The sequence below is a fragment of the Cydia pomonella genome, chromosome 14 (genome assembly GCF_033807575.1).
Source record: "Cydia pomonella isolate Wapato2018A chromosome 14, ilCydPomo1, whole genome shotgun sequence".
Taxonomy (NCBI): Eukaryota; Metazoa; Arthropoda; class Insecta; order Lepidoptera; family Tortricidae; genus Cydia; species Cydia pomonella.
Genome location: NC_084716.1, coordinates 19,721,460 through 19,823,899, shown reverse-complemented (window position 1 = coordinate 19,823,899; position 102,440 = coordinate 19,721,460). Strand labels below are relative to the sequence as shown.

The 102,440-nt window shown below is 39.6% G+C and overlaps 2 protein-coding genes across 2 annotated transcripts; one reads left to right on the top strand and one right to left on the bottom strand.

Annotated features, from left to right (window-relative positions):
* Nucleotides 1–7,049: 7,049 nt before the first annotated feature.
* On the top strand, nucleotides 7,050–70,954 carry LOC133525126 (multidrug resistance protein homolog 49-like). The gene is made up of 25 exons (XM_061861381.1): nucleotides 7,050–7,210; nucleotides 29,972–30,142; nucleotides 30,860–30,905; nucleotides 31,977–32,170; nucleotides 33,313–33,457; nucleotides 41,559–41,659; nucleotides 41,958–42,129; nucleotides 42,939–43,063; nucleotides 44,636–44,825; nucleotides 45,407–45,628; nucleotides 47,577–47,818; nucleotides 48,501–48,588; nucleotides 48,967–49,175; nucleotides 50,943–51,121; nucleotides 51,873–52,129; nucleotides 53,072–53,223; nucleotides 53,452–53,566; nucleotides 56,529–56,778; nucleotides 58,023–58,218; nucleotides 59,148–59,310; nucleotides 60,567–60,656; nucleotides 61,601–61,705; nucleotides 62,630–62,839; nucleotides 63,593–63,739; nucleotides 65,514–70,954. Exons 2-25 carry the CDS (start codon nucleotides 29,988–29,990, stop codon nucleotides 65,748–65,750), a joined length of 3,990 nt encoding a protein of 1,329 aa, XP_061717365.1. The 5' UTR covers nucleotides 7,050–7,210; nucleotides 29,972–29,987; the 3' UTR covers nucleotides 65,751–70,954.
* A 2,639-nt stretch (nucleotides 70,955–73,593) lies between these two features.
* Nucleotides 73,594–96,890, bottom strand: LOC133525143 (protein piccolo). Its single transcript, XM_061861402.1, has 6 exons — nucleotides 96,732–96,890; nucleotides 89,146–89,249; nucleotides 88,155–88,358; nucleotides 87,717–87,802; nucleotides 85,329–87,322; nucleotides 73,594–84,462 (listed from the first exon to the last, which is right to left on the bottom strand). Exons 1-6 carry the CDS (start codon nucleotides 96,856–96,858, stop codon nucleotides 82,580–82,582), a joined length of 4,398 nt encoding a protein of 1,465 aa, XP_061717386.1. The 5' UTR covers nucleotides 96,859–96,890; the 3' UTR covers nucleotides 73,594–82,579.
* Between the last annotated feature and the right edge of the window lie 5,550 nt (nucleotides 96,891–102,440).

Below are 102,440 nucleotides of genomic sequence, written 5' to 3'. Positions count from 1 at the left end.
CATTCCATTATCATCTTTGACAGAACATATAAAACCTCAAGTGTAGAGTCGCCGTGTGATATATCGGAGCAGCCAGATGTTCACAAATATCTGAACAAAGTCTAATGTCAACACTTTAACTGCATGTTCAGATATTTTGAACACTTTGGCAGCTCCTATATATATGGCCACTATACGAATAGTTAAGTAATTTCCTTATACTTCAATACGTTTATGTACTTCTTAATATCGATAATCGCTTGCGTTTTTTGTCGATACAATGTTAGCAAATACTTATAAGAGAGTTATTTTTATATTGCAAAACAAGTTTTTGCTAGCACCGGGTTTTTACTATTTATAGAGCTTATAGTGTATTCCGTCATACGGGTTTATCCCATATGACGTTTGTGGTCTAAGAACTGCAAAAACTTTATAAAAAATGAGTTGCGAAATAATTGCTTAAAAATTGTTGCAAGCGGCTAAAGTGTAATTTTCGTTAAAGTTGTACATTACACTTTTTTTCCTAATCAGAATCAAGTGCTCTTTCGATCTTAAGGGGCCCACTAATTACCAGTTCGCCGGACGATATCGGTTATTCGCAAAAGCTGACAATCGCGAATAACTGACAGGCCGATATCGTCCGGCGAACTGGTAATCAGTAGCTCCCTTTTGGTACAGAAGAGTTCAATTTCGTACCTTGTCACAGTGACAATTACGAGTAATATGAAAGTCGGTAGTGACCTCATACTATTGTCACAGTTTTGACGACCGGTCTGGCCTCGTGGGTAGTGACCCTGCCTATGAAGCCGATGGTCCCGGGTTCAAATCCTGGTAAGGGGGCGTCCACAAATTACGTAACGCAAATTGGAGGGAGGGAGGGGGTCAGGCCAAGCGTTACGGTCCTGTTACGTTGGGGAGGGGGGGAGTCAAGGTTTGCGTTACGTCACGCACGATTTTATAATAATACATAAAAAAAATTTTTTTTGTTTTTTTATGTATTATTATAAAATATTAGCCACAGAAGATGGGATCGCCACCGACGCCGATACCGATTGTGAAAGCGATTCTGATTTACCTTTAATAGAATGTATTAAGAAATGGAACCAAAACCCGTTCATAGATGATTAAATTTCTTGATTCCTTGAAACCACAGTTTAATGATTTATTAAAACAGACAGATTTTTGATTAAAAAGTATATATACTACCACCTGTCTTTCTTTTCTGAATATTAACCTAAAGATTTTACAAAGCACTTGTTACGTAACGGAATTGAAGGGTGGGGGGGGGGGTCCCAGATAAGCGTGACGGTCCTGTTACATGAGGGGGGGGGGGGTCAAAAAATTTGGCATTTTGCGTTACGTAATTTGTGGACGCCCCCTAAGGGCATTTATTTGTGTGATGAGCATGGATATTTGTTCCTGAGTCATGGGTGTTTTCTATGTATTTAAGTATTTACAAATATTTATATATTATATATATCGTTGTCTAAGTACCCTCAACACAAGCCTTATTGAGCTTACTGTGGGACTTAGTCAATTTGTGTAAAAATGTACTATAATATTTATTTATTTATTATTAGTGACAAAAGGTACGAAATATCACTGAAATTAAATTCCTGTACTTGAATATATTTGCTTGGTTTTACGCAGTGTCTAGAATAATGATTTTTGCAAATGACATCTGTCGATGAAGATTGAGACAGTAATGAATAAGGTAGAAGTACTAGTGCTCGACGCTGCACCAGTACTCGACATGGGCACTTTATGTCAAAGTGACAAGAATTAATTTCGAATACAGAAAAATCTTCGTTGTTCAAATTTAACCTATATTTCCATGAAATAGAGTGCCCATGTCAGTGACTAGTGCAGCGTCGAGCACTAATCCTTCTACTTTATAGTAATTTTTTTCAAGATAACATGCTGAATCGTTTTTATACGAAAAGTATGGGTTATTGCTTAACCAACCGCAGACGCGTTTGTCTGTAATTTTCTGTACAAAACAGTCTGCCGATTTTCGCGGGGGAGGGTCACGTCAAATATAATGTACGACTGTACGTAACGTACACAATAAGTATGACGTGGCCGTTGGCCGAGGTATTTGATGGGTAAGCTTTTAAATGCTACTCCGGCTGTTAAATCCTCTAAGGACTATTACTAGAAGTAAATTAATATTTTATCATTAAAAAAAGATCCTTTATTTCGGTTGTATTTTTTTATTAATTCTGTATATTAATAAAACACACTTTAAAAAGACATTGAATGTTTTAGTAAATTCTGTTGTTAATATCTTATTTTAAGATTTTTAATTTCCAGTTTAGAGTATTGCTTTTAGCACTCATGAAAGTCTTATAGTAATTAAACTAAGCACCAAACTTGCTAGATAATTGTGAATATGTGAGTTTTGAATTCAATATTTTTAGTGCAATAATGTCTAGTTCACTATATATTATAAAATTGCTTATGTAAATGTAAGTTAAGATTTATTTAGTTTTAAAATAAAAGGGTGAAAACAATTTATTTTTAAACGAATTGTCTTATTATTTAATTAAGTTTAGAATAATATGTGACCACAAACGCTCCTACGTATATCTGACATAAATTATCATGTTAAAATATTTTGTGCACAGATATTATTGTAAAAAAGATAGCTAAATGAAAATGTAAATTGGCATTATAAATATTATTTTATTTAATATTTGGAATACGGATTCACACTGCAAGGTACTGTCAAGATTCTACACAAATGTTTGGGCAAATACGACCAAGTGTCGATGACTGTGTGGCTATGCCATGATTAATGTAAAATGTCTATGAATATAATGACGTTTATAATGACACTCCTCACTTTGTTCTGTTCATCCTCATCTTGGTTCCGCTTTTAATAAATAAAGCTACTATAGTATGAGTTATCTCAAATGATTTTTACGCCTTAGACCGTGATCAGCTGAAAGCCTTCAGTTTCTTTTATGGGGAGGCGCTTTAAGCGCGTGCCAAAGCAACCATGTCGTTAAAAAGCAGCTATGGTTATATAATAAGGTTCAAATTTATGTAGCAACTCATTCTACGATAACGAGTTTGGGTAATGTAGGACGATCGGTCGGCTGTGTGTGGCCTGTCAGATAACAGAATGAGCTGAATGAATTTGAACCATATAAATAGGACGATAAAATTTATTTTCAACCGAGTTTGTTCGCGTTCAGTCAGTAGCGGTAGCAATGGTAACCGCTGTATAAAAGAAACAAACGCTTTTGTTTAACAGATTACAAGTAGGGTCGGAGGCGTAAAAATCGTTTCAGACAATACATACTATACTGGTGTGGACGTACCTTATATCTTGGGAGTGCGTTGCAGTGACTTCAGTGTTAATTTTTATGAATTAATTTATGAAATACTTAGACCAGTTCCATGTATTAAAATGAGACACTAAAGTTATTTAACCTTTTCAACGCTTTCTCCCTCGCATCAAAATGTGGCATACACGCCAATATGTCAACTATTGAGAAACGAATTTAAACCTTATCTGTCAACAGTAAAATTGCTTTGACAGCGTCTGCCATGACCTCTTTAGTGGTCGTTGGCGTGGTAGGCACGACAGCACACGACCACTTTAGTGGCTCTTGGCGTTCAAAAGGTTAAACCATATCTCTGCATTATTGATAAAAGGATAAGTGACAGTCCACATCAAAAGGGACCTTATGGCGGTCGGCGCTTACGCTGATATTAGCGCCGTTATAATACTAATGCGGCACTACGCGACGTAAGCACCGACCGCCATAAGGTCCCTTTTGATATGTTGTTGTTGTCCTAAAGCACCCCAGAGGTGCAAAGGGCCTTCACAAGCTTGCGCCACGCATTCCTATCTTCAGCTCGTCTTCTGGCCTCGCTCCAGCTCAACCCGACCGCTCGTAGCTCTTAGGACGGACCGTTGCCAAGAGTGTACAGGACGCCCGGAGCCACGGCTTCCGTCCGGCGGTTTCCAACCGAAAGCTATTGTAGCATTATTCGTTTTCCCTCTTCGAATAGTATGTCATATCCATCTCCATTTCCGTGTCGCAATTTCTTCGTCAATAGGCGTTTGCCTGCGTATACTCCATAGGTCTTCATTTCGAATGGTTTTTTGGCCAGGAAACGCGAATGATCGACCTAAGGGACTTGTTGACGAAGACCTGAAGTTTATTAGCTAGGCCTTTAGTCACTCTCCACGTTTCGCAGCCAAAAAGCAACACAGATTTCACAATGGATTCGAAGAGGGAAAGTTTAACTCGTCGCGTGAGCACATTCGACTCCCAAACAGCCTTTAACTGAGCGAACGCAGCCTTCGCCTTCTTTATCCTGTTTTCGATGTCTTCATCCGCTCCACCTTTGCAGGATAGTTCGCTCCCCAGGTACAGAAACTTTGACACTGAGTCTAGGTTCTCACCCCCCAGCGACAGCGGATCCGTTGTACTTGACTTAACTTTTGATATGGATTGTCACTAAATGTGATTTGAATCTAGGTACAGTCCAGGAATTTAATTTCAGTACCATTTCGTACATTGTCACAGTGACAATTGTATGAGGTCCCTAGCGACTTCCATATTGATTGTCACTGTTACAAGGTACGAAATGTTACTGAAATTTAATTCCTTGACACAGACAAAGAAAAAACAATGATTAGAAATGAACTATGCATAATTATAAATAACGGTTGCAGGCTTTTATTTAATGCGTTTACTTTGTTATGGTATGGATCCAATACTTTTTGTGGGTACTCCTTATAACTTTCACCAATAATATCCCGGAATTGCAAAATGTTTTTCCGAACTGCTATGGCTTCACACCTTACTTAATTCAGTAACTGAAGACAGGAACACAGCTATATGTTAGACAAGGTAGAGATATCTGCATTCTCATATATATCAGCAAGACGCGGTGTGCAAGGGCCCTAAGGTATGTGAATCGCTTAAGACAAAAATCATCTCACTTAAAATGGTTTATTTAAGTGAGATTTTTTTTAGCTTTTATGGGCTCTTTGCTGTCTAATCTTGCTGCCTATGCGTGTCAAAAAGAATCCAAAAAAGAAAATAAAATCATTTCACTTAACTAAACCATTTTAAGTGAGATGATTTTTATACATAATGAAAACAGCTTTAGTGTCTCAGTTTGTACACAATTTTACCATTAAATGTTTAATGTCAATTTGTGGATAGTGTAGTTCTTGTACATATTACTCTCTGTGACACGCTTCGTTTTTTATTGTTACAGTGTTGGTGGTATCTACTTTGAATAAAAAGATTTATTTGATTATGTTGTTTCTCTTTCCCTCTCCTTATAATGGGTATTTCACCAAAGAATCGATGAGTTTACACGAGCGACATTCAGCGCCGGCCCGAGCACTTGATCAGGGTAGAGCAAGATTGATTTTTGGCGCCTTTGGTTTTTTTTTAACCCAAATTGCACTTAAATAAAAATAGTAATAACCATATTAAAACAGGTTCAAACCTTCAAGAAAAGAGCGCACTCCCATCTTAACCTTTTCAACGCCAAAGACCACTAAAACGGTCATCGTCTGTCGTGCCCGCGACGCCAATGACCATTAAAAAGGCTATGGCGGACGTTGTCAAAGCGACTTTCCTACTGACAGTTAAGTTTCATATTCGCCACCAAAAAGTTAAAGGTGAAGACCAGTTAACTTTTTGGCGTCCATGGCATTTCTTGACACGTGTGGAAAAGCGTTGAAAAGGTTAAACCTCCTCGAACATAAAAAAAAAAGTTAAGAGCATGGCGAGCTATGCACAGTATTAGGTTTCGTAATTACCCGTCCGACGCGTCACAATATTAGGGTGTCCTGAACGGGGGCTGTTAGTGGATATCATAAACAAAAGGGAGTATCATCACAGCATTTTTACATCTTTTTACTGTCGTCTTTTTTCGAAAACTCAAAAACGATCCAGGTCCGAAAGCCCAAAGCTTCCGACCTCGGCGCGTTCCCATGCAAAGCCGAAGGCCAAAGGGCAAGCAGAGCTTGGAATCGAACTAAACGCCAAATGTACGCGAGTCTGAAGCTTTCCTGCGGAGCGCGGTCATGGGACGGCAAAAGACGAGCTTCAGAAGAGCTGAGCTCGGACAAGAACAAATGGCTGTTTAAAAAAAAAGCCGAAGTCAAGCTCTGCATAGAGCTGAAGACCCGGAGCGTCGGGTTCGAGCTTCCGTTCGAGGCTAAAAGCAAGGCTTGCGAGAGAAAAGCATCATCTCATTCATCAATGGCCAAGCTGGCCTGACCGAAGGCCGGGCTCCACATAAGGCCGAAAGCCCGAAGCGTTCGATTGCAGCGCGCTTCCATGCAAGGCCGAAGATAGCGCTGCTGAAGAGCAGAGCTTGGAATTGAATCAATATGATTTCATCTCTCATGCTGCTCGGTCTTTGGCATCACTTGGAAGCGGAACTTGCTGATATACTTCGGGTCTTCAGCCTTCACGGGGCGCCGAACCCGACCGTCATTCCGCCGACCGAATTTTTTTGGGTTATTCCCACTAGTTACCACCAAGTAACTAATGGGAATTGTTGTCCCACCTTTTACCAGTGGTAAAAATCTACTAACTAGTGGGAATAACCCATTTTTTTCGAAACCAATGTCTTGAACTGGAAGCAAAAGCGCGAGCATTGTTCACTAAAAAAAAAAAACTCCACACGTGAGTTTTTTAACCGAATTGATTCCAATTTTTTCTGTGGTTTAAATAGCGAGTTAGTTTTGAACAAAAAATATATTTTTGGCACTAATAAAAGTTTTTTTAGTGCACCCGGTAGGTACAACAAAGAATCGCTAATAATTATACTAATAAGTATTATAAGCCCCTGCGAGGATATTTGTGTTTACTTTTTATTTCCAGAGAAAATCCCATTTTTACCATACCATATTTTTCAAAATTCGTGGTTAAAATGCAACTTTCTCATTAGTTTTTGAACAATCAAGAGGGCCCCTTTACCAGCTGGTGTGTTGAAAGTGGTTTTTCAAGACACCTTTTTAACTACGGAGCCTTCACGATGCACAATAACTGCATACTGCAGTGCACGGCCGCCGACCGTGCCAAAATGCCCTCAGTTCGTTGCCAACAACTGTCCTAGGTTGTCGCGGCTGTCGTTCCCGCGTTTCAGCGGGCGGTTCAAAAACACGTCCTTATGACGGAGGTAAACGATTGTGTACCTACGTGCTATAAGTGTTATCTGGATAATAATTTCTATAGAATATTAGGTAAGTGGGTTAAGGATAATTAATATCTAATTTGTTATATAGATTTAACCACACAAATGCAAATGTTCTTTATTAGAGTTAGTAAAATTACCTCACTATGGTCCGAAAGTGAAATAAATAACTAAATATTATAGGGCATTATTACACAAATTGACTAAGTCCCATAGTAAGCTCAATAAGGCGTTAAGGCGGTACTTATAACGACATAAATATTTATAAATACTTAAATAATAAATATAAAGAAAACACGCATGCCTCAGGAACTCCGAGCTAGACACACGAATAATTGCCCTTATCAGGATTTGAACCCGGGACCATCGTCTTTACCTACTAAGTCAGACAGGTCGTCAAATAGGTACGTGTTAAGTATCCATTCCAATGTTGCTTTTTTTCTGAGTTTTATCTCTAATTTATCAAAATATTTTAAAGGCCTTATTACTTGAAAATGTATATAAATACATAGTCTCTACAAGATTAAAGTATACGAGTTTTAGACCACAGTTCCGTAGTTTTACCGTACCCAACGTAGGTCTTCTAACAGAAGGTAACTTGGAACTAAATCTATTCTGAATTTACATATTTACTTAAATTTTACTTCGGTATATACCTAAGTCAGTCGCACACACCGTAATCAAATGTAATTACAAAAATTAAATAATGAGTTATGTAGGCTGCGTATCAAATTGTTAGATTATCGAAATACTTATCGTACATTTAAATCAAATCTTAGTATGATCGTATTTAAGTATTTATTATATGTATATTACTAACCGTCCACGCAAAAAAAAAAACGAACATGGTATATACCTCATATTACTGCTCTTCGTTGCAAGTAAATAAAGGTAAAGGGCTAAATTTATAGAAAATAAAAGAATAATTTAATTTGTGTCCTATAATTTTAAGCAAATAAATAAGGGCAAAATAAGCAAAAAAAAAGTTAAATAAGAGGGGTTTACATTTTCTTCCTTCTTACATTATAAAATCGTAATTTGTCATTTCTGTAGGAAAAAAATATCCCTCATCCAAAACTACGTAGGTACATTTCGCGGGTAAGAAATAGTTTGTACGGTTTGTTTCACAAGGGGGCAAAGTTGTTGTTTAACCTCTCGTGCTAATATTGATACCCGAACAAGCGAAAGATTCAATAATTGAACTACAAGCGTCGCGAGTGGTTCGAAAAATGGAATCATGAGTGTTGCGAGGGATAAAATTTTGCCACCGAGTGAAACACAAAAATTTTCACCACACTAACGCAAGGAAAGTACTAACTATAGAATATCAAACCAAATCAATTAAAAATGAATGTTATTATATTTATCATTTAAAAGACAATTCTACCAGCCAACATAAGGAAACAACTCAAAATTTAAAATGCAACTTTCTCATCAGTTTTTGAACAATCATGGGGGACTTTAAATAAATAAATAAATATTATAGGACATTATTACACAAATTGACTAAGTCCCACAGTAAGCTCAATAAGGCTTGTGTTGAGGGTACCTAGACAACGATATATATAATATATAAATATTTATAAATACTTAAATACATAGAAAACACCCATGACTCAGGAACAAATATCCATGCTCATCACACGAATAAATGCCCTTACCAGGATTTGAACCCGGGACCATCAGCTTCGTAGGCAGGGTCACTACCCACTAGGCCAAACCGGTCGTCTTTACCAGCAGGTGTGGTGAAAAGTCTAGTTTTTTTACCCGTGCATCGCCCTTAAACAGCTGTTCATAAGCACCAACCCGTAAATATATCATTAAGTTAATTCATTCACCCTTCCCTGACGTCATCCGACGTCGTCGACAACCGCCTGGCTGGCTCGGGGCCAACATTCCTCCCTGTAGGTTTTCCCAGTTTTGGCAGCGAAGGGGTTAGCAACACAGCAACTTAAAATTGGCAAAAACTTTACTGGGGCGATCTGATATTACGTAAGAGTACAACGGACCAGCCGCCGAAATGCCGCTTCCATACAATCAAAGTTAAGTACAGAGGCCATCAAATATATCGGAGCGGCTGCGGTGCTCAAAAATATCTGAACAGGCACTCTAACGCCTTCGCAATAGACGCGTGTTCAGATATTTGTGAGCACCTTGGCCGCTCCGATATATTTGATGGCGACTGTACGCTGTCATACGTGCTTAAATTCCATGGAAGTCCACGGCAAGCATTCTTCCATTTTATAATGACTAGCTAGATTGCTCTGAAACGTACTTATAATAGGATTTAAGATATATAGTTTATCTAGCTTCAGATAGGTACCATAGTTGAAATATACATTGAATTTAAATTTTTCATACATAACTTCTTTTTGCTCTATTTTGTTTAAACTGGAGCTTTATAAACTAATTTCAGCTCTAGTACCTCATGTCATTGTATGTGCAAAGTTTCATTACAATCCAACACGTAGTTTTAAAATGAGAACGTAACTCCGTTTGTATGGGAAGGTGGAATGCGGCTTGCCGGGGACTCTTAACATGTTACGTAAACTAAAAAACGAACAAGTTGGATTTGGTTCAATTTTTTTCGTAGCACAGGAACCCGTAGCCGCTTCTACGCCGTAGGCCTTGCTCGCGTAGCATACAGAGCGTTTAGAAAGAATCGCGTAGGTTTTCTGAATTATAAGGCCAATTCTAATGTGCACTGACATCATGACGTCAAACAGATATGATGTTTCTGATACAATATTATTCACAGTTATGCCAAATATGCAAAATAAATAATGCGTGAGTGTCGTGGAACACTCAGCTGGAACGAAGTTAAGAAGGTTGACACAATCTGCCTTTCACAACACATATGAAGAAATCATTTTCATGTTCATGGTCGTGTCTGTGTCCGAGTCCGTGTTCTTCATCCTCACCCTCACCCTCAACCTCATTCTCATTCTCATTATTTCTCATTTTCATTCTCAATCGTTGGAACGAAGTTGAGAAAGGATCGTGACGGGTTTTCATGACGGAAAAATGCTATACTTAGCCCCCATCCGCCTAGTCCGTACCATCCCATAAGGAACTGCGTTCCATTCCAAGAAATAATATTTAACTAACCTTCTCCTTCCTCGCGTTGTCCCGGCATTTTGCCACGGCTCATGGGAGCCTGGGGTCCGCTTGACAACTAATCCCAAGATTTGGCGTAGGCAATAGTTTTTACGAAAGCGACTGCCATCTGACCTTCCAACCCAGATGGTAAACTAGGCCCAGACCAATAGGTATAAATGGGTATGTAACAAACAGCTGATTTCCCCCATCGACGCATGATGGCGACGTCTTGTCGCTCCGCGAGATTTACGACTAAATTAAGTGTCGAGACACTCGGGCTAAACTAAGTGGCGCATATAAACTAGGACTTAAGCTTACGGACGGTTAGCTGAGATGTAAATATGATTATATATCATTATTTTAGCCTCCAGTAATAGAGCACACGCAGCTTCTCTTCGCGTACGCCACATTTTTTTATACTACGGCGGTGGCAATCAAGCATACGGCCCGCCTGATGGTAAGCAGTCTCCGTAGCCTATGTACGCCTGCAACTCCAGAGGAGTTACATGTTGTACCCCCCCTCGTTGAGTTCTGGTAACCTTACTGGTGAGTAAGGCTGGTGGTGAGGCTGCCCAAAAACTATGAGTAGGGTCTAGTGTTATTTGGCTGCGGTTTTCTGTACGGTGGAGGTACTTCCCCAGGCTCTGCTCTAGATCTAGACTGACATCCGCTGTGCTGTGCCCTACCACACAAAGCGAGATGACATTCAGAATGCTCATACCTCTCTTTTGGACGTAGTTTAAGGACGTACCCGGGTCCAAGCTTATCACTTATCCCGGTCCTGGGCTAGCCCCATCCAGAAATGTCCCGCGATTTTTCGAATGTCATCCACCCAATAAGCCAACGGACGCGAGGCGCTTTTTTCATCCGGAAGCGACCACCAATCCGTTAGCATTTTAGTCCACCTGCCATCACTCTGCCTGGCAACATGTCCCGCCCAATTCCATTTTAGCTTGGTAATGACGTCACCCACGTCTCGCACCGTGGTGCGGTGTCGGATCTCGACATTCCTCACTCGGTCTTGAAGTTTAATGCCGAGCATGGCGCGCTTCATGGCTCTCTGTGCAACAGGCATTTTATGCACAGCCTGCTTAACAAATCAAACGATCGATACGGTTAACGATTATAAATATAACTAATAAACAAACCCCGTTAATAATGTAATATATTGAAAGTAAGGATTGGGATAGATTCAGACTAAGACAAGTCTGCAAGGATTTGGTAGCACACGCAGTGCAAGTGTTATTTTTTTATTTCATAGACGTTTGTCGTTTCAAATAACACTTGCACTGCTGTCAACATCGTTGCAGACTCTTGCTCTGACTCCAAATATCTATCGTTAGAACCCTCAAAACAATATAAACTTGTATAGCAAACTTTGGATACGGAGCTCTAAAAACCAACAAGTTTGCCATACTGATTTTTATACCTAATTACCTCTCTAAAGGTGCGACCAGACCGCAGCTTAAAAAACGCGTCGTATGCGTACCGTTTTTGACGCATGCTCCCCACACCGCTGCTGTTAACAATACAATAAAATAAATAATAAAAATAAATGTATCACTTTTATTTCAGTTTAAATTAAGTTAATTCGTTTTTGCTAAAAAAAAAACATTTTTGGTACAAGTTTTATCGCTGACTGTACTTTTCTTTCCACAGGCAGCTAATACTCATTGAGACAATTCTAACAACTCCAAACATAATTCGTTTGCGTTGTTTTATCACAGAGTTTCCATGGCTACATCCTGTCTCCATCATCAGATCCGCTCCATGCCATCATAATATTGCATTGTCATCCGATTTACATATGTATGCAAAATTTCAGCTCAATCGGAAATCGGGAAGTTGGTCAAATTTAGCTTCCAAAATTTCACCCACACTACATACATACATACTAACAGGGCAAGTTAAATAAAAGCTTGTAAAAAATAGCTTTAGATTCCCTTAACTTGTGTAACTTGCGATGTCTACAGGAAAAACGCGAACGACTCGAACGAGTTAAGCATATTTACTATAAAATTTGACCTAAAAATATCGTAAACGAAGCTCATTCCTCCCTCCCTTGTGTTACGTAATCCACGTGACTTGCCTGAACGTGAACGGACGTTATGTAACAATGCACCTGACACACAACATATCAATGGACACTTCCTACTACACCCCGGCTTAACGAAACTGTACTCTAAATCGAAGTAATAAGAGCGAACGCGACCGCAACTGAGATTTAAAGAAATATATACTCTGAAACCCAAAAGGGTTTGAGAAGAATCCCGCTTGGAGTTTGAATATGAACCATATTAAACAGTTTTAAGATTCAAATTGCAATGTGAATGAGCGTAAAATGTGATGTTTATTTTGTCGGGTAAGGTTATAAAATAAGGTTGATTGTCGAATGTTTAATTACAAGAATAGACGTCTGGCAGTTGCTCTTGGCTAATGACAATGTCCCATTATAGCTCGCGATTCAGTCTGGGCCCTTGATCTAGATCTGGTGATGTCTGGATTCATTAACTATTTGATTAACTAAAACGCTTATCTCAACTTGGTACCTAATTCTTCTACGTTTCCCTAAAACTTGATAGAGAAGCGAATGACCGGATAATAAAAATCGCGAAACCCAATCTTGAACCCCCGCGCACATTGAGGGCACGTGAGGACCAGCTATGTAGTGGAAAGATAATCAATCAAGGGATGAAAGGTACTCATTTCTGTTGCGGTAGTTTTGCGATGCAATAGTTAGAAACTGAAATAGTACCTTTCACCCGAGTTAAACACTCTACTTTTCATTTAAATACACCCCACCCAAATTTACCTCGTATTCGGGAAAGTAAAATACATGTTAATTAGAAAAAAACATGACTAAGTATAAACTTGTATCTTGAGGGTACTTTCTATTATCAATTTAGGTAAAAGTATCGTGATTTTTAGAATGGAATGTTAAACATTAGAATGGATATTGTACAACAAATCTATTTAATATTAAATTTTAATTTTAATTGCTTATCGTAATATAAACGAAAAAAAACGTATTGGGAAAGTAAAATGCTGTAGTGCAGAAATATGTCATTTTCTGTACACTTTTTAGAACAACAATTCAAGTTTCAGAGAATGAGAAATAAAAATAATAATAATAACGTGATCCATGTTCATGCCCAGTAATCTATCTATATCTAGATAGATATCTTTATTTCTAAAGATGTAAAACTGTGATTTTTACCGGTACAGTCAAAATATTAAATTTGTGACCCACTTCGTACCTCGTCACAGTGGCAATGGTATGAGGTCTAGCCACTTTCATGTTGTTGTTTCATTGCAAATTGTATGTATGTACAAAGTTTCATTATAATCCAACACATAGTTTTAAAATGAGAATGAAACTGCGTTAACAAATCACTTTATTGACAAGTTAATAAAACAAAATTATATAAGTAATACAATTAACTAAACTAAAACTACTATATAAAACTAAAAATCTAAATCTAAAATGGGCCCCCGTGGCAAGGTACCGAGGATGCTGGCAGCATTTCCTCGCTGGATCGCTATGCTCAAGCGTTCGGCGAGGAAGCTGCCAGCTCTCTTATCCCCGGTCCCATTTGTTGTTGTTGTGTTGTGTTGTTGTTGTTGTTGTTTGTCACTGTGACGGTACGAAAGGGGTCAAAAGTTATGTCTTTTGACTATACCAACTGAATTTTTAAAAATTTAATCGACGGGAAATGAAATGCCATGGCAAAATTAACACGGAAACTATTGAAATTAAACTATATTTGCAACCTTAAAAGGTTAAAGTCGGTTCGATTTAAAAAAATCAGGAAAACGTCTAATTTTCATTTAATTTCCGTTACCCTGCATACTATTTTTTTTTAATACTTCGTCGGTGGCAAACAAGCATACGGCCCGCCTGATGGTAAGCAGTCTCCGTAGCCTATGTACGCCTGCAACTCCAGAAGAGTTACATGCGCGTTGCCGACCCTAAACCCACCCCCCTTCGTTGAGCTCTAATACTATAATACGAGTACTATACCTATACCATACGAGTATAATTAGTATAATTTTAGTATAAACTATATAGTCATATATACGAGGGTTCTGACGATTTAAACTTTAAACAGAAGTATATCTTATCAAGTTATTGAATGACTAGGTATGTAACAACAAAAAAACTAAACCATTAACCAAAAAATACATTTTAGACAGAGGCCCTGCAAAACTGTTTGAACAATAAAAAAAGAGCATATATCTATTTATCTCTATATCTAACTCTAGAGTTATAGAGATACCTAAAAAGTAAATCCCGCGCGACGGTCATATCTTCCGTCGAAAAATGCGCGGCGCGCCATATCTTTTCGTATGCTGCCTGCAATACGACCAAATTTCAAAATTTATGACTATTGGAGATTAAATCTTAATTAAAATTAATAATGTTAAGTTTTCTTTGGTGCCCAAGTGGCCGTATTGTTTATACGTTTTGTTTTCTTCTTATTTCTACACCCCCTCTTAATATGTTAAAAGATAGAATTAATAGGTTAAAGGGATTGAAAAATAGAATATTTATAGAACAATGCGGTAGAACTCTAATTTTTACCTTACGATTATTCTACCCTACCCACTCTGTAGTTGCTGGTAGTAGTTCTCTACCTACCTATTCGTACCTAATTCTTCGTACAAACCGTTCGCCAAAGCTTAAATTGCTACATAGGCTATAGCTATAGATACATAGCTTTATCTATTCGTAGGTTGTTCTTAACCTCCGGAGTTCAGCGAGCGGTCAAGGTCACCAAGCAATCGGAATGGGGAAAATGTGTTTGTTTTGAGATTATGTTCTGAGTCTGAATAGCTGACTTCTATTTCTGAGTGATGTACGAAAATTTCAGTCAAGTGAGATTCAAAACCGCGGATTTCGTACCATTTCACTATCCGAAGAGAAGCGTAAAACCAGGATATTTGATGGAAACAAACTGCTACTACAACTGCTCTGTCGTCGTAATGAGTAATAAGTACTTCTAGTTTTTAAGTTATAGATAATTAATTAGAGAGTTACAATTGTTACAAACAACCACTGTCTATTATGGAGGAGCGGGACTTCCTGACACAGGTATTTCTTACCTACTAGGAAGACCCAACCTTGTTTGTCATATGTGTACCCAACATTATGAAATAAAATCATTTTCATTTTCATTTTAAACAAAGGATATGGCGCCCCGCGCAAATCGCGATGGTAGATAATGTCCGTCGCGCGGGCGTGGGTTTTTACCCACGCGTTGCTATATGGTATGCATGGTAGCGATATACATGCCGGCGGCCGATCGTACGATCAGGCAGATCGTGAAATTTCTAGGCGTATCGTGAAACGTGAATATCTTTGTCTCGTTCCCTGAGCGGCATCTGAAAAATGTAACGAACCTATCCTACCTATTGGTTTAATGTGACTGCCGTCAAAATACTACACAGGTACTTTACGATCTGCCTGATCTTACGATCAGCTGCCGACAGTATACACTGGAAATAAATGAAAAAGTTACAAACTTTTGTGATTTTTCGACCCATTGTAATCTTTCAAATATTTGGTTGGAGTAGTTTCCGTGGGTTTTTTTTACCTGGCCCTTGAATAAAACGTGTAAAAATCTGGTAAAAAATCAATACAAAAACTAAAATTTTGCGTTAGGCCGTGTAAGGCCCCCTTGAAGGAATGACGATTCATGGAATTTATGGAATCTAATTAGGTACCAAGCATCCGCTGTCGGTCTGTAATTCTATCTGGGTTCTGCTATTTTACTTAGGATAAAACAAAAATGGTACATATATGCATTTAGAGTGAGAGCACAGGTGACAGCTCCTCTAAACGATGGCCCAGCGCCGGACCAGCGAGATGGCCATGCGATGGTTGAGAGCACTATATGGAATGGGCCACGTGTAGACGCGCCATTGCTGGCCTACTACTTTTTATTTGCGGACGAAAAACTGACACCGTGGCCATCCCATCGCCATCCCGCCGCGCCATAAGTCATCCGACACCACTACGCTCTCTACACGATGGCCCATCTTAGTGGGTCCATTGTGTAGAAGAACCATGACAAGCTGTTTGTGCGCACCAAGAAATGATTAAAATTTTACACGAATACCATAAAGTAAGCGTTCATTATCACACGAGTTACGAAATCCATATTGCCCATGACATCCATAACGATCAACTGACACCCTTCTACCTATATTATATCTTATTAAAGCTTACTTAATACAGGTAATACAAGTTTTGAACTTTAACAACAACTTTGTGAACTCACATGTGGCATTCGAAGTTTAAAAATCGGATATCGACTTGACCTTCTTCCTCGCGTTGTCCCGACATTTTTGCCACGCCTCACGGAGCCTGGGGTCCGCTTGGCAACTAGTTAATCTCTAGAATTGGCGTAAGCTGTAGTTTTTACGAAACCGACTGCCAACTGACCTTCCAACCCAGAGGGTAATCTATGTCTTATTCAAATTAGTCCGGATTCCTCACGATGTTTTCCTTCACCGAAAAGCGACAGGTAAATATCAAATGATATTTCGTGCATAATTTCCAAAAAACTCATTGGTACGAGCCGGGACTTGAACCCGCGACCTCGATATTTAACTAAATAGATGCCATGTTTCCCAAGGCATCTAAATATAAGTAGTAAACACCCCTATAATGGAACATACACCAAAAGTGGGGAAGTTTTTTTTTCCTGGTTCCCTAAAAACCCTAAAAATATAGCGAACCTGATCGGTTACGCCGTTTTTCAGTTTTTGCAAAAAGTCTTTTGACGGACGGGTAACTGCGGAACACTACACTGAGCATGGCCCGACATGATCTTGGCTGGTGTTTTTATGTTTCATCAGCAGGTGAATTTACAACACTACACGAATTATTTCCCCTGTTGGCCGTATTCGGATTAATTTTCTGGAGTTAAAAAAGTTATAATGACTTTAAAATGCATGTTCAAATATCTTTGAGCCCCTTGGCGACTGTAGATACCTACGAGCAAGATGCATTTCGTGTCAAATCAAATTAATATCAGATTTTGATGTAGTGCCACTCGGATTATGAAATATAGCAGAGAGTAGGGAATAAGATTGAGTACCGTAATTACTGCACTTTATGACTTTAAATGCGTGAGTTACTGATAAGTAGTCCAACCAACGAAGACTTTTATATTTTGAATTTAGCAGTGGAACTATTTTTTTATTATTAACAGAAACATCTGCGAGCATTACTAATAAAAATTAAATTAAAGGAAAAATTTAAAAAAAAAATACATCTCCGGCAGGACTCGAACCTGCGACCATTGGAAATTGCAAATGGAATTGGAAATGATCCAAGTTCGAGTCTTGTCGAAGGTGTAAATTTTTCCGTTTATCCTTTAAAAATATGCCATGCCGCCAGCCATGGAATACCGCATCATATTTCTACGTCAAAACTGATGATTGTCATTTTTAACTAACTTCTGAAAAGGAAAGAAGATACAAATATGCAGTATTCTGTGTAAGTAAATGTTACCTGTGGCTGTGTGGTGTAGAGTAGAAAAAATCGTTCTAAAAAATGCAAAAATATGACAAAAAATTCGGTCAGCACCCTTATCATACACACACAAAAGGTTAAGGCTGCGCTTCCACCAGAGATGTGCGAGGATGTGTTTGTTAAGAACCAATAGAAAATTGCCAACGAAAGCTACGCTGAGCGAGGACAGGAAAATTAAGTGATTATATTGGTTCTTAACAAAGACATCCCTCGTCACACATCTTTGCACATCTCTGGTAGAAACGCAGCCTACAGTTGTTACGCATTGATCTAGTTTTGTTATGTATTTAGGATTGCTCGTTATTTCGAAAAATATTTGGTACAACTTATATAACATAAATTAATTCAATGCAATACTTAAAACACCCTTGATCCTTATGTTTAAAATTTAATTTATACTAAATGTACTGTAATTTAACAAATTCTCTTCATGTATAAGAAAAAGTATAATATATGTAATAATACATGTATATCTTAAAACAATTAATGGTATTTAAAATAAAAAAAAACTGACTAATTGAGAACCTCTTCCTTTTATGAAGAAGGTTGAAACAAAGAAACGTTAAGGTTTTATTGACTGGACTAAACTTTACAGAGATATCGCGATGGGAGGTAAAAGTGCCACTTTTTTGCACAAGATTAACTGTGTTCGAATAAATGCTCTTAACCACGTGCTTTAAAACCAGTTTCCTGACGATATTACAAATTACATATACTTAATATTACTAGCGAATTTACACAAAATCTTAATTAATTATCCATATATATATATATATAGCTTAAATTAAAATCTGTTCTAATTTAAAAATTGCAGGGCTATAATTTTCATTTCGATACGCTGTAGTCAACTTTAAAAAAAATGGACCAAACCAAACACGTGCCGCCACGCTCCCATAGCGGGCGTCGGTTTCGCGCGTTTATGTGTTTTGTACTACATTTTTGTCTACTGAGATATTTACGAATTTTCATGAATTATTTAAGTTTTGTTGTAAAAAAGTATTATTTTAGATGACTCGTAAACAATGTATAATTTATAATCATACTTTTCAATCTCGTACCTTACTTGGGCAACTTAGCAAGTTTCGTTGCCTAAACACTGTACTCAACATTGTTGCCTAAACATTGTATAGAATACTGGCGTTACATATAACGCCAGTTACGGAAAGAGAGACCTAAGCCCTCCTACGTGTACACGTTCAACGCAGCTGGCCAACTTTATTGTCACGCGTGCAATAGAGTATTTAAGAGCAAGTTCGGCCTGGCCATGGCCATTAGGGCTCATGCTATACTCTGTATCTTTAGGTATTTAAATAAAATTAAACAAACAATTTGTACATTTTCAGGTAGGTATAACATTTATTGGTTAACCAACCAAATACAAAACCGCCTGGATCTGTGACTGAACGACCTGACTTTGACCTACATTATTTGATCATGTAATGTTTTCATCTACCCTCAACTGGCTTAAGGAGCCATTTGAGGGTAGATTTTGTTTACTTTTATTTAACTACCTACCTAAAGATACAGAGTATAGACAACGTCCATAATGTTTATTTAGGGTCGCCGTCATCGAAAACGATGAGGAGGACTATATATAAAATACTATTTCATTAAAGATATACATATAATTGTACTTCAGTATTTCACCTATAATGAGCTGAAGTTAATTAAGATATCGGAGTAATCAGCCACGCGTAGGTAATGAATTGTATAGCGTTCGCTTCGGTAGCTGACTTATTAGACCAATAGGCCAATTCGAACAACATGATTCAAATATCATTCTGATATCGGAGTGTACGTCCGACTTGGCCTGAAAGGGTCAGTTGAATTAAACCATCCGTCACCGTCAACTTTTAGGATTTAACTTCAACTTCAACATTTATTCAGCAAATAGGTCACAAGGGCACTCTTACACGTCAAGATGGAATTTACATACAGCAGAAAAAAGCACATAAACAATTATAAAATACAATTAACTGAAAATATAAATGCAAACGCTAACAACTGGATACGCCATGTCTATAATTATATTTTGTTCTTTATTTAATTTTTATTTTGGTGTTGCTATTGTTTGTATTATTTTTTTGTTTAGTTGTGTGTATTGTGGCAAGCGAATAAATGGTTTATCTATCTATCTATAATTTTCTGTACAAAACAGTCTGCCGATTTTTGAGGGGCACGTCAAATGTAGGTATAGGTAAAAAACTTAAGTAAGTCACCTGTTGTATGTAGTTGTGACGTGTTCGAATAGACAATATATGTTTAAAAGACACACACAAACAAAACAAATGTCTATTCGAACACGTCACAACTACATACAACAGGTGACTTACTTAAGTTTTTTACCTATATGGCTATTTGTACGTAACGTACAAACACCAGTTACGTCAACCAGGCGCTTCGCGGTTTCTGCAAAAAACTGAGGCCCCGTGGAGTTTCAACGCCAAATGGTACAAGGTGGTACTATCTACCGAGGCTCTACGTGTATATCGCGCACGACGTTCCTATGTCTGCACGCATCATATGTTTTTTGTTAAGTGTACGGTAGATCTGATTGAGGAAACTAATTCTTATCGGACGTTGTGATAAGGGTTCTATTTATGGATTGTGAGAGAAATCTCTTATGATAGAACTATTGCAAAAGTGTCCAGCTGTCAGCTATAAATAATAGTTCCAAATCTCTCCAGAGTAGCGCTAGAGTAGCTAAGAACCGACGCGTTATTGACGGAGTGAAGTGCGCTGTCTATGATTTGATTTTTTTGTTCAAGTACTCTAGGTATTGTAGCGCCACCTATTTAAGGTTTTTTGATGACACTATGGTATATGGTATATGGAGATTTCTTTCCTTACCTCCACCTTCCATAGTTCTATTGCTCACAGCTGGCAGCGGATGGAAGTGACATCGACATTTCTTACAATGACAGGTATATAAACGTGAATGGAACGAATGATGAATGAACATGAACAGGGTAAAAAACTTAGCTAAACTTAGTTTAATTACTAGCGTGCGTAACTCTGTAAATGCTAAATCTTGGTACTGTTTATTTTACCTTTTTGTCCATAATCTAGCGTAGAAATGACATCTCACCTCTAGTGATAAATTGAGATTATATGTCCTTATCCTTCTGTGCACACATGTTTAGAGTTATATTAGTCTAGATCTGTACCCCTAGTGTAAATATTTTCGACAGCGAAACGTGACGTACGCGTTTGCGTTAAGTGTCATTTTGTATGAGATTTTTGACTTTCCAAAACGTCCCGCTTGGCGCTCTGTTCAAAAACCCATACAAAATGAGACTAAACGCAAACGCGTACGTCACGTTTCAAAATCGAATTTATTTACACTAGAGGTACTGAACTGTATGCTAATACTGTAATTTCTGCTATTGTCTGTAACTTTTGTGAGCTAAAAATATCTTGTTTTTTGTACCAGTAAAACACTTTTTTGTACAAAAGAGAAAAACAAAACGGGAAAGTATTAGAAAATATGTGTGTTTACATAGTTACTACAAAGGCGAAGGTATTCCTTTAAGGGATCTCTTCCAGTGAACCTAGTATTTGAAATTTGTAATATGACGTAAGGTTTGCACACTCATTAATCTCATTATTTATTTTGCTAACAATTTATTAATTAAGATTAAACCTGTCCACTTTTATTATACTTTGTTCCTAATGTTCCATGAGAATATTAACGGCAAAATGTATACGTGGAAATATTTTAGAAGCTTTTGTGACTTTTCATCGATAAATAAATAAATATTGTAGGTTATTACACAAATTGACTAAGCCCCACAGTAAGCTCAAGAAGGCTTGTGTTGTGGGTACTTAGACAACGATTTATATAATATATAAGTATTTATAAATACTTAAATACATAGAAAACACCTATGACTCAGAAACCAATATTCGTGCTCATCACGCAAAAAATGCCTTTACCGAGATACGAACCCGGGACCATCGGCTTCATAGGCAAATATACTGTAGCTCGTCAATTGAATTTGTTCGATTACTGAATGTTTCTGTTGTATTAGCAGCGAAGAAAGCAGCCTCTCATGTTGGAAATAGATCGAGTGAGCCACTGTATCCGGCAATTTTTTTCCGAGCCACTGTTCCCTACCTTACCTTACTTTTTTGATCCAAATGTTCCATAGAATTGTTAACTATTCGAAAATTTCCGCGAATAAATATTTCAGAAGGTCCTCTGACTTTTCTTCAGTGCCTTTTAGTGCTAAAACGTCGCTTTTATTAACATAACCTGCGATGTGAAGTGGTAATACCGGTACCTAAGTATTTTCCCGTTTGGATAGGTGCAAACAACACCTGACAGATAGCGATTAGTAAACATTGAGCTAAATGTGACTATCCTTAAGATTAAGAGCTACTTAACGTATTGGTACTTAGCGATATATTTGTACGTCAAAAATTTAAAGATTAATCGGACATGACAGTGTCAAAAGTGATGTTTTTGTTTGAAGAAACGTCACCTTTTTTTATTTATTTATTATTATTTACTTTTATTTTTGAATTAAAGTTTTCTTTTAACAACAAAACATAAAATGACACTTTTTACAAGCTGTTGGAATTTATGTAGTATGTATGTAATAAGCCAGACAGAAGTTTTTATGGCAAAATAAAGTGATTGACAAAATCAAATATCGACATGTCTATTATCGATGTTACCTTAGCGTTATAGATATTTTTAACATTGTATAAAAAGATAGCTACCGCGAAATACACAACACGTTCGATATCTTCTTTGATACACCCATTGACAGTTTTCTTATTTTTTGACTTTTTAAATACTTAATATATTATGTAATAAAGAAATTATGGTCAAATTTGTAATTAATTTGCATTCTTGTTTCCCGGTAAGTTACAGCAAGTAGAATTTACATCTTTTAATTATTAATCTATGACTGACTTATCGATGTTATTTGTTGATGTGTCATTTTCACAAGCACTCGTTTTTGCCACAAAAACTTCTTTGTCTGGTAGTAACATACTAACGTGTGGATCAAATCTTGAGGCTAAATTTTACCCACTTCCCGATTTCCGATTGAGCTGAAAATTTGCATACATCGGGTAACAATGCAATATTATGGTACCTTCGAGCTGATCTGATGATAGAGACAGGAGGTGGCCACGGGAACTCTGTGATAAAATAACGCAAACTAATTGTGTTTGGGATTTTTAGAATGTCTGGATGAGTAATTGTTACCTGTGGAAAAAAAAGGACAGTCCGCGATAAAAGCGAGCATGTAGAAAAATAACCTGTTTTATATTCCTTGTAGTTGAACTTCATATGGGAGAAACGGTTTCATTAGAAGAGCATGCAGGATGTATGATGAAAAATTTCAAGATATTTTTAATGGAAAGTTTTGTAGCTTAACCCTTTGCCAGGCTAAGGGATATATATTTCCCACATGCGGCTCTTCAAACATGTGTTCTATTTTCGATGAGTAAGACTGACATTCGATGGTCATTTTTGAACTGTCAGCCTGGTAAAGGGTTAAAACGACTGACCTTGAAGTGTATGAATAGGCTTTAATAAGATAGTTAACTTTAACTGAACTTTTTGTTTGTTATTACAATTTATCATTTTTTTGTTTTTTGCTTCGGTTGTAAGTACAACTTAGAAGTTATATTTCTAGTTGAGTACTTATATAAGTTATATGGTTTTCATACTTTAATTAGGGAAACTGTTAAGTCTATAAGTCTGATTACCCTATCTCCTTGGATTTCACGGGCCTATAAATCCCGGTCTTTTGATAGGCTTGCGTGGGGATATAGATCCAACACGTAGAGGTCTCTTGGAGAGCTTTAATGTCATGTAGAACGCCTGCTGGAACCCGTTCACGGGCGCAACAATAGACACCCATGAACCGGTCGCAACAGGCATTGGGACTATTGTAGTAAAGTGAACTGTATAACGGTCTATGGGTTGAAGTTTGGGAGGACAATCAGACTGGGTTATTGCAAAGACGACGTTTGGTTAACCTATAATTATAATTTATTACTATATATAACAGATCGTTTGTGTCTAAATAAAGAAATTAAACAATTAAAAAGCTTCGAATTTAAACTGTCGTGAGACATACTAACATTAAATTTTGTTTTATTCATTTTTAGTTTAGTTGTAATTAGTAAATACTAACACTAATTATTAGGTATAGTTGTTAGCTTTGTAGCTGGCCCCCAACGGCTTATCCATTGTCTATTGTTAACTAAATCCGCGTATGCCACTACCTGCATAAAAAATGGTCCGGTCACTTTAACCGGTTATTGAATTACAACTCCTATGGTAATTGAAATAAGATTCAAAATGAACAAATGGAAAAATTATTTGCGATTGCTTGTGTGGTCTCTCTACTGTTATTGAGTGCCGGCGAGTCGAACGCTACCAAACCAGTCTAAAATGTGTCCTTGATACGGAACAAAGGCGCGTTATCGGAGAGCGCACGTACCTACACTGGTTTTTTGAGAGTTGGACTAGGCCGCGCTCTGATGCTAATTAGAATTATACGAGCCCTTTTTTTGCAGGTAGTGGCACGCGCGACTTTAGATAACAATAGACAAAAGATTAGCCGCTAGGGACCAGCTACAAAGCTAACGACTGTACGTAGCTTAGATAAACTAACAAAATCTATGGATTGTAAAGATCTGAAATAAATGATAATTTAATTTAAAATAATTCTACGGATTACACTTACGTATTTTTAGTCACTTGCGCGACATGTTTCGGAGAGAAAAATACTAACTTAATCCGTAGAATTATTTTAATGTTAAAAAATTAAAATTTTGCCAAAAACTAATGTTTAGATTGTACTTTACGCATTCTCGAGCTGACTATCCCGACCGCAATGCGGACGTATAAGGCGCACTTTAATAATCAATGTATTACTTCACTACCTAGCCCGATCAAAGGGGTGGGTCATTAATGGATTAGGACTACATTTTTTTACCCGATTATTATTTACATTTATTATTATTTTATTTGCAAATCCTAAAGGTACGTTGCGTCATGCATGTAAACTATTCGCAGTTGAAACTACTAAGTCGTGCTTCGTTTATATGTGAGTCAAGTGATTCAATTCGTCTTGACAGCTGATGCAGGTCAGTTGGAGCACGGCACTCGGCTCGATACATTATGCAGTTGACAAATGTCAGACCTCAAAATAGACAGCTTGTGAAACAGTACATCAATATCAGCTGTTAAAACTAGAAGGCACGTTTGTATTTTTGATATAACTGCAAAATTAAACTTATAATAATAATTTGGCACAGTGGCTGCTTATAGCCACTGGGTAGAAAGCGGCGCACACGACCTCTTCAAACCTTGAGCCACTCACGGAATGTCGGTCCGTGCGAGTGGCCGGTTTCGGGGACCCATATTGTGAGTTGGCGAGTCACCACCTGCCCATTTTGTCGTGTTTTAAAAAAAAAAATGATCAGGGCAGGTGCCATAGTATCCATCATAGTCCCGGTTACCAGTCCACTTGCAACTCAACCCAATAGCCCGGTTTATTTTTGTACCCTTTTTTTTACAATAGTTCTACACTAACCGGGGCTTGTCCTTGGGTGCACTGCTATAGTGTGAATAGGGATATTTGTCGGTTGGATACGGATAAACCGATTTGCTCCGAAACTACTGGACCGATTGATTTGTAATTTGGCAAAAATACTTTCAACATTTTTCATGTCCCGAATATAAATTTTAAAATCATTCAATGCCATTTTCGTAAATAACGTCCCAAATAACCATAATACGACACACATATTGGTATTTAGTCATTTCAACCCCATCGCACCCCAACAGGGAATTTGTATTTCACGTCCACCTCGTTAGATTTTACAATCGTTGTTACTTTCGTAATCAGCGACCCGATAAACCATAGAAATAATACCCGTGTTGATTTTTAGACTTAGTCAGCATATTTCACCCTTTTAGGGGTTGAATTCTCAAAAAACCTGAAACACATGTTTACTCATTTATCGTTAGGAATACTCTTGTAAAATTTCGAATAAAATAATCTAACTTATCCTGTTTCCCCATACAAACTTTGGACTCCCATTTCACCCCCATAGGGGGTGAATTTTGAAAACTCCTTTCTTAGTGCAACCCTAGACCTTCTAAAGAACCTGCGTGCCAAATTTTGACGACCGGTTTGGCCTAGTGGGTAGTGACCCTGCCTACGAAGCTGATGGTCCCGGGTTCAAATCCTGGTAAGGGCATGTATTTGTGTGATGAGCATGGATATTTGTTCCTGAGTCATGGGTGTTTTCTATGTATTTAAGTATTTATAGATATTTATATATTATATATATCGTTGTCTAAGTACCCTCAACACAAGCCTTACTGAGCTTACTGTGGGACTTAGTCAATTTGTGTAATAATGTCCTATAATATTTATTTATTTAAATTTGGAATCTCTAAAACTGTTTAGGCTGTGCGTTAATATGTCAGTCAGTCAGTCAGTTTCTTTGGTGTAAAGAGTACTGTAATATTGTAACCTGATTGACTGGGGTATATAATATGGAGGGCTAGAAACGGCGGCGCATGTCTGAATAAAATTGCTGTTTCATCGAACTAGTAATTAACTCGCATATTAACCCTTTAATTCACGTTATAGGGCTTTACATGACAATACAATATCAGTTTAAACTACGGACTTGTATAGATTCCGAAATAAGTACTGCGTCTACCTATCTACTATATACGACTCTCACAGATCTAAAATAAGAGAGCGTTGAAATTCTATGTCCATGGGGTCTCAGCGACCACAAGTTTTTTTGCAGAAATCACGAAGCGTCTGCTAGACGCAACTGGTGATCGAAGAGTTGGTGGCTTCCTCGCACAACGTATCAGCATTGCGATACAACGAGGAAATGCCGCCAGCATCCTTGGTACTATTAGCCGTAAAAGTGCAACCATGCACTTTTACGGCTAATAGTGCAACCATGCACTTTTACGGCTAATAGTACGGCGACACGAGTTGCGAATAGGTAATTTGCAACTCGTGTCGATTTAAAACACTCCCTTCGGTCGTGTTTTAATTTATCGCCACTCGTTTCGAATTTCCTATTTTTCGCACTTGTATCGTAATTCAGAGTGTTTCTCTTATTAAATAACTATAACTCTTTAATATACAACAACTCTCTACATGAATATCTTTCAGCTGTCAAATGCTTTAAAAAGAATAATCTGTCATCAATATTGTTGTCATGTCGCATCAAAAATAGCAAATCTAAAAATGCTCAGTATTGTTAAATAAATTAATACGCTTTAATGTTTTTATTAGTTATGAGACACAGCGGTATAACAAATGTATTGAAAAGGATTTATCATATTTATTATCATAGGAAGACCCGTTAAGGTACGCCTTTATTTATTTATATTTGGATCAGGCAACAATGCCCAGATTACCTTAAAGGTCAAGGTGGAGAAGATCGGCATAGAACGTTTCTTGTTGGAAAGACCGTACACGTACACTTACGTCGTTCAGACAGTCTGAAAAGAACAACTTCGCTTCTTTTGCTTTACCGACCTTCTGTAAGTAGAGAATGTATGTTCCATTTCGGGGAGTGCGCACAGGAACTGCACGACCTGATCCCACCTTCCTTTTTCCATCATCGAACATCCAGGCGTGGGGAACGAATGCACCCGTTCGTGGTAAACGTTCCATTTGTTCGCACGAAACGGTTTGCCTCCTCTTTTTTAGTACGGACGGCTAAATAATGGTGTGCGCTCCCGCCGTCTGTATTCCCTGATAAATATGACCTTGGTCTCTTCAATGAAAAAGTGGATAGGCTACTACTGAACTATTGATCTCCATCTTAGGCCCTGTCTCCACTTTCCATCAGGTGTGACTAGAGCCAATCGCCGATCAGTTTTTAATATATGTAAAAAAAGGGAGAGTTAGAAGCGACGAAAAACTTACGTATATAATTGTCAAAAACTTAAAATTAAACACTATTTAAGCGACCGAATGGCGTGGCTCCGTTGAACGCAGAACGTGCGAACAAAACATGACACCCTTCGGCCAGAAGTCCGTGCTCTCGATGGTTCGAGCTTTCATCTGATATGGAGATAGTTTGACGACCATTCTCGACCGCTCCTATATATATGATGGCGACTGTACTAACGATCACGAAGAAAAGCTGCGGACGGTCATGGCAAAATGATAGTTTCACTACGGAACCCTAAAAAAGTACGGGTAGTGCTCCGAACCATGTCAATCATACATAATTATGCTCTACAATTATTTGTATTAACTATAGTCTACCGTTTATCCGAGGAGGTCAGTAAAAATGTATAAATTACTTTGTCTCAAAACACCATCCATCTGAGATATAAACAGTAGTAGATCTGGGGGATACAGCAGTTTTCCCAAACAAGCAAAGCGAAGCGCAAGGGCACTACCTACCTTTTCTCGAAGCGCAAGGGCACTACCTACCTTGTCTCGAAGCGCAAGGGCACTACCTACCTTTTCTCGAAGCGCAAGGGCACTACCTACCTTTTCTCGAAGCGCTTCGTCGTTTTTTTGAACACTCAGAACTTGGGTTTGGATTATACCAGATAAATAAACTTCTCCGAATATGATGTCAATACTGGACTTTTTAATTTTTATATTCATATCTAAAAAAACCCCGATTTCGTCACTGACTACCCAGATACGAATTTCAGGATTTTTAGTAAATCATCCCCAACCTTTTAAATTAGAGGATGGAAGATTGTCATAAGCACTTACAAAACATTTTCCTGTAAAACGTTTCCCAGATGAAACCATAAAGCACGCACTGTCAAAAAGTTATCTCATGTAGAGCAAAGAGTTCTTCTAACTCTACAAGCCCTAATTTCACAAACTCTACATTTTAGTCAAAATATGCGGTTTGGCCGTTTCGTTACTACAAGAACTATTTTATAAGAAAAAAATAATGAATAGTGAATCGATTTTTTACCTTTAGCCTGTGTGACGGCAGCGAAACGGCCAAGCCACATATTTTGACGAAGGTGGAGAGTTTGTGAAGTTAGGGCTTGTAGAGTTAGAAGCTTGGCTCTACATGAGATCTGATAACTTTTTACAATTGTGAGCGTTTCCTCTTGGCTACATTTTACATGAAAATGTTTTTGGTAGAATAATTTTGGTCAAAATCAGACAGATCAGCCAATAACAAACTACATCTTGAGATCAGGCAATGATGTAAAATGTATACGTACTTAATTAATGTTTGAATTACTCCTAGTCTTTGATAATAATAGTGTAATAAAATTTGTATGATTTTCCTTAGTCGATTGGGACAGGTTTTTTTTTTTTTATACTACGTCGGTGGCAAACAAGCATACGGCCTGCCTGATGGTAAGCAGTCTCCGTAGCCTATGTACACCTGCAACTCCAGAGGAGTTACATGCGCGTTGCCGACCCTAACCCCACCCCCCTCGTTGAGCTCTGGCAACCTTACTCACCGGCAGGAACACAACACAATACACACAAGCACAAGACACAATTTCAGATGAGCCCGGAAGCTATCCAATAACGGTCTTCTAACCTATTCAATAGTCTTCCTATGAAGCAGGAGGTTCCTCGTTCAAATCCTGGTAAAGGCATTTATTTGTGTATTTTTCACAAACATTTGTTTCTGAGTTTGATGTTTTATTTATTTATTTATTAAAACTTTATTGCTCAAATTTACAAAAAGAGTACAAATGGCGGACTTAACGTCTTGAGGCATTCTCTACCAGTCAACCATTGGGCTAAACAGAAAAAGTTAGTTTGGTGCACGATTGTAAAAAATTGATCTAGAAATAGTCACAAGTCGAGACTACTATGATACTATACTTACGCAAATGTACATGTTTTCTATGTATTTAAGTATTTATCTATATTTATCTATTATATATATCGTCGTCTAGTAGGCAACACAAGCCATTTTAAACTTACTGTGGAGCTGGGATGATTTGTGTAACATTGACTCATATATAATATTTATTTATTGCGCTGAGCTAGGATAGGTACCTAAATGAAATGATTATTGCGCTGAGCTAGGATAGGTTAGGTACCTAAATGAAATGATTCTATTGATTCTTAACAAACAAATTCCTGCTACGTGGTAGAAACGCAGTCTAAGGCTAGTCCACGCAGTGACAGATACTAAAATTGCGGTTTGTTACAGAGCGGTTGACCCGAGAATGAAACGCGATGAGTCTATAAGGAGCATCAGAAGATACTCGGGCCAGCGGCGGGTGAGCGCGCAGGGGCCCGCGCTCGGCATCGGCTGGCGGCAGAACTCGCTTACTATCAGCACTCTCGCCCAGCAGAACGCTTATTTGACTGAGAAACTACAGTGAGTAATACTTAAGTGTGTCAACTCAAACAAAATAATTTTTTTTTAACTTTGTTGGCTTGGTTAAAATGACAATTGTACGTGATAAGGTATAAATAGTTTCATTCTTAGTTCATAATATTGATGGATGCCACAATGCTGTTAAAGGCCATTACTAGGTCAAAAGTCCATTACTCAGTAAAGAAAACTTCTTTTATTGACCTGTTACTTCAACAATTGTCGACAAACAATAAAAGACACGTGACTCAAACGCGATGAGTCTATGAGGAGCATCAGAAGATACTCGGGCCAGCGGCGGGTGAGCGCGCAGGGGCCCGCGCTCGGCATCGGCTGGCGGCAGAACTCTTTTACTATCAACCCTTTCGGCCAGCAGAACGCGCATTTTTTTTAGTTTTTTTTTTATGTTGTCCGAGCAAAACTCGGTCTTCCAGATAGTTTTACCTTCTTACTAAGAAAGAAACAAAATTCTGAAAAAAATCTTAACTTTTTTGGCTCGGTTAAATGACGTCATGCATGAAAATTTTTTTGCAATATTTTTTTAATAATCACGTTCAACAACACGAAATTAATCATGACATATATTCGCAAGTTTTTGTATCATTTTTGTTAAGATATTCGAGCCTAGTGTATATTTTTAAAAATAATACAGAGAATACAGCAGCCTCACTTTTTATAATTTTACAGTTTTCTGGTTTAATCTGCTTTTATTCTTTTCAGAGAAGAGGAACCGGAATACGGTCAAGCGACATCTTTTCCCCGATTAGTAAGTATTTATTCATAAAATTGCGATAATCTTGGGGTCCTAATAATGTAAGCTAACGGTGGATACAGGAATTCTCTGATAAAAAAAAAACAAATCCCACCAAATCATTTTCATATAAAATGTTGCCATGACCATAAAACTCGCGCTGTCAAAAAGTTATCAGATCTTATGTAAAGCCAAGCTTCTAATAGGGTTGTTTCCATCTACAAATCTTAGGGCAGAATTGTATCCCAATAAATTCTTTTGGATTATAAGAACATGTTAAACTACTTTTAGGGGACCTGTAATGACCATATCTTTGTAAATATTGAATTTAAAATATCTTTTGGCACACGTCACGTGACCAAACTCGAAACATCATTGAAGATTCTGATGACGTCACAACTCTCGGATTGACACTGTTGACAGTTAGGCGATAAAGAACAAATGACAAATGTCAGTTGACAGTTCGTATCTTCTACGTGTGTATGTAGTTATGTGTCAATCCGTAAACTGTGACGTCACACAATTTTCAAAGAGCGTTTTGGGCGCAAAAGCATCTGTCAAAATATATTTAGTTAATTTAACATATTTAAAGCCGTTTTTAGTATAAAAGTTGAATTTTAGGGCAACTTTTAGTTAATATAGAACGTAATACAAGCGTTTAAAAAAATTTGAAACAACCCTATTGTTACTCTACACGCTCTAACTTAACAAACTCTACACCTTAGTTAAAATATCTTCAGGAATTACCCTAAGAATTTCGATGATCATCAGTGACTGAGTGAGTCTGTGACGAAATCGTTTTTTTTAGATATCAATAAAATCTAAAGTATAAGAGCTATCCAATTTAAAATTTTAAATGTTTAATAAATCCACTATTGACATCATACCCCGAGAATTTTGATTTATCTGGTATAATCCAAACCCAAGTTAAGAGGATTAAAAAAACGACAAAGCGCTTCGAGAAAAGGTACTTAGATATTGCCCTTGCGCTTCGCGTGGCTCGTCTTAGCGCCCACATTAATTACACGCGAGAAAGTCCCGTCCAATGAGTAAAGATTTCGTTTGAACTTGCCTCTCTTTTTAAAGTTCAGATTCGCGAAACCATGGGAGCTGCTGCTCCTCTTCATCGGCGTCATCCTGGCGAGCCTGAACGGCTTGGCGGTGCCGATCGGTGTCATCGTGTACGGCGAGTTCACGTCGCTGCTCATCGACCGTACCGTCATGACCGGCACGTCTTCGACCACGTGGACCATTGCGCTCTTCGGCGGTGGACGAATACTGTAAGTTGTTTCTGAACGGCTTGGCGCTGCCGATCGGCGTCATCAACGCCCGCACCGTCATGCCCGGCACGTGTTCGACCATGTGGACCATTGCGCTCTTCGGCGGCGGACGAAACCTGTAAGTTGTTTCTGAACGGCTTGGCAGTGCCGATCGGAGTCATCGTGTACGGCGAGTTCACTGCGCTGCTCATCGACCGCACGGTCATGACCGGCACGTCTTCGACCACGTGGACTATTGCGCTCTTCATCGGTGGACGAATCCTGTAAGTTGTTTCTGAACGGCTTGGCGGTGCCAATCGGCGTCATTGTTTATCAAACAAATATACCATCCATCCATCTCCATTCAAACTAAGTTCCCATTTTATTTGATGTAGATTAACCATATCTATGCCACTTTGTTTGATTTTTTAACGATTGTATGATTTATGACATTTAAAAAAATGGCATTTGTTTTTCCCTCCTAACTCTAGCGAAGGCTAGGCGTATAATAAATACTTTGATCTATCAATATTGTAAACATTGATGGAACACATTCTGTTCGCGTAGTACAATGGCAAGGCTATACCGTGCAATATTTATCACGTCACGTATATTGACGAATGTCAATTTTTATCACATCCTGCCATCCTGAATCTCGAGATCCGTGATAAATATACTAGACGAGATGATCAATAAATATCAAAATATTTGATAAATATCAGTTAATCACAGTATTTATTGTATATCTGGACTTCGCCTTTTACAATAGTTAATCAAAAATAGTTAAACGAAGGAGCATAGCTATGATTCATATAAAAATATTTTCCGTAATATCCAGGGAGGAAAATGGGGAATACTTTTGTATAGAGAGTCGTCTCCTATCCTCTTAACATTGATCAACGTAGATGTTAAGCTCTGCTTTCCAAGGATAACGGTACCTACCGTCATATAAGGTAAACGTCCTAGTTCTCGACACGCTAATAACCAATAGTTGACATCTTGTCGTCACCTCTATTGCTAAAGATGACATGTACTGGTCCAGTGACGAGCACTCGGGCGTCTACCTTAGCGGCCGTCTCCATACATAATATTCACCCATATTTAGCCTTATTATAAGCTATAAGCGCCTGATAAAATATGATAGCAAAGTTGTTAATCAACAGCACGGATGCGAGCGCTGAAGAGAACCGTAAGGCGCTGATCGAGGACTCTCAGGCGTTCGGCATCGGCTGCGCCACGTTCGCGTTACTACAGTTCATCGTGGCAGCTATTAGCGTCGATCTTTTTAATTACGTGGCGCTTAGACAGGTCAGCTCTTTTTACAAACTTTTGCTCCGCTTTTACAAATTTTTACAAATTTGAAATAGAGGTGGATTATCAAAGTAACATTTGTAGCCACAGTAAATTTCATTGCTGGAAAAGACGCCGTCATACTTTTGGCCTATTCTCTAGTAGATGGCGTCACTTTTTGATATTTAACAAATTTAACACATATCAGTGGAAGAATAAGGATCAAGTCAACTGGCGTTCTAAAAGTTTTAATCATGTGTCGATAGATGGCAGTAAATTTACTGTGTCTACAAATTTTACTTTGACAATCCACCTCAATTTGTAATTATCTTTGATTTATATATGTGTCCTTCAAATCTTGTGATTTAAATTTGACCCACTTCCCGGTGTCTGATTGAATTGAAATCTGGCGTACTTCCGTAACTCCGATGACAATGTAATAATATGGAATTGACATGGAACTGTCTGATAATGCAGTCGGATGAAAAACAAACAAATCTAGATTATAGGCTCATTAGAGAGTTCTCGAGGAGTACAACCAGCAATAAAAGTCTGTCAGTTTTTTTTTGTCAGTTCCTTGTTTTCGTTGAGGCCATGAAGAAGACTTTATCAGTCTGTAAGTACGTAGGTATATTTTCTTTGTAAATATATCGCTGATTCTTATCTCATAACCGGAGATCGGCGAGGGTGAGCTGTTTTCGGTTTTTGCATAACATGGACATACCTTGTCATTTAATGGTAATTGCCCCATGTGTATTTAATAATTATAAACTAATTAAATTATTTTATTGCGGCTGCCTTCACGTCACGTCGCAATTAAAACCTGCGGAATGTGATTAATCTATTTTGCACAGTGTTCCGTACGAGACCCACCGCGACATCTTTGGGCGGAGCGATACAATTGCGTATGTCGCGTCACACATATCGCGGCCAATACGGAGCCCGATATACGTCTTCGTCACCCTACGTCACGACATATTGTTCCCCTCTACCCCAATTCCTTGAAACATGTACACGTAGATTAAGCATTTAGAATTACAAGAATAAGCACGTTAAATTTCGGATTTTTTATTTCGCCATCCAAGAAAGTCGAATTTCTCCAGCAAGCTACGCCTAATCACGAACATATTGGTCCTTCTTCGCCAAATATATCAACGACTTCTTCGCCAATCGTCGAGTACGAGTTGAGAGGTTATTGAGAAGCAGCACCTTTGGAAGAGAAATCGCACATCGACATTTCTTCTTGGACGGAAGGCGCGTATGCAGCAAGAAGACACCCAAGGATGCGCTAATTTGGGAACTGCGGTTACCAGTAGGACGAGAACTGGATATCCGACGATTTTAAACGCGCATATTTCGGTACGGACATCCAGCCACCCTATACCTAACCCTTTGTCTTCAGTTGCTTAATGCCGTGCTTAATCAATTCCAGTGAGCCTGTGACGAGTTATCATTGCGTGACCGGTACCCTAGGACACCTTTTCGCCGCTACACAACGCGGAGTTGCATCAGGGTCCAAAGTCCACACGTGAGTACTCCAGCTTTCTATACTAATCCTAACCAAAATGGGACCAGGTGATATCGTAGTACCAAACAAATCACGCGATAAATCGCCGGCTAGGGCTATCTGTGAGGCCACAATTGAACCGCATGTTCGCGAATTGGTTAAAAAACGTGGCATTATAAAGGCTAGACTGACAAAGTTCGCAACCCACATTCAAAACTGTAGCGATAACTTAGACGCTTTAACTGAGCCTTGTAGAATAAATTTAAAACTACGCGTGCAAGGAGCAGAGAGCCTGTACACTGAATTTAACGATCTTCAAACTCAAATCGAAGCGAATGTGTTCGAATCGAATCTCGAAGACCAGTTAACGCAACGAGAACAGTTTGAGGATGGTTATTTCAGTGCGCAGGCCCTCGCCGAGTCTATTCTAAGTAAATTTAATAGTACAGAAAGCAAAAGTCCCACTGTTTCGCAAAACACAACAATGAAGGCAATTAAACTGCCAGTGTTATCACTCCCCTCTTTCGACGGCACGTATGAAAACTGGCTCGCATTTAGGGATATTTATTTATCATTAGTTCACAATTCGAAGGATCTCTGTGACATCCAAAGGTTCCACTACCTAAAATCATCACTGACTGGTAGTGCTTTGTTAGTTATAGAAGCGCTCGAACTAACGACAAGTAACTACGCGGTGGCATGGGAGCTCCTTCTTGATCGCTACAATAACAATAGATTATTGATTCACAATCACGTCAAGGCACTATTTTCGCTTCAGTCACTGCCTAAAGAATCGCACATACTTCTACGAAAGTTAATTGACACGACATTAAAGAATTTACGCGCTCTTAAGGTCCTAGGCGAACCTGTATCGTCATGGGATACTTTAATTATTTACATCTTAGTGTCAAAGCTCGATAAAACCACTGAACGCGAGTGGGAACAACATAAAAGTAGTCTTACGAGCGGCGACACTCAGATGAAGATTAAATTGGATGATTTATTGCAGTTTTTAAGAAACCGTGCAGATATGTTAGAAACATTGCAGGCATCACATCCACAAAGTACGAGTACGAGTGTACGCGATAAGCACGAAGTAAGCAAAAAATATAACACTCCTAGCTCCACTCATTACAATAACAACAAAGTACACTGCAATGTTTCTACCAACAGCAAACCACAAAAATCACAACACAAATCAAAATTCGCGTGTCCCATGTGTAAATTAAGTCATCCACTTTATTCTTGTGTCAAATTTCTTGATACTAATTACGAATCTAAACTTAAGTTTGTTGCCGACAACAAGTTATGCACTAACTGCCTACGAGCGGGTCATTCCGTGGAGTCATGCGTATTCGGCCCGTGTCGCAAATGTAATAACAAACACAATTCGATTATCCATCCTCCTAGTGATGAGTGCACTCGCGTCCCTGCCCCCGCTGACGTCACGGCCCCCGCTACACCTACTTCGGCCGCTGCTGCATCCAGTTCGGCCGCCGCCGTGTCGGTCAATGCGCATTGTCAGCGAATTCCTTCGCAGCGCCCGGCTTTGCGGCCGGTGTTGTTGTCAACTGCTCTTATCGACGTGATTGATAAAAATAATAAACCGCATACTGTCGTCGCTCTACTTGACGACGGCGCACAACGATGTTTTATAAAAGAATCCTTACGTGATTTATTAGGTGCACCATTAGTACAGTCCACTCACGAAATAAGCGGTGTAGGGCGTACCGTGACGCAGTGTACGCAAACCTGCAATGTCCAAATAAAATCGCGCATTAACGCCTACACTACAAATTTACATTGTTTTGTTTTACCGCAAATAAATACATCAATGCCAGTGGTATATGAACATTGTGCAAAATTCGATATTCCAAATAATATACAACTGGCAGATCCGCAATTTTTAGATTACAAAGATTTCGATATCTTAATAGGTGGTGATAAGTTTTGGGATTTGTTTACGATGGAAAAAATAAAACTACGTAACGGTCCTTACTTATTAAATACCGAATTTGGATGGGTAGTAGCAGGTCCTATCAATCTAAACGCACGCATTGAAGGCCACATCCAATGTAACTTTACGCAAACAACAGATTCGTTATTACGGCGGTTCTGGGAGATTGAGGAGGTACCTACCATTCGGGACGCATTGTCTGATGAGGAGAAGGCTTGCGAGGAGCATTTCGTTCGCACCACTACGCGCGACAGCGAAGGAAGGTTCTGTGTTAGCATGCCACTCAAGCAGCCACCCGAAATGCTAGGAGAAACGTATCCTCAAGCTGAACGTCGTTTGCTGGCGCTGGAAAAACGATTACAGCGTTCAGAAACGTTCAAAAAATTATATACAGACTTTATGCACGAATACCTCGATTTAGGGCACATGAGTAAAGTTTCTTCATACTATAACTCACCACATTTCTTTCTGCCACATCATGGAATTTTTCGTGAATCTACAACAACACGATTAAGGGCAGTTTTTGATGCTAGTGCGGCATCTAGTTCTGGTACATCTCTGAACGACCTTCAAATGGTAGGTCCCGCAATCCAGGGCGACCTTCTGTCGATTCTTTTACGCTTTAGGCAGCATCGTTACGTGGCATGCGCGGACGTAGCCAAAATGTATCGTCAGGTATTAGTGGCAGAAAATCAACGTGACCTTCAGCTGATCCTTTGGCGCGACAGCCCCGACGAACCGATACAAATTTATCGTTTAAATCGTGTCACTTACGGTATGGCGTCGGCAGCTTTCTTAAGTGTCCGTTGTTTAAAACAGTTAGCCACTGAATGCACCGATCCCGACGTTAAAAGAATAATTAACAAGGATTTTTACGTAGATGACATGATAACTGGGTCACAGGGTAAACTTGAATTACTGCGATTATGCAATGAAACCGCGCGAACATTGCAATCGGGTTGTTTCCCGTTACGAAAGTGGGTATTCAACTTTAGCGAGCCGTCGTTAGAGTCTAATTTCGCACTGCTGTCTGACGCGCAAACTAAACTAACGTTCGATAAAGACTGCAATTCAAAGACATTGGGCATAGGATGGAATAATTACTATGATCAATTTTATTTTAACTCTCAACTTGATTTGATGAAAACCAATGATAAAGTAACTAAGCGCATTATTTTATCACATATCTCGCAAATTTATGATCCCTTAGGTTTATTGAGTCCGACAATTATGCTCGCCAAGGTCTTACTCAAGCGTTTATGGCTTCTCAAACTTGATTGGGACGACGAAGTCCCTTCTGACGTCATGCGCACCTGGAATGATTTTACTAGAGCGTTATCAGCTACTCTAAGTACAATCCGTGTGCCGCGTTATGTAATGGGTAGCAGTAATTATACGCGCATAGAAATGCATATCTTTACAGACGCGTCACAGGTTGCTTATGGCACTTGCATTTATATTCGCACAATAAATGATAAAATGGAAGTATGCTCACGATTGTTATGTTCAAAGGGGAAATTAAGTCCAATTAAAGTCCTAAGTACGCCCCGATTAGAACTTTGCAGCGCACTTCTAGGTGCTAAATTATATGACAAGGTCATACGTAGTATTAATTGCCAATTTGATGACGTCATATTTTATTCCGATTCTACTTGCGTTTTAGGGTGGTTGCGCATGTCACCTAATTTATTAAAAACTTTTGTGCAGAATCGGGTCACTGAAATCCATGAACTGACCAAAGCGCTTCCATGGCGCCACGTCAGCGGTAAAGTTAACCCAGCTGACTTAGTTTCGAGAGGCGTCCGATTAGAAGACCTAGCTGGATCCAGTTTATGGTGGGAAGGACCTGAATTTCTGCAGGATGTTAATTTTGACCCTAAAAACATTCCAAAACTACCGAATTCGGACGATTCACACGATATACTGCCAGAGGTTAAATCTAACGTAGACTTAGCGCTTACCGCTATTACAGAAGCGGCATTATTTCCCTTCGAGCGGTTTTCTCAGTTCTCGCGCATGATACACGCCACTTCTTACGTTTTACGTTTTATTCACAACGCGCGCAATAAGAATAATAAGCGTACGGGCCGTATCAGCGTCGAGGAACTGCGGGAATCAACAAATTTATTGGTCAGGCTGTCTCAACTGGAATCATTCCCAGATGAGTACAAGCTATTGACTAATAAACAAACGATTAAAACAAAGCATAACTTAAGTAAGTTAAATTTGTTTATCGATGAAAATCGTGTCATGCGAGTCGGCGGTCGTATTGGTTATTCGCAATACTTTGCTTACGAAAAAAGGCATCCGATATTAATAACAAGCAAACATCACTTTACGCTTTTATTATTCCGCCACGAACATAAAAAACTTTTACATGCCGCGCCTCAAGCCCTTCTTTTTGAACTGCACGATGCTTGGTGGCCGCTAGGTGGTAGGAACCTCGCGCGAAAGATTTTTTATGATTGTGTTATTTGTAAGCGATTAAGAGGGAAAACCCTTACTCCTTTCATGGGAAACCTACCCGAGGAGAGAATTACGCCTACATATCCCTTTTTAACTTGTGGCGTGGACTATGCAGGGCCAGTTTTCATATTGAACCGCAAAGGCAGAGGTGCTCAAACTGTTAAAGCATATATTTGCTTGTTCGTTTGTTTTGTTACGCGAGCCATCCACTTAGAGCTTGTCAGCGATCTGACCACCGACGCTTACCTCCTAGCTCTCAAAAGCTTTATAGCTAGACGCGGCAAGCCTAACGAAATATTTTCGGATAATGGCAGGAACTTTGTGGGTTTAATGCATGATTTTGCCAAGTTTTTGTCGCAATGTAGTCCTGACATCATAGATTACGCTACTAGTAGTAATATTAAATTTCATTTTATTCCACCTTACGCGCCCCATTTTGGTTCCCTATGGGAAGCTGGAGTGAAATCATGTAAATTTCATATACGCCGTGTTATTGGAAACGCTCATCTCACATTCGAAGAATTTAGCACGGCGTTAAGCCAAATTGAAGCCGTCCTGAACTCCCGTCCTTTATACGCCATGTCATCGGATCCGCACGACTTTCTTCCTCTGAGCCCTGCGCACTTTCTCGTCGGTCGTACTTTGACGTCGCCCGCCTCAGAGGACCTTCAGCACGCGCCTGCTCATCGACTCAACCGATACCAGATGGTGGAGAAGATTAGGCAGCATTTCTGGGCCCGCTGGTCCAAAGAGTACGTCTCCGAATTACAGACGCGATCCAAGTGGAGGAGCCACTGTGAAATCCTCAAGCCAGACACACTGGTACTTATAAAGGACGATAATCTGCCTCCACTAAAATGGCAGTTGGGACGAATCGTCAAGACTATCCCTGGCAGAGACGGAGTGTCAAGAGTGGCAGACATCCGTACCGCATCCGGCATCATAAGACGCGCTTACACCAAAATCTGCCCCTTGGTGTCTCAGCCAGATGAAGAGAGGAGAGAAGCTCAAGAATCCTCTTGAAAGCCAGATCTTTCAAGGCCGGGGGCATGTTCCGTACGAGACCCACCGCGACATCTTTGGGCGGAGCGATACAATTGCGTATGTCGCGTCACACATATCGCGGCCAATACGGAGCCCGATATACGTCTTCGTCACCCTACGTCACGACATATTGTTCCCCTCTACCCCAATTCCTTGAAACATGTACACGTAGATTAAGCATTTAGAATTACAAGAATAAGCACGTTAAATTTCGGATTTTTTATTTCGCCATCCAAGAAAGTCGAATTTCTCCAGCAAGCTACGCCTAATCACGAACACACAGCTTTAAAGCAAGCTTCCTTAGATAACTAAAACTAACTATTGTGGCGCAGTGATCCAAAGAGGGTCTTGGCCTCCAAAACGAGAGAACGCCACCTGTCCTGATCCTGTGCCACTCCCTGCCAGTTATCGGCTTTGAGTTGGCACAGATCCGCCTGTACACTGTCGCTCCAGCGGTATCTGGGCCGACCCACTGGACGGCGACCAGTCGGTCATCCCAAATAAGCTTCCTTAGATAATATAATTATTATTGTATATCCATTTCACTCGACTCACATCAGTGGATGTAGAAAGATCTTGTTCTATATACAAATAAAGCCCAAGGCGAAACAAATTAAAAATTGAAAATATAGAAAAACTTATAGTTATTTATTACAATAGCACAGAAAATGAAATGTATAATAAATAAAAAAGCTTAGTACTCGTTTTGTACAACAAACAACAAGGCAAACGTAGGCAACAAAGCCCTTAGTTTTGCCTTACCAGGCCCAAACAGGAGGGGCAAACCAAGGCAGCGTTGGCGCAATGTCATCGCCAAAGATTTAAACGCCTGTGGGTTATCGGAAAACGACGTCCAGGATAGAGCGAAGTGGAAGGAGAAAAGTAGGAAACCGGACCCCGTCACAGTACGGGACAAACGCTAGGAGGATGATGATGAGTACTCGTTTTGTAATGAATTTTAATCTTAGTTTAATCATTTCAGTCTTGTCTTCTTTTAATATTTATATATGGATACTCCATATCCATATTAACATTTACAAGACACAGCTACATGACATTAATGACGTAAAAACAGCTCACCCCCGCCGATCTCTGCTCATAACGGAGAATGTGGTTGTATGTATCTTAATAACCTGTGTTTCCAGATTGTCAGAGTAAAGGAGAAGTTTCTACGAGCTGTACTTCGCCAAGATATATCTTGGTATGACTTGAATACGACCATGAATTTTGCAACCAAAGTGTCAGAGTAAGTCCATTCTAAATTTACTTTTATTCATTATTTTATTCATCTCCCTCGCTGTAGAGAGGTCTGGGTGCGGTGGAAAAAGCATTTCTGGGGGAGCTAGGGCGTCGCCTGCAGAAGGAGCATCGACTCCCGCTCCGGGTCGTTTCTGGCGCAGAGGTTGTCGGAAACGCAGAATACTTACTAAATTTCACGAGATATACGACCCTGTAACCTTCACCTAAAATGAAACTGAGACAGTCGCTTTGACTCGGTCATTAACATCAATGACTTACCTAATTATTATACGTTAATTATTTAGCGACGTGGAGAAATACCGCGATGGCATCGGCGAGAAGATCCCCATGCTGGTGTATCTGGTGATGTCATTCGTCACTGCCATCATCATCTCGCTGTCCTACGGCTGGGAGTTGACGCTCGTGGTGCTGTCTTGTACACCCATTATCATCGCCACCACTGCGGTGGTCGCCAAGGTTAGTAACTGTTCGTAAACCTTCCTTTTTATTTTATTCGTATCACATTTTTTACAGAGTCCCTTAATAATCCAAATATCTAAATTCTTCCCCCATTACTTGGGCAGAGTTTGATGGTCTACGGCCTCTCCAACAAATTTCCGTTTTTGGCCAGTATAATATGGTGTATAGCCTGCACTGGGGCCCAGTCTAGGGCAGTCGCATGCTGGCGAGTCTCACCAACCACACTAAAATAAATAGTCCGCAAAGCGTCCATGTTCGGTGCGGAGTCTGTTTATTTTTCACCATTCCTTCCCAACCTTAACTTAACTGCAAAGTCTTAACCTCTTAACCCCCGTAGTCTGATATACATATAAGACATACAATATCCAGCTCATTTCGCAGCAGGCTGATAAATAAGACAAAACTTCGTGTAACTTCGTACGGATGGCGGCACAAGCACGCTCGATAAGAAATTCTAAGCGGGTGGCTAACGCGAAATACACAGTAGTTTTAAATTGAATTGTTATGTATTTTAAACAGGGACCGGCCGGTATTTCAATGGCCACAAACTAAGTGTAGCGGCATAAGTAATAGGACAAACTCATCATCATTTTTAGTCTTCAGTCGCCCACTGCAAAGCATAGGCCTCTCTTCGTGTAAGCCACTTATCCCGGTCCTTGGCCAGTCGCATCCAGAAGTGTCCGGCGATTTTTCGAATGTCATCCACCCAACGAGCCAACGGACGCCAGGCGCTTCTTTCATCCGAAAGACAAACTAGGTATCTTTTGCTATATTTTTTCTAAGTAGGTACCTATGTCTTTCTGCAGGTCCAATCGTCCCTCACGACGCAAGAGTTGAAAGCCTACAGCGTGGCAGGAGTTATTGCCGAGGAGGTGCTTTCGGCGATTCGTACCGTCGTAGCCTTCGGAGGCGAAGCCAAGGAAATAAAAAGGTATGTTGTTTACTTTTCATCATTGACATCAAATGCCTTTCAGCTCACCTTTTAATTTCGTCTCGGATGCAGATTTCCTCACGATGTTTACCGAAAAGCTAGTGGTGAATATCAAATGATATTCCGTAGATAAGTTTCGAAAAACTTATTGGTTCGAGCCAGGATTTGAACACTTGACAATCGGTTTCACTCGCGAAATGTAATCTATGCGCCAAAGAAAATGGCGTACCACCGCGAGTGTTTAAAGTGACATTTTAAAATACACTAAATTAGCTTAAAACAAGAGTTCTTTCGGAGTGGATTGTTATTATATTGCTTTTATTGTGTTTCTTGATATTATTAGTATACATTTTCATAACGCGGAAAGGCATTTTTACTTTTTTTATTTTGTTTAATTTTCGTTACATGCGTGGCATCTCACCAGTAGACGAAGACGTACTAAACGCAGTGAAGTGCCGGTATTTCATTGAGGTACGGAAACATTTTGTTACGGATGCTGACTCTAGGACTATATACCTCAATGGATTTATATACTAAACACTAATTGTATTCTAAATTTGAAGCTTCTGTGTCTGCTAGAAGTGCGTTAGAGTTTTGATGATCGGTCAGTCAGTGAGCGAGTGACAAAATTAGAAAACTTTGACTAGTTATAATTCTTAAACTACTGGCTCAAATTAAATGAAATTTGAAATATACTGTGTTTATACAATGATTGGTTACTGAAAATTCAGGCTTCTAGTTTTATCCACAACGAAGTAATAGGGGGTGGAAATTGGCCTGGACTGCTTCGAGAAAAGGATGGTACGGCCGTGCCGCTTTTTTACTCCACTTGGTGGGAGCACTGCCGTGCCCCCAGATTTCATGGGCGACATTTTCATACTATTTGGTAGCAGTTAACTGTTAAACTAGCAAGCGCAGCGTAGGACGGCCACCCACAAGATGGACAGACGACCTTATTAAGCTCGCCGGAAAACGCTGGATGTGGGTTGCTTCCAACCGCCTATGTTCAGCAGTGGACGTCTTATGGCTGAGATGATGATGAACTGTTAAATAAGCAATATGTTCCACACCCACTAGGTTGGCGCCACAGTCATGCACGGAGCAAATGGTAACACTAGTACTGGTTAAAACTCAACTCGTCCTTTGAGTCCTCTTTAAGACTCGTCATTAAGTCGAAACTTGACTTCTTATCGTGACATGAGTCTTCTGTAAATACTTGAGTCCATTAAGGATAACTCTTAAATTATGTATAAAAATTGTGAAAAGGCATTATCTTCACATGAAATTGTAAGGTTCACACATTATTCAATAACGCCCGTTTCCTTAGTGTTTATTTAGATAAAACCTACATTTATTTTACGAAGACTATACGAAGGTTCGAGTCTTTTTAAATTGCGCTTAAAATACACTATAAAGAACTTGACTCGGGACTTAAAAGATTCCGAAGTTTTTTAAGCGCTGAGTCGCGTAAAAACGAGTCGATTTCTGTACATTTACACTCAAAAGCTCGAGTTCACACCAACACTAGTCCAGTGTTGGTCACTAGTTAACAATAGAATATACATTTTCCAGATATGAGGATCTCCTGGAGCCAGCGAAAAAGACGGGGATGAGAAAAGGAATGTTCTCTGGCATTGGCAGCGGGGTGATGTGGCTGATCATATACGCCACCTACGCCCTGTCGTTCTGGTACGGCGTGTGGCTGATCTTAGGGAGCAGGCTAGATCCAACGCCGACGTACACACCTGCCGTGTTGATGATAGTAAGTAGAGCATTTTCATACAGGATGCTTTTCCGACCCTTAGCCATACTGTGCAAGATGATTAGGCTTCTATTGACCAACTTTTCTATAGGACCAACTTTGAAATGATTGAGCAGCGATGTGTTTGAGAGAGCAGACGGCCTACCGCGAAAAACGAAAATCACAATTGCGTTATCTCACTCTCGGTTATCGCTCTTGCATATTCGAGCGACAAGGAAACAGACAAAGAAATTTCGATTTTGTTTTTTCGCACTACGGCCCCAGGAACCTAGCTAAGATGACAAGCATACATATATCTAATCGACTAACGCCAAATCGATTGGTGTTTTCTGTCAAAGATTGTTATCTTAGCTAGACCCTGGATGGAATGGAGGGTAGTCTCCTTTGTCAAGCACTGAAATAAGTTGCACGTTTTATCAAAATTATGTCGCGCGTAGTTACTTAGGAAATATCTACCCTATTTTACCTTTTGTTACTACCAAAACCGCAACATCTGACAGTTCGATTTATCAGAAAGTAACTCAAATATGAGAGTTAAAATTCATTTACTTTTATTTCTTAACTTCCCTTTTTCCTTCTAGATATTCTTCAGTATCCTCCAAGGCGCTCAGAACGTGGGTCTGACCTCGCCCCACCTGGAAGCTATCTCGAGCGCCCGCTCGTCGGCCGGCTCCATTTTCGAAGTCCTGGACAGAAAGCCGGCCATTGACAGTCTCTCTACTGAAGGCGAGAGACCTGAGCTGGGTGGGGACTTAGAGCTAAAAGATGTGCATTTTAGGTACCCCGCAAGATCTGATGTCAGTGTAAGTTATACCTATTGCTATTGTACCTTTGGTTTAAATAGAATCATTTTCGATAGTTGATTCACTAATTATTATGCGGCAAAGTAATACCACTAATAATTTTCCAACATCTTTAGGACGTCTCGTTGCCTTTAACAAGTTAGTAGCTTTAAACATTGGTCACTAGCGCATCTCTAAGGCATGTAGAGGATGGATGGATGATATCAAGATGGATGATATATCTATGTAAGGCATGTAAGATATATGATAAACATAGATGGATGTCTCGGGCAGAAAGTTAAGAGGAAAGAGGACGTCCGATTCTCCATACAAATGTAGTTCCCATTTTCCTCTCTGGATATTGATATATTGGAAAATATTTTTAAATAATTTGATGTATATTATTATTAACCATAGCTATGCCCTACGTTTGACTTTTATTTTTTTTGTATTATTATGAAATTTAGGAGCGAAATACAGATATCATACAAAATTTTAAATGCTTCTAACTCCTATAATAATTAAAAATTCGAAAAAAATCTAACGTAGGGGCATAGCTGTGGTTGATATACAACGAATTGTGTCATCATATTTTCAACACTACGTTTGTATGACAAAAATTAAGTGCAAATATTTAAAAAAATAAAACTGACTTCAAAAATTACCAAAAGCGCTATACATGTACCTATAGCATTTGAAGAGTTCCCTCGATTTCTCCAATATCCCATCATCAGACCCCGACTTGGTGCCAACGGGACCATCTCGGGGTTATACCCGTTCGTTTAAAAAAAAAAATTAAAATCGTTTCACGATTCTCGGAGATATCGAGTAACATACCTCCTTTTTTGAAGTCGATTAAAAAGGTGATTTCGCGCGGGTCCTTCACTTTCGTGTTAAGTTACCGTAAAACCACCCAACTATAGTCCAATACTGCAACTATGGTCCACAAGTTCAAAAGGAAATTAATTAGGTATCTATACCAATGTTCCTTGTGGTTTACTCCTAGTTTTACCTTCCATTTATAAACATACTTTGCCTTAGAACTACAAAAATATAGTAAAATACACACCTGAACGAGAAAAATTTAGTTTATTTGTGGACCATAGACCATTAGCTTTGGACTATAATTGGGTGGTTTTACGGTATGGAAAGATTCACTGAGATAGAACCAACTTCGGTACAGCTCAATTGACTACGGTGAATAGCCTGATGTTTCAGAATATTGCGAGTTTTACCCTTTCATATGTATGCGGCGTTGACCAAAACTTAGGCCAGGATCTTTATCACACAAAGACAAGGGGTTAATCTTGCTCAAAGCGTTAGTTTTCCCGTTTCCATTTTAAATCAGTTTAAGGCAAAAATTCCTTTTTGGACCAAGTTTTACTTTTCTTACCACAGGCAACTAATACTGATCGAGAAAATTCTAAAAACCCCAAACATGATTAGGTTACGTTGTTTCATCTAAAAGTTCTCCTGTCTCCTTCATCAGATCAGTTCAATGGTACCATAATATTTAATTGTCACCCGACTTACATATGTATGCAAAATTTCAGCTCAATCGGAAACATGGAAGTGGGTCATATTTTAGCTTCCAAGATTTGACCCACATTAACTAACAAATCAACGAACATACGTACTAACATGGCAAGTTAAATAAAAGCTTTTAAAAATATACTTACTTCTATTAGATTGATTACCTATCTTTTATTTATGTATACAGTTATTCCTCCCCACCAACGCCCTTGATTAACCCTTTGAACGCCAATAACCCCCAAAGGTGTCATTGCTAGTCGTGCCCACAGCGCCAAGGACACTTATAGGTATTATGGTGGAAGCTGTGAAAGTAACCTTCACACTTCCCAGTAAGGTTTACATTAGCTCTCTTGCACCCGGGATCTTGTCGTCTGAGTGATGTTTGTGTTTACGACATAAAGCATTTAAAGGGTTAAAAACTCCTTGTAATTACCAGGTCCTCAACGGGATCAACCTAAAGATCAACCCGAACGAGACCGTAGCCCTCGTCGGGTCCAGCGGCTGCGGCAAGTCCACGGTCCTGCAGCTCCTTCAGCGGATGTACGATCCCGATTCAGGGACCGTCACGGCTTCGGGCTATGACCTCAGGAATATCAACGTGAGGCATCTGAGGAACCATATTGCTGTAGTGGGACAGGAGCCAGTGCTGTTTGCGGGTACTATTATGGAGAATATAAGGTGAGATATTCCAGAAGAACGTAAATGAAAGTCATAAAGTATAAATAAGAAATAAATAATAATAAATATTATAGGACATTTTTAAACAAATTGACTAAGCCCCACAGTAAGCTCAAGAAGACTTGTGTTGTAGGTACTCAGACAACGATACGTATAATATATAAATACTTAAATACATAGAAAACACCCAAGACTCAGGAAGAAATATCCGTGCTCATCACAGAAATAAATGCCTTTACCGAGATTTGAACCCAGAACAGAACCATAGGCTTAATAGGCAGGGCCACTCGGCCAGAACGGTCGTCAAATATATTGGTCGCATAAAAGGGACAAATATTGGTTCGCCATTTTGTTGCAACGTGCGAGGCCGAAGACCGAGATGCAGGAGAACAGAGGTACTACCGCGAAAAAAGAAAATCGTAATTTTTTATCTGCCTTTGTATCGCTCGAATAAGCAAGAGCGTTTCATTCGCGGTATCCTCAGACACGAATCTGTGGTCAAGTGTATTAAAAATGTCCTGTACATTTCTGGGTCGGTGATTAACGACGGCACCTAGCATCAATGTTTACTTGCCGGACTAGTAAAGTCCAGTGAATTGTCATTATCAGGAGAAAATTGACAGCGTCAGCAAATTGTCAGCAAGAACCAGACTGTAGCATAAGATGTCAAATTCTGTTCCAGGATGAGTAACCCTGCGTGCACGGACCAGGAAATATACGTCGCTGCAAAACAAGCATACTGCCATGCTTTCATCAAGAAACTGCCGGATGTAAGTCTCACTATGGATTCCTTCGTTTCAATTAAAAAAACTTTCTGTGGATTACTGTGGGTTTTAAACTAATAAAGCGTAGGCCAAAGGTACCACGCGGCACCTGATACAGGCGCCACTTTGTGATATTTAACGAATTTAACTCATCAATAAAAGAATAAGAACCAAAGTCAAATGGCATTCTAAAAGTTTTAATCATGTGTCGAAAGATGGCAGTAAATTTACTGTGGCTATAAAGTTTACTTTGACAATCCACCTCTATAATATTTCAAATTCTCTTTGATATTACCGAGTTATGACACCTAATGTATCTTTTAGCTATACATTTATCTTAGCCACTTTATCCATTTGGACTGTTTAACAATTTCCTGTTTACAGGGCTACAACACACTAATCGGTGAAAGAGGTGCCCAGCTATCCGGAGGTCAGAAGCAAAGGATAGCCATAGCCAGGGCTCTAGTGCGGAGGCCTAAGATCCTGCTACTGGACGAGGCCACGTCCGCGCTGGACTCGCACAGCGAGGCCAAAGTGCAGCGCGCGCTGGACGCCGCGGCGCATGGCCGAACCACCGTTATGGTCAGCCACAGGTATGTTCGGCAAAAGGTCTACCTACCTGTCCAGAGAAATAGAGGATAGTCGAACTATATTGAAGTTGCACATTATACTTTTTTTTAAGTTTACGAACTTGCCAACCGTTATAGTTAAGAGAATTTAGTATAGAAACGTACTGTCAAAGTAAATTTTGTAGTCAACTAAATTTAGTGCCATCTTTCGACACAGGACTAAAACTCCATATGGCTATTTGACTCATGTTTCACTAATATGTGTTAAATATCAAACGGTGTCGCCATATACCACTACTCAAGTATAGGCCAAAGGCATATCGCAATCTATTCGAGCATACTTTTTTCTTGATTTTTCGAGGCACGGTTTTTCTTAGACTTTATTTATCTTATACGGAGTTATATATATTATTATGTCTTGGTAGTTGCTTGTAGTAAGCCCCGTGAGTGAATTTTACTATTTTACAAAAATAATATTCTACGCCAAAATCGTATGAAATACTATTTGGCTGGTCGAACACTGGACTCGCAGCACCTCAAAATAAACTCAAAATCCGAGTCGTTGCTACAGCTACTAACAGAGCCATCAAAGCTCACCAGTGTAGTAAGTGTCACCAGTGTATTTGGCGCAGTCGGTAGGATACGAACCTACACTCCCATAGGGAATTTGATTTCAGGCGGGTCGTAAGCTTGTTTTCAAACGTCGTGGTATATTTGTCGCAGTCAAATGGCGTAATTAGCCAGCTAATTCGTTGCCTAGCTTGTTCATTAAACGCATCTAATTAAATGTCTGAAGAACAACTAGTCAAGTCATTGATTGCAACGTTTAACCAGACGGCTGAACATCATGTAGTCATTTAATTATGGAGGAATTTATGAGTACGATATTCGGTCAGGTTAGGTTATTGTGTTTATTTATTTATTTTGTTATCATTTTTTTATCTTATTTCCTTTCTTTCAAATTTTTAGGTTACATTCAAACTAGTCATTTTCAAAGGGCTGACTTTCAATACGCCAAGTTGTTACACGTTGAGTAAATCTACTTCAATTAACTATCGGCCACCAAATTGGATGCCGGCGTTTGAATAGCATAGGCGACTAATTAGCTGGCTAATTTTACCATATAAGAATAAGAATCATTTTATTGCCACATACAGTACATAGGAAAATAAGGTTACATAATAGTTAAAACAATAATACATTAATAATTTATACAGATCAACCGGGTATTGTATTGTATTGGGCAAAGGGTTCCAGTCTCAGTGTGTGCCGGACCGACATGCCCGGCGCTGGTTTTCAGACCGGTCCCAGACTAAGGACGGTCGGACATTATACATCGAAATGTATAATACTATTTTTGTGCTCATGAAAGAAAGAGAAAGGATTGAAAGAAAAAACATGGTAAATTTTACATCAAAAACTTGACACTGATTAAACTTTCATTTTTTTAACACATTAAGTCCCGTTTCTATGAGCTATCAATAAACTTAGTCACTCTTAGTAACAATACTTGTACAGTCAGCGTCAAATACTTTGTAGCAGTCAAAGTGGCCAAATAGTTCAGTACACCATACTAAATATATGGTGTACCGAACTATTTGGCTACTTTGGTTGCTACAAAGTATTTGACGCTGAATGTACTTCTTAGTGTATTGCATTGCAAAGATGGGTAACTATTAACTATAATTAATATAAAAATAGTAAGAGATTAGATTAATATATGGCTGCGACATATATAAAAGTACCTATACCTGTAAATAGTAGTTATTGACCTGCGTTAATTGCACACAGATTGGCCACCGTCCTGAACGCGCACCGCATTGTATTCATCGACAAAGGCGAGGTGGTGGAAGAAGGCACTCACGAAGAACTGCTGAAGCTAAAGGGCCGGTATTACCAGCTGGTACTCATGAACGAGCCTAGTATGGCGCCTGGTGCTGAGGATCAGACTGAAAAGGACACGGGGAAACGTAAGTTAAGGCGAGACATTCAGGGGGCCTAGCTAAGATGAAAATCATTTATCGTTTATTGACAAACGATAGAAAATTATATGTTTTTTACGATAAGCAATTAAAATGTTGGTTTTATATGGATTTGATGTATTAACTTCCCTTTCCATATAAATAACGATATTTTTACCAAAATTGTTAATTTAAAGCACCCTCAAGAAATAGTACTTGAGTTTATACTTAGTCGTGTTTTTAGGGTTCCGTAGCCAAATGGCAAAAAACGGAACCCTTATGGATTTGTCATGTCCGTCCGCCTATCCGTCTATGTCACAGCCACTTTTTTCCGAAACTATAAGAACTATACTGTTGAAACTTGGTAAGTAGATGTATTCTGTGAACCGCATTAAGATTTTCACACAAAAATAGAAAAATAAAACAATAAATTTTGGGGGTTCCCCATGCTTAGAACTGAAACTCAATTTTTATTTCATCAAACACATACGCGTGGGGTATCTATGGATAGGTCTTCAAAAATGATATTGAGGTTTTTAATATAATTTTATTGTAAACTGAATAGTTTGCGCGAGAGACACTTCCAAAGTTTTTGTGGCATTAAAAAATTTTTTTTTATTATTTACAACGCTACAGAGTATAAAAAAGTACTAAGGGCTCCTCTACATGATGGCCCAGCGTAGGTATATCAATATAGTATTTTTATTATGTTATTACGTTTACGATTTACACTGTTTCTCAAGAGTTTTCTTGTTCACAGACGCCAAAGTCCGTAGACCAAAACTAGAGAAACTAGCATCAGTAGAGTCCATACAAAGCACGGCTTCGCAAGACTCAGGGTCGGAAGACAGTCTGCCCATAGAAGAACAAGGTCCCAAGGAATATAAACCTTCATCATGGCAGATCCTTAAATTGTGCCAACCTGAGAAATGGTTGATGGTTGCTGGGATAATTGCGGCCATTGCTGTCGGCGCGTCTTTCCCGATGTTCGCTATACTGTTTGGTGAGACTTATGGGGTAAGTTGATTCATCTGACCTTCGGGATTTTAGGGCAAACACTTAAAGATAATAAAAGAGCTGCGCATACAAATAACAATCCAGCAATAGACACAAATCTTCGCGATTCTTCGCAACCTAACTTAATTCTGTCTATTGGAATAATCAGACTTGTGAGGGTTTCAGTTTTGAATGATTCACGGTTAGTTTCACTAGACTTAAATCGACCGGAATATCGACCGTGATTACCTTTTATATTGTTTTACAACAAAAAAAAATTGTTTGTTTGTTGTGAGGGTCTATTTTGGTTAAGATTAATTTTCTGACGACTTGTGAATAGGGATATTACTGTATATTCTACCGCCAGAGTGCAGCACTAGCACTTAAACCATAGAGTAACTTAAACATAATATGCTGTTTTTATAGAAGTTTTTACTATGCATAAGGTTGTATGTTTACAGAGAGCCTATCGCGAAAGGCGCAAAATCGAAATTGAGTTAACTGCTTCTCTATCGTTTGAATATGCAAGAGTGTAATAATCCCTTATTAAATTAAGGCATACACTTCCATCTTTTTGACCACATTTTGGCTAGTTGATAACAGATCAGTAACATCGATCGTCCACACTGCGAAGACATACGTTTCACCGATTTCTGTTAGTGTTAGCACGAACAGCATAGTTCTTAACATAATGGCCATTACCATTGTCTAGTGCTAAATTTTAACGCATTTGTGGTTTTTATTCGGACAAAGAGCTTTAAGTCTTTAATCTTTTGACCGCCACAGTCGGCAGTGGCCGTCTTCGGAAAGTCTTGCCAAGGACGCCAGCGACGGCTACAGCTGACAGCTTCACCAATGGAAATTTCGATTTCGCTTAAATAATCGCGATTGCCTAGCGTCCGGGGCAGGGCATATTCCGTCGCCGTCTGGCGTTCAAAAGTTAATGAAAACCTGTTGTTGTAGCTGCTGGAAAGCAACAACGAGCGCTACGTTATGAGTGAAACCAACAAAATAGCCTTAATGTTCCTTGGCGTGGGCGTCCTCACGGGCGTCGGCATATTCCTGCAGATCTACATCTTCAACGTGACCGGCGTGCGGCTCACTGCGCGGCTCAGGTATTTCTTACAACAGGATGGTTACATAGTTCCTAATTGAATGATAAAATCTTGTTGTCCTCAACCCTAATTGTAATATGTATAATTTCAACGAACACTGTGGTAGTATTCTCTAATAAAAAAAAACCCTTTGTGGAGTTTTCAATGAGAAATTGATGACAATGCAGGGGTTTTCCATCATATTGTCACACAAATTTGTATAGTTCACGATCAATACTTTTATTTCAGGGTAGCTGCATTTGCCTCTATGTTAAGGCAGGAGATCGGATGGTTCGACGACCCGGCGAACGGAGTGGGCGCTCTGTGCGGTCGACTTGCCGGCGACGCCGCCGCCGTGCAAGGGGTAAAGTCCTTTTTTTAGGGTAAAACGGGACCCTATTACTAAGACTCCGCTGTCCGTCCGTCTGTCTGTCTGTCCGTATGTCACCAGGCTGTATCTCGTGAACCGTGATACTTAGACAGTTAAAATTTTCACAGATGATGTATTTCTGTTGCCGCTATAATAACAAATACTAAAAAGTACGGAACCATTGGTGGGCGAGTCCGACTCGCACTTGTCCGGTTTTTTTTACAAATACAAAATTGTAAGCATTTGGCCATAATTCCACTTGATAGTACTGGTAAGTGTCGATACAGTCTAGGATGGAGCAGGCTTACCTGAAAGATCTCTTTTATTTATACTACGTCGGTGGCAAACAAGCATACGGCCTGCCTGATGGTAAGCAGTCTCCGTTGCCTATGTACGCCTGCAACTCCAGAGGAGTTACATGCGCGTTGCCGACCCTAACCCCACCCCCCTCGTTGAGCTCTGGCAACCATACTCACCGGCAGGAACACAACACTATGAGTAGGGTCAAGTGTTATTTGGCTGCGGTTTTCTGTAAGGTGGAGGTACTTCCCCAGTTGGGCTCTGCTCTAGATCTAGAATGACATCCGCTGTGCTGTGCCCTACCACACAAGGCGAGATGACATTCACAATGCCCATACCTCTCTTTTGGACGTAGTTTAAGGACATACCCGGGTCCAGATCTCTGTTCACCTTTGATTCAAAAATATCCAAGTTATAGTGGGCTGGGAATAGATATGCAATATGGAAGTGAGTTCCCGTCCTTAGCCATTCGCATAGCAAAGCTGGAAGCAAAGATAATTTGAAATAGAGGTGTATTGTCAAAGAAAACGTTGTAGCGAAGTAAATTTACTGCCATCATTCGACACATAATTAAAACATATAACATCTGCTTAGGACATGTTTTGAATCGTATCCATTTTATTAAATAATATTATGTAATATTAACGACGATCATAGTTTAAATTCATGTAGATTAGTTTAGCATAATTTATAGTGTAATTTTATATTATGAGAATAAATATCTAAATCATTTATATATTTGCGCCGTTTGGCTTAGAAACTCTGGGACCGTGGGGGCCTAGCGCAAAAATAATATTCAAGGAAATTTCCCAGCGTCTAACAGACACCTCAGGTGACCGGAGGGCTGGCAGCTATCTCGGCCAGAGGATAAGCCTGGCCATCCAAAAAGGTAACGCTGCCAGTCTTCTGGGTACCATAATGCATGAAGGTGACCTGGGGAACATTTTTTATTTATAAGTTTATTTTAAGTTCTATTATATTTTAGTTTTAATTTTAATATCTTAGTATATAATTTATTATTATTATGTTTTTTTTAAGTGGTACCTAAAATTAATTTTATGTTAAATGAAGCTTTAGATCGCCATTTCACTTCGATCCTTATTATTTCACTGATATGTATTAAATTCGTTAAATATCAAAAAATGGCGTCATTTAATATATCAAAGGCCAAAGGTATAGCAGCATCGTTTCGAGCGATGGCGCCATAACCTTTAGGTAGTACCCGGTAAGATGGCGCAACTTTTTGATATTCAACAAATTGAACACATATCAGTGAAATAATAAGGATCAAAGTCAAATGGCGTTTTAAAAGTTTTAATAATATGTCGAAAGATGGCAGTAAATGAACGTCGCTACAGAGTTTTCTTTGACCATACCCCTTAATTTCAAATTCTCTTTGCTGGAAGTAAAGCGTTTGGTGCGAATCAGTGGCAAAGTAACGACGTAAGGGTGAAACGCATGTGTAGTTGGCAGAATCAAGCAGAATTTTAACAATCCCTTTATTCGCAGCTATTGTAACAATGATAATCAGAGATCGAATTATTGGCATCATTATTTTATCGTTTTATGTATTTTATTGTATATGGTCCGTACGCGTAGTATTGAGAACTTAATAGATGTTTGGGGCCTTTGGGGGACTATCTTGTACAGATATATCTGAAGAAGAAGTCCTAGCTGAAGATGTATATGCATAAATAGACAATTACATGCTTAATTACATAAATTATTCAATGTTGTTGGCATTGTTGCTAAAAATATTTTTTTTTTTTTTTTTTATACTACGTCGGTGGCAAACAAGCATACGGCCTGCCTGATGGTAAGCAGTCTCCGTAGCCTATGTACACCTGCAACTCCAGAGGAGTTACATGCGCGTTGCCGACCCTAACCCCACCACCCTCGTTGAGCTCTGGCAACCTTACTCACCGGCAGGAACACAACACTATGAGTAGGGTCAAGTGTTATTTGGCTGCGGTTTTCTGTAAGGTGGAGGTACTTCCCCAGTTGGGCTCTGCTCTAGATCTGGAATGACATCTGCTGTGCTGTGCCCTACCACACAAGGCGAGATGACATTCACATTGCCCATACCTCTCTTTTGGACGTAGTTTAAGGACATACCCGGGTCCAAATATCTGCTAATAACAATTTGCTATTGTATTGTATTGTATACGGGTGATTTTCCGCAACTAATCCGGGCTAATCCTGCCAGCCCAGCTCCTCGAGGAATACTATCAAACCCTTAATATTGAGTCGGACCACGGGGAGGTCTAATGGGGTCCGAGATGTTTAGCCCTGTGTTTTGAAATAATGTTTTGAAAAGATGTGTCCCGCCGAGTTTCTTGCTGGTCCATATTGGGATACCCTCCTCCAATTGAGGGGGGATTTTAATCTTCTCGGGTCAGAGGTGTAGTTAGAGCCGGTGCACGGTGTAGCTTTATTTGACGTTCATAAGCGCATTGTAATATGCCTACTTGAATAATAAACTATCTTTATCTTTACCTCTATGGAGTCACTTCGCTGCATTCCAGCACCACGTGAGAGCCTGTTTCTTCTGTCTCCATGCGTCCTCGGCATAGGGGACTGTCTGTGACACCTGTTATGAAAAGATGTTTGCTAAATTGCAAAAAAAATTTCTAATTTCCCTTTATTATTTTGCCAGGCAACCGGCACCCGAATCGGTGCTTTAATGCAAGCCGGCGCCACAATCATCATCGGCATCGCCCTCTCAATGTACTTCACGTGGAAGATGACCCTGGTCTCCCTGGTGTCCGTGCCCATGGTCATCGGCGCCGTGGTGCTGGAGGGCCGCGTGCTGGCCGAGGGCATAACCATCATGCTGAAGGCCTCGCACAAAGCGACCACTATAGCGACGGAGGCCATCTCTAACATTAGAACCGTGTCGGCGTTCTGTAAGTCAACGACAATTTTATGGACAGCTCAATAATGCTCAGGAAAATAGTCATCGGTATAAATATTATTATCTTTATTTATTTTTCTTCTTATGTGAGGTTTTATAACATGAATATAAAAATAAAATGCAAAAACATATTATAAAAAACCTAACCTAGGGTGCCGCCGGCAGCGGGGCAAGGCCCAAGCTGCCGGTGGTCAGGGCCGCAGAGAGAGGAACCGCCGCACTATCCGCGTCGTGTCCAAGATCACCGCCTTCTGCATCTGACCCTTGATCCAACCTCCTAGCGAGAGTCTTTCAAGGTGTTGGTCGAGACTAAATATTATTATTATTATAAATATTACAGGGACATGTGACTAAGTCCCACGACAAGCCAAGAAGGCTTGTGTTGTGGGTACTCAGACAACGATATATATAATATACAAATACATAAATACATAGAAAACATCCATGACTCAGGAGGAGGTGCTCATCACACAAATAAATGCCCTTACCGGGATTGGAACCCAGGACCATCAGGTTCGGCCAGACAAATAAGGTATATAACGCGTCCAAAAAAGCGTTTGTATGGGATACATCCGTGGACTATTTGAATGTATCTTGGCTTATAGGTTTAAAAGCTATTAGTGTGAGTCGAGATACATTTGAGTCATCTTCTTCGGAAAAATGTTATTATCATAAGGATTTGGGTCAGTTTTTATTAGGTAAGTAAAGAGAGTTCGACATCTACAGTAGAAAGTTAGAAACTCGAGCCTTTTCTAGCACTGAAAACTTAAAATCTAGATGTAAGACGACGCTGGTCTCATGCTGAAGGCCTCGCACAAAGCGATGGAGGCATCTCTAATATTATAGCCGTGTCGGCGTTTTATAAATGAATCTCTTAGCACAATGCCGGCATTCTCTAAGTAAAAGTTTGGAATTGTCTACTGTTTGTCCAGTACATGGGAAATAATTCTTAATAGACGACACGGACGCATTTTTAAGGGACATTTAAATAACCCATGTACACCTAGCTGCAAAAGTGAATATGTATATTATGAATGGAATTCATTCAAGTGGATACTACTGTTGGGTAGTTGCACTGATGCAGCTCGCTGTATCTCTGTTAATTTTCCAAGACCAGTGCCCCTGGTCAACCGTTACTGTGTGTGTCAAGCCGATAGGTATATGATTGTCATCTTGACTAGGTCCCCCGGTTTACGTAATACACGAAACCCTGTTCTAAAGAAATCTGGTCTGCAGGTGGCGAGGAAGGCGTGATCCAACGATACGTAGAAGCGGGTCGGGCGGCTGCGAATACCGCTATTAAAAGCGTTCGCTGGCGCGGCTGTGTGTTCGCCTTCGGGCAGACCGCTCCCGTCGCCGGCTACGCTCTCTCGCTGTGGTATGGCGGCGTGCTCGTTGCCAACCGCGAGGTGCCTTACAAGGATGTCATCAAGTAAGTCTTTCAGACCCGTGCTAAGTACCGCGATCAAAAGCGGCTGTGTGTTCGCCTTCGGACAGACCGCTGCCGACGCCGGCTACGCTCTCTCGCTGTGGTATAGTGGCGTGCTCGTTGCCAACCGCGAGGTGCCTTACAAGGATGTCATCAAGTAAGTCTTTCAGACCCGTGCTAAGTACCGCGATCAAAAGCGGCTGTGTGTTCGCCTTCGGGCAGACCGCTCCCGTCGCCGGCTACGCTCTCTCGCTGTGGTATGGCGGCGTGCTCGTTGCCAACCGCGAGGTGCCTTACAAGGATGTCATCAAGTAAGTCTTTCAGACCCGTGCTAAGTACTGCGATCAAAAGCGGCTGTGTGTTCGCCTTCGGACAGACCGCTGCCGACGCCGGCTACGCTCTCTCGCTGTGGTATGGTGGCGTGCTCGTTGCCAACCGCGAGGTGCCTTACAGGGATCTCATTAAGTAAGTTTATAAGCGAATAGGATAGGTAGTAGCCCCTTGTAGCTATGCGTCGTTGTGTGAGACTGACAACGTAGGTACTTGTTGCTAACCACCAGATACTTTAAAAATAACGTCGTTAAATTCGCATTTAACTGCCCAAATTTCTTTGGTCGAGATTCCATCCCAGGAGTAACAAAATCGCAGGCACTACACTCCACCACCAACTACGATCACTTAAATTAAATTATTGCTCATAGCACGACACAATTAGCCCGTCTCCCATCACATGCTGTATTTATTTAATGAATGACTTTTATTTGATTATGATTGATTACGCTTTCATATCTACTGCAGCACTGTTTTTGAAACGGTCTATCGGTTTTTTCTTCGATCCTCCGGGGCTTTCCATCTTCAGAGTAGGTACATACTCGTAAACGAGTGTAAGTATTTATCTATTGAGTCGAAGTACCCGTATCGTCATGTTCCAGGGTATCAGAAGCCCTCGTCTTCGGCTCCTGGATGATGGGGCAGGCGCTGGCGTTCGCGCCCAACTTCGGAGCGGCTGTGTTGGCGGCCGGTCGAGTCTTCCAACTGCTGGAACGCAAGCCGCTCATCGACAGCACACACGCTCCGTCCGTGCCTGAAGACTATGTGAGTAATTACATCATTATTAATGGAGGATAACGCTGGTTGAAACAAAGATATTGTTAAACTAGGTCCATATCTTGCCTTCGGATGTCGCAACGAACGTAACGCAAAAACCGGCCAAGAGGATGTCGGGCCACGCTCAGTGTAGTTACTCTTCCGTCACAATAAGCTAAACTGGAGCTTAAAGTATAGTAAATTGTTAACCAAGGGATGAAACGGTACTTTTCACCCGAGTTAAACAAATAGGCAAATTTGCATAATCACTAATCAGTACCTAATTAAAGTAAGTCTTTTCACTATGAAGGGGAAACTTTTTGTGATAACTCAAAAACAGCTAAACTTATCATGTCCGCTATAGTTTTCATTTAATGTATTTCTTAAGCTCTACTTCCACGATTTTTTTTATATTTTTTGTACCTATGGTTCAAAAGTTAGAGGGGGGACACACATTTTTTTTCTTTCGGAGCGATTATCTCCGAATATATTCACTGTATCAAAAATCTTTGTTGAATACCCTATTAGTTTTGAAAGACCTTTCCAACGATACCCCACACTGTAGGGTTGAAGCCGAAGAAGTTGAACTGTAAAGTTGAAGAAGAAGTACCCTAAAAAAAAAAAATTTTTAGATTTTATTGTACGACTTTGTCGGCTTTATTGATTTATATATCCATGCCAAATTTTAACTTTCTAGCACTAACGACCACGGAGCAAAGCCTCGGACAGACAGACAGACAGACGGACATGGCGAAACTATAAGGGTTCCCAGTTGACTAGGGAACCCTAAAAAATTATAAGGTTACCGCAGCAGCAGCACAGAATAAGTAATAGTACTATTATCGTACAGAAAAGAACTTCCTACAAAACTGAAGTTCGACAGCGATTCAGTGACGAATTATGTCCCTTTCTAATAGATGGCACTATCCGTATCAGCTATTTAGTCAAAATTCAAGTCTTATCTGTGGTTGTACACGCAAAGGAACGTTAAGGTTTTGCCAACCCTAATAATTGCTCAGAGCAAGGCGTGACCCTGCCTATATAGCCGATGGTCCCGGGTTCAAATCCTGGTAAGGGCATTTATTTGTGTGATGAACACGAATAGATTCGTTCCTCAATCATGAGTGTTTTCCATGTATTTAAGTATTTATATATCATTGTCTATCATTGGGTACCCATAACACAGGCCCATAACTTTTGGGCTTACTGTGGTACTTAGCCAATTTGTGTAATAAATAATGTCATATAATATTTATAATTTGCAGGTCGCCAAAGGAAAGATCCAGTACAAGAACATAAAGTTCCGCTACCCGACCCGTATGGAGGTGGAAGTGTTGCGTGGACTCTCACTAGAGGTATATTTTGCGATGTATTCTTTATACACTTTTATTTTATTTTAACGCATAAAACTTTGTGTAATACTTGTTGAAAAGCAATTCTTAACTCGTTTATAGTAAAATAATGTTTTGCTAAAATATCGCATGTAGATGATGTAGACATTTTATCCTCAGAGCAAATCGGAGCAACTGATACCGTAAAAAACTTGTCTATCGCGAGCTTTTTGATACTGGATACAAGTGAACGAAAAAAACATAGAAGACAAACAAAATATATCAGCGTAAAAGTGGCCCCAATATACACGCAATACTCATAACGGACCAATTGCAACTCGTCAAAGTTCCGGTCTTGTTTTCTTTACGAAACTTCATTTGACCATGATTAGTCAATTTACACCACCAGAACTACGATTGGTCTTTATTATAAAATGAGGCGCTGTGATTGGCTGTAGCGTTGTCACTTGAAAATACATGTCAATGGAAACCAACTATAGGTAGACGGTTTCATGCAATATAGAACATGTTTTAAATGCAATATTTTTGTAAGACAATTTATTATTTTATTTTACAGTACATATGGTGCTACTTTACCGCACTAGTGCGAAAATTAGCATATTACGTTACTGTGTCGAACATTTAAAGGGCCATATGTACTGTAAAACGTTGTACGATACATGTGCGAATAGGTAATTCACAACTCGTGTCGATTTAAAACACTCCCTTCGGTCGTGTTTTAATTTATCGCCACTCGTTTGGAATTTCCTATTTTTCGCACTTGTATCGTAATGTACTATTAAAGGCTTATTATTTGTTCGTTTATCGCACGTGTTTAAACACGTGCACGTGCACGTGTTGTTTTGTGTATGGATCCTATCGGTCTGAAATAAATGATTTTTTTTTTTTTTAAAGGCAATTAAGCCTTCGAACCAAACTGTCTGTATCACCATCACTACCTTTTCTAGATCCCTAGTGGTAAGAGGATAGCGCTGGTGGGCCCGAGCGGCTGCGGCAAGTCCACGCTGATGCAGCTGCTGCAGCGGTTATACGATCCGGAGGACGGGATGGTGGTACGTTAATAGAGTAAAGATTTCTTTATGATCTCGCAATGTTATGAGTTGTGAACAACTTTAAATGACATTCAGATATTTAAATTGTACTAACTTATACCGGTATTTTGAGATGCTGTCAATTATTACAATTTGGCTTTCTGAAGATTAAAAATGTGTTAATATATGAAATTTGACTTATAGAATAAATTACAATTAAATAAAAACGAATAAAAAAGTCCCCCAATACTGTTCCCTGCGAAAGGGTGCCCATAGTGCTGGCTACATTCCCCCGATGACTGGCAATGTCGATTATTTGGCTTCTTTGCCAAATATAAACAATATAAAATATTTAATATTTCAATAAAAACAGCTTTCTCAAAGTGTAAGTTTCAATTACAGCCTCCTTAGACCCTGCGTTTTTACAAATTTTTGTACATATCCCACACTCTATTTTGAACTTTTATTGAGTGACTAAGAAGTTCATATTCTAAAACAAAGCAAGTGGTTCTGAGTCTCAGGAGAATAGAGTGTGAAACATCCTGATGTGAGCGCTTTTATTAAGTAAGGCCAAAGATACACTTGTAAGTTTTAGTTACATACATAGAGACAAAGCAATTTATTAGAATGAGATAACGAAGAGATTAATCTCTCATTCTGTAGTATAACTGTGTCCCTACTTACGTAAGTAAAACTTACAAGTGTATCTTAGGCCTAGTGTATAGCCGGCACAGCATCATTTTCGCGCATTCAAAACTCTAGTTACTATTTTACTGTAATGTACCTAGTTCCTTTTCCCGCCGAGGCATATCGAGAAAGTTGTAGTCCATATTGCCAGTCTCGTAAGTCGTCTCTCGGCCCATATGAATTCAATTTTCAATTTAAAGTATAAAGGTATGTCTCAACATGATTACTTTATACCAGTACCCGCTCATTTACTTCCAGTACCTGGACGACTACAGCGTTACCGCAGACATGCGCTTATCCACTCTCCGTCGCAACCTCGGCATCGTCTCGCAGGAGCCAGTCCTCTTCGACCGCACTATAGCGGAAAACATCGCGTATGGGGATAATACGAGGATTGTTCCAATTGAACAGATAGTGCAGGCCGCGAAGGAAGCTAATGTGCATTCGTTTATTGCTGCTCTGCCTAAGGTGGGTACCGAGATGTCACGTGGATAAGAGGTTAACATATGATATATGATGATATTGATTCGATTCTTTTAAAATTAAATGGCTTCAGTCCATTGGGACAATTTCGCCAGTGTCAAGGTATTTAAATACGACTAAAATTGTACGGTTTGTACAAGACAGTGTGCGGTGATTTTATTAGCTCTTGTAAAGTGATAGCTGGACTTTACAAGTAGCACGTGGACTACCGGCCCTTGATTTCAAAAGAGTAGTTAAAAGCGTTCCAAGATTAATTCTCCATTCACTGCAGGCTACCATATTACTTTACTGTATAAAAACTATCTGTATTACACTTTTTACAATATTAATGAACTGAACTTACACTTTGAACCATATTAATGAGCAAAAAACAAAGGGATTAATCGCGAGACGTAACTATCAAGATGGCGCTCGAACCGGAAGTTCTGATAAATGATATGTTTGCGAATGAGTGACAATTGTGGGTTTTCCCTTTCCTGGAGAGCAGTTTCCAGGCTGTACATTTCTGAACCTTTTGTAGGTTCGCCTCTAGTGGCCCTGGAAACTTTTTGGGTCCTCATTTATCTTATGTATGTATGTCGTGCTCTTTCGTCCTTTTAAGCTCTCGGCGGTGATCATGCGCCATGTGTCTAAAGAACTTGAGGGAGTTAATTCTATTATGCTTGTACTTTAGTTGTGTATTTGTAAATTGTCCAACGTTGAAACAATACTTTTAACATTAATTTGATGTAATCGCAGGGCTACGAAACCCGTATTGGCGCCCGGGCTTCACACCTCTCCGGCGGTCAGAAGCAGAGAATAGCCATCGCCCGTGCACTGGTCCGCAACCCACGGGTCTTACTACTAGACGAGGCAACGTCAGCGCTGGATACGCATAGCGAAAAGGTACAGCGATTCCTCAAAATGTAACAACAATAGTGGAGATCCATTTAAAGGCATATTTGGTATCGTGTTCTGAAAATTAGATGACAATACATTTTGACGCAAAAAAAATTGGCCTTTGTATGGAGGGTTGGCCGACTTCAACGACTTGCCCCATAGAAAAAAAAATTTTTTTTCGCCACTATTTTGTTACAGTAGTATATAATCTTCCGAGCTGTAAGCTGCTTCTTTGAAAATGCATGCAAATTCTGGTGAGAGTCAGAATGGCGGGTGTACCTAAATAAAATCAAATGAAAAGCATACCATATTTTTGTACCTAATTTGTACTATTTAGTACCTCGTTTAAAAAAATTTGTACCTAACGGTACGTAAAGTTATGATCAAAAAACATGTCACCCGCCATCCTGACAGTCAGAATGGCGGGTGTACTTTATTACGCTATGTTCCCGTAGTTATTGATAAATTCTATAAAAGCCAAATTTTTGTACCTTTTTTGTACCTTCATATTCAATTATAATATGAGTCATTTTATTTGTGCTTTCCAAGTTTAACTCATTTTATATTTTGCTTGCTATTACAATGTTGCAGGCGTTATAATTTTTCAAGTTATCGATTTAATTTTTAAGAAAAAACGCTAAGGTACAATTATTTTTATTACGCCAGGATTTAGTACCTTTAATGTTTAATCTGTTAAGTTCTAATAGCTCAGAAAATCGTGTCTTAAAAATGATTTTTATTAGGAAGATTTCTTTGAATTGGCGCCTAGCCTTTTTTAAGACATGATTTACTGAGTTATTTGAACTTAACAGATTAAACATTAAAGGTACTAAATCCGGGCGTAATAAAAAAAATTGTACCTTAGCGTTTTTTCTAAAAAATGAAATCGATAATTTGAAAAATTATAACGCCTGCAAAATTGTAGTAGCAAGCAAAATATAAAATGAGTAAAACTTGGAAACCAAAAATAAAATGACCCGTATTATAATTGAATATGAAGGTACAAAAAAAGGTACAAAAATTTGGCTTTTATAGAATTTATCAATAACCACGGGAACATAGCGTAATAAAGTACACCCGCCATTCTGACTGTCAGGATGGCGGGTGACCTGTTTTTTGGTGATAACTTTAAGTACCGTGAGGTAAAATTTTTTTTAAAGGAGGTACTAAATAGTACAAATTAGGTACAAAAATATGGTATGGTTTTCATTTAATTTTATTTAGGTACACCCGCCATTCTGACTCTCACAAATTCTGCTAGGAGAATGTGTCTGATTCACTGAACGCTTATTAGCTAGCTGTTTTTTGTGCCTAAGACAGTTTCGATCGTAGAGTTTCCCGCCCCATCATGATAACAGTAATATACATTGTATGATAAATTACGATACTTAGCGTAAAGCCTAAGTGGTCACTCGAGCGTGCAGCGGGGCGAGGCGTGCGGCGTGTTTAAACAATTGCAAACGTATAGGAGCGGCCTTAGTGCACGCTGCTCACATCGCTTGTGAGCCTGACGCCACGCTGCACGCCCCGCCGAACGCTCGGCTGCGAGCGTGTACTCAGGCCTTACACTTAACCTGCCTGAGGGGCCTAACGCGAACGTTCGCAATTGAAAAATAGTACTATATGCATAGCGTGCCCTTCGTGAGTGGAAGCTTCGGTTACTCAGTTGGCTAGACGGGCGTTTCAAAGATCGCGAGTACGAATCTGGCTCGGGACGGAAGAATTTTGTAAAAAAAAATTTTGGGTCAAAAATTGTACTTTCAATAATTAATTTCTCCAGATTGTCCAAGAAGCCCTAGACAAAGCGAGCGAAGGTCGCACCTGCCTCATCATCGCTCACCGCCTCGCGACCATCCAGAACGCGGACATGATCGTGGTGGTGGACCAGGGCGTGGTCGCGGAGAAGGGCACCCACAAGGAGCTGATCGCACTCAAGGGGATCTACGCGCGGCTGTATGAGCTGCAGGTCGGCATCGTCGAGGAGAGCGAGGAGAACCTGGCTGGTGGAACTTCGTAGATGGAATAACTACTTGTTGCTGGTGCCGATGATGATGATACCTACCTTAAAACGGCATAAGGCAGCTGAGTATTCAATTTTAGTCTACTTGTGCCTTCTGTGGAAAAAACTCTCCTTTAACACTGAAAAAAAAAACATGTACTAGCTGAACTCATCTAGGTTAGAATCCTGAATGCGTACAGCCTACAACACTTTGAGGTTAATGTTTAATTAATTTTAGTCTAATTGATAAGTAGTACCTGTGTGTTATGGTGTAAAAATCATTCTCGCCTTTTCCACTCCCTTATTGAGCAAGATCTTGGTAATACCTCTAAGATTGATGAAGGTTATGTACGGCAAATTTTGTTAAAAGTACCAGATTGGTATTCAGTAGCAGCTGTGTCCTAAATTTTACCCGACTTGTATGTTCTATTGAATAAGCCTTCCTAGAACTTTTGCTTTCCTTGGAATATTCTGGAAAATACTTGGACCCGGCTGAAACTCATCTAGGTTGGAATACTTGGAATCGTTTATCTGGAAGAGCCGCCCACTTTAGAAGCCATCAGTTCGAGTAAATTAAAGATTATGTGTAGTTGCCTTAAAAAACTGTAATTCTTTTAGTGTTAAGGAGCTTTTTCTATTTCAAAGCTGACGGAAAATATTCATTAATACCCAGATCCAGACAGACGGAGCCGCCTCGCAAGGAAATTGCCGCGCGAAGCAACTCGGTCCGTGGAGACGTGCCTCGCCGAGGAAATGCGGCCGAGGCAGGCACAGACTGAGATGTTTCGCGCGGCATTTTCCTCGCGAGGCGGCTCATTATGTGTGGACCTGCCCTTAACCTATTCATTTTTAGGGGTATCGGATGTTGTATGACCGGATAAATTACTTACCTGATTGTACGTTTTAAGTGTCGTAAGATCAAAATAGTGAGTTTTTTCCTGAAAACGGTATTGGTGGATACAATTTGTATTGTATTTTTATATCCCTATAATCGTTCGTGTACAGCGTATAATGTCGCCATACAATATCGCGGCTGGGTGTACCTATTGTTTATTAAGTTCCTGCCTATCCTACATTCCCTATAGTCATTCCCTTAAACATTTTCGCGCTATAATAATTATTTACCCTATGTCTTTATTAGCTGATAAAGCAAGTGATTGTACTCATTGTATGATCAGAACCATGACTATTCACGAATCGGATAAATTGGTAGGTATTGCTTTAATTTCTTATAATGTATCCGAGTAATATTTTGTACTTAAGTAGGTACTTAGTAGTGTCATGTTCTTATCCCACATTCCCTATATTCATTCCCTTAAAAATACGTATAATACGTACCTACATACATCTTCTCTCCAGAACGGTGTCAAATAAGTAACCTTATGTTTAAACCATAGATTACCTTACCTATGTTTTTGGGTATTACACGTAAAGGGGCATTCCAGAGAAGTGTGTGGTACGTGAGTTACGTGCAGTGGCGGGGCAAGACCAAAATTTTATGTGGGCAAGGTACATTCAGCGAGGCCCTCTGGTGGCGTAAGAAATAACGAACATTTTTACGTGTGTCCGAGATATAAGTACTTATTTGAGGCGCGAGGCCCCTCGGCCCGCGAGGCCGTAGGCGGTGGCCCACGTCGCCCACGCCTAACGCCGCCTCTGGTTACGTGACGCTATTTTTTAACACTTCTGATGAAGTTAAGAAGCCGATATTTAGAATAAGAATAATAAGAATAAGAAACCATTTATTGCCACACAAAATACAATGTTTCACTTAAAAATAATAATAAAAGGCATGCGCGGCAAAAGGAACGGACTCAGCGTACGCTGCGTCAGCCATTTTATTACAAATTGACTGCGCAGCGCTGATTTTCAGTCCGTCCCCTTCACTGAACCACATTGATATGACATGCGGGTTAATGAATTTTTTGTTTTATTACCAGAGATAGCTAGTGTATACAATTATAGTACGAAAAAAATAAAGAAATTTTTATTACAAGTGAAAATGTTATATTTGGTATTTACTTGATATTGACTACTGGTTACATTTATAACTCAAGTATTTACTGAATAGGTACAAACAATGCCATAGTCATAAGTTTCGTTCATTGAAACGTACAGCGATAAGTAATAGTATTTTTTGTATGAGAGAATACTTATAAATAAAATAAAAAAATACAAACTTATAAACAACAGGATTAGTAAGTGTCCAAAATATAGCACAACACCATTTTAAATAATTATATCCTCTGAGGAAATTTGGTAATTTAATAAAAGTAAGCTCAATTTGCCTTTAAAGGTTGGAAGGTATTTGGCATTAACGTTTGATAACTCAGCTTTCAATTCAACGTTATATAATACAGATTTCTGCAATTTATTAAGCTAGCCGTCATATGCGAAATTAGACATTTTTGTGGGATGCCTCTGAATACCTGTAACGATGCGATAACGTGTGTGCTTAATGAGTTATTTCAATGTTACTTACATACAAATACTATCATAATTGTGAAAATTATTGATAATGTAATTATGTCTGCTTGTCACATTTTTACGGCTTAAATCTTGAACTGATTTTGACTGTCAACTGCTTAGAGCATTTAACCAACAGGAGATGCCTTGTCTGTAATTTTCTGTACCAGTCAATGTGTAGTCTGCCGATTTTTGCAGGGGAGGGGCAATTGTACGGCTATTTGTACTTAATGTGACTCAGTTTGGTTTAATGCTCTAAGGTCAACTGTCTTTGCAGTTGTGTTTTTATTTATTTAATCGTATGGCATACATATCGTAAAAATAGAGACAATATAATCGCTTCCATTTTACTTGCTGCGAGGCTCTCGTTTGGAATAGTGCAGTGCAGCAGCCAGAGTTGATTACTCTTTAGCACCACCCAGGGGACACGTGCGGGGTATCTAAGGTAATCTTCCCGCGGACGCGAGTAATCATTGCTTCCCCCCCATTTTGCAGTTGAGTGTACATATTTGTTATATAGTCTGTAAATTTCTTAACCCAGTCGTACTTGATTTTAGTTGTTTAAGTCAGAAAGGGAGACGTTTCATTTCTAATCACTACCCACTTTTTAGTACTTAATTAGTACATTACGATAAAAGTGCGAAAAATAGGAAATTCGAAACGCGTGGCGATAAATTAAAACACGACCGAAGGGAGTGTTTTAAATCCACACGAGTTGCGAATTACCTATTCGCACATGTATCGTACGACGTTTTACAGTACATATGACCCTTTATATTTTCGACATAGTTACGTAATATGCTAATTATCCCACTAGTGCGGTAAAGTAGCACCATATATACTGTAATAGTACATTACGATACAAGTGAGAAAAATAGGAAACTCGAAACGAGTGGTGATAAATTAAGACACGACCAAAGGGAGTGTTTTAAATCCACACGAGTTGCGAATTACCTATTCGCACATGTATCGTACGACATTTTACAGTACATATGACCCTTTATATTTTCGACATAGTTACGTAATATGCTAATTATCCCACTAGTGCGGTAAAGTAGCACCATATATACTGTAAACACTTTTTTTGCGCTTAAGTAGTTAATAACGAAAATCGGAACATTATTCTTTTTTCTAACAATTTATCACTCTGAAAAAAAAAGATTTATTACGAGACTCTGTTTACAAATGGCTTAAACTTTTTAAAGCAAGCCTGGAGTGTTCACTTTATACATAAATAAAAAACCTATTATAATAAGTTTTAAGCGAGCGTTGCGAAATAAAATTTATTTGTAATGTCCCCCCGCCGGGCGGGCGAGAATACATCATATGGTGCCTCTGCACGATGGCCCTGCGTTGGTCCAGCGAGATGGCCATGCGATGGTTATGGCTACTCTATACGATGGCCCAGCGCTGGACCAGCGAGATGGCCATGCGATGGTAGAGAGCACGCACTATGGAATGGGCAACGTGTAGATGCGCACGCACCATCTTTGGCTCACTACCTCTAATGTGCGGACGAAAAACCGACAACGTGGCCATCCCATCTCCATCCCGCCACGCCACAAGCCATCCGACACCAACCCTCTAAACGCTGGCCCATCGTGTAGAGGAGCCAATATAGACGCCGCGGAGAGTCAGAACGTCTGAGGCCATAAGTATAAATATCGCCAGGAGAGTTTAGCAGCAACTTGCTATCGGTACGAAAAAAGAATACTAACCGCCACTTGCACCATCCAACTAACCCGAGGTTAACCAGTTAAACCGTTCACCCAGTCTCAAATTGTACTGGTAACCATGGTAACTCCAGGTTTAACCGCGGGTAACCTCGGGTTAGTGGAATGGTGCAAGTGGCCCTAATTAAAAAATCTCGCTGCCATTACATAATTTTGTTGTTGTATGTATGACTTCAACTCTCGTGCCCATATTAATTTTAAGTTTTAAGCCAGTTTAAAACATATTGATACTCGTACCCAATACTTTTTACCATACCTTCCATTACAACTTATTATTTATCAAGTAAGGAAACTGATGCTTGGCGTGAGCAATCTAAGCATTATTTCTCTACCCTGCGTACAAAATTGTAAACATTTTATATTTTAATAAATAATTGAAGGTTCTTTTTAATCTCCTTTCCAAGCAAAAAGCACAAGGTTTAAATGAGGTCCACTACAGACGGCTGTGCACGTCAACGGGAAGTCTTGCCAAGGACGCCAACGACGGCCACAGCCGACAGCTTCGCCAATGCAATAGGGACTTACGCGGGACTCCGTAAAGCTCAATTTCGCTCAAATAATCGCGATCGCCCGGCGTCCGGGGCATGGCATATTCCTTCGCCGACTGGCGTTTAAAGGATTATTTGAATATGACATAGATTACATAGGACTATATTCATTTTCTTCGAAGTAAAATCATGACATAAACGTTTTCATAAATAATTGTATGCATTTTCCTAGCTGTAGGTGTGTTTGAAGAGAACAAACTTGATAGTTTTATAACATAGTTCCGTGTGACACGTCGCGCTCAAGTATCAAGTAAGGCGGTCTCCACATTGGATGCGGATCCGCGCCCCGCTCCGGTGAGCGAGTGAGATATTGCTATATACGTGCAAAGCGCTGTCTCGATTACACACCGGAGCGTCGTGCGGATTTGCGTCAATGTGATAACCGCGTAATGACGTTGAAATATTTTTATAATTGTTTGTTTTGTAGCATTGTATTGTAACTAATTAGGTAAATTAATACATAACTTATATATTTCTTCTTGTTTTATTGAAACACTTTAGCCCCTTACCCTTTCGAACCGAAGTTTGATTGTGTCACAGAATCACTAAGGACCACTTGCACCATTTCACTAACTCGGGGTTAACCGGTTAAACAGTTAACCCAGTGTCAAATTGTACTAGTAACCATGGTAACTCCAGTTTTACGGTTACTAGTGTGATGAATCAAAATCCTTGGTACAAACAATTACTTTTATTTTACTCCAAGTTCCTACTTCATCACTCTTAAATAATCTTAACAAACGGTAGCCTTCGTATTAAATGTTTCTGGTTCAAGCGCCATAGCGAGAATGAATCTATCACCCCATGGTACGGTACGTACATGGTATATTTATACTTTCTCATGATTTGAATTGGCGGGTAGTAGGGAAGGTTCATTTTCGCGACTACCGACAGACTAAATAATAAATATTCGGTTAAACACAATTGCATTTGTTATCACTACTCACTGAATTCCATTACAATACAATACAATACAAATCCTCTTTATTGCACAACCTCTGAAAAAAATGTACATGGAAACACATAAACAACATGAAGATAGAGGTAAACCACAGGCGGCCTTATCGCTACAGAGCGATCTCTTCCAGACAACCTTTAGGTAGTGGAGAAATGAAACTTAAATTAACTAATTAATTAGTTCTTGAAATCATATGAAATATCACACTAGTACAATTTGACACTGGGTCAACGGCTTAACCGGTTAACCCCCGGTTGGTGAGATGGTGCAAGTGGCCCTTAGGAGTTCGTGCCGTCCACGATGGCGCGCAGATTTGTCAAATCTAACCTTTATTAACATGACAATACGACTCATTTCTGCAGAAGAATAATGCACATGAAACATACATAATGATGAAAAAAAAAAGACAGATCAGAAAAAAAAGTTTTCGAAAAAAAATTCAAACCCCCTTAATCATAAACGTCTACTAAAGTGAACAAGCCGCTAATAATCGTTTGTCCCTTACCATCATACCAATACGTCGGAGAGGGACAAACGATTATTAGCGACTAGTCAACTTTAGTAGACGTTTATGAATAAGAGGGAAAGAAATTACTAAATGTGGCTTCCATAGAAAAGGGTCCTTATGCTTCATGTGCAAAAAGGACCAGAATTTGAAATTGGTTTTTGCGTAAATCTTGCCTAAGCGTTATCTTAGCCTTGCGTAGCTTGTCACGATTACGTATACAGCGCAGTAACCCGTGAGAGATCCATGATTTTATGATACGTTTACTACTAGGTATAACCTTTAGTCCCATCTAGGCCAGCGAGAAATGTGCTGGTGATAACTATCTCCCGCATAAAGAAAGAGAAAATGACAAGCTTATGTTCAACAATGATTATAACAAAGATGAAAGATATGTGATAATTAAGCAACAAAAACAGTTACATTCACAGGTAATGAAATAAACATGGAAGTATTTTTTGTGCTCCTTATGTACGAGTATAACTTATCTTTAGTTATATAATATCATTTCTCTAGTGAGACATACAGGATGGATTTTCTTTTTCTTTCAGAGAGGGCAGCTACCAAACCCCGTGCCGATACGCGAAAATGGTCTGAGAAGACCTTCCCTCGATTTCAAATTAATGAAGATTGGCGTTTACAGATATTGTAAACACCATACAGGTTGCGAGAAAAAGGTCATTTTTGACAAACTTTTTTTTCATGCCAATCGATCCCATTGCTATCGAGGATCAAAAGATTCTACGGGAGAAAAACAACTTTCTTATTTTGTTTTAATGAATTCGCTTAGCAAATAAATAAGGCGTTCAGTTACGATATTAGGGTCTTGACAAAGCATACATTCAGGAAGGTTTTATACAGACAAGTGGCTTAATAATCCAAGATCCCAGAGCCACCATTTATTACTCATTTTGTCATGAATAAAAATGAATAATTTGTACTGGTTTTGATATTACCTCATCTCATTTTGACGATTGGCGCATTTCTCACGCGCGACTTTCAATTCTATCTCATGCACCAATTAATGTGAGCGATCTTGAAGGCTCGATCAAATATGACAACCATAAAAAAAATTAATACTGACGACCGGTCTGGCCTAGTGGGTAGTGACCCTGCCTGTGAAGTCAATGGTCCTGGGTTCGAATCCCGGTATTTATTTGTGTGATGAGCACAGATTTATTCCTGAGACATGGGAGTTTTAAATGTATTTAAGTATTTATATTTTATATATATCGTTGTCAAGTACCCACTACTCAAGTCTTCTTAAGTTTACCATTCGACTTAGTCAATTTGTGTAAGAATGTCCCTATAATATTTATTTATATTCATTATATATTATTATTTGTACGAGTATGTCTTTCCCATCACGGAACAATGGTGTTCTGGATCTTTGGGGGGCATGCGTTGTAGAGGCCCTTTTGCCACTTCAATGAAATGTAAGGGGTACACCATGTCATGGGACGCACGCAGAGGCAGCACCCTCCAGGGTGTAAGGACTATTGAGAGTTGATGGAATCTAAAATGAACTAGGTTATTGGGTGAAAGCGATGGACTTATTCATGTTAATGGGATAAAAAACCGGATTAATTTTTATTTATAATACTGAATCAGGCCCCCGGCTTTAACTGCGTCAGGTAAAAATAAAACAAAGTTGTATTGAAGTCTTCATTTTATTGTGAAGGTTCTCGCCTAGTATAATGTATACAGTACGACATAAGCTTACATTGTATTACTGTATTTCTCGTTACATTAGTGTTATGATAAACCTCACTCACTGTTCTGCTCGCAGTTTTATAAGAGCTCCTGCTATCTGTTAGAGAAAGTAAACCCTAGCCAATCTTTCTTGAACGACCAGTATTAACCATTAAACTTTCATGTGTATATCTTAAATCATGGTTTCAAACTTCGTTAGTATCGAATAGAGCACATTAAATGATAAAAGAAAATGTGTTTAGGATCCTGGTTTAATGCAGAAGACAAGTTAAATTGGCAAAAAACCAAGGTCGTTAAAAATGCACCTTTTAGATGTCGTGTCAAAAACAAAAGCTGTCACTCGGACGCCACGTGACCGAAGTGTCAAAACTGAAATTGAACTTTATGCATAGGTCGAAATTGATCTGTGACGGATTAATCCGTCTTCGGCGTTAGACCTTGTGACGGATTAATCCATCTTCTGCGTTGGATCTACGGTGCGGATATATCCTTCATTGGCGTCAAAAAGACGTCAAACGTGCTTCATGTTTCCCAATAAAGGGACAATAACTGTAGAGATCCGGATCGAAGGACCACTTTAAACCGACATTGGAACCCACAATTTATGACACATGGAAAGTTAAATCAACGTCTGGTATTTCTCAAAAAGAGCGGTTTATTTCTCGGAATAGTCTTCGTCTTATGAACGACTGCAAGCGAAACCGTGAATACTACGGGTTTTAGTGTTTATACTTTACTTGCCTCATAGGAGCGAACATTATGTTGTAGTAAAAATTCGACTCGACTAATTCTGATTGTTCAGGTTTGGCCACGATTATCTAAGTAATGTTCATCTAGTTATTATTTAGGATCGCGCGTTCCAGGGTTAGCCAACGGACTAACTTACTTTTGAGTTATTTCGACTCAGAATCGCGAGGATTATTGATTAAAACAAAGCGTCCCCAGTTTTTCATACAAATTTTGGGTGTCAGTTATGTCACGGTCCATACAATATGTATGTACAAATGCGTCAAAAACTACACTTTTTTCCTTCTTAAGATAGTCCTCTGCGATTCTGAGTAGAAATAACCAAAAAGTTAATAGTTTTTCGAAAAAAGGTATACTTTTAAGTGAATAGGTATTTACATCTACCTTCTCACAAAATAATTTATGCCATTATTCTGCTAAGTGAGACAGATAAATAACATATACCTTTCTTTGTTCTTCTCAGCAGAAGCTACGAAAATGTAGAGGCCCTATAGTTTTTAGCCGTTTAGTTAGAGGGTCGATAACGATCATGTAATACCACTGGAGTTACAGATGTCCATCGGATACGGTGATCGCTTAGTATCATCGATGTGGTACAAAAAAATATTTTCGAAAATCGTGTCCAAACCACAATTTAGTGATATGAAGGAAACACTATCATGATCCATACGTTTCGGGTGCAAAGAACCAAAGAACAACACAAACATCAAAGTTATTCTATGCGAAACTCTTATCTAAACATGCGTTGTTTATGGTAGGTATTCATTATTTTTACCATAGAGAAATAATAATAAAAAAATATATTCGTATAACAAGTACGTGTCAAGTAGCGGTACTGATAATTCCGCTAGTCGACGCTAGATGTCGACTACGAAAATAATAAGCGTTTTGGTAAGAAACTGATGTATCGAGTGAGCACTCTATGCTTACCTATTCCTCTATGGTTTTACTCAATTGCTAATAAAAAAGAGCAATAAAAACCTACGGAATATCATGCGGTCGTAAATTAATATCACACAGTCCCGTGAAGAACCAATGTCACAATTTCACAATTTATTTTCTTAGTAAATGTGACAGAATCGTGAAAATATTACAAATCTTGCTTTGAGTAAAGTAAGGACACATGGCACGAAAAATTCCGTACATTTTCCCGTCATTTGCGTAATTTTATCGCTGTCCCGCCCATGACACAAGCGCAATGCCACTGTGCGAGCGGAACAGCAATAAAATGATACGCATCCGATAGAGATATTAGTAAGCGTATCCCATAGCCGTAAGTGTAAGGCCTGAGTGGACGCTCAAGTTGGGCGTGCAGCGTGCATGTTAAACGAAGGCAAACGTATAGGAGCGGTCTAAGTGCACGCTGTTCAAATCACTTGTGAGCCCGATGCCACGCTGCACGGCCCGCCAAACGCTCCGCTTCGAGCGTCCACTCAGGCCTTACACTAGAGCTTATGAACAGCTCAGCAGTTTTTGCGGTTAAATTGTGAAACTGTAAACAAACGCGATCCTGTGTCCCTTCTATTAATTTATATATCACAGTTAAAGCCAACATTAACTCTTTCAGTAATACAAAATGGATAAATATGTACAAGAACTGGTTTTTAAAAAGCCGAAATGTAGATACTTTATTATTTGGATATTTTTAAGAAAAGGAATCTTAACACGTAAGATGTTAACGTGATACTTGGTCAGATTCTACGATCGATCGATTGTGTTATGTCACCGGCTGAATTAAGTCCCTTTTCTCAAAAAAAGAAATTTTTACACAGTTTTAGGTATGACGGGGTTCACAATTAAGGTCACGATGGATAATTTGGTATAAAATTGTGGGTCATACACAGATATACTTAATTTTTCTAAGGGGGCTATTGTAAAGAGAAAGATGTCAGTTTACGCCGTAAGACTTTATGGTATTTGGAACTTGAGGCAAATACTGTAGATTAATCTGCTTGGAATTATTCACTGTTATTTACGTTTAAATTAATTTTAACGGGTAAAGGTACCTCGAACGCGAATAAATTCATCAATTTAAGTTAAGGATAATTCACGCTAGAACGTCCCGGGTCCAGGCCGAGGCGCCCGACACTTTGTTCACCCTTGTTTTCTATAGAAAAGATCACGTGATCACCGAGGCTTTCGAGGCATAGAAAACGTCACAGAATAAATAATAACACTACCGTACAGGTGTCTTAACACTTCCTACAAAACCGAAGTTTGACAGCAGTTCAGGGAAGAATCATGCTATCCCATTCTAATGTACGGCATTATCCCTTTCGGCTATTTAGGGTTGTCAAAATTAAAGTCATTATCTTATCTGTGGTTGTGCACACAAAGGGATGTCAAGTGCCAACCCTAATAATTGCTCGTAGCAACGCTGGGCTGAATGGAGCCGAGATTGCCCGAACAGTGTCAACCACTGACGAAGTGCCGCACGCCTTGGACTCGGGACAGTTCGTAGTTCTAGCGTGAGTCATTCTTAATCTACTTAATTTTAGTCGAAATATCGCTCATAATATTTGCAACTTGGGGCCGATAACCACGATGACAATGGTTGATAGAAAATGCCAATTTATACTTAACACATTCAGTGCCAGGGCGTGCTACGCGCTACGAGCGTAGCCGATAACATGGGAAAATGCGTATGTAGCGAAAAGCGACTACGGACTGAGCGCCCGTCTGGCGGGTTGCTGGCAGTGAATTCGTTGAATAATGTATGGAAATCGTCACTTGACTTTTCGTAGCATCTGTCATCTCGATACATTATCTTTCGTTTGGCGTTTGTCGATGTGCCTATAATTTGTCATCTTGGTTAGGTTAAGCAAAAAGCAGCAGCAAGTAGCCGTGCGAGTTGATCCCTAGCTCGCAGTGTATGTCCGTTGCTCCGGTCGATGATCCTCGAAACGGATCAAAATATGTCGATCAATAATTCGAGTCTCGGAATCTCTGTAATTTTTTTTTGTTATTGTTCCTGTCGAGTTTTGGTTTAAGTAACACTCGTTTTTATGGGTATGCAATACAATAGGTATCGTTTATTGCATATGTACTGCAATAAAAGAAACAATACATATTACAATATTCATAATAGAGGTAATACAATCATCGGTCTTATCGCCGATAAATTACGTTATTAAAATTACTTGCTTGTTTTTTTTTTCATAATTAATTATGTAGGTATCTGAGTATGACCCAATACGTCTACTTCCGTGTAACACCCGTAATAAAACCAATTTAATATATTAAAATTAAATTACGCTTTCAAATACAAATTACAAAAATAGGAAAATTATAGAGTTCTCTATACCAAAGCATTGATATGATTTAAAAACTTCACAACTTCCAAATAAAATAAATTTACCGCCGACAAGGCTTCAAATTCAAAAGTAAATTTATTTACTTACAGTAAGATAATTTTGTCAAGTAGTAATTGATTATCCGATATGAAATGTTTTATTTAGAGAATACTGTGAAGTAATAATGAAATTGACAAATACAATTAAGTGCCTGCGTATGATCTAGTATTGGTCCTTCGATCCAGATAATATTTACAATTTAATATGGTAGAGATTATTGAAAACGCGACATACTTTAAAGGGTGGAAAATTTCAATAGGAATCTGAAGAGCTGTTACTTGAGATTCTGCGGATTGGCAAACTCCAGCAAACCCACTCGACAAGTAGATGTATCTACGAATATGCAAGAGAGTTGTAATAATAAAAATAATAATCGTCGTCAGTCGTTTCAGCGAGCAGTCTGATAGTGAAGAGTCTCGAGTCTCGACCAACATCGTGAGAGACTCTCGCTAGGTAGTTGGATCAAAGGTCAGATGCAGAAGGCGGTGGTCTTGGACACGGCGCGTATAGTACGTCGGTTCCGATCTGTGGGCCTGACCACCGGCAGCTTGGGCCCTGCCCCGCTGCTTGAAGCACCCTAGGTTAGGTTTTTTCAATATGTTTATATGTGTTTTGTATTGTCTTTTATGTTTTACTTTTATATTCATGTTGTAAAAAACCTTGTCATCTATGAAGAAAGAGATAATAAAAACATAGCTTACGATGATTTTGCCAATATCAAAAATGCTTGCAGAGTTTGACGTTGTTCGGTAGTTTACAAATAGCTACGATGGAGTGCCGGGTGTTCACTAAAGAGTTACACGCGTTTCAAGCGTAATTAATTCTTCATTAGGTGCACACTTCCACGTTAGTTCACTTTATAATCATATCGAGACGACTGCCCCATTTTTAAGTTCAACAGGAAATTAAGTTATATTTTATTAATGACCTATACTCTGTATCTTTAGGTATTTAAATAAAAGTAAACAAACAATTTGTAAATTTTCAGATAGGTATAAAATTTATTGGTTAACCAACCAAATACAAAACCGCCTGGATCTGTGACTGAACGACCTGACTTTTACCTATATTATTTGATCATGTAATGTTTTCATCTACCCTCAACTGGCTTAAGGAGCCATTTGAGGGTAGATTTTGTTTACTTTTATTTAACTACCTAAAGATACAGAGTATAGCTTCATTTAAGACTTCTGTAGATATGGGAATTCGAATGGCGTAATCTGAATTACAAAGCGTCGAGAAATAGGGGAAACATCTCCTTCACAACATAACTACACGGAGCCCCGCTTTGCGGCGGTCCTATTTCTGGGCAGGGCGGTTGAAGTTACCTGACAAACCTAACCTGCCGAACTACCTACTAACCATTCTGAGACGAAGACTTTGCAAGGTAGTCGTTTTTTTACCATGTTATTTTGAAATATAGGCTTTCTGCAATTGTGGTCATTTTGCGATCCGATCATGCAGAACCGGTCATTTTGAGATCCAGTCGACCCAAAAAACACATTTCCAAAGTAATCCCTTTTTTACCGACCCCTTAACCTTTCCACTCTTTTCGATATTTTTTAATAATTTATTAGACTTCTTAATCGTTTTTGTCAAGATCGTTTTAGCGATGGAACTGACTTACAATAAAGACTTATACATATATTAAATTAACCTTAACCAACGGTTGTGCATGTTATATATTATATTACCTATTCGCTACGTTTCAGTAGTGACTACTTGCATACAATCCTAGTGACGAAGTATGAGAACTACTCACGCCAAATTCATGTTTTTCTAAAAACATTTTGAGATTCATTAATTTAGAAAAACATGAAAAAAGCATGACTAATCTAATATTAAATTTTAATCTCACTGATTTTTTTGATAATTATTTTCTAATAGCCTTTATATACTTATAGCGATTATTTACATTGATACCAAATACTTGCCTTCAGTATATAACGCGACCAATGTTGCCATCTTCTTGCCTGTGGTGTTGCCATTTATAATAATGACGATGAATGCTATTTATATTTGAATGCGGCATTTAAATTTTACACACTAATTAAAATTATTCATTATCAAGTAATAAGTATGTCATAAAAAATTAACATTAAAATTCGTTATTCACTTATTCAATAGAATTTTTGTGAAAAAAATTCGTATTTAAGTTGACTGATAGCAAAGAGAATTTGAAAGAGAGGTGGATTGTCAAAGAAAGCTTTGTAGCCACAGTAAATTTACTGCCATCTTTTGACACATGATTCAAACGTTTATATTGATTGATATTTAACAAATTTAACACATATCAGTGAAAGAATAAGGATCAAAGTCAAAAGTTTTAATCATGTGTCGAAAGATGGCAGTAAATTTACTGTGGCTACAAAGTTATCTTCGACAATCCATCTCTATTTCAAATTCTCGTTGCTGATAGCAAATTATTATAGTTTCTATTAGAAACAGCTACGACAAAATTTGACTAAACCTAGTCTAAATGTTTAGGACTATAACGAAGCTGTCATACCACGGACTTGTGCCAATCCGCCGTAGTGTGAAAAATTAAATTATTTGCTATTCATCCCGTTTCTACAAACTGACATTGAATTGAAGAACGGAAAAAGAATCTTTAGATAATAATTCTGCCTCGAATAATCCACGAAATCCAGCAGCTGTTAGAATTGTTACATCTATTCTATAAAAAGATCAAGGTTTGCAAACATCTTTCATTTTATGGCCAATGATATTATGATTTATAACTCATACATAAGGAGCACAAAAAATACTTCCATACTTATTTATTTCTATTCCTACGAAGAAATCTGTTATTAATTTTCATTAATTCTGTTTTTGATAAATTTTCGCATTCCTTTCATCTTTGTCACACTCGTTGTTTAAACATGAGCTCATCTCTTTTTCTTTCGGTGAGCGAGAGCTCTTTGCCTTGCTCAGATGCGACTTAAAGGCAACTTGTACGCTTTGTCTGAAGGTAAGTGCTTCAACTTTGGAATGCTTATAATCTATCTTGATTTATAATAAACCATTGTGTATGGCTGTAGCTTTTTACCACTCTGTCAGTTCAAAATCTGGGTAGAGCCAGCTTGGTCCTCTACCTCTAGCTTCGATATAAACATCTACTACGTAATACCATAGCATTATAAATTATTGATATACTCAGTTCATCTTTCTCAAAGTTCTCTATTCCAACTTCAATAAAATATTTTCTATTACGGTGACCGCTATAGTTATTGGCCACTTCATAGAAATTGGCCACTCTTAACATACTTCTACTGCCTTATTTCTTTCTGATTTGTTAAGAGAAAAGAGAATTTGAAATAGAGGTGGATTGACAAAGTTAACGTTGTAGTCACAGTAAATTTACTGCCATCTTTCGACACATGACTAAAACTCTTAAAACGTCATGTTGTTTTGATTTGACTGGTGTGTGTTAAATTTGTTAAATATCCGAAAGTGGCGCCATCTACTAGAACATAGGCCAAAGGTATGGCAACATCGCTCGAAAAGATGCCGCCTAACCTTTGGTCTATGCTCGAGGAGATTTAAAAACATATCAGTGAAAGAATAAGGAGCAAAGTCAAATGGCGTTCTAAAAATTTTAAACATGTGTCGAAAGATGGCAGTAAGTTTACTTTGACAATCCACCTCTATTTCAAATTCTCTTTGGTTAAGTGTGGCCAATTACTATGGTAGGGCCAATAACAGCAGTCACCCTATGCTATAATCAGTATGTAGAAATGGGCATGAAGTGCAGACAAACTGTAAATTTAATTAAAGGCCAGTACAGTCGAAGTTCAAGATATGTATATTTTTTCACCTCATTTCATTTCAGTAAGGTGAAAAAATTACCCCAAACTGTACACTGAGTATGACGCGTGTATTTGTACTCTCGTCGATATTAAATTAGGCAAGGGTTCACTACGATGACTAACTCTATAACCTCACTAAATGGTCCGTATTTAGTATAAGAATTATATATAGATCGGCAATACGGGACGAGTGACCCGTACGGTCAACCCTACCCACTACGAGAGGCCAGCTCAGTTTTATAACAAATAAATCGAAGTATTCACATGACTAAAGCTAGGAGGTTTGTGACGTCGTCCTGAACTACGATGATGGCTGCTTCTCGTTGCTATTAATCTTATTGTCGTAATAATAATGACTAGAAACTGTTACTATTTCGATAAACTCGCACGACGCCACAAACCCGAGGACTCGGTTATAGTATATAAGCTTTCGTAGCTTATATTATTGAGCCACTGAAGTATATAATATATTATATTTATTTTCACTATTTAAAGCTCTTAGATTTCATTTTATGCGAGTTATGAGCTCGCGCAGAATACTAAATAGGAAATAAAAAAATCCAATCGTTCCTCAGAATATAGACCCTATTTTCAAAGTCTGATAAAAACTAGGATTATTTTTTATTTCCCTTAACGCCCTCCGTTAATAGTGCTCTTAGACGGGCGTACCGGACAGCGATCTTGCTCCGGTCGGCTTATATATTTTTCATTTACTCATAGCTGCGTCCTTAACGGACGTACGGTAAACCACCTTCCACTCGATCGAACAGGCGGACCGGACCATGGTCGCGGTCCGGTACGCTCGTCTGTTAAAACACGACGTAGCCCGGGCGAGTAGACACAGTATAAGTAACAACTAGTAAACCGGTATAGAGCGACTAAGAATAAGTATATTAAAAACAAAAGCTTCGCTTTTGGCAATCGGTTTAACACCCGGGTCAGTTTTTAACACTCACTTGAGTTCGTTAAGGTCACTTGTATAGTGTTAGTCACTATTAAAGGTACTCTTGGGAAATTAAATAGTCCACACTTGAACTTTTTCCGCGATCACACACCAGCTGGCTTGGTCGTAGAAAGAGGAGACGACGTGGAGACTCTCGACGTACTGCTCGATCAGTTGGTCTAGCTCGCCTCTTTTAAAAACGTGATAATATCTGTGGTAGGTTACTGCCCCGCCTTCTGAGGGTAAGCTATCTGAACCGTCACTTAGGGATGGTAGAAGTGGAGCGTGAGGTATGGCTCTGGCTGATGTCACAGCCGGGGCTGTATCTTCTGAAGACGACCGCGTTTCCAACAGCTTTCTATCCTTAGAGCACTCGCTGCATGAAGGTAAAGAAGCTAAACTCGCGCAGCCGAGCGAAGCGGTGCTTCCAGTTTTATCTCGTCGACTCCAATCGCTTCCTGCATACGTGTCGCTGGACTCAATTGAAAATCCAGACTTTAGCGGCGCTGTGCTGGCACTTGATCGCGATGTGATTGACTCTGGACTTATCTCCATCTTGTCAATATCGCTCGAGTCAGTCGATTGTCCGACTTTGAGTGACGACCTTTTGTCAGTACTGGTACATAGTGAGTCTACACTTATTTCTGACTCTAGCGAGTACCCAGTTTCGAGCGACTGGCTGGTATCATAAGCTCCAGAATCGATTGTGATTTCAGGGTTACCGTTGCTCGAGCAAATCGCGCTATCATCGTCTGGGTTTTTAGTGTCCATATCAGGTAATTTGTCTTCTGTAGATTTAGTTACGTTATATTGGATGTTGGCACAGTTATTGAGATAAATGTCCTCATCACTGGTTACTTTCATGCTCTTTTTAAGTTCCCTATATTTGTTTATAATAGGATCGACGTCTTTCGACCTCTTTTTGCTTTTCAACTTAGTTCCACATTTCGGGAAGAGTTTATTTATATCCGTCTCTTGAGAGTCGTTTAAGGATGCTATGAATTTTTGCCGCTCTTGAATTTCGGCGCTTAGCTTATTCAAACCATGCATGTCAGTTCCTATTTTACTAATGTACGGATCGTCTAGGTGTTGTAAGCTATCAGAAAGCTCATCAAGAATCTTTTGTGTATTTCTGTCTTCCTCTTCCCGTTTAAGTCTAAGGGAAATACTTTTCTCGCTACTACTACTACTCGGCAAGTCGAAGTCTTCCTCGTTAATCCGCTTGGAGTATTGGTCTATTTCCTGAAGCAACTTCTCGCTAAGTTTCTCAGCAAATTCTGTTAAATGATGACCGCGCTCGTGCTGATCAGCTATCCATTCTTCTTCTTTACCTAGCATGTCTGATTTGCATGTAATAAGAGGTTCATTCTGTATCCTATTGAAACTCTCAGATTTGGAGATAGATTTCTCGGAGTCGGTGCTTGACATTGAAACTGAATCATATGGTATTCTAGTTGGGCTTCTGTGACTCTTGCTGAGATTTTCGTCTAGAGAGCGTCCTTCGGGTCTGTTGGGGGATAATCGGTTTAGACTCCACGTGGAGTTGCTGGTGCTGCCGAGTTTTGGAGAGCGCTCTTTTGACCTCCGGCCTGGTGAGAGTCGCTCCAGGCTTGAAGAGCTTCCACCACTTGAGCTGGTATGTGACCGGGACTTGTCGTCTAAAATCCTCAAATCACCTGGAGAGAGTTTATTAAGACTCCAGTTGCTACTACTGCTACTACTTGAAGCTCCTTGGACGATGGCCATCGCTTCAGTGCTTTCAAGTTTTTCTAAATGCTTTCGCTTCGATCTTGGGCTGGACTTTATTACAGTTTCACAGGTTTCGTCTAAAGTAGCAGCGACTTCAGCCACCGCTTCTAATAGGTTTTGTGGCGACGGAGATACCGAAGGAGATTTCTCAGGCTTGTCGTCTTCTTTCTCATTAGTAGGCTCCACTATTGATGGGTTGGGAAGGTCTGCAACAAAGAGGGATAAGTTTGACAGCGAAAACTTGCCGATAAATAAACATGTGACGCAAATAGTGAATGTTTGTCTAATATATTGGTAAATGAGAATCAAAATTTACTCCTGAGAACGATTCGTCTGTTTGTTATAATATCAAAGTTAACCAATCGCCAAAAGATAAAGATAGCCCTTAATAAGATAATGGAGGGGGGACAAAATCGAACCCGAGGTCGCGGCAAACCTGGACGGCGTTGGCGAGATGACCTTGACGCCTTCGACAGGAACTGGTGGGAGACAGTTCAAGACCGGGATACGTGGAAAGGGAGGAGGGAGGCCTAGGCTCATATAAATAAATTAATAATAATAAGATAAGGGGAATATATTTCCCACCATCATTTCGACTATGAAAAAAAATTGGTATAAATTGGCCTCATTTGGACACCTGTCTATTGTATTGAAGCATAAATAATGACTGTGATATATATATATATGTATAAATATTAAAGAGCTCTTGTCTCAATGACGACATTTTTTTACAAGCTTTTTAACTTTCATTTTATTGTATGTGCAGCTAGCTGCAGAAAAAAGTGACCCCACTGCATAGATGTTTGTATGCAAACGTTCTAACCGATGTCTGTGTTCGGGTCAAATCTTGCAAGCTAAATTGCTCACTTCCCATTATTTGATTTATGGGCGCAGGTGGTGAATATAGGAACCCTATGAAAAAAGAACGCAACCTAATAGTCTTTGGGTATGTTAGAATTTATCTCGATGAGTTTCTTTCAACATACAACTAATAATACTGCCTGTTGAAATAAAATTGGGTAAAGGCTTGTATCAAAAAAGAAATGTTTGCCAAAAAACTTTTTAATCTTACCTTTTTCTATGGCAGTCTTTCGTAATTCTTCCGGGACGACACTTATAACGCTGTCGACAGAGTCGGGTGACGAAACGCCACTTGAGTCACTGTCTACATCATCGGTGGCCGGGTTGAATAATTCCAGCGACATTAGCTTTGGGTGACTTTTGGCTATTGCCTCCGCTTTCCTGTTACATCGCACTATCGGGAACGGTGGCCTCCTACTGACATTAGATGCAGGAATTCCTTTGTTTAGCATCTCTTTAATTTGCCTTATTCTCTCTTTTCTCTTACGATCTGCCGCCCTTGAATCTAAATTGTCATTAGTGGGAGATTTCCGAGGCTCTTTAGGTTTAAATTGTGGGATTTCGGGCAATTCTGCAACCGTCTGTAATGTTATTTTCGGATAAGGTTTTACATCTTGAAGAACACGTGGTTTTATTTGATTACTTTCCGCTGTTAGTTTGTGAATCTCTTCAATGTCTCTACTGATTTCAGCTAATAGTTCTTTAGTCACATCAGAAGGCGTCGTTTCCTCCTCCTCTTTTATAGGCGGTATTGGGTCTATTTCTTCGTATATTTCTATTGGAGGGGGTATTTTATTGATAATTGGTTGTGGTTCTGGTATTGCTACTATAGGCTTTGTATTGGCAAGTTTTTCGTCTGACTCCGATTTCGGTGGTGAATTAGGCTGGCTTTTTGACTGTGGTTTTAGAGGAGCGGTGCACACTGCACTAGAAGTGGTATAATTTTTAAGACTATATTGGGCAACTAGTATTTTATTGACAGGCGCTTGGACAGCACTGGGGGAGGCCGGTGGTCGTATTAAGGGGAAAGCTTGTTTTATTCGCGGAGACGGTAGGCCTGGTGAACTTTTCATTCTAGGTGAGGTCGGTACTGAGGACACCTTTAACCTGGGTGAGGTCGGTCCGGGTGAGAGTGGCGTGGGCGATAAGGGATCACCCGAACCGTCCGCTTTGGGCACATATATTACTGACGCAAAACTGTCCTCCGAATCGACACTAGTGTCACTCTGTAAACTGCTATCCTTCGAAGAATCCGAGCCATCTTCCTTCGAATGCCGCCTTTCCGGGTAATTTCTCTCGCTTCCGTAGACCTCTCGCTCAGTAGTATTGTCGTTTGGCGTAGGAACTTCGGGCACCGGTCCATGATTCTTCCAACCCTGCAGCATTCGCACGAACACGGTCACTTTATCTATATTCGTTGTGGACGTTTTGAATTTACTAGTGAGGCCGTTTTTCAGGGACTGGAACTTTTTTGCCGTGTTCGCCGACGTAGAAAATATGGAGTCACGGATCGAGTCGAGCGCCCCCGGGCGACGGTACAGATACTCCTCGTTGAGCGACGCCTGCTTCTGAATATTCCTCCTCAGATGCTCCTTCTCGCGTAACCTCTCCACGGACATCAGCTCCTCGTTGAGCGAGGTCTGCTTAAAAACTCCAGGCTTCCTGGACGATAATCTATGCGGGTGGATTTTAAAATTAGGCATCTCCTCCACTAGACTCTTCATGTCCGTAGGCTTGTCCAGATCCTCGTCCGCGTCGTCCTCATTGATAGATTTCTTCTGTTTCACCAGCCGAGGTTTCTTCCTCGGCTCCACCTCGGGCGGGGGAGGCTCCTCGGGCGGGGGCTCCCCCTCGACGCCGAGGCTCGGCAGGCTGGAGCGGGAGCGGACCAGCGCGCGCCGCTCCACGTCGGCGATGTCGGTGAGGCTGCGCGACTTGGCGGCGTCGGGGGGCTGGGCCCGGAGGCGCGGCGGCGGCGCCTCGTCGAGGCGGCGCAGCTCGATGGGCAGGTCGGCGGCGGGCGGCTCGGCGCGCGGCCCGGCGCGCGGCGCGCGGGCGGCGGGCGGGCGCCACGACGGCAGGAAGGAGCGGCGCCCCGCCAGCCGCTGCAGCGCGCGCCGCACGAACGAGTAGCACGTCTCGTTCGGCGACGACAGCGACGACGAGCCCGGCGACCCCGAGCGGCTCTTCCACGGCTCGGCGTTGCTGGAAACACAAACTCGACGTAAGAACGGCTTCGTTATATGTGCATACACTATACAGGCGCAGACACCGCATTATGAAATGTTTACAAAGAGCACCTGGTCTCCACAAGGGGGTGCAATTTTACTTGTAAAATGCTACCATTCGACCGGCACGACTGAGTTGTATTGTACACCATTTTATACCATAACAGATCAGGTACACCCTTATATGTAGTTGAAATGGTCTGTGCTTACAATATATGTGTAAGTACTGCGAAAATTGGATAGAGAGTAAACATTCGAACTCTTATGGATCGTTTATACCATTTTACTTTGTCACCATTTTTAAACGCATCCAGACGTCACCATATTTGGAACTACCTTGTATTCTATTAGTAAAAATCTGAGATATTTACTGGTCGTGGTCAACGGAGAGGAATCTTCGAGGAGCCGGTGTGGGCGGACATAGCGTGGCGGGCCGATGCCAAGGGATTAGCACATCCTGGAAATAACATTAATATTAACCGTCAAAAAACTTAAATGAAAAAATGTAGACTGTCAATACCTTTGAGAAATAGTGATGAAATGAAAAGAGAGTAAAAATAGACGGATTTCGCAGCATTGACCTTACATATTAAGGTAATTACGTTTTACATTAGCACGTATCGTTATCGTTACAATGAAATGGTCAAATCATGTTGAAATCCAGACGTTATGCTTCTGAGAAACTTACCGTTCGTGTCTATAATATGTTATATAGTAAAGTAAACATTTCATAATCCAGACATTTATATGGAATAGAGATAAAGTGTTTAAAAGGGGAGTGCTCTTTAGGTCTAATGATATTAAAGTACCTGGGAATGAAAGTTTCGACCCTCATGCTCCATAGCCCATACAGTCAGCAGTAGCCTCCCGCCGATTCTCGTCACCCTGGCCAGTTCCCGTAACGCCATGGCTCGCCGTTCAACGGTGGCAAAGTGGTGCACCACCGCGATGGACAGCACAGCGTCGAAGGACTCATCTCGAAAGGGGAGGCAGAGGTTGTCGCATACCACCACCTGGAATTATCACCAGTTTAACCCCAGAGTGACAGATATACAGAAGGTTTCTTGAAGAGAATTGTGGCCTCATTACAAGCCGATTTCGCATGCACTCCCGAATCGGGTTTGAGCCATTCACCTCAAAGTGTGTGCGCGTCCATTGTAAACACAAGGAACCGGTAGGTTATGAACTCACAGTATCGTGTTATCGATTCTTTTTTTCCTATCTTCAGGTTTTTAAAGGGTCGGCAACACGCATGGGACACCGCTGGAGTTGCAGGCGTCCATAGGCTGCGGTGACTGCTTACCACCAGGCGGGCCGTATGCTTGCTTGCCACCATCGTGGTATAAATGCCAGACAATCGGCACTCCGGCATCGCTTCATGGTAGGTATTCCACAAATACGCACGAAGCGTTTTGCTTCAACATTTCTTATGCGAACTGCCAAGGAGTGGAATGCCCTGCCCGAGTCTGTGTTTCCGCATGAGTACAATCTGGGTCTCTTCAAGGCTAGGGTAAATAGGTATCTCATAGGTAAGCGTGCTCCACCGTAGACCGCATCATCACTTACCATCAGGTGAGATCGTGGTCAAACGCCTGCCTATCGTTATAAAAAAAAAGAAAAAAAAAAACGAATTTAATATTGAATCTTCTTTAGGTTATTTATGGAACAAGAGTCGGTTTTCCCTAATAGTTTCCTCCCGCAAACGTTTCGGTTGTGGAAGTCAGAGTGAAGTGCCGAGATTTTCTTTAGGAATCGACAGATTAAGCGCTTTATTACGAGTAATTGTATAAGTGTCCATACCTCATTGTCATGGTGTCGGGCGTGCGCGGCGAGCCGGTTGCAGCGGTCCCCGCCCACCGCGTACACGGACGGATTCACGCTCAGGTACTTCCCGTTGCCGCAACCTGGAAATAATATGAACGTATATAAATAATAGTACATTACGATACAAGTGCGAAAACTAGGAAATTCCAAACGAGTGGCGATAAATTAAAACGCGACCGAAGGGAGTGTTTTCAATCGACCCGAGTTGCGAATAACCTATTCGCACATGTATCGTACAACGTTTTACAGTACATATGGCCCTTTAAATGTTCGACACAGTAACGTAATATGCTAATTTTCGCACTAGTGCGTTAAAGTAGCACCATATGTACTGTAAATAATATAATCGCATGACAAGTAGACATTAGACATACAGGCTGGCCCAAAAATATGTTTATTAATTTAGTCTTTCACTAAAAAAAATTGATAATACATTTGTCTTTGATTTGGTAAAATTGATATTTTTAAATCAGCAATATAAAATATTGGCCGACAAAAACACGGGATGTGTTAGTTATTAATGTTATTATGTTTTGCCTGTAAAAAAAATTTACTCATTTTTATGTAAAATGTATATAATTAAAAATAATGAGAGTGATCAAAATAAGTTTTCACACAATTATAAGCAAATTTTGAAAACAAACATAGTTATAAATTAAGTAGGTGAAGAGTTATAATATGATTCTCTTTTTGCAATTTTTAAATTTTCCCTTCCTTTAGTGAAGAAACATTACACTCCTTATTAACTGATATACTGCAAAAAATATATTACTGATTTTCTATTACCGTTTAACGAGCATAGTTGAATAAGTATTAAGTGAACTTAAAATTACCTATCTAGTTGTATAATACATGGCGTCTTGAAAGAAATGTCTCCAGGTAAATAGTAATGTATAATGTTTATCATTATTTATAAATGCCACAAATATATTTAAAACCATAAAATTAGAACAAATTTTATATAAGTACAAACATTTTTTTTTTTGCATTTTGTCAGTTATCAATGTTACCATGTTTTGGAAGTATACCGTCGATATGTATTAAATTTTGTAACATTTTTATAAAGAGGCCATATATATCTACTCTCATCAGAAATCCTGTCCAGGCACACACAGGGAACAGAAAAATATATTTCTATCCTCAGATGTTTACCAGGTCAGTTACGTGATAACATTTGAACGGAGTGGGAGTAAATATCTCCTGGGGATTACAATGTTGTCTTGCGAACTAATTATGGAATAAACCCTGGTAAATAAAGCTTGAACCCTCAGTTCACTCCTACACATCACCTACACGAGAATTTGCCGACCGAGCAAAGTGAGGTGGTATAATCAATCAGGGGCGCAGTGTTCATGAATGGAAGTTCCATGGTTGTTAGTGTTAGTAGTGTCCGACCGAAACTAGATTTAATGCCGAAACCGAAAGTTTCCTTCTGTTGAAACCGTATCTTGTTTGGTTATTTCTTATGTAGATACTTAACAGTTTGACTTAGTTCATCGATAGCAGCAATTTTGGAAAATTATTTTAGTTATTTTTTTGGCTATTAACACTAAAATATATCTAACATTATTTCAAATAACATGCGTAACATGTAATTAAAGGTACAATTTACATAGTTGTTGATAAAGAAAATTAATTACCTACCAAATAACTCAAAAGATGGCACTTTGTTCCCAACGCGTATTTCCTAAAACGCGGTGTTAAAAATTTTTTTATATCAAAATCACATCAAGCAGTGAGTGTTTTATGTATTTACTAGTTGTGATAATAGTAGTAAATAATCGGACAGACAGACGGACATGACGAATCTATAAGGGTTCCGTTTTTTGCCATTTGGCTACGGAACCCTAAAAATTGGTGGTATTATACTGTGTGGTGTTATTTTTGGATCCTGATGTACACTTTCCTTCGGCCGAAATATGATTTTTATACTAAAACCTACCGAAACCGAAACATAGGCCAGAGTAATACCAAAAACACAGTTTCGGCGCGGCCGAAAGGTTCGGCAGTTTCCAGGCCAAGAAATAGAATCTTCGGCCGAAACATATTTTTTATGCCAAAATCTAGACGACATCTTTAGAAATCGTCAATCAATTTTCATTGTAAAGGTTTTTTTTTTATTAGTCTGTTTGAGTGCCCCATTGCCTGCAAAGGCCTCAAAGGACTCCCGATTTGTTCAGGAAGCTGTCCAGGTCATCCCGCCATCTCCGTTTGGGCCTGCCCCGTCCTCGGCCCTCTACCGGCATCCCCTTAGTGGCTATGCTAGCCCACCTCTCCGGATGCATGCGGTAGACGTGACTGGCCCAGTCCCATTTTAGTTTAGCAGTTTTCTCGCCTACGTTAGCAATGCGCAGCGTGGTGTTTCTTATGCGATCAGTTAGTTAAACACCTAGAATGCTGCGCTCCATAGCGTGTTCTTCTGAATCCCTGTGAGTGACCAAGTTTGGGCCTCGTAAAAGTTATTGAAACAAAATTCTACTGATATTCATCATCATCATCATTATTGGCCACAGCATCTTGACAGATGATTGTTGCAGCGACAGGTTATTAAGAAGAAGAAGAGGTTCGTGCGCCGTCGGAGATCGGAGGTGCGGCACATCTTTTCCTGTGACTGTAAAGCCCAATCGCAGCACGGCACTTTCTGCCACAGAGATCGCAGGTGAAGCGCGAATCTGTTGATGGTTCCTGTGCAGTCCGAAGTCTTGTCTGCTTTAAATCATCGAGCCAGACTTCATCATGCTTCGCTATGCCGTCATGTAGAAGGTTACGCCATTTCCCTCTTTTAAGGGCTTCCGTTTCCCAGGTGTTCGAGTCGATGCCGAAGGACAACATGTCCCGCTTGCAGGAATCCTTAAAGCGAAGCATTGGGCGTCCGACTGGTTTTTTGGCGTATGCAATTTCACTCAACATCAATGCCCGGGGAAGTCTATCTGGGTCCATACGTAGAACATGGCCTAGCCACCGCAACCTTCGCTGTTTTAGAATGGCAGTGATGTTGCAACAGTCGACAAGGTCGAGAATCCTTCCGTTTGTCATACGATCCTTCCAAGTGACTCCGAGAATCGTACGTAGGCAGCGCATGTGGAAGGCATTTAAGCGACGCTCTTGTTTGGAGTAGGTTGTCCACGTTTCAGATGCGTACAGGAGGATGCTTAGGACGCATGTTTTGTAAACAAGAATCTTGGTAGAGAGTTTCAGCTTGATACTGATATTAGGCACCTATCAAAACAGAAGTAGGCAGTGCCTACATTTGATATGTAATATTGCTAATAGAATGTAAATATTAAATGACTACACATTATTCTGATTGTTTTTGTAATATTCGCTGTTGTGTAGGTGTCGCGAAGGAAAATTTGAAAAGGTCAAAATATCATGCGATATGCTTTTCATAATATTATGAAGACCTTAAGATTCGTTTACGTCTGAGATTGTTTTAGAAGCGTGTGGGAAGTTCAAGATTATCTCCTAACATTTTATTAGATATGCATAATATAATATAATACAATTTCGCCTTCTCTTATTAGTTATGTTATTTTATAATTCATTCTTCATTTTTAAATTTCATTTGTTATTTGTTGTGTATATTATTGACTGTGTCTGCAATAAACGCTTACATTAGGTACATTATATTACATTTATCGATTTATGGAATATACTGTCAGAAAAAACAAAAGGTACTTCAAAAGCAGCGTAAACACCCTTTTGCTTCCTAAAATTAAAGGCATAATTAGCTTCATGCATGATTTGTTTTTTTTTTTAAATGGCAATCGAGTATATTTCCCATGAGGTTCAAACGTTCCTAATAAACCAGTACCCCTAGTGTAAATATTTTCGACAGCGAAACGTGACGTACGCGTTTGCGTTAAGTGTCATTTTGTATGAGATTTTTGACTTTCCAAAACGTCCCGCTTGGCGCGCTGTTCAAAAACCCATACAAAATGAGACTTAACGCAAACGCGTACGTTACGTTTCGCTATCGACTCAATTTACACTAGGGGTACTGATTTGCAATTTAAGTAAATGTGGCGCACGCGCATCGCCAGTCAAAACGCTTCGTACAACAAGCGATCGTGATGTGACATTATCTCACTCAGGCCCAGATCGGAAACCGGTATTTTTTGTATGTGAACGAAAACGGTATTTTTTCGTTCTTTGTTAACAGCCCATCAACGTGCTCACTAGCGCCACTGCTAAATAATTGTGATTATTCAAATTTAACGATAGATATTTAAAAAAGGGGGCCACTACGTACTTTATTTTGTATTTAAGTACCTTTTGAATGCATTTTAATAGTTTTTACGTTGCTGGATTCGTCAATCTAGGCGTCCAAAGTTAAAACGGCGGTTTTTGTTTTGAGTGCATAGATCTTCGAATCCAGCAACATAAAAACTAATTTGATGTATTCAAAAGGTACTTAAATACAAAATGCAGTACGTAGCGGCCCCCTATTTTAATTATCTATCGTACGCGTAAAGGTCGCGAGATTCACGCTCCGCTCCTATGGTTTGTTGTCAAAACAACAACTCATGGAGCAAAATACTGGTTCTCTGTGCCGGTTCTTACGTAGTATAATAGATCAATGATTTTCTGCTACTATTTAGAGTTCCTGATACGAATTCTCTTGGTAAGAAATAATTTACGAGAATTGTATTCCTTTATAAATAACAAAAACACTACTTTCAGTCTTATTATAGGCTCAACTGTAACAAATTTAGCCGAAGATTTCCAGATAAGAAAGGGCATTGCCCTACGCCTTGACCAAAACAATATCACAATAATCGGGTGCCACTATAAGAACAAGCGGCAGCGGAAGCGGGCCGTTTCAAAATCTACTTATCTTATACCTTTAAACGAGCAATTCTTGTATATATATATATAAATATATATATTTCTGTGATCTCGGAAAAGGCTCTAACGATTTCGCTGAAATTTGGTATATGGGGGTTTTTGGGGGTATACAATCTATCTAGATTAGTCTTATGTTTGGGAAAACGCGTGTTTTCGAGTTTTCATGCGTTTTCCTTTCGACGCAGAATATGGTCGCTAATTTCGTGTTGCCGGCCACTGTCCGTCTGGTCCAGCGGGTTAAGACGCGGACTGCTAAACGAGTGTTACGGGTTCGAATCTCGCCCGGTGACTAACTTTTGTTTTTTTTTTTATATGTTCAAGTTTATATATAATTTTTTAATTTTTATTGTTTTAGACAAGTTTAATTTAGTAAAAAGATATAGTTAAGATTATCACCTATAGACCACCATATTACAATAAATAGTTATAACCGAGCAAAGCTCGGTCGCCCAGGTACTGAATGTTTTAAAGCAGAATAATTTTAAGCTCCTTTGCTGTAAGACGCAATATAAGTATTAGGGTTGCCACTTGCCATACATAACTGTCACCGTATTGAACGATCGACTCCCGTATTTGTACTTTGTACCTGTTCCGTTGTTGTCCTAGAATACCTATGTTTACCTATGACAATAGGACAGCAAAACTATTTATGTATTTACCGGAACGCCTTTACTATCCGATTGTCCCGTATCAGTTCCGAATAATTATGGCTACCCTAAATATAAGTAATAGTGTTTAATACAGAACAGACAATCTAGAATGACGAGAAGTCTAGAATGACGCTTACGCTTAAAGATAACTGAAGCGTGCAAAAGGGGAGCCATCACATGTTTGATGAGTAAGAAAGAGGCAAAGAAATTAAAAAACTTGACCACTTTTGAGATTATAGCAGGGGGAAGAAACTAGAGCGGGCTCGGCATTGCTCCGAGAAATTATTAGGGTTGGTACAACTTGACGTCCCTTTGCGTGCACAACCACAGATAAGATAATTACATGAATTATGACAACCTTAAATAGCCAAAAGGGATAGTTCCATATATTAGAAAGGGACAACATTATTCGGCCCTGAATCGCTGTCAAACTTCGGCTTTGTAGGAAGTTTCCTTTCTGTACGGTAGTACTATTATTTATTCTGTGCTTATAGTGGTCGCTAGTGGCCGTGTTAATGTAACAAAACGTAAGGTTAGTGGACTCGAAATAACTACACGAAAACTATACGAAAAGCTGTATTCAGGAGATACAGTGGGTGATTAATTGATTATATCATAAAATATACAGTTACAAAAACTACTAATTTATGCAATCCCATATTATTTCCGGAGTCAATACTTCCAATGACACTTGACAACATCTCGATTTTGATAAATGACAGACAATCTTGCACGCTGTAGATTTATACCGGTGAATATGTTAGGGTGCGGCCACACATATCGGGATTCGGCGAATATTCGTGATGGCGTCTCTCGCTACAAAAGGAAAATGAAAGACACCATTACACAGTACGCGTGCTTGTCAATTGCAGTAAATAACAATTTTTACTCCTACTTCGTTGCCATGGTTAAGCCAAAGTATTTTAAAATAACTGCCCTAAGAAACTTACACACATTGATGCTCATTGCGTGTACACTGTATATGTTACTGACATGTCGTACGCACATAGACACTGATAGGATATCCACACTATGACGTTTCCCCCTGTGATATCTACTTGTATTTGTTATTTTTTCTTAGAAGCAGGGTAATTAAGTACTGTAAATGTTACGCCCACGGATAAAAAAGCTTGTTGGGATCAAAGGTCGAGCGTGGGAGTATTTGAGTAGAATTTACTTAATAATTAAGTATTTGTGAAACGGAATAGGTTATACTTGCTGGTTATATGTATCTTTCGTGATATCGAGGAGATATAGAAGAGTTTTATAGTTAAATGTATCTACAACTTAACTGGGATTGGTATAAAACGAGGGAACAATAAATTAAAATAAGTACTTTCATTTGAATGGTCTTTATCGGATTTCTATACGAGTTGCAAGCACCCACATATAGCTCGTCCTTAGATCAAAGGCGCCTTTAAATAAAATGCATATACTCGAGTGGGTGCCGCCATAACCGGGTGGCCTACAGGTTATAGTGTTAGCCGCGTAAGCTGAACACGCTGGATCGTATCCGGCCTAGGTCACATTTTTGTCAGCATATGACATCTGTTTTCAATTCTATAGCTGACTTTACTACTAGGCTTTATTGCAGTCGCAGTCGAGACTGCGGGACCAAGGGTTTTGGAGACCAAATAATTCGTGAGGGAGTTTGGTCGGCGCCTGAGGGACAGGGTTTGCGAATCGGTCCGAATCGTACCTGGTCCAACAGATCTTATTGGTCATGCAGCGCAGTAGGGCTGCCAGTGTGATGAACACATTAACACGGTGCGTGTTAGTTATTTTATTTAACTAAAATTAGTTATTTAAAATTATCAGGCCTGCGTTGCGGATGTCTTACATATATACTGAGATATTTTTAAGGTCTAGTTTTGCTCATTTAATAAATTCAATATATACTCTGGCACAGCCACTTTGTAAGTAGAAAAAGGCGACAAATAAAAAGATATATAGGCGCGAAGGGTCGATCTCCCAATTTGAATTTCACGCCTTTTTCTACTGACAAGTTGGGTGTGTTTGAGTATATTTGTAAAGTATAGTTAATAGTTTGAGTGAAATACTGACCGACGTCACACACAAGGCTGCCAGGGTCCAGGTCTTCGAGGAATGCCTGCACGCGGGGCGCGGGCGCGCGAGCATCGTCGCCGTCCTCGCCCGCCTGCTCGTACACCTGCAATTTACGCAAAGCCATAGAAAAAAAAACCCTGAGATAAACCCATACTGAGATAAGGCATAAGTCACTATAGTCAATCAACAATCAGTCGTTTTGTATTTTTTATATAGAATTGTTAGGACTTCAAGGAGGCAATGAGGCTTGAATTGTGTATTTTTTACCCGACTGCCAAAGCGAGGAGGGTAATGTTTTTCGAGTGTATATATGTATGTATGTCTGATTCTTTGTGGCCTCCTGTCGCCTAAACGGCTTGATGGATTTTGATATATGAGGTATCGTTAGATTTGTCTTGATCACGGAAGTGTCATAGGATGTTTTTTGGGGGTAACTAAAAAGTTATAAATAAAATAAAAAAATATTATTAAAAAAAAACCCGACTGCACACTAAAAAAGAGGAAAACAAGCCCCACAAGAATATTGTTGTTGATGGTAAGTATCGCAGGCGGGGACCAACAACCAAAATGATTATAAGTAACACTCTGTTTAAATCTTGAGCGTTAAAAGGTTAACGTCACAAACATCGCATTATTGGTACATGAAATTCAAATATATAAACTACTTAACAATGAACGTTCTAAGCAGTTATGTTCAGATTCAAATAGCGTGTTTTTAAAAAGAGGGGGAGGAGGACAGGTACTTGCAAATTTACGAGCTTTTAATAAATAAGTTTTAAATGTCAGGTGACATCGAGTGAGCTGACATCTCTAAAATGTTAGTTTCAGGGTTTTGTATTTAGCGGCACGTCCGGATTAGCTAAATCTAAAATTTAGGATAATCGAATACGCCTTATCTAGGCGTTATAGAGCACTAGCTAGGCTAGTTGGCAACTTAGTCACAAAATATAAATCCAATAAATGTAGGGTACATAACGCAAGTTTTTAACACTTCTGATAAAGCTAAGAAGCCGATGTTTGGCATGATAACTTTGTATAATTTTGCTGTATAATAGATTTCTGTAGGTTAAGGTAGCTGATATACGCGTCAAAAGTCCCCGACAAAGTAGTCCTATTTGTAGAATGCCCCCTTAATGTATACATTTAGTTATAAATCAGTAATCAGTCCTAGTTACAGTATCATTGAAAATCATGTTGTACTCACCTCATGCACATACGCGCGCTCAAGTGCTGCGCCGCGCGCCGCCGATTCCGCTCCCGCGCCCGCGCCCGCGCCTGCCCCCGCGCCCGCCTCCGCGCCATCCATCACCGCACCGCCATCGCACCACGCTGGAATATACAAATGAGGTGTTATCGGATTGTAATGAGCTGTTTTACGACTCGATTATGGTATAGTTTCTGAGTTGGTTGTAAACATTGGTAGTAAAGTTAGCTTAATTGGTTCGAAGCTTGAATTAAGGTATAACAAGAACTTCGTACAAGGCATATAATGCGACTAGGAGTGTTTTTCAGATGTGATTTTTTTTTTATTAGTGTCGAAGAGCGCTGGTGGCCTTGCGGTAAGAGCGTGTGACTTGCAATCCGGAAGTCGCGGGTTCAAACCCGGCTCGTACCAATGCGTTTTCGGAACTTATGTATGAAATATCATTCGATATTTACCAGTCGCTTTTCGGTGAAGGAAAACATCGAGAGGAAACCGGACTAATCCCAACCAGGCCTAGTTTAGCCTCTGGGTTGGAAGGTCAGATGGCAGTCGCTTTCGTAAAACTAGTGCCTACGCCAAATCTTGAGATTAGTTGTCAAGCGGACCCCAGGCTCCCATGAGCCGTGGCACAATGCCGGGACAACGCGAGAAAAAAGATTTTTTTTGTTTAATCAGCTGTCCGCTCTCCGTACAAAAAATACTTTTCTACCACACCAGCGCGTAAAGGCTTTTTTGAGTGTTCAAAAACTGATGAGAAAGTATTATTTATTTATTATTTTATTTATTTATTTATAATAACGTTCATTTAGATTTGATTTTGTTTGATGTTTTACAGTTAGTATTCGGTATGGTGAAATATTTTGTTTCAAACCTTCGCGCGCGCTCGCAACACTCAAGATTCCACTTCCGAAATCATTTCTATCCAAACCAATGTTCAATTTTGGAATCTTTCGCTTACTCGGGTATCAATATTTGCACGAGCAGTGAAACAACCACTTTGCCCCCTTGTAAAACAAATAAATATTTCGATATATGATACCTATTATGATATACTAGCTTTTGCTCGTGACTTCCTCTGCGTGGAATTAGTAATTTGGGTAGTTTATTTTTTATCCAATCTGATACAGACAGACGGACATAATTTTGCATTTATAATATTAGTATAGTATGGAGTATCCTTAGATGGGTCATCTCATGTTATCTTGGAAACAATGTTTAGTAAGAACCAATACGTATTTTTTGATCACCTGACTTTCCTTTTCTTCAGACGTATAAAATAGTACATTACGATACAAGTGCGAAAAATAGGAAATTCGAAACGAGTGGCGATAAATTAAAACACGACCGAAGGGAGTGTTTTAAATCGACACGAGTTGCGAATTACCTATTCGCACATGTATCGTACAACGTTTTACAGTACATATGGCCCTTTAAATGTTCGACACAGTAACATAATATGCTACTTCTCGCACTAGTGCTATAAAGTAGCCCCATATGTACTGTAAAGGATTTTTATATAATTTTTTTTAATCGATCTTATATTTGCGTGTAAAAACGAGAATTAGCTTATTCACTAATTATATAACTATACACAGACAGAATCAAATCATGAGTTAACGGTTTTACAACTAACGAATTAAACTTGGATCGACACTCGTAATGAGTGGGAAAAGGGATTGAGGCAAGCAAGGCTCGGAGATCGGTAAAATTTCCAAACCGTTATCACCTTTTAGTTTCGGTTTCGCACGAAAAACCGTTATTTTTAAACCGGTTTAGAACAATAAAACCGGTTTCTTCCTATGTCGGTATCTATGTTCACGTGGTCCACCACCAGGTCGATCGGCCATTACGTCGCTCATCGAATAAACCGGGTTTTATAGGTTACAATAAAGTTCTTAATTGTTCTCGGAACCGGTATTTTGAAAACCGGTTCCGAGACTTGGAGGCAGGTAGGTATTTTATCTGCAAGGTCAACTATAATCTGCTGAGGGCCTACCGCGAACACCGATGTTCTCAAATTATGGGCATCTACCTCTCTCAATCTAATTACGCTTTAATTTGAGTAAAAAAGAAAGATGCCCGCAATTTGGAAACTTCGGTGGTCGTGGTAGGCCCTCAGGTAAGTCTTCTTGAACGGCATTTGACTTAATTGTTTCGAAGTCTAGTCAAAGGTCCCACTATGTCGCTTACCATTGGGATGAGGTTTGCTTGTACCTTTATACAAATAACCTGTTAAAGCGTACTTATGGCAAGCGACAAAGGCCCTCAGTACACGGCGCGTAAGCGTAAAAGACACGTAAGCGTATCGTAATACGCGCGTAGAACGAGAGCACTACCAGCACGTACAACTTCAAACAAGTCCGCACACGAAGCGTCGTCGTAGCGTAGCGTATGAGATTTCTGTTGTCATTACGACAGGCGTAGCGTAATACACGCGTAAAAAACAGAACTTCTTACAGGTACATATATTAAACAATGAAAAAACCTACATCTGTCGAGAAAGTAAGATCGTAGATACATCCGCCGATGACATCTGACGCCAGCGAGTCTAGCGACTACATGATTTTAACTAATTAAATTTCACTTATAAATCGATTACGCTTACGCGACGCCTACGCGACGCTTGGTGCCCAGAACTCTACGCATCTCGTACTCGTAAGTCGTAACCTTTTTTGACGATACACTTTACGCATGCCTACGCGCCGTGTGCCGAGTACCAAAATGGGATTTTTGCTTGGAAACGACGCAGTTATTATTACAAGCCTATAAGAAATACAATTCTTTATTAATATTAGTCTAAACCATACAACTTCTCTCTGATTTGCCTAAACGTTGACTTATGGAGAATGCCTCATGGTTATGACTTGACTCGCCACTTAGTTTTGCGACAAGTATAGTGGTCAGGGCTGAAGACCCGGGTTCGATTCCCGCCTCGGTCACCGGTGGACTTGAACATATACCTATTAATTTATAAATACAGTAAAATGTATAATTACAGTACAATAGTGTGGCTACTTCAAAACACAAGTAAAATTTCCTTTGTTCCCTAGTTGGGTATGGTAACCCTAGGTACGACCTTCTGAATGGGTTTATGTTAGCTATATTAGCGGCCTATTGATCGACCATCAGCCGATAAAGAAGGGAACCGACCTTATCAGTCTATCTATTGTTATAGTGGTAATACTGCCGGGGGTGTAGGCATGTTACATCTTTATTATTCTTTATGGATGGGTGGACTTTTATTTTAGTGTGGATTTTTTTTATAAGTATAGGGATTTTTTCTATAGCCCGCCTGATGGTGAACGGCTACTGTAGGCTAAGGACGCCTGCAGCTCCAGAGGTGTTACATGCGCGTGGCCGACCCTAACACCGACTCGTTAAGCTCTGGCAACCTTACTCGTCGGCAGGAACACAACACTTTGGGGTCTAGAGTTTTTGGCTGCGGTTTTCTGTAAGGTGGAGGTACTGGAGGAATGACATGCCCTACCACACAAAGCGAGATGACATTCACAGTACCCATACCTCTCTTTTGGAAGTAGTTTAAGGACATACCCGGGTCAAAATTATTTTGCTGTAGTTTTATTTCGTTGGATTTGGATAAATTTTTACTGGTATCTGGACGACATGAAGGTAAACGTCTCTTAAAACTTAATTTTTCGGTTTAACTATTTACCTACGTATCACAACGGAAGAAATGAAGTCTCACTGTGTCCCCGCGCCAAACTACCTCGACAGAAATGGATGTCTTTCATCACTTGGTTAACAATCTACTATCCGGTGAGTAAGGTTAGGTTAGTATGAGTAAGGGTTTAGGGTCGGCAACGCGCATGTAATTCCTCTGGAGTTGCAGGCGTACATAGGCTACGGAGACTGCTTACCATCAGGCGAGCCGTATGCTTGTTTGCCACCGACGTAGTATAAAAAAAAGTACCACTCAAAATCCGCAACATGGCAAAAGTCAAATATAATGTCGTCAGGCTATACTTACATTATCTGTTTGTAATTCAATTTTAAATTCCTATGGGTATTTCTACAATCAAAATGCAGTACGTAAACGGCTACGGGCCACGCACACATGTGTGTCGTAGTAAAATGGCGACCCGCTGACCTGGCGACGGCCCTGGAACCCGGCGATGTGCAGCAATTTAAATTGCCTGCTCGCGAATCTTTTTAACTTATCGTAGAGAGTAATAGTATTATCATACAGAACCATCGATCTTTAAAATGACGCTTACGATTAAAGATAATTGAAGTGTGCAAAGGGTAAGCCATCACTTATATGAACATCTCATGAGTGCGAAAGACATATAATAAAATAAGTTTTTGGCAAAAATTTCATTTTTGGTACAAGCTTTTATCGCTGACTGTACTTTTCTTTCCACAGGCAACTAATACTCATCGAGCAAATTCTAAAAACCCCAAACACAATTAGGTTGCGTTGTTTTATCACAGAGTTCCTATGTCCACCTCTTGTCTCCATCATCAGATCAGCTCGATGGTAC

Coding starts and splice junctions, on each gene's coding strand:
- LOC133525126 (XM_061861381.1), top strand. CDS start 29,988: ATGAAACGCGATGAGTCTATAAGGAGCATCAGAAGATACTCGGGCCAG. Junction 52,130..53,071: donor TGTTTGGTGAGACTTATGGG/GTAAGTTGATTC, acceptor CTGTTGTTGTAG/CTGCTGGAAAGCAACAACGA. Junction 53,224..53,451: donor CGGCTCACTGCGCGGCTCAG/GTATTTCTTACA, acceptor CTTTTATTTCAG/GGTAGCTGCATTTGCCTCTA.
- LOC133525143 (XM_061861402.1), bottom strand. CDS start 96,858: ATGGCTTTGCGTAAATTGCAGGTGTACGAGCAGGCGGGCGAGGACGGC. Junction 88,359..89,145: donor CCCGACACCATGACAATGAG/GTATGGACACTT, acceptor TGATAATTCCAG/GTGGTGGTATGCGACAACCT. Junction 84,463..85,328: donor AAAGACTGCCATAGAAAAAG/GTAAGATTAAAA, acceptor TCTTTGTTGCAG/ACCTTCCCAACCCATCAATA.